General features: G+C 38.2%; 2 protein-coding genes and 1 long non-coding RNA gene across 14 annotated transcripts; 1 reads left to right on the forward strand and 2 right to left on the reverse strand.

The window, feature by feature from the left end:
- Positions 1 to 14124: 14124 nt before the first annotated feature.
- Positions 14125 to 110183, forward strand: Cpm (carboxypeptidase M). 5 transcript variants are annotated; one of them, XM_078053175.1, is made up of 9 exons: positions 14125 to 14208; positions 14490 to 14652; positions 50008 to 50105; positions 58174 to 58346; positions 59657 to 59841; positions 60513 to 60683; positions 64169 to 64321; positions 69049 to 69197; positions 109381 to 110183. In XM_078053175.1, exons 2-9 carry the CDS (start codon positions 14493 to 14495, stop codon positions 109474 to 109476), a joined length of 1185 nt encoding a protein of 394 aa, XP_077909301.1. In that variant the 5' UTR covers positions 14125 to 14208; positions 14490 to 14492; the 3' UTR covers positions 109477 to 110183. The 5 variants fall into 5 exon arrangements, with proteins under 5 accessions (XP_077909301.1, XP_077909303.1, XP_005328785.1 ...); XM_005328728.5 differs by lacking the exon at positions 109381 to 110183 and adding an exon at positions 75507 to 79619 and having other exon boundaries at positions 14128 to 14208; XM_078053174.1 differs by lacking the exon at positions 109381 to 110183 and adding an exon at positions 75507 to 79619 and having other exon boundaries at positions 14149 to 14218.
- On the reverse strand, positions 21064 to 75513 carry LOC120888276 (uncharacterized). 5 transcript variants are annotated; one of them, XR_013440481.1, is made up of 5 exons: positions 69252 to 75513; positions 49982 to 50179; positions 28422 to 28495; positions 27079 to 27227; positions 21064 to 26588 (listed from the first exon to the last, which is right to left on the reverse strand). It is a non-coding gene; the product is annotated as an uncharacterized LOC120888276 (long non-coding RNA). The 5 variants fall into 5 exon arrangements; XR_013440480.1 differs by having other exon boundaries at positions 27062 to 27227; XR_013440479.1 differs by lacking the exon at positions 21064 to 26588 and having other exon boundaries at positions 26599 to 27227; positions 69252 to 74229; positions 75062 to 75513.
- Positions 84275 to 108848, reverse strand: Mdm2 (MDM2 proto-oncogene). Of its 4 annotated transcripts, none has more exons than XM_078053171.1 (12): positions 108239 to 108848; positions 107669 to 107740; positions 107438 to 107522; positions 104329 to 104403; positions 101940 to 102073; positions 98596 to 98645; positions 96484 to 96551; positions 96254 to 96350; positions 92973 to 93130; positions 89650 to 89805; positions 88876 to 88953; positions 84275 to 86421 (listed from the first exon to the last, which is right to left on the reverse strand). In XM_078053171.1, exons 3-12 carry the CDS (start codon positions 107516 to 107518, stop codon positions 85849 to 85851), a joined length of 1470 nt encoding a protein of 489 aa, XP_077909297.1. In that variant the 5' UTR covers positions 107519 to 107522; positions 107669 to 107740; positions 108239 to 108848; the 3' UTR covers positions 84275 to 85848. The 4 variants fall into 4 exon arrangements, with proteins under 4 accessions (XP_077909297.1, XP_077909296.1, XP_077909299.1 ...); XM_078053170.1 differs by having other exon boundaries at positions 107669 to 107837; XM_078053173.1 differs by lacking the exon at positions 107438 to 107522 and having other exon boundaries at positions 108239 to 108619.
- Positions 110184 to 140962: the final 30779 nt, after the last annotated feature.

Consider the following 140962-nt stretch of genomic DNA (forward strand, 5'->3'; position numbering starts at 1 on the left):
GAAAAGTAAATGATTAGCTGGGTACAGTGGCAGAGCCCTGTAATCCCAGCTACTCAGGAGGCTGAGAAGCAGGAGGATTGCAAGTTTGAGGCCAGACTTGACAATTTAGTAAGACCATGGGCTGGGGATGTAACTCAATGGTATAGCACTCCCCTAGCATGAGCAAGGGCCCCAGGTTTAATCCCCTGCACCACATACACACACACACACACACACAAAAAAAAAATTGTAAATGATTAGATGAATTTACAAATATCAACAATATTCAAATAGTCTGGTTTTTGTCATTCTTCTACCCTAATTTTAAAATGAAATTTTCTTTTCCTTCATTCCTACCCTATTTCTTCTTGCTGTAGGTATGGGATATTAACAAGGTGGTAGATCCTTTCTCAAATTGAGAGATTTGAAAAAAAATTGCCATTTCTCAACATTTAAGGCAAAGCTAGAGCAGAAATGCAATTCAGTGATTACCTGTTTTCTAAAGAGACAAGGGTATATTTTTTTCATACTCTTATGCCAAATAGGTTGGTGTCCACATGATCCAGTGATCCTTTATAATGCTGCTAAATATTACTGCCTTGACTTTGCAAATTTGCCTTCTGAAGTTCCGGAAGCTCTCAAATCCATCATACATATAATGTACAGCAGGAAAAATGGGAATTACTTTTATACTTGAAGACCATGCATAAAGAGAAAAAGTCACTATTTTAATGATTGCTTCCTATTGGCAATTTATCACAATTTATTATCAATAATGCTCTATTCCACCTTGGGAATATATTGGAAGGAGCTAGAATATAGAAATAAAATAAATAGAAGCATATACCATCAATTGTATCCCTTTCTGTCTTATTCATTTTCGTTATGTTGTGTTAAAAATAATAATAATTGTATAAGTTTGGGACTTATAAAACATTATGTCAGGCACTTATGTTCTAAGCTTTTCCTATATATTAACTCATTTAATACATTCAGCCCTATATGATTCCTGCAACTCAATAAGTTCTACGCCATGATTTAGTCCTAATTTATAGATAGGACATGAAAGCACAGAGACACTAAGTAACTTGCTCAAGGCCCCTGTGAGTGACAAGTGGGGTTTAAACTATTCCAGTGGAGATCCCTAGACTTTGCTGCCAGCAATGTTCTACTTCAGTTTTTATGTATAATCTATTGAAGTCCCATCATTCCTAGACTAACAATTTTTTTTAGTAATGTGCTTGTTGGCTTAAACACTAATCTGTGCCTAGGAAAGTTTATAGTGAAATAAGAGAACTCTAAAAGAATGTGATAATGAAGGAAATGGAGAGTGGGAGCTGGGCACTTCCCTTATCTCCAATCTGTAGGAGAGAATCTAAACAGAGTCACCTTGGTTGTAAAGCAAAAGAATGTACTCATAAAACATGTGAGGAAATCCACCTGCACAGTGAGCATGCAAACTGTATTCAGTACTTACTCAGTGATGGTGGGCCACTGAGGAGTAAGTACTAAAGTGTCTAAGACCTCTCCATTGAGTACTCTAAGCTCTTCCTTTGAGACTGGTAAGCAGTATGCTTGGGGCATTTGCAGCCCTGAGGTTACACAGCACTCTTTTAGTATCCATGCTATATCCTTCCCATAGTACAACTATAAACTAGCAAGCTCTGACCTAGAGGTCCTGGGGGAAACAAAACAATATAATGTGATGCTTTACTCAATTTGGGATATCTTCCTGAATGAAATTAAATTTTACATTTGTTTAGATTTTTCCTGGCAGTGGTTTTAGGACTACCTGTCAGATCAAACTTGGATCTGGTTAAACATCAATTTTGCTTCACCATTGGTAGATAGAACGTTGAATTAAGGTCATGCAAGGCAGCCTATAATGTGGTGCAAACCATTGAGAATAGACTTAAGAGGCAGAAGGTCATGTTACACCAGCATTCTCCCCACAAGAAAGATTGCAGATGTCTTAGAACATGTGAGATTCTCCAGTGGAGGATTTTGGCTCTTGTGGAATATAAGCCATATGAGGGCAGAGATTTGGCCTCTTTTGTTCACAGTTGTATTGCCTCTGAGCTAGTGCAGAGCCTGCTCAGAGTAAGCAATAAACAATGGATTAATGAATGAATGAATAAAAATAAGAGAGTGGGGCACAGCAGAAATAGCATTACTCCCACAGCGACACAGTAACAGAAGAGGGGTAATAGAAAAGTCATAATGACAATTGCTTTTACAGTCACTGTTACATACTGTTATTTTCTTCCAGGAACTATGGTTGTGCTTTTTGATGACTTCGATAGTATTTTTTTTTACCCCCTTTTAATTCTTCCTGTGTGCTATCAAAAATTCTAGGGAGCTGAGGCTGTAGCTCAGTGGTAGAGTGCCCGCCTTGCATGTGTGAGGCACTGGGTTCGATCCTCAGCACCACATAAAAATAAATAAAGATATAAAATTAAAAAAAATAAATTAGATGTTTAAAAAAATTCTAGGATTTAGTTCATCAAGAGCACGAATGTGAGGGCTGGGGTTGTGGCTCAGCGGTAAAGCACTCACCTCGCACATGCAAGACCCTGGGTTCAATCCTCAGCACCACATAAAAATAAATAAGTGAAATAAAGGTATTGTGTCCAATTACAACAAAAAATAAATAAATATAATTTTTTTTAAAAAAAGAGCACAAATGTGTCCATGAATACTTTTTTAATCTCCCAATGGAATGTTAACATAGTTGTAGTTGTAGACCCAAAATAAAAGAACTATTCTGTTTGGATTTTGATGGACAATTTGCAAAACAAACAGAAAACACAGTCGTAGTTTCTAGAGAAAGGCTTATGAAAAAGACATACAATTCTAAGAAACAAGGACTATTAATGTTTTAAAAAAGGACAATTTTTTAAAAGATGTACAAAGTAGACTACAGAGTTCTTGTTTTAAACAAAGAGTGCTTAAGTTGAACCATGTTCTTTAAATTTCTGGGTTCCACTGCTTAGCTATCACTCTGGAATAGTCTAGAGAAAGGATAGAATCTTGGACCTTAATGAAAAACTTGTAGCTTTTCACTAACAATTTCCATATCCCTGGCTAAAAAAAACCAGCAATCTTTCCATTATTTAGCATTATGAAATTAATTTCTTCTTTCATCTTTATGAAGAACTAAAAAAAAACCTAATTTTTGTGGGAGTATAGATCTGACTTGGGAGAACTAGTTTGGAAGAAGTAGATAAAGTAATGAAGGTGGTACCAGGTGAGACAGGCTTAAGATCAATACCCAGCTGCTCTCAGATATGTGGAAGCAGTTGGTGATAGAATTGTTGAGCAAAATTACAGGCATAGTGATCTGCATCTGAAACTTCAAGGAACTTGTCTGTTTTTTAAAAAAGGAAAATACAACTTTAAAAAGTTTTCTTGTCTTATGAATTATTCCTGAACAATAGGCTTTAAAATTTGACAAGACTGGGTTTCCATCCTGACTACCATTTTCTCACTGAGTGATCATGGGCAAGTTATTGAAGCTCTCTGAGCTTCACTTTTTTCATCTGTAGAAGGGAAGTAGTAATCTTTACTTTCTAAGGTTATTAAAAAGGTTCTATAAGATACATCTGCAAATCACTTTTTACCTGACATTCATTCAACAAGTACTTATTAAGCACCCAGTGTACATCAGGCACTCTGCTGTGTTCTCAACACACAAGAGAGAAGAAGACAGTTAAGTTCCTTTTCTTGCAGGGCTTTGGAATCTAGTAGAACACTGACAAATAAGCAGGCTACTTCTTTGTCATGGCATGAGATTTCACCCTACTTGCAAGCTAGTAAATTTCTGTGTCACAGATGCTGGCAGAAGATATGAGTTTCCTGGGACAGAGACAGAGGACTTTACTAATCATTCCATGATAAGAAGCATGAACTTCATGTTTTCTTTGACTTCCCTTGGTCCCCAAGACCTGCAGGGGCAACGTGGATGTGCCCACGTGGATATTGCAATGTGGCAGGTTTGTATAGTAGCTGAGAAGCACTGAGCTTGGGAATTCACTGCCTTTATCATAAGCAGAAACTGGATTGTTCTTTGTACTAACCATGTTATCTCATCTCAAGGCTGATCATGCAAATATAACCCTGATGAATGGTAGTCAGGGCCTTGCATTCTTGACATACTCAGTAAGGACATGCAGTATTATGGTTGGGATATGAGGTGTGCCCCAACAGCTCCTGTGCTAATGCAGGAATGTTCAGAGGTGAGATGATTAGATTATGAGAGCAGTAACCTAACCAGTTAATTCTAGGCCAATTTGTCCCAGACATTGAATATAATAATCAAGCAAAATTTCCTCCTCACCTTCTGAATTCTTGAAATGGGAAACAGCCATAGGGTTTTTACTACCATTTTATTAAATGTGGGCCTCACAACTACTATACTAGTCATTAAAAGTCTCTCTCATACTATATTAGCCAAAGCAATCAATTCAATGTAATCACTATCAAAATCCCAATGGTATTTTTCTTAGAAATAAAAAATTATCTTAAATCCAAATAGGTAAAACAATCTTGCTAAAGAAAAACAAAGCTGGAGACTTCCTGACTTCAAAACATACTACAAACCTATAATAATCAAAACAGCATGAGACTGGCATAAACACAGACATAGAGATCAATGGAACAGAATAGAGAACTCAGAAAGAAACCCTTGTGTATATGGTCAAATAATCTGTGGCAAGGCTATACAGTTGGAAAAGGAAAGTCCTTTCACAACTGATGTTGGGGAAAATGGATATCCACACACACACACACACAAAAAAAAAAAATGAAGTTAAACCCCTATTATGCCATATTAAAAAAATTTACTAAAAATGGATTGAAGGCCTAAATCTAAGACCTGAAACTGGAAAGTTAAGGGGAAAAAATAGGGGAAAGCTTCATAGCACTGGATTTGCAAGGATTTCTTGTATAGGACACCAAAAGAATAATCAGCAAAAGCAAACATAGGTGAATGGGATACATTAAATTTAAGAACTTCTGTGCAGCAAAGGAACAATCATCAGAGTGAAAAGGGACATATGGTACCAGAGAAAAGATTTGCAAACCATATATCTGACAGGGGGTCAATATCCAGAATATATAAAGAACTTCTACAATTCAACACCGACAAAAAAATAGAAATAAATAACCTGATTAAAATATGGGCAAAGGACTTGACTAGACATTTATTTAAGGAAGATATACAAATAGCCAGCAAACATATGAAATGATATTCAACATAACTAGCTACTGGGAAAATGCAAATCAAAACCATATTGAGATAACATCTCTCAGCCATTAGGATGGCCAGTATTAAAAAACAAAAACAAACAAACAAACAGAAAATAACACGTTTGTGAGGATCTGGAGAATTTGGAAACTGTATGTGCTGTTGGTAGAAATGTAAAATGGTACAGCTATTATAGAAAACAGCATGTAATGTCTTCAAATAATTAAGAATAAAATTATCATATGACCCAACAATCTCACTTTAGCTGTATGTCCCAAAGAGTTGAAAAAAGGATATTAAAAAGGTATTCAGATATATATGTTCATTGAAACATGAATCACAATTGTCAAGAGGTAGAAACAACCTAAATGTCCATTGGTGGATAAAAGGATAAAGAAAATGTGGTATATGCATACAATGGAATAATATCCAGATTTAAAAAGAAGGAACTCCTGTCACATGCTACAATATGGACGAGTCTTTAGGACATCATACTAAACAAAATATTTATCCCCAAAAGACAAAAACTTCATGATCCCACTTATATCAAGTATCTAAGTAGTTAAACTCTTAGAAACAGAAAGCTGACTGATGTCGGCTAGGTACGGGATGGGGGAAGAGAAAAAGAGAAAGATGGGTATACAGTTTCAGTTTTGCAAGAGGTGAAAAAGTTCTGGAGGTCTATTTCAAACAATGCGCATACAGTTAACATTCTTATACTGTTAAGATAGTACATTTATGTATTTTAAGCCACAATAATCTTAAAACAATATTAAGAAGGGTATGCTTTCAGAATATAGAGCAGACTTTTCTAAGAACAATTTACAATCCAATTTCAACATAGTATTAAAGTGGTCTCCTCTTATTTCATTGTAAACTACTAAAAGTGTCAATCTTAGTGCCTTGAAACCTCTTATATATGTAAGAAGAACCTCAGAATGCCAACGCCCCCAGCACTGCTCATTTGGGCAATGGTCCACTTGAGGGTTTGGAGATTGAAGTCCCACCAGTAATAAGGAAGCTGTGTTGCCTTGCCTGGTGCTCTGGAACATGTTCTCAGGACAACCTTTAGTGGATAAGGGTCAAGGGTTTGGAATCCTGGGTCCCAACAGAAGCATGTCATCACACAAATCATATATACCTTACACACAACATGAAAATAAATTCTAAATGGATTAAGAATAGAAACGTAGCCAGGTGCAGTGGCATGCACCTATAGTTCTAGTCACTTGGGAATCTGAGGCAGGAGGAGTGCTTAAGTTTAGGAGTTCATGGCTAGTCTGGGCAACATAGTAAGACACCCCCCCCATTTAATTAAATAAGTAAATAAATGTTGGGAAGGGAGTGAAAGATGAGCAGGTAGAACACAGAGGATTTTTAGGGCAGTGAAATTATTCTGTATGATATTGTAATGGAGGATACATGTCATTATATATTAACCAAAGCCAATAGCTTATATAACAAAAAGTTAACCATAAACTATGGATTTAGTAAATAATTATAATGGTTAATCTGATTTGGCAACTTGATTGAATTAAGAGATGCCTAAAATTAAATGGCTTCTGGGTGTGTCCAGGAATAAATGTCAAGTGAGATAGTCAATTGAAGTGGAGTCCGTCCCCTAAGTGTGGGCAGCACCATCCAATAAGCTGGAGGCTTAGGTAGAATAAAAGTTGAAAGAACAAGGAAGCAACAGCAGATGAAGGCTCAATTCTTCTTGAAAGGGTTCTTTTTTGGGAGGGGGGCAGATTGTAGCTTTATTTTACATAATTCAGAATAAAGCATGCAAAGACAATTTTAGGAATGGAATATTTTGTTTTGTGACATCAAAGTCATGTTAGTGGGTAAATTACAGTTCTCATGCTTACATGTAGATATTTACTATGGAGAAAGTACACACACGCACACACATACACACATACACACACATATCCTTAGCTAATTTTTTGTTCTTTTTAATTATACATCACAGTACAATGTATTTTGACATATCATACATACATGGAATACAACTTCCCATTCTTGTGGTTATGCATGATGTGGAATTACACTGGTCATGTATTCACATATGAATATAGGAAAGTTATGTCTAATTCATTCTACTGTCTTTTCCATTCCCACTCCCCTCCCTTTTCCCCATTTCTCCCTGTCCAGTCACATGAATATCCACTTCCCACTCCCCACTGAGTCACATCTGCTCTCAGAGAGAACATTTGGCCTTTGGTTTTTTGGGATTGGCTTATTTCACTTAGCATGATAGTCTCCAGTTCCATCCATTTACCAGCAAATGCCATAATTTGAAAGGGTTCTTGGCTGCTATGATCCCTTGAGGACATCAGATTCCAGCTCCTTCACTCTTCAAAAGTGGACTCTACCAGTGATTCTCCAGGGAATTTCCAGAAGCCTTTGGCCACGCACTGGGGTAACAGCATTGATTCCTCTAGTTCTGAGGCTTCGGCATCTTGTACTGCACAGTTACTGGTTCCTCCAACTCCCCAACCTGCAGAAAGCCATTGCGGGGCTATCCAACTTCTGGTTGTGTTAGCCAAGCTAATAATACCTTTTTTATAATAAATATATAAATATATATATATATATATATACACATGCATATATATATGTGATTTATATATATATATAATCCTATTGGTTCTGTTCCTCTATAGAACCCTAATACAATAATAATGTATCAATATAACAAGTGTACCACACTAATTCAAGATGTTAAAAATAGTGGAACCAGTGTGTGAGGATGGGGTTTGTAAAGGGGTATATGGGAACTCTGGACTTTTCACTCAATTTTTCTGCAAACCTAAAATTACACTTAAAAAGTTAATTTTTGAGCAAATTTCATCATATGTATATATTGTTATAAGAAATAAGAATTAGAAAAAAATGAAGATTTAAAATATCTCCTTGTGTGTCTGGAATTTTCTCCAAACAGTTCAATGTTAGGGTATAAAAATAAAGTTAATAATTACTGGGAAAAAAGTTAACTTAAACAATGAAACAGAGGATGTGGGGGAGTAAATGTGAAACATAATGTCAAAGAACTAGAAGGAACTATAGACTAATAAATACAAAATTAAGTAAGAATGAAATTTACACAATATATTTAAAAACTATAACATAAGAAGGAAGAAACTATACACTGCTAGAAAAATGAGCAAAAGCTATAGACTATTTTTTAAAGAAGAGTAACAAATTGTCAATAGACATTTGAGATAATTCATCTTAAAATGATGAGATTCTATCTATCATCTATGAAATTGGCAAATTTTAAAAAAGAGATAATAGGAATGGTGAGGAATCAAACAGGCACGTTCAGATATCACTGTAAGGACTATAAAGTAGATAAACTTCAATAAGAAAAAATGATCCAGACCTTGGCAAACCAAAACATAATTGCAAAGTTTTTGTTTTCATGTTAGGACACCCCCTAACAAGTACACCCAAGGGCCAATTGAAAATAAATAAAATAAATAAAACTTTGACTTGCTAGTTATTATTGATTTACATATTTTACCAGTATAAATGTAGACATTAACTTGTATAAAATTGATAATATTCTTGTTCAATAGAATATAAATAATTTTTGTCTTGCATAGTTGAAAATTTTTTCTGCTCTGCAAATAAGATAGCACCAAAGGCTATGGTTTATTGTCCTATAGGACATTAACCAGGTTTACATCTAGTTTAACAATGGTTTAGAATAATTATGGTATTCTCTTTTTCCTTATACTTTTTCATATCTTTCTTTGAACCAGTTTCTTATTCTAGTTTCTTCATTATAAATAAAATAAAAACTTAACCTGGGTTTACTCAGGGTTTGTTAAAAATCTGAATATTATACAGGAGTATGATTTGGCCAGTTATTTTAAGTCTTTAAAATGTACATCTTGTGGCTGGGGTTGTTGCTCAGTGGTGGAGTACTTGGCTAGACATGTGAGGTACTGGATTCTATCCTCAGCACCACACAAAAATAAATAAATAAAGGTATTGTGTCTATCTACAACTAAAGAATATACATTAAAAAAATGTACATGCTCTTTTACAAGTGATTTTATATGTAAGAATTGCTTGGGTTAGGGCTGTGGCTCAGAGGTAGAATGCTCACCTATCATGCATGAGGCACTGGTTCAATCCCCAGCACCACATATAAATAAAATAAAGATATTGTATCCACCTATAACTAAAAACTAAATATTGAAAAAAAAAAAAGAATTGCTCCTAATGGGCTGGGCTATAACTTAGTGGTAGAGTGCTTGCCTTGCACAAATGAGGCGTTGGGTTTGATCCTCAGCACCACATAAAAATAAATAAATAAAGATATTGTGTCTATCTACAACTTAAAAAATAATAATAAAAAAAGAATTGCTCCTAAGAAGATAAAAATGTACTCAAAAATTTAGCTCTAAGAACATTAATGAACACACTATATCCATTAATAGTGAAAAAAATCAGAAAGAAATGTGCAACATTAGGGGATCACTTAATCCCTAAATGTGATTTTGGAAATGACTTTGTTTCCAAGTAAGTAAAATTTTTAGATTTTTAAATTTCCTTTCATCTCTTTCATACTTCTTGTGACACTTTTGAAGGAAATAAAACAGAGTTTGAAAGTTACAAAGCCTAGTAATGTTGTTTTTTCCATTCTTGTTAAAGTCTGTAGAGATAATTTTTAGCCTCTGGCTGTAGAATTTCCCTCTGTTGCTATCTCAGGGAACTTCAGAGTCTTTAAGCAGAAATGAACAATGCAACACCTTACTTTTCAATGACCTAATATCCCATTTTTCCATTAAAAAGAAATGGGCTCACTTCCAAATGTTTTAGATTCTGTCTTCATTCATAACTTGCATCTCCGATGGTTCTGTGGCTTTTGCTCTGCTTTGCTTTTAGATTAAAATGCCTTCATTGCTTTTTCTTTCATTTTTTTATTAAAAAGTAACATATTTATTGGAAAAACTATACAGAAAATACATAAATATTTCTTAATTGCAAACCAAAGATTGACACTCAGCATTTTTATAACTTTTGAAACTTTATGCTGGGAATAATTTTTTTTATCTGCTGTACCTAAATGGGATCCTGCTATTCATTTTACTTTCTTTTTATATACCTTTACTTTATTTGTTTATTTTTATATAGTGCTGAGGATCAAAACCAGGACCTCACACATGCTAGATGTGTGCTCTACCACTGAGCCACAACCCCAGCCCTACTCATTTTACTTTTATTATCTGTTTTTTTACCAAATGATTTATCTTACCAAGTTGATTAATACCATTCTTATAGGGTATTGATTTAACATTCGAGCAGCCATCTTATAAGTTTTTACTTTCCTGTACTTTCTCCAAACTCTCCCCACCCCTTAGTGACCTACCCCATGGTACCATAATCCGAAACCAATCCCATGCTATTCCCCACCCACCTATGTCTGCCACAAGCACCCACGAACCTATCCCATAGCACCACAACTACAATTCAAACCCTTACCAAACAAAAGCTGAACACCCGAATATCTCAGGTGCCTCTCTCCAAATAAGTCTTTGTGTGGATCTCTGCCTGTCTCTGTCCTTCATTTCTCACTCGCCCGTCTCTCACTTTCTCATTTTCCTTTCAATTCTACATCATCATTATTATAGCTGAAAAACAACGTATTATATGGCTACAATATTTTTTTTATCTAACTCAGGATGTGTCAACATTGACGACTGACATTTTGGGCTGGATAATTCTTTGTTGTGGGAAGCAATGTTATACTTTGTAGGGTGTTTAGTAGCCTCTCTGTCCTCTGTATCTGTGCTAGATACCAGCAGCACCTTCTCCCAAGTCCTGACAATGGAAAGTATCTCCAGATGTCTCACCGTGGACAATATTTCCCCAGCTGAGAACCAATGATCTAACCAATCTGCAACTGTTTGACTTTTAGGTTTTTATCTATTTTGTTGCAATTTAAAACAGCAACACTTGAAGTTCCTGACATAAAGAACATAAACCCAGCATATCTTTCAATGATTTCTATAACCTATTCTTACTAAAGAATAGGACATTTAAAATTTTTATGTCTATTCCCAGATTGCCCACCAGAAAGACTGTATCAATTTACAGTACCACTGAAAGAACATAAATGTCATTTCTCCTGTTTTAGTCAGCTTTTTCGATACTGTGACTCAAGGATCTGGCCAGCACTACAGAGGAGGAAGAGTTTATTTGAGGGCTCCATGTTTCAGAGGTCTTAGTCCATAGAAGGCTGGCTCCATTTCTCATGGCTCAAGGTGAGGCTGAACATCATGGTAGCATGTGTGGCAGAGGGAAGCAGCTCATATCACCGTGATCAAGAAGCAGAGAGACTCTACTCACCAGAAAATTTATATACCCAAAAGCCACACCTCACTTTCCATCTCCTCTAGCCACACTCTACCACTTCAGTTAATCCCATCAGAGATGAATTCACTGATTAAGTTAAAGCTATGACCCAATCATTTCTCCTCCAAGTCTTCTTGCATTGTCTCACACATGAGCTTTTGGGGGATACCACATCTAATCCATAACACCCTGATCCTATAAATCTAGGTATTATCAATCTTTTTAATCATTCTTAGTAATAAAACAAAATATTACTTGCCCTTTCAATTTGCAATTCTTTAATTGCTATCAAGGTTGATAACTTTTACTATGTTTATTGGCTATTTATACTATGGCACTTATGAACTATTAATGTCCTTTGCCCATTCTTGATTTTTAAGAGCTATTAATTCTGTCCTTCAATTTATTTTCTTGTAACTTTCATGCTGTGTTTTCCTGTGCAGAAAGCATACATTTTTATGTTGTCAGATTATTAGCCTTTTGTTATGGTTTTACCTTTAATGGTGTAATATTTAGAAAGAACACCTCTGAAATCTTAAACTTATGTTTCACTCTATTGGCCTCTCTATTTTCCTATGTCTTCCACACTCTGACATTGAGCCTTTTTTTTTTTTTTCTATTTCCTTTCCCCATAATATCTACATAAGAGCATCTTAACTGTATGGATGCATCTTCTGAAAAATCTTTTGAAGATGCAGGCTTGAAAGGGAAAAAAGAGAATTTTTGCATTTTCAACAAAGTATTGTCAATATCCCTGGACCCCAGTTTGGGTCACAAGGTCCTAAATCTTCAGACCTCAATCTTCTGTTTTCCTTATTCCATTCTTTGTCTCTGAATTTGCTTCCCTTTCTACCTATTATGTGCAACCCAAGGGCAGCAATTTCAACTCTAATTCACCCCTTTGTTTTTCTGGAACAACAATTCTGGCACTCTCTACCCCAGTGAAGCCATCATTTCTCCCAGTTGCTAGTCACAGCAAGTCACAGAGGTTCCACTTGCTTCTATTACAAACGTATCATTTCTAAAGTCCATCAGCAACCCTTTGTTCCCAGCCACTTCCCTTTCCCATTCTTTATAGTAACTTTGCCTAAATAACTAATCTCTTCAAGACCTATTCCCCCTCTCAGGGCTCTTAGTCAATGAACAATGAAAATCGAACTTCTTCAAATCATCTGGTGAAAGTCATAAGCATAGTAAGTACTGCATATCCCAAAAAGTCCACTCAAAAACAGTGTCATATAAAGACTTTCCAACAATTAGAAAATTACTTTAAAAAAAAGAAAATTACCTTTAAAGATTTATGAACTAAATTGGATTATTTATTTAATAAACACCTCTATTTTTACAATGGGCCTGCCAACCTTATTTAGGTAATTACAATTTCCATTTTACAGACCAGGAAACCAAGACACAGTGAGTTGACAATGCCACTGAGGTGTCAGAGCAAGGACCTGTATCAGCCTGAGACTCCATGGTTTTAGTTCTTAAAACTACTGGTGTTGCCTCAGCAGAGTACCAGAGGAGCTCAGGGATCCCTAGAGCTCAGTTCCAGGATCAGCCTCTTTATCTGCAACAAAGGGCCAGACAATCACTCTGGCAGTTCTCAACTCTGGAAAGCACATTGGACTCACTCAAGATGTCTTAAATCATCGTTTCTTAAGCCTCCCCAAGAGACATTCTGCTCATCCAATTGAGGTGGGACCCTAGGATCTTTATTTTAACCTCTTAGAGAGGAACGTTATCTCAAATCAGTGGCTTTCAAACTTTCTGCATTCCCCTGACCCTTCCACATGTCCATAATACCCTGACAGGGCTCCTAAGATCCATCAGATAGATTGTGAAGTCTGTGGCCCCTGCCACAAACCACCTCTCAGGTTCCAGTGGTCTTTATTTTCCTTAGTGCAAAAAGACCACCCCCCATCCTTCTAGAAAGCAGAGTTTTTAGAAAGAGAGAACTGAAAACAGCCTAAGGAATACAGGGGAGTCGGATTTGTGACAGTGGCTCTATATTTTTCAATGCGCGTTTTAAACTTAACTCTAATTTGGTCAGACCCCATCCAAATAAATTTGTCGGAAACTTCTGTATTCCACACTTGATGGCACTTCAAACTCCTGCACACATACAAAACTAGTTCTTCCTTTTTACAGTCCAGGCACTTGCAGAACCGGGCTGGAGAGCCTGGCGCGATTTCCGGCCGCGGTCCCGATTCTAGGTGGGCCGAGCGCCGCTAACCGCAGGCAAACTCGCCACAGCCGTCTACACTGGATGGAGCGCCCTGGGACCTGCCCTGGGGCGCAGCCACGGCCGAGGACCGGGCAGACTTCCAGCCCTGGCGCGGGAAAGGGCAAGTCCGCGAGCCGGGGCTGGGTTTCCAGCTGCCCTCCGACGCCCACCTGCGCTACTCGCCGCACCTTAAAAGCCCAAGAGGTTCGGGAACCGGCTCTCCGAGGTGCGAAGGCGCCCAGGCCCCGCCCAGGAGAGACCTGCGCGGAGCCCAAGTGGGCCGGCGGGACGTCCGGGGGCGGGTCCCGGGTGCGACCGCCCCCTGACCGCGCTATAACTTCGGGCCCCGCCGGGCCACCGCGGGAGGTTGGAGACGTGCGCCTGAGCCCTGGTGAGACACGGTGCGCGGGGCTGAGCGCAGCTGCTGCAGCTGCTGGACGGCGGCGGGAGGTGGAGACGCCCGGAGGAGGAGCGGGAGGGGCGGGCGATTGGGTGGAAGGCAGCGGGGGGCTGTCTGTGCTCCTGGTCACCGGTTGCACTGCTAAGCCCGAGGGTGTTGCTTCCAACTTTTACCTCCCTAGGAAGCAGGGAGCGTGTCAGGAGCCCCCTGAGAGTAGGAGGCTGAGCCGGGGCTCTTCATCTGTTCTCAGCTTTATTCTTATTCATCTCTAGAACATGGACTTCGCCTGCCTGTGGCTAGGGCTTCTGCTGCCTTTGGTAGCTGCGCTGGATTTCAGCTACCACCACCAGGAAAGGATGGAAGCGTTTTTGAAGAGCGTTGCCCAAAACTACAGTTCTATCACTTACTTACATAGTATTGGGAAATCTGTGAAAGGTATGACTCGTCTCCTGCACACTTTCCCAAACCCTCAGCCCTCCCTTTTATTCATTAAATATGCCTCCCCTTCCTGTCCCCTCTCTACGAAGTTACTCCGATGGGCTCCCAACAGGTAAACCAGTGCCTTGCAAGTTGGTGGGTTTCTGGTTTCGGGGTTTTTTTTATTTGTTTTGTCGATAGTGGGAAGAACTGAATGTTACTGAGCTTCTTCATTGTAATTTAGTGTCATTGAGTCCTTTGCATTTTTGGTGCTACGTCGTTTTGAATCATTCAGATGTTGTTTATTTAGAATATCTAGGATATGGGTCTTATTTATATATGGGTCTTAGTTCCTTTTCAGGATAAAACGTCCGCCATAGGAGTCCGTTTATTCATCCCAGTTTTCCTTTTTGTTGGGTTCTTTAAATATGATTTGGACTGTTAGTACTATTTCTTCAAATCTCTTAAATTAAATTAGTGCAGTTTATTGATGAGATTTCTATGTTATGTATAATTAGCCCTATGGCTTAAAGTTCTGCCAAAAAAAAAAAAAAAGGTGGTTCTTTGACTATAGGCTGTATTTAAAATGTATCCATTTGAGGAAGACAGTTGCTAGATAATAACTGTTAGCAGTGACTGAACTCTTCCTAGCATTTTCATTTGTTTTCACGTTTTCATTTAGAAAGTATATGTAGTTTCATTTTTTTGTAAACAGCAAATTCGAATTCATAGAAAAAGATTAATTTTTTTGTTGAAACTCACCCAGATGGTGTGGATTTTATAGCCTGAACTAACTTCTGGACAAGACAAGTAATTTTATGAGATGTTATTTTCTAATCTTTTGTTACATTGATGCCCCCAAAGAGATTACCAGAAAACTTAAAATTCTTTAGTTAAAAGTTTTTTAAGGCTTATAGAGATCCCAACTCTGTAAGGTGTGTTCAAATCCTATCTGGATTTTAGCTCTGAATTTTTGAGTCAGTTGGGAATGTGTATATATATTAGGTGGACACATATCTTTATTTTATTTATTTGTATGTGGTGCTGAGGATCGAACCCAGGGCCTCACATATGCTAGGCAAGCATTCTACTGCTGAGCCCCAGCCCCAGCCCTTAATTACCATATTCTTAAGTAATTATTTTTCCCAAAAATTGAAGTCATGGTTCTCATATTAAAGAAAAAGTATTAACATGCAATGCAGAATGAAAATCCTTGGTTGTGTGTACTAGTACCTACATTTTTAAACAGCATTGCCAAAGAGTTGGTGCCAAAATTACACTATATTGCTCTATAATCCAAAATTATAGAGGCTGGATGTGTGAGAAATCATATCTTGAATCAGCATATGTATTTAACCTTTTGAAACCATTTCCCCCTCAGGCTAGAGTAAAACAATTTAAAAAGATCTAAGATTGCTAATTATGTTAATAAAGGAAATATAGAGCACAACTAGTTTGGGTTATTGTTCAGTCATCATTTAAAACACTAAATGATGAGGGTGTCATCATTTTTTAAGTATTAAATGAATTAGTAAGTTTTTAAATTTTCAAACACAAAGTGCTTGTGAAAGACCGTTAGGAACCCTTTCCAAATGTGAACCAGCCATTCTGATCTATCCATCAAGAAATTAAACCACAGGAATGGTGGAAAGCCAACAGGCTTATTTTTTGTTTACCTTGTAGGCACTCGTGTGGTTAAAGGCTGGAGGGGTTATCATGTAAGAATAAAATCGACACTAGCAGTCAAATGTTTATATATGTTGCTCAGAATAATTATTCGGATTAAGAAAAATCCCAAATCTGCTATTAGGTTCCAAGTGATCGATGAGTCAGTTGCTAAAGTGTTGGCATATTAACGTGGCAGTTGAGATGATGTTCCTTTGTTGTGTTTTTTCATTCTATCTTCTGGTGTAGTATAAGTTTGTGAGCAAATGGGATTTACTATATGTGTCATTTGTTTTTATTATTAAAATGGACAACCATACCCAGAAGAGAAAGTAATAGTCTTACCTGGCCAAGTACATTTTTTGTGTTTGTAAAACCTATTACACATACTTTTATTGCTATAACTATGGATCATATTCTGCCTTTTCCCCCATTTCCCATGATTTCATTAATGTATTTCCAGGAATTGACAAGGTCTGTAAATGTGAAATAGTTGTTCTGTAGTATCTTATCTTTTTAATGGTGTGAATTTTTTTAGTCATTTACCCATTAAGGGCATCAGTGTGATTTCTGATTATCTCTTATAAACAATGATGATAGAAAACCATCGATATATGGTTACATGATACATGATAATTGTCTTCTATTCTAATTGGTGATTTTTTTTTCCACCTTTCATTTTGGAAATTTTGAAACACATACACAAGTTGAGCACACTTAGTCTTTTTGCCTAGATTTAGTCGGAGTAGATGGGCCATATTTTTTAACATTTTGGGGGAATTCCCTCTACCTAGTGACATTATAAATAAAATCTTAAGTGAAGCAAGAGAAGCAGCTCAAGAAAGAGACTGATGACTGAGTTGAGAAAAATCAGAAAAGGTACATTGTTCATCAGTTCGTTCATTCCTTCCTTCATTCAGCCACAGGAGCACCCACCTTTTATTATCAACTCTTCTGTCTAGCAGAATGCCTGGAATATAATCAGTAGTCTATATCTGATTATTTAATGGGTTGAATATTTGCTGAACAAAAGTGGTGGGAAGCAAAGAAAGTGGTCTGTTCCCTGCCATCAGGTAGCCTCCCCTTTCAAATACAAATGTAATTATGATGAATTTCTCAGACTGGCTCTCTACACACACTCAAAACTCTGCTTAGTTTTTTTTGTTTGTTTGGTTGGTTTTTTTTGTTTTGTTTTGTTTTTGGTTTTTGGTTGTTTTTTTTTTTCCCCTCCTCTCTCTTAAACTTGTTTTGAGGGTTGACTTTCAATAGATTGCCATGAGAAAGCTGCTGCACTACATGTGAAATGAGATTTCCTCCCATCTCTTTTATAAGAATCTTGTCTTGCCTCCTGCTGGGTCTAATCTTCATTTTATCTGATTAAGGAAGAATAAGGGAAAGGGGTAAGTGATAACAATCTTTGTTATCTTGTGCTTTCCGTGCATTAGATGTTTAATAGATCATTTCAATCTCAACAACTCAAATCAGGCATTATCCTCATTTTCAGACTTGTCAAATGAGGCCTGGAGAAATTAATTAATTTGCTGAACCTGACACAGTTAATAAGATTTAGGGGGAAGATTCACACTTAGGTCTGCCAGTCTTCCAAGCTTCAGAGAAACAACCTGCTACCAATGGAGATGGTTACATTACATTTTGTTTGTTTCTAAACGTTTCCTGTGTTGAGCAATGCTGTGGTGAACATCCTCCTATATAAAACAGCAGAAGTTGTCTGAGCATTGGCTTTGGAATCACCGTGCCCAAGTTCTACTTAACTTTGAGCTGTGTGACCCTGAGCCTTTAGAGCAATGTTGAGGACATAGCAAGTGTTACGTGACACCTGCTGTTAATATTTTCATTGTTGCAATAGTTCTAAAAGGAAAATATTGAGTTTTAAAGCACTTTTAGGAATTTGATGCATATACCAAATCCTCTAAAAAGATTGTATTGATTTGTAATCTCTCAGGAAATTCAGGAGAGATATAAAATTTTTAAAACTTATACTAGTTATATGCTCAATAAAACTAGCATTCTAGTTGTAATATCTAATTTTGTTATTAGTGATTTGAAAGATTACTTTTTGCTGTTAGGTTTATAGTTTAAGGGAGAATGTATTCTTTAAGCTTCTTTCTCCAAGAATGTTCCCTTTCAAATTCATTCAACAGCCAATTATTGAATTTCTCTTCTATGGGTCTTCATACTGTCTCAGCTGTTCAGAAATCTCCCTAGAATTGACTTAGATTCTTGCCCCTAAAAGGCATTTACTGTGTTCACATACATGGATCTTTCATAGTCTCTGGCCCTTAACTGGGTAGATTTTACCTAGTGGTTTACCCTCAAAAAGTCACGCTATATATAAAATTTAGGTACAATTCTTGGTTTTCTGTCATACTCTGCTCATTTCCCAGATATGGTCCTAATACCAATTTCTTGAGATCCTGTAGAAAATGCTTAATGTAATGCAGATATTAAGAAAACCATTAAAATCTAGGAATCTCAGTCATAATATACCTGTTTGTGTTGTGAAGTTATATAAGGTTAGCAAACCTTTCCTTTTTGATATGAAATATAAAGCCCCTGAAACATCTAACAGATTTTTATTCCAAATTTTAAATCTCTCTAAACGGCAATACTCTAAAGCCAAGTAATCTTTGAAGCTTTTATGAAATAATGGTGACAGCCAGCATTAAGTGAATTTTACTTTTTCCCTTATGCTTTACATGTTACAATCATCCTGACAATAGTATGAAATACCATTATTATCACCCTAATATATATGTAAAGAACTGAGATTAAATAAATTATCTATTGTTAGTAGGTCACAGAGATTGGATTGGAACCACAACCCATCTTGCGACAAAGACTGAACCTTAAGCCCCTTTCTGTAAAGTTTCTCCAGCTGCCTTTTTCCTCTGTTCTTGTCTCCCTTGACTTGTCTTCTGCTCCTGCATCTGTACCCCCTCACCCCTGAGAAAGGGTCTGTATTAAATGTTCTTTTTGAGCTGATACTCTCCCATAGAATTTTGTGGTCCTTTCTCAATAAATTAAAAGTAGTTTGAATTTCCTCTTTTGATGTAGAATTAGGATTTCCCCTCCCGCCCTGTTCTATGTGCAAAAGCTCTTTGATTATGAAGCAAAAGGAGAAAGCTTGCTATTTGCACAGGTGTGTCACTCCCCCAACCTGACTGCCATGTTGAGTTTAAGATATTGAGCTAAGAATGGAGCATCTCATTAAGGGCATACTGCCCCCTAGGGGGAATTTAGGTGAAAGACCTAAAACCAAGCTGTTCTGTGCACAAACATGAAACAGTTTATATGTATATATATTGAACTTTCCAGAAATACAACTGTATATAACCTGAGGGAAAATTACATTTTGTTTGCTCTTAACTTGATTTTGAGATATTTTATGTTCTGAAAATACTGATGCCATTGTTCAGAGCTAAACCACTCTTCATTTGTGATCTATGCCTTTATTGTGACTCTTGATGGAGATATAAACATCTGACTTTCTCATTATGTCTATGGTGGAGTTATCCCCAGGTTTTTACATTCTGATGCTATATTTTATGTAAATTGCTCTATACATAGTTTGAATGTTATATTGATCTTCTAAATAGAGTATAAATAAATGTATTGTGCTTTCTATGAATCATATCCTAGCAGTGGTAAAGTGGAAGTTACAAAAAAAGAGGCATTGTCTTTAGGGTTAAGAACTATCAATCTAAAATCACAAACAGCTGATAAAGACCCACTTCAAGTTAATGTAGCCAACATCCAAAAGGTGCTTATTCCTGTTCTTAATCCACAAACATGTGTGTCAATAACATTGGTGACAACCGCATCTGCCATTAGCGCTGTTTTCCTCCTTTCAATTTGCTTATTTAGAGTGTCCTCTTCTCTGAGATGACAAAGAAAGTTGGAAAGAATCTTTAAAGTGAAATGTTTCTGAAGTTATCTCAAATGCCAACATGTATTTGGGGAAAGAAATTAAATCTAATCAAATTTTTATATCTAGTGATTTAAAGTAATTGACATTCTTTCTTCCTCCCTAGCAAATAAATATAACAGCAGTTTGCTAAGAGGCTAATAAGGCCTAATTTGAGTTTATGTTAAAATAAAACACAAGTTGCACATTAAAAAAGGTTTTTCTCATCTCTGCTTTCCTTCTTTCTTTTTCTTTTCTTTCTTTCTATCTTTTTTTTTTCCTTTTGATACTGGGGATTGAACTTTGTATTTTGAGACAGGGTCTCATTAAATTACTGAGGGAATAACTAAGTTGCCCAGCCTGACCTCTAACTTGTGATCCTCCTGCCTCAGCCTCCCAAGTCACTGGGATCTCAGGTATTTGCCACTGTTCCTGTCCTCATCTCTGTTTTCTGAGGACTATTTCTTGTCAGATGTTTTAAAAGTACAAATACCTTTATCAGTCTCAACTGGAGGGCTTAATCTTCATTGCATCCCCAAAAAAGCAAAAAAGCAATCAACTTTGAAAAGCTGCTTCCTCAGTACCTATCCAGAGGTGAATATGGCAGCCTCCATGTGGGGAGGCCAAGGCATTGCCAAAGCCCTCACCCTATCCCAGAATTCAGAAGAAGCTAACTAAATCATCCTTCTGTTGGTTTAAATAAAGAGCTTTCCATTAGTTGCTTATCCAGTTTGTAAACTTTCCTGATAGGAAATTCTCTATGAAAACAGAACCAAATTGAAAGATTACAACTAAGGTCAAATGAACGGATAAGTATCCAAACAAGTAACTGAGACTCCTTTCCTAAAAAATGCACAGGTATGTTTATGACTACAAACAGGAGAAATTTAGTTTAATACCACATTTTTGGAGCAGAAGTCTTTTTCTATTCCCTGGAGCTGTCAGAATCTTCTGGTACTCCTCTTCCTGAGCATTCTCCCACAGCTCTGTCTGGAAGCCAGTGATCAGCTTTGTCCTGCTTTGTATTGGGTCCTAATGTGCTTGTGATATGGAATAGGCACTCTAAGGGACAAACTGGAAGAGTTTTCCATGCTGATTAAAGGAAACATAGGAGTTTAAAGATAAGTTATGTGTTATTATAAAGTGTGTAAGTATAAAGGACATGTTTTATGTACTTTGTTTTAGGAATATATATACCCCTTTATCATACTCCTATTTTTTAAATTTTTTTTTAGTTGTAGATGGACACAGTACCTTTATTTTATTTGTTTATTTTTATGTGGTTCTGAGGATGGAACCCAGCACCTCATGCCTTCTAGGCAAGCCCTCTACCACTGAGCCACAGCCCTGGCCCCATATGCTTCTATTTATAATTACGTGTATATAAGGACTTCATTCTCTCAGGAAATGAAATTGTTTTCTTGCACTGTAACCTGTTTTACTAAAACTCATTTTTATGGTAAGTAGTATGTTAACTTAGGTAGAGTTGGAATACCACAGTTATGTCTCACTCCAAGATGAGTCACTGAAACACAGATGGAGGCCTCAGAAATTAGTGTCCTTCAGGGGCTGAAGGAAGAACTGAATTATTCACTGACAGGCCTAAGGTGGTTCTACCTGCCTCCTTTGCCCTCAGCCCCCCAAACATTAACCAAATGTGTGTTAAGAGAAGAGAGAGTCAATATTTACAAATCCTCTCATGGCGGGGTATGTACTCCTATACAATGAAGACATCTAGAGACATTTAGGAACACCGGATCATCTTAACATGAAATTCCACAGGCGTTTTCTCATTATTTTTAAATAAGATTTATTTTCACCTTACTAATAGTACCAAATGTACATAGAGTTAGATTGCAGATACTGGTTACTCCATTGGGGAAATTTTTTTTTTCTATTACTCTTGGAGACTCTGGTGAATACTTTCCTGTGATAGAGATAACATAGGCATACACGTAGTTGGTTTATCTTTTGTTATGGGAAAGTGCTTTTCTACATGTGAAGAAACAAAGATGAGTTGGGAAGGGAACATTCTAGCCTTTTAAGAATATTCTTCTAAATGTAAAAATGTGTTTTCAGAGTCCATGCTATACAGTTCCAGCATACAGCACTATGTTAGTTGCAGAGACTTTCAAACATTTAAAATAGAGCTCTTTGGTCAAATGATCCTACCTGGGAAGTAAACAGCATTCTCTATGCCAGGCTGTATATTAGGCTAGGGCTGTAGCACTGAACTGCCTCTGCACTGACATTTCTTACACATGCTAATAGGGGCAACTGACAAAACAGAATGAGTACAGATTTTTAATTGCCATGAAGCACATAAATAATTTAATGGAGAGTAACAGTCCCCCTACAATATAACTTCTGTGAAGACAGGGAGTTTATCTTGTTTATTGCTATGTAGTAGTCCCTTCGTATCCATGGTTTCAGCTTCATCTGTGGTCTGAAGATACCAAAATGGAAAATTCTAGAAGTAAACTACTCATAAGTCTCATAGTGACTTTAAGTGTTCTCACCACTCTGAGCAGTATGATGAAATCTCATGCTGTCCCACTTTGGCCAGTATGGGGTGTACCTCATCCCTTTGTTTGTCATCTCCATAGTATGTACTGCATGTCCTGTTATCACTTAGTAGCCATCTCCATTATCAAATCAAGTGTCATGGTATTGCTGTGCTTGTGTTTAACTCTTACGTTACTTAATTACAACCCCAAAGCACAATTGTAGTGATGTGTAAGAGTACTATAATAAATTACCACCTCACAGATAAGGGGGAACTACTGTATTCTCAGTGCCTCAAACATAGCAGTTATTGTTTTGAGAGAATGTTGTATGGAAAGACCATGATACTGAAAAGATGATAGATTTGAGCTGAGATCTGAAGGGTGAGAGAGAGCTAGTCCTTACAGCCTAATTCAGATTGCATGAGGTACAGAGGCTTGAAGTGCAGTAGGTTGGCTGTATTCTACAGAAAGATGTGAGGGCAGCATAGTGAGCCTGCCCAGGAGAGTGTTGTCTGAGGAAGTTGAAGAAATATTCAGGGGACAAGTCATAGAGAGCCTTAAAATCCAACTTTAACATGAAAGTTTGAATTTTGAAAATAATGGGAAATCATCAAAGTGTTTTAGGCAGAGAATGATGTCATCTGCCATAGGTTTTAAAAAAATTTTTTTGACTGCTAAACAGAGAATTCATTAAAAATGGACAAGTATAGAAGCAGGGAGAATAATCCAGTTATGGAAGTCCAGGCAAATATTGATGATGGTGATTTGGATTAAAATGTTGTATTAGAAATGGAGAGAAACAGAGAGATTAGGGATTTGTTCTGGAAATAGAACCAACCATTATTGGATCATAGATTAGATTCAGGAGGAGATGGGTGTGAGGAAAACAGAAAAATCAAAGATGGCTGGGGATGTGGCTCAGTTGTAGAAGTGCTTGCCTCGCACACGTGAGGCCCTGGGTTCAATCCCCAGAACCACATTAAAAAAAAAAGTCAAAGATGTTCCTTAGGTTTTATGTTTTAGAAGCTCAGTCTATGAAGTGTTGTTAACCAAGGTGGAGAAAACTGGAAAAGGACACAGTTGGGGTAAAATCAAGAGCTCTGATTTGGATGATTTTCTTAAAATTTTGAATTCTTGAGTTGATATCCAGTTGGGATGTTTAGTAGGCAGTTGGGTATATAAGTGGAGTAAGGGGGTAGAAATGAACTTGGGAACCATCAACATATAGATGGCATTGAAACCCATGCAACTATAAAATAATCTAACTAGATTGGAGATAAAGAAAAGATGGAAATGAAATTGGCAATGAAGTAGGAGGAGAACAGGGAGTGGTATCCTTGGAGAGGGAGTAGCTCAAGGGGGATGTTTCAGGCGTTTCACAACCACCACTAGTGATTTGCTGGAAGGACAACTCGACATAAAGTTATACGCAAGACTGAGCACAGCAAAGGATACAGTGCAAGAACAAGAGGCTAAAGATGTTTTGAGAGAATGCACAATGTCAGAAACTAGAGGGGGCAGTGTAGGCTTCTTGTTCTCCCTCTGTAAGGATCTGTCCCACATTTTTCTTGGGGATACATATTTCTATAAACTGCAGAGACACATGAAAAATGCCTCACCTAGGGAAGCCCACTTGAGTCTTGGGAGTTGACCAGCCAGAGTGCAGACTCCTAACTGGATACCAGGTGCACATGAAATGATGCATCATGCTTACTTTGAACAGATTTTTTGGCTTGGTACATCCTGACCCACTGTCTTGAGGTACAAAAAAAAAAAAATACTAATTAGTATACATTTCATGAGTTTAGTGCTCAGAATTTTGTTCAGGGTCATTGCCACGACTGTAGATGTCCCTAGAGATAAGCAAGGGCTGAGGAAAGTAGATTGGCTATGGTAATTCTTTCCTCCCAAGATCATGGTTAATGTTGCGTGTTGGCTGAAAGTCGAAACTGAGAGCCACAAAGTTAAGTGGTATATCCCAAAGAATAATTTATGAAATTCTTGTTTCTCTGTAGATTCATTTCTTTCTTTTCTTTTCTTTTTAACATTTATTTGAATGCCTAACATAGTCTTTGGCATGTGCTAGCACAGGAATATGAAGGTAAAGAAATTAGGCATAGCCCCTGCCCCAGCGGAATTGAGGCAAACAGATCTGGGTTAATGAACCAGATTTATCAGATAAATACAGATGCAGTTAGCACCGTGGGGGTGAATGGCAGAGAACTAAAAACATGGAAGACCTGAAGAGAAAAGAGAAGTCAGCCGTGTGAAGAAGAGGAGGCAAGGCAATAAATATCATCTTCAAAGGCCTGAAGGTGAGGGAACACCATGAACTTGAGGAACAAGGGGGAAAGGAGAATGAGACAGGGAGGGGAAACTGAGGAGGTAAGGGGGACGTGAAGGACTTGTCCACTTCACCTCGTTTTTTTTCTTCGCCCTAGAGGAGGCACAAACATCCTAGGGGATACATGCCTGATAGAAAAATGACAGGCTTATTTTCTTGATTGGGAATTTTCTGGTAGTTTTACAATTTACTTTATATTACAGTAGAGGTTCCTTTTAAGAAAGGTGGCCAAGGCATGCCTGTAATCTCAGCAACCCAAGAGGCTGAGACAGGAGGATCACCAGTTCAAGACCAGCCTGGGACACTTAGCAAGACCCTGTCTCAAAATAAAAAATCAAAAGGGCTGGGAAGGTAGCTCAATAGTAGAGCACTCCTGGATTCAATCCCCAGTACCACCAAAAAAAAAAAAAAAAAGACAACCCTCTATGATTAAGTTATTTACATTCCCATTTGACAGGTGAGAGCAAACAGATTTTATTTTTCCCCTGCCCATCCTCCCACCTTTCAGATTTTACCAATGAAGAAACTGATGACCCCAAATTATATCTTTTTTTTTTTTTTAAAGGATTGAACTCAGGAGCATTCGGCCACTGAGCCACATCCCCAGCCCTATTTTGGTTTTTGTTTTTGTTTTTTTTTTTATTTAGAGACAGGGTCTCACTGAGTTGCTTAGTGCCTTGCTGTTGCTGAGGCTGGCTTTGAACTCCCAATCCTCCTGTCTCAGCCTCCCAAGCCTCTGAGATTACAGGCATGTGCCACCACACCCAACCCAAAATTATATCTTAGGAACCAACAGATTTGGTTCATTAACCTAGATCTTTTAGAAATTTATTTATGTATTCATTCAACAAATATTTGTTTATTGAGCTCCTCCTGCCTACCAGAACTTTTGTGGGGGTATACAAGGAACAGGACATGGATCTTTCCCTTGAGAAATTAGATCATGTGCCCTTAATACACAGTCCCCATAATGGGAGAGACATTGCAATAGGGCTGTGCTCCCCCATCTGGCCTCCAGAGTGCTTGGTAAAGTTGGCAAAGGCTCATCAGGGAAGTTGGTGCTTGAACAGTTTCAGCATTTTACCAGACACGCAGGTGAGAGGGGCAGAATTCCAGGTAAAGTGAGTGGGAAAACACCTCCCTTGCTTGTCTACCTGGGGCCATCCACAGAGACTAGAGTGGGATGGGTCTGCCCTGGCAGAGGCAGCAGAACCTCATAATATACATTCATAATATATGTGAATATATGATCCAGGATAAAAATTTGGTGGCAATTTATTCTAATGCATTTTTTAGCATTAGAATAGTTTTAGAAGGCCCCTGTCATTGCGGGTTTTTGTTTTTGAAAACGAACTATTCACAGAACAGTGATAAACAAACTATTCAAAGAACAGTGATAAGTAAGGAAAATATTTTGACTCACGTAGTTTCTCACTGAAATTGGCAATTTTTGTAGTCCCAGGGGAACTATCTTTCCATAGGACATTCTGTTCTCTGTCTTTGGGAAACTGTCCTTTAAAAAAAAAAAAAAAACAAGTAATAAAGGGAGGTATTTGAGGATTAGTAATAAAAGTTATATGCTTCATTGAATGCTTTTGCTTTCTGTGAACTGGTCCTTTTCTATATTATTTTAAATTCTGACACCAGCAAGGTGTCAAGTCATGTTCTGCCCGTTTTACAGATGGGGAAACCAAGACCAGGAGAAATGACTTGCTTGAGACAACTTGGCTAGTAAGGAGCAGAGCTGGCAGTTCAGACCCACTTCTGAAAGGATTCAAAGCCCCCGTTCCAGTTTCTAAAAGGGTATTTAGGGCTCTGAGGCTTCTGTGGAGGTGGCCTTGGGTCCTTCCCAGGTGAGGAGAGAGTTGACTCTTGAGGTTCCCTTTCTTAACCTAGAGTAGCTCAGCTTCAACTGTTTTCCTTGGGTTTCCACATAAGATCATATTGGAATAAATTTCCATTCCCGGGTTGAGTAATATGAAATACCTGGTTGACCCTGGTACCTTTGCAAGAGTAAACTGAGGATGTGCCATGAGCCAGCTAAAGGGCTAGACTCTGCAGGGTGTCAAGGAGGATTCGTCCCTTCTTTTGGAATGTAGCATTCTAGTTGAGTCCTTCACGTAGGTGATACTTCACAAAGGTTCAGAGCCCTCTGAAACAGATCAAAATGTCATTAGAGAATATTAAACGTATTCTGTTTATCAAGCCAAATGCTATGAGCTTGTGTATATAACATGGTGTCTTGGCTGATGACCTGCACATTGGGTTAGGCAAAAGATCTCGCTCCTGACCTCCTCTACTCCCATTGTGACTATGTCCTGGCAGACAGCCTCTGAATGCTCAGGAACATTAACCACCTGTCCTGATTTATGCAGACTCAGAAGCCACCTCACAGTCATTTATGATTCAGATTTATGCAGATTCCTTGGAGAGACAAGGTGGACTGAGAGGGTAGGGGTAGGAGAGAAGGAACAGAATCTGGCTTTCAGGAGCTCTGGATTTTCCACTGAGCACTGCCAAGATCCCTTGTCCGCTACAGGCCTCTGGGGGAAGACTGCATAGACCAAGGAGGAGTCTAATGGATAGGAAAGAGCCCACTCAGCATCCCTCCCTTCTGGGAGGAAGAGATGGCAGAGCAACATAGGACACTTGGGCCTGCCCTGAGCAGCCTCAACTCCTATGCGTTTTGCAAAGAAGGTGTTAGGATCACCAAGTAGCTATGTCATTATTTACCACAGGGGGTCCCATTTACTAGAGAAGAAGGCTTTTCCCATTTGCTAGATGAAGACAGGAAGGAAGGAAAACAAAATAACCTTCTGTTGGGTAGATTAACAGAATCCCAGGCGGCTGTAACACTGAGGCTTGTGCAGTCAGCAGCCCAAACTCTATTTCCTCTAAGGGACATGTTATGAGCTGGCGAATGGGTACATGCAATCTAGTGAGAAACCATTTGATTTTGAGATAGAAACTTGAGGGAAATAGAGTGAGCTAACGGAGTGGAGCATTGCCCTGTATGAAAACCAAGTATTTGGGTTCTAAAACCCATTAGGCTCAGAGGGCACAGTATGATCCTAGAGGTTGTAAGTGACCCATGAGAACTTTAATAATGGCTTTTCTTATGCTCTCTGTTTTTTGAATATCCTTTATAACATCTTATCAATTGGTCATTTTAAAAACAGGCTAGGGATATAGCTCAGTGGGTAGAGTGCTTGTCTCGCATGCACAAGGCCCTGGGTTTAATCCCCAGCACCACACACACACACACACACACACACACACACACACACACACACACAAAGATTTCCAGGTGCTGAGTGTGGTGGTACATGCCTGCTGGCCCACCTACTTGAGAGGCTGAGGCAGGAGGCTCGCTTGAACCCAGGAATTTGAGTCCAGCCTGAGTAACATAGATGCTGTCTCCTAAAATAAGAAATAAATAAATAATTTTTTAAAAGATTTCTATGTTCAGTGGTATGGTTAAAATGAAGTGTTTGGCAAAATCATCTCAATTTTTAAAAACAGTAAAAAAGAGATCTTAGTATCAGATACTGGAATCAAGGAGCTATCAGAATAGGGAAAATATCATATTTATACCCTTACCCACAAATACACAGATATTTATAAGCAATAATAGGCAGTTTAATAGTGGTTAACAACACAGACCCCGGAAAGCATAAAGTGCCTGAGTTAGAATCCTGGCTTTGCTATTGAGTAGCCATGATCTTAAACCAGTGTCTTACTTTCTCTGTGCCCACTGCCTCTTTTGTAAAATGGAAATGATGGTATCCTCCTCCTGGATTGTTGAGAAGCCTACATAGGTTAATAAATGTAAAGTGCTCAGAATGTAATGGGCACATAACAAATGCTAGAGAAGAATATGCTACTACTATTACTGCTACATAGAGGGTGATATTCGACAACTTGAACGTGGCACTGACGTAAGTTTTAGGTGCATGACACCCTTCAGCCTTGAATTTGCTGAACAGCTGCCTAGCATTCCTACTTTCTGTCACTGAGTCTGCACAGCCCGTCTGAGGCAGGCAGCCATTTGCAGCTTTAGAGATCCACTTGCCAGTGGTTAAGTAATTTGCCCTGGGCCAAGGCAAGTACCCAGCCCATTCAGGAGCTCCCAGCCTTCACAGCTTGGCTCCTGCCACAGTTGCAGGTGGAGCTGACCTTGTTCCTGCCCCAGAGGGCAGCACACTAGTTACAGCACCCTTGCCAGACCCCATGGTATAGAGAGGAACCTGAGGGCACAGGATTAATTGAATTGCCAGAGGTCGGTCTCCAATCAGACTGTGACATCCAGATAGGAAACCAGATCTAATACTAGGAACCATCTCTCTCTGTAGGGTCTAAATGTCTGTGGTATGTTTGACAAAAAGGACTCAGGATAAGTTGTCAGATACTGGATGACACATTCTATTTACATCTAGCCTGTGTATATTCAGATACCCGGTAACAAAGCTTCCTTTGCTTTAATTAGCTTGTACTTAGATATTTGGCAGTGTGAATGAACATTAAAAAAAAAGTTATGTGGGGTGTTTCCCCACAACTTTTGCATTTGCTTTGGGAAATCTCCTCTTCTAAGGGTTTAAAATTATGTTTAACAATAATGTGGTAATTTTAGGTTAAGACCAGCCCATTTTTCTCTTATCACCCTTTATATTTGTCACTATCTCTCTAAAAGGAGCTCTCTATCCTATGATAACGTTTTCATCAAGTATATATGATTTGCAGCATTATTTCTAATAAAATGAAAAATGATGCAGCCATCTAATTAATGCCTGATTTGTGTACTTACAATGGCTAAAATAACAAATTTAGTAGTATGGTTTAACATAGTGTTTAAAAGTAGTAATGTCTACTGCCATGTTGGGGGAGTGCTTGCCTACCATAAATTGCCTACCATGTGTAAGGCCCTGGGTTTGAAATAAAAAAAAAATAGTAATGTAGTGTACCAAAAACCAGTGAACTGGGAATTGTATTAAACAAGTGAATTGAATGGCATATGAATTATATCTCAAAGATTAAAAAAAAAACACATACATTCATCAATAGGGAATTGGTTAGATTATTCCAAATCTGGTCAATAGAATATTATACAACCTTTATAAAAGAATAAGGTAAATTTGTATATTTTGTCATGGGACAATGTCCAGAATCTATAGTGGATAAAATAAGTTCATAGTCAAATATTTTTCTGTTCATTTATATGTATACACAGATCTAGTTTTGAGTTTCATTCTTTTTTTTTTAATAATACCTTTATTTATTTATTTTTATGTGGTGCTGAAGATCTAACCCAGTGCCTCATGCGTACTAGGCAAGCGCTTTACCACTGAGTTACAACCCCAGCCCACAGGTTGTGTTTCATTCTCACAAGTATTTTTGTGCAACCTGCCTTTTTCACTTATGTATGTTGGAGGCCAGTAAGTGTCGAGATGCCTCTTTGTTTTAAACTACTTCATACTATTCAGTGGTATGACTGGGGGTGGGGAGTGGTACTGGAAATCAAACCCAGGGCCTTACATATGCTAGGCAAGCTCTCCTCCAATAGAGGTTTGCCCCTAGCTTTACGGTATGATTTTTTTTTTAATATTTGTTTTTTAGTTTTAGGTGGATACCTTATCTTTTTTTTAAATTATTTTTATGTGGTGCTGAGGATCAAATCCAATGCCTCACACATGCTATGCAAGCACCACTTGAGCCACAACCCAAGCCCTTATGATGTGATTTTTATCATAGTTTATTTAATCATTTTTATATTGCTCAATATTTAGGTCACTTACAACTTTTAGATATTTTGAATGATAGTGCAATAGATACTGTTGAACAAGCACCTCAGCTCAACAATTTCCCAAGCTAGGGGTTGTTAAATCAAAAGGTACATGCATTTTTGTGCTTGATAGATACTGAAAAATTTCCCTTCATAATAAGGTATATTTTTTAATTCCCAGCATCACATGAGTATGTGCATTTCCTCACATTATAACCAACACTTTAAATTTTTTTCTAATCTGCATGGTAAAAAAAAATCCCCATTTTAAATTGAATTTCATGATTACAAGTGAGAATGAGTGTGTTTTCACACTTACTCAACATTAAATAAACATTGATGTTCCAGATGCAGGATCATACAACAGTGAACAAACAGGTCCCTGCCCCTGTGGACCTTGAATTCACAGTTTATTGGCAGCTTATATTTTCTTTTTTTTTTTTTTAAAGATAGAGTGAGAGAGGAGAGAGAGAGAGAGAGAGAGAGAGATTTTTAATATTTATTTTTTAGTTTTCAGCGGACACAACATCTTTGTTTGTATGTGGTGTTGAGGATCGAACCCGGGCCTCACGCATGCCAGGCAAGCGTGCTACCACTTGAGCCACATCTCCAGCCCAGCAGCTTATATTTTCTCAAGACTTTTGCCTATTTTTTTTAACTTACTCACAGACCTTCTTAGATATTTTGTTTTCTATGTGGCAAATGTTTTCACCTGTTCTGTGACTTATCTATGAAACTTTGTTTCCAATGTTCTTTTCCTACAGAAGTTTTTAATTTGCATGAGGTCACGTCCATGAGACTTTTCCTTAAAAGCTTTTATGTTTTACGTCTCATTTTAAAAAGCCACCTTTACCCCCAAGGTCATAAATATATTCCATACATTTTCAGTATTTTTATCGTTTTAGTTTTTAGCACCTAAATTCATCTGGAATCTATTTTTGAAAGTGGGGTGTGAGTGGATAGATTTCACATTCTATAGCGTGTATTTTTGAACATTCAAATTTTGAAGTGTGGATGACTTTTGTAAGCAGAAAGAGCCATGAAGAATCTGAAAAGACACTCAGGACGTGATGTCCAGAGGAGAAAAGGGAATGTGATGAGCAGAGCAGGCCGTGGAGTAAACTCGGGTCATAATGGGTCGAGGCAGGGACAGAGGCAGGAAACATGAATCAATGCCTGATTCATGTTTGCTGTGATCTGCCTCATAAGAGCCAGATCACAGCAAATGTGAATCAGATATTGGATTCTTTGACATTTCTACTTATAACAGAATTTTTATTCCATAATTTGGGACAAAATAAGTTTGAGATAATGCCCTAAAAAAATAATAACTCATCCCTGGATTAATGATTGACTTTTTCCATTCATTCTAATAGCAAAGGTAGTGGACTATTAAATTGCATAGGCATGTTAATTAACATATTTTTAGTTTCAAGAGATAATATCTTGTGACTGAAGTATGGTTAACAAATGAGCATGCTTTGGTGGGTAATTCTTTGGAAGGGGGGGGGTGGGTAGGAACTACTCTAAGCTAATCAACCCAAATTGCCACTATATCTTCCTTCCTTTGACATTGGACTTATATAATCCCTTAGTGTCTGTGACACTGATGAGTTTAGATATATGTTCACCTCACAAGCATGTTTTCTTTTTCTTTTTAATACTTTTTAGTTGGAGATGGACATAATACCTTTATTTTATTTATTTTTATGTGGTGCTGAGGATCAAACCCAGTGCCTCACATGTGCTAGGCAAGGGATTTACCAGTGAGCCACAACCTCAGCCCCAAGCATGTTTTCTTACTGAGTATGTGTAAGCTCTGCACTAAGTGCTTTCTATATTTTAGCTCCTCTGCTCTTTACAGCAACCCATGTGCTACTATGATGAGCCTTATTTTACACATAAGGAAACTGATGTGTTAAAGTCAGCAAGTTAAAGTCACACAAAATGTAGAAAAGTTTCCATTTAGACCCAAATCTCTGGTTCCAGATGATCACAAGAGGCTACTTCAGTAAATGCAGTAGTCAGGGAAGAATTAAACTCTGATGAGCCTTCATGAAGCAGAACTGAAAAACCTGTGACAGGAAAATATATTTATAATGCCTCCCTGGTTAATCAGACCACCCTGGAAGTCGAAAAGCAGAATGCTGCTTGGACCACCTGCACTTTCTTCCAGTCCTGTCTCCAGTTACAGTGAGTACTGCAGCTCTGGGTCAAGGTCAGCTTTGGGGTAAAAGCTGAGAAAAATGCCTTCAGGTATGAGACATCTTTTCATGTAGGGACATGCTTGGTTTGTGCTTCATTTGGGAGGATAGTGTGTTTCTGTTTGGTTTGCACTTTATGACAGAATACTATGCAGGCCTGAGAACAAGAGGTTTACATTCACACTTACTACTGGTAGGAGTGACTCCACAATCCAGGACAGTGCCTACAAGAGGCATAAGGGTGCCTCAAGGTACTGACAAGTGTATAGTTTATAAAAATTCACAGTGAGCTGCACAGTGTACAGTTTGCTATATATCTTAGAGTCTGTGTATTCGTTGTATTGCAGCCAGTATACAGTGTTCTATGTATATTTTATTTCACTGAAGAGTTTTTAGTTTTTTTGTGTGTGTATGGTGCTAGGATAAAACCTAGGGCCTCCCATATGCTAGTTAAGCTCTGTGAAATTTTAACAAATATCTCAGGCAATTCTGCTATGGGTCATTCAGAGATATACTTGTAAGAAATGCAGGGATGCTGCTGACCTAGTCTTCTGTTGATCTGCTTAACTCTCCACATGAACAGAACCATACACATAGAGCAAACAAAGTATCTGAGAATGACTACACTCCATTGTAGGATATGTCATACACTTTCATTCATGATTAAAAAGAAAAGCACACAAAGATGCAGAGGCATTACATAAAATTCCTGCAACATGATTCCTCGGAATACATATCATGAGAGATGCTTTAAAACCTTCCTGTATTTTAATGCAAGGAGGGTAAATGCCAGGCCTGGTCACATTCTATCAAAGTTTATTTCCATATTGGGCAGAAGTCCTTCCTATATGACTACCACATTGTGCATTTTCCACTCCTGCCTTCCATTCCACCTAAATGCAAAAGTGTGGTTATAACTGCTCCCCAGCTTGCCCGGGGGCCTCCATCATGCCATTTCATGCCATTTCATGCCGGTGACAAGTGTGCTAAATGAGAGGGTGGCTTGAACAATACCTTATCACTGGTCTTCAAGAGCTCATCTAATTCTGCACGATGGTTGGGCATGTCTTGAGGTACTGCCCTATTAGTAATTGTTGCTCAGCATGGCTGACTTGTTGAGCAATGAGAAAACCCTAGCAAATCTTGTTGCCCCTCCTCCTGTTAAGAGTGCATCATCCTTTCAGCCCATTTATTGAGTGTGGTGAAGTAGATGACAGCTTATATAAGGTCCCTGTCTACAAATTTCTTAGACTCAACTGAGGTAAGTAGAGGCACATTATCAGAAAGGATAAAGGTTGGCCACCATGTACAGCAGATGATGAGTGCAAAACTATGATTGTCCTGCTAGATTTGAGATAAACCAGGGCTCCATTGATCCATTGTGAGAAGACACCTAACAAAGTCAAAAAGTATCTCTGGGCCAGGCCTGGTGGCACAAACCTAAAATCTGAGCTATTCAAGAGGCTGAGGCAGGAGGATCCCACGTTCAACTTAACCCCTGTCTCCAACATAAAAAAATAAAAAAGGACTAGGGGTATAGCTTCCCCTATATTGAATAACAATAATAATAATAATAATAATAATAATAATAATAATAATAATAATAATATCATCATCATCTGGATGTGTAGCTCAGTAGTAGATCACTTGCCTAACATGCTCAAGATCCTGATTCCCAGTACCAACAAAAATAAATAAATTAAAGTGTCTCTGGAATGGCTCCTCATACTTATTTGCACATTCTGGTAAGGTTTCTGTGTCACAGCCCATGGAAAAGTAGGTGCCTTGCAAGAGGCCTGACTGGTGTCATATATGCATGTGCATGAAATTAGTGCTAGACCTTTGAAACTGGCATGTTGCCCACTGTTTGTTGAGAATAGTTTGCCATTGAGCAATGTGCTGTGTGACCAAGCTGCCTCCTGTCCTTCATGAAGTTGGCAGGGCATAAATTGTTAATTAAATGAATACAAACTAAGATCAAGATAAGATATGCTTTAAAAGGGTGGATAAACTCAGGTGGCTTATTAACAGCTGCATTTCCTCATGCTCCTTCTGAAATGGGCATTTCTCAACCTGCATTTTAAGGTAGGAGCTGATCTAAAATGCAAGCTAATTATATAGTTTGATGAAGCCACAGTGTTGAGACTGGGAGATTTTCTGATCTTAAAAAATTTCTGTGGAGGTAGCCCAGGTAATCTTGGGATTGGCAGACAGTTCCGAGTCTTAACATTCAGTGTGGCTCCTTGAGACATATTGAACAAAAACTGCAATTATGAATACAAGTTTTTTGTTTGTTTGTTTTTGCAGTGCTGGATTAAACCCAGGGCCTCACACATGCTAGGCAAGAGCTTTGAGATACATCCAAGCCCACAAGGTGGCATCCTTAAATCTACAATCTTCAGTGTTGGAAATACCTGTGATCAGGCAATTGTCAATGTATACAGTTGGGAAACTTAACCGATTTCTGAAATAAATTCTCATTTCCATGTAAAGTATGCATAGGCCCACTTTTCAGATAACATTGACTTTCAACTGTAAGCAGCACCTCAAAGCTCTTACAGACACAAAAGAAAAGAAACCACAGGACATTCCAGAAAGCAGCTTCTCATTGGTGAGTCTAATGCCACTGTTGGCAAAGTGACTTACTAATCACTCCATTTGTGAGGTAGGGAGAGGACTGTGAGAAATGAAACTCTTGCTTTGTTCTGGGAATTAGATGCCCCAAGTTCTCTGTCCTAAGAAAGGTAAACATCAATGACATCTAAGGTGGTAACAGAGGATATTCTGTTATACATGGGAAGGAAAACATGAACTTCACAGTAAACAAAACCCAGCCCAACGCCCAGCTGCCTGAACCTGTCCCTTATCTGTAAAATGAGGGTAATAATACCTACCTTCTTTAGAAATTATGTAAAATGTCAGTTTTGGCAGAAAATCTTTGCATTCCTGAAATCTTTGAGTTCTTCCTCTGACTCCGTGACTATGACATCATTTAGATATGTTCACCCCTCTATGATCATAACAGTCAAAGCTCAGTGAAACATTTACTGGACGAGTCCAAAAGCAGTAGAAATTACTTACTAAAGATCACCCATAATTGGCCCCACGAGTGATCATTGTTGGTGGGTCTTCAGAGAGCATCATTGCCAAATGCTGTGAAAAGCTTGAGTAGTCTGTTGAGAATTTCTGAAGGTAGGGTGGTATGGTATGATTGCTTGGGCACAGGTTTTTTGTTTTATTTTAGGAAATATTTGTATTTGTAGTGACTTTGCAAAAGTAGTTACTTAAAATTTACTGCTTTGCTACGGAGACTACTTTGTTACATGTTACATTGTTGCAGAAATTACTCAGCACCACCCAAGTAATCTAGAATTGTAATATAGTGTGTTAAAGTATGCTCATATTCTTCTTGTCTACTTAAAAATACAAATAGAAATAGGAATGTAACTATTTATGCACTCCTTAGAAAGATGTTGAGTAATTGTCATATAGCTTCTTGAGCTTATTGACAAATATATGCTGTGATTTTTGTGAGATGATAAATTGAAATGATTTGTGAAAGTGACAACACAGTTCTGCATTGATGCCCTTTAAAGAAAATTCCTCAGTCTGAGTTCACAGAATGAGTGACATTAGCAATTCTTGTACTCTCTTCCCAGCAGCCCCTGCCCCAGTACCCCCTTCCCTTCCTCTTCTTTAATGATCCTGCTACTTTGTTCTACCCAAAGACTAAAGGGGAGTGGTGATTAAATTGAGGCAGAAAATAATAACTTCAGTTATTTACATTTTTTTCCCCTTGACTCAAAACCCAATCTTAAGGAAGATGTGGAGGTCATGATTAAAACTGCCCAATATCCACACTTTACTGATTCCTTTTTCTCTTTCTTTTTAGGGGTGAGGGGATTGAACTCGGGGATGCATTACCACTGAGCTACATCCCTGGCCCTTTTTGTTTTGAGACAGGATCTCTGTAAGTTGCCCACGCTGGCCTTGAACTTGAGATCTTCCTGCCTCAGCCTCTCATAGCAAAATCTTGATTCCTTATCTAGTATAATTTATATAGTTTTGTGTTTTCATCAGGAAGAGCTGCCTGTGAATTCCTTGCCTTGGGGGCTCCATTCTCCCTCCTTAAGTACCTATTGCCTTTACTCTATTTCCCACCTTCACTAGATGCCAGTGAATTAAGGCCTGGTTTCTTACTATGATCTGTTTTACACTTTTGCCCCCAGGGGCTTTTTTGTTGTTTTTTTTTTTAGAGCAGTTTTAAGTTCACAGCAAAATTGAAAGGAAAGTACAGAAAGTTCCCATGTACTCCTGTCCCCATGCATGAACAGTCTCCCCATAATTAACCTTCCTCACCAAAGTGATACATTTGTTACAACTGATGAACCCCTGTGGACACATCAGTCACCCCCATAGTTTGCATTAGGGTTCATTCTTAGTGATATGCCTTCTGTGGGTCACTCTTAATGTTAGACAACCTGTATGTTTGGACAAATGCACGATGACATGCCACTACCTTTACTACAGAGTAGTTTCACTGTCCTAAAAATCCTCCTGCACTACTTTTTCCATCCCTCTGGAAACCACTGATTTTTGCTTTCTCCATAGTTTGATCTTTTCTGGGATGTTCTACACTTGGAATCATATCTTAGGTAGGATTTTCAGGTTGACTCCTTTCAGTTGGTAACATGTATTATGTTTCCTCCTTGTATTTTCATGGCTTGATAACTCATTTTTTTAGGATGTTTTGCATTCTTCCATTATTCCGTTGTTTTTCCATTATTTCCAGCATTCCATTTTCCAGTGTCCTGGTATACCGTAGTTTATCCATTTATCTACTGAGAGACATCTTGTTTGCTTCCAAGTTTTGACAGTTATGAGTAAAACTGCTACAAACATTCAGGAGCAGGTTTTTACATGAACATAGTTTTCAGTTCACTTGAGTAACTAACAAAAAGCATATTGCTGGATCTTATGACAAGAAATTTGTTTTGTAAGAAACTCCCAAACTATCTTTCACAGTGACCACACTATTTTGCATTCTCATCAGCAATGACTGAGAGTTCCTGTTGCTCCACATCCTTGCAACATTCGGTGATGTCAGTGTCCCAGATTTGGGGCATTCTAATACATATGAAAGGATACCACGTTTTAATTTGCATTTCCTTGGTGATACGTGACATGGAGTGCCCTTTCATACACTCACTTGGCATTTGCATATCTTCTTTGGTGATGTGTCTGTTAAAGTCTTTGACCCTATTTTTAATTGGGTGATGTATTTTCTTATTGTTGAATTTTAAGAGTTCTTTCTGTACTTTGAGTAATAGTCCTTTATCAGAAGTGTACATACTTTCTCACAGTCTCTGGTTGTCTTTCCACCCTCTCTATTCTTTCAGCTTTGTACTAAACCATTAGAATTGGTAGACAGCATGCCTTATCATCCCTAAGTTCTTCAGCATGCATCTCCTGAGTGTGATTTCTTCCTACCTAGTCACAACACACAATCATTAAACTAAGTAATAAGAATTCCATAACATCAAATAGCATACTGCATTTTTAAAGCTTACCAATAGTTTCAAGAATATTTTTATAACTCTTTCTCCCAGAATCAAATTAAGGCTTACCTGCTGCATGCTGTGTATATCTTTTTTTCTCATAATCTAGGAAGGTCCCTCTGCTTTTTTTATTTTTTTTTCAACATTGGCCAATTCACATTGAACCAATTTATGTCATTGGTTTATTCCTAATAAACCAGTTCATTTTCTAAAAGCTGTGGTTGTCTCCTAGAATCCCTCCGCCACAGCTGGACTGGAAATTCTTAACATGGCTTTCCAGCTTCATAAGCATTGAAATGGTTAAAATATAGGGGGTGGCCACAATCATTTTGGAAACAGGTCAAGTAAGAAAATATTATGAAAGAGGTGTTTATGATCAGTGGTTAGCAGAGGTAACTCGCTTCCTGCCCTGCCCTCATAGCAACGTGGAAATGCTGCTCCCAGGTCGGGCACTGTCCCTCTGGCATCATGCCCTGGGGATTCTGAGTGAGATGCAGTCCTTGGAATTAAGAAGTAAATTCACCCTGATGCCTGATGGTGTGAATTTTTTTTATAATCTAAGATATTTTTGAAAGATGTTGTGTCTCCAAATAGCCCTTCCATTTTATGAATCCATATTTCATTTTCTTTTTTAAAAAACTTCAATGAATGTGGTTGACCTATATACTAACTTACAGACCTTCTGGAACCTAAATTTCTACTGACTTTTGGCATAAGTTCTCTATCCACATGTTATGGGCACTTTTATATTTGCGATTTTTCTCCAATTGTTCTGATGCTGCCTCATCTACTAGGGTTTTTCTTTTGTCCTCAGCTAATGGATCCATTTGTGAGACTTGAACATTAGGTTGCTGAGGGTGGTGAGAAGTCCACCTTCATTAAGCCATCACATGTCCTAGATTTAGGTCAAGCTCAGTCCTCAAAGGAACCGCGTTCTGGCAACTTCAGGGAGGTTGGATGCCTGAAAGTCAGTCTTTATTCTCCAAAGAAGTTTGTAAGGAAACTAGTGAATTAATTGTCATTGTTCCTTGCCACTAAATGATGAGTTCTAATAGTAGCAATAAAAAAAAAGTTTTTTGGGTCAATTGTTCAAAATTAACTTCATTATAAATTATAGCTGTGTGATATTTATAGGCACTGGTAAGAAAGAACACCACCAGCTGGGCAAAGTAGTACATGCCTGTGTTTCCAGCAACTCAGGAGACAGGGGCAGGAGGATCACAAGTTCAAGGTCAGCCCGGGCAACTTAGCAAGACCTTGTCTCAAAATAAAATATGAAAAGGGCTGGGAATGTTGCTCAGTGGTAGAGCACCCCTGGGTTCAAGTCCCAATACTGGGGGTGGGAGGATGGGGGAGATGAGGAATAAAAACTCCCATGTAGCAGGAAGAATCATGACCTCAACACTGAACCAGAATGTCCCTGACATCCCATAAAAGAGGAAACCCCAAATGGACAGCAACTATATAGTATAATGATCGTATATTTTAAAATAACATTTACAGGACTGGGGTATACCTCTGTGACAGAGCATGTGGTTAGCATTTACAAGGCTCTGGATTCGGGAAAAAAAATTTTTTTTTTGTTTAAAAATTTAAATTTAAGATTATTTTAAAGTACTAGTTTGTACTTTAGGGTAATGCTCTATTTTACATTATTATTGTCAAACTGTCCTTCTGAAAAAAATGATCTGATTATGTTGACCTCTCCCAAGAGACCAAAAAGGGAAGTTCTCAGCTTTTTATACTGTGGGTCCTCTGGGGGTTTTCACTTTGGGGATTTAAAAACAAATTTCCTGTCTCTTTATGAAAAAAAAAAAAGGTTAGAAAGGAACATAGAGAAATTAAAAAGATTGGGGGACATGAAAATTATGTCTAGTTTTTAAAACTGTTTTAAAATTGTCTCATACTTTTATAATTTATAGTTTAAAGTGCTTAGAGGAAGGAGAACAGATGTATCAACCTCTGACCTGGGAGTAGAATAGGAGACATAGAGAAGTAGGGTTGCCAGAGAAGGAGGTGGGGGGATTGCCGACGATCTTCCTGTTTGGGTTGATAGTTGGTGATTAATGAGACAGGCTGCTATTTCTCTGGGAGCCTTGAATGTCTTAAAATTAAAAAAGAAAAATAAAATTTCATTTCAACTTGATATATCTTCAGATTTTTTTTTTTTTGCTCTTTTTTTTTCAATTAAAAATGGAAATGTCCCTGATTCAGGAATTGAATCCTCAAAGATTCCCCATTCATCTGTTCAGGAAAAAATGAAATAGAACCTTATATCTCCATTTCTCAGGTATGATATCAACACATTAGTGCCATGGGATAAATGTGTAAGCAAATGAAACCCCATCTCCCCACAATATTGGAAGAGTCTAACTTGAAGCCAAATATTTTGTTTGGATCTAAGCACTCTCTAGTATGGAAATACTCTAAGAAGGTCCATCTACTCTGGAATTAATCTAAAAAATTGAGTTCTTTCCAGAGCTCACCCAAGATGGCACCTTGTAGACTACTCACAGATTTTTCCATCAGTACTCGAAAACAAATTCATCTAATTTCTGAGCCATGGGTGACTCCAACTGGATTTCCTTGGGTTAGCTTGTTCATTTAGACATTCACTTATTCGGCAAGCATTTTCCGATCATCTACTGTGTGTGTGTGCGAGGACTATACTTAATTTAGCAAGCACAGAGATACACAGTCCTTTGGTTTCAATGAGATTAGGAAAAGGATTGCAGAGGTACTCTGGGAGTTCAAAGGAAGCATCTAAGTTGGGCTGGTAAGGAATGGGGCTGAGCAGAAGAGGAGTAAGAAATGTGTTGGATCCAGAAGGAGTTTTACTTGAGCCTAAAAAGGCAAGTGTAAGTTGGCTACTTCGATCAGCAGTCTAAGGACTATTCAGGTGCAGAATAATCTGCATGGGAGGAGTCGAGACAGAGGGTTGGCTCCTTTGGGAGCTACACACAATGAAGAATGCTCGACCTAGTATGTGGGACTGTGCCGGGAGACCTGTGGCCAGTCGGGGCAGATCATGAGATGTCTGATGTACTGCTGAAGGACACAGGTTCTATCTTGATGCCTTGGGGAACCACTGCAGGAACAGCAGTGGAGCATGTATGTGATCCATCTCACGTCAGAGTAACACCCAAATAACAGAGACTATCCAACATGCTTCATTTGGACTTCACTTTTTTTAAATGATGAAAACAGTGTCAGAAATAGAAAATTACTGTTTTCCAGGACAGTTTAGTGACTTACATTTGTTTGAGCTGACCAAATGCCAGGCTCAGGATAGGCATCTGTAAATATGGGTGTCAAATGAATAAACGAAAAGATGATAGGTTAAGCCTTTGTGCAAGAATGGTTCTTTACACAATAGATATGTATCCGATTTCTTTAAAGCAGGTCATCTTTGGCAGCTGCACTTAATGCATCAAAGCTGCAGTGACAGGCCACAGTACAAACTGCTGTTTCAGCTTCGTCTTGTGTCTGTGATTTAGCCAAAGTCTTTGCTGTCCAGTTCCTGATTCCTAAGGTCGGGCCAGCAGGTTATTGACTACCATTTTGCCGATGGCTGTGCTTTCAGTGCATCCTACCAGGACCTCCTCTGCTTGTCTTGCCCCTTTTACTTACCACATGGCAACTATCTGTGCCCTTTTGTTTTCCTCTTTTTCCTCTATTCATGCCCAACTTTGCACTATTAGAATTTCAAAGTGTTACTTCCATCTGGAATCACATCCATCTACCTACAAATTCTATTTGTTGGTACAGGCAGTATAAGAAGATATAATAAGATAAGGAAACAATCCCAAGAGATGTCTTACTATGGTGTTCCTTTTTGATACAGTGTCTGCAATGCATTGAAATAATATTGATTTTGTTGTTGTTATTGTTTGCTTTGGCTGTCCACCATCAATCAGCGAATATTCAGAGGCATATGACACCTTTCGGTGGTATGAAAGCAAAACTCTATACCATGTTTAGAACTTGATCATTTGGATTATGAGTAGTTTAAAAAAAAATGTCTAAACTCTAGGTCACTTCAACAAAAATCTTATGGTCTGTCTGGGGACCCCTGTCTGAAAAGGCAGTGGTATCAGCAGTGGGTATAATGCACATTCAGCAGGGGGCAAGGTTTTGGTTTGGGGCTGGTTAGAGAAAGAATGCCCTATAAGATAGGTTTGACTGTACTCCATAAATTGAAGACTCCCTCCCTCAAAATCTCAGTGGTTTTTAACAGCAAAATTAAGGTTTAAATCTCACATTATATGTCCTTCACTGTTTGGTTGTGGCTCTGTTGGCTATCGTCTTCCCAAGAACCCAAGCTGACAGAGTAGTCTCTATCAAACACTGCCTGTCTTGTGTCAGTGAGAAAGGAGATGGCTATCATGCATTGGCTCTTAAAGCCGCTGCCCAGAAGTGACATGTCATGTCAACTCTCATTTCATTGATGAAAGCAAGTCACATGACATACCTGAGTTCAAGAGGGCACCAGAAATACAGCCTTCCTCAGAGGTCTTTACTAAGATGGTGACCTAAGCCCAGGTGGATGACCATAATACACCATGGGAGGTACCACAGGGGAGCAGAAGAACAGGATGGTTGAGGCAGCGCTGATAACATGGTTAAAAACCACCAGACTGGCCCACATGAAACCTGAGGAAACTGATCAAAAGGTGGAATGTTTTGCAATGACAGGTCTTGTGATGCCATTTTGTCAAAATGGTCTTATGATGCCATATTTTCAAAATATTCTGGTGAGTCAGAGTACTCTGGGGAGATTTCTTAGAATTAGGTTTGCCTTGAATTTGTAGGATTTGAAAAAAGCAGAAAATCCAGCAATGGCCATATTAGGCTGAGCAAAGACATAGATAGAACAGCCAGATCCCAGAAATGCAGCCAGCCCAGTTTCCACACCTTTGGGGCAAACAAAAGTCATTAAGGATTGTCTGTAGTCCTTAGGAAAGCAGTTTGGGGACATAACAGATAATCAGAACAGGACCAACAGAGCTAACAATATCTATAACTTCTCAAACTATCCTCAGGTGTCCCCTTACCTTCCTCCTTCCATTTCCAGTGCTCCACAGAAAGAAAAATGTCTCCACAACAGAAGTTGGACACACAGCAACCTTGGCTCATAAGTTTGTGTTCCTTTGATTCTTCATGATTTTGTGTGTGTGTGTGTATTTTTCCATTTCTAGGTGATTAGCAGTATAGTACAGTGGTTAGCAACAGAACAGAGGCATTGTGGGTAGGCATCCCAGGCCTTTTTATGATGGTCTTAAACTTCTGTGTGCAGGAGAATCACCTGAAGAGCTAATTAAGACACAGATTGCTGCTCACCATGCCCAGATCAGTACTCACTGATCCGTGCATCTGGGTGGAACCCAAGAATGTGCATTTCCAGTAAGTTCCCAGGTGTTGCGGTTGCTGCTGGTCCTAGGACCACACTATGAGAACCACTGCCTTATGAGGTTAGGGAAGACTGTCTCCTCATGTGTAGAAGCGTGATACTAATACTGCTTAGAGTTCTAGCGTTAAATGACTGAGTATATGCAAAATGCTTTCAGTTGTGGATGGCACTACACAAGCAGAGCCAATCTGGAAACTTGCCTATGCTTTTTGTCTCTGTTTTGTTATTATCTACTAGAATTTATGTTAGTTTTTTGTTTGGTTTTTGTAATGACCTGCTTTATGGGGACCTCTTTTCCTCTATTTCACATGCAGAGGGTGTTTGAACTGTGGAGACTGAGTGATTAAACCAACATGATTACATATGATTTCCACTCTTCTGTGGACTCATCCATTATTTCTGTACCATGTGTGATCAACTTCTCGTTTGTCGGGGAGCGGGGTTAAGGGGACTATGCATAAGGGAAACCAAAGGTTTGGTGTCAGATCTGTGGATTATTCTTTGGGAAGGTAAAAGGAACTCACACTGTTGATAAACCCTTGCTGGGACAATCTTAAAACAGCCTTCCCAAGAGGGCTGTTATTCTCACTGATCTTTGAAATGGAAACTCAGTCATTGGGCAAGCTCTCTCAAGCTCTCACTTAGGTCAAAGGTTACGGGTAAGAAAACACAGAGAAGTGCATATCTGAGAAACCTGCAGCTGATCCAGCACTCTGGGTACAAGTTCATGTGTCAGGCCATGTATACAAGTCCCATGACAAATGACTGTGGCTCTGCTCCAGTGTCAGGGCCACCCAGGGTCTCTGCACACTTTCTACTGAAACTGTCAAGGTAGAGGTAGACGGACGGTGGTGTTACATCAGCACCCTGCGTGGATTGTGCCCATAAGTTAGCCTTGGATTTGGTTGTTTTGTCCTAGACCAAGCAGTCCAGAGCCAGGTAGCAGGCAGGACCCTGTTCCAGGTGCAAACATAGCAACACAACACTGAAAAAGCTGCCTGGAGATTTCTTCCTGAGACCAGGGTTCCAGCCTATCCAGTACTTCTAGGAAGATTGGGGCTGTGTGGTGGTATCGAGGTGCACAAATCTTGGGCTTAGTCGTGCCTGGTTTTGAACCTGGTTTTGCCATTTCACTCAGCTATGAAGTGTGGCTCTCACCCCCTACACAAAGGTGTTATGAACATCCAGTAGCAGACAGCATTTACTTAGCATAGTGCCTGCCCATAATACCCAGACTTAATGAATGATAAATTTTGATGTTTTAATTGTTCTGTTCTTATTAAAGAAAAAAACTAAGAAAGAATTTATTTTTTTAATTTTAAAAACTGCAAACATGAAAAAGAAAAAAGAAGCTCCTTATCACTGACATGTGCTATTTCCATCTCGTATAGGGATTCTTCCATTATTTTAGGCTTTATATACTGTGGTGCTGTATGTTTTTAATGAACAACCTATTTTACACGGTTTTTTTAATATTTTTTAATTGTTCATAGACCTTTATTTATTTATTTAATATGTGGTGCTGAGAATTGAACCTAGTGCCTCACACATGCTAGGCAAGTATGCTACCACTGATCCACAGCCCCAGCCCACATTTTGATGTTACATAATTTTTCATTGATTTTTCTCACAATGTAAATAGTTTTATTTATTTGTTTGTTTGTACTGAGGATTGAACCCCAGGCACTTAACCACTGAGCCACATCTCCAGCCCTTTTTACTTTTTATTTTGAGACAGGGTCTCACTTAGTTGCTTAGAGCCTCACTAAATTGCTGAGACTGCTTTGAACTTGCAATCCTCCTGCTTTGGCCTTCCAAGCCTAATCTTAGAAATCTTTTTAATGTTAGATTCTGTACTTAATTTTAGTGAACATGGCACAATTTGCATAAAATTACTTCTTGGTGGACCTCTAACAAGAAAGAACTGGTAGAATAAATGGAAGTGTGCTCATATAACAAAACATTTAGCAGCCATCCTAAAAGATACAATAGAAGTATATCTCTTAACATAGAAACAGGTTCATCATTATATGTAAAATGAGATGGTTTTATCTAAATTGGCTCCCAAATCTATCTGGACCATTCAGTTTCTTTTAAACTGTAATAACAATAATCAGCAGGGAGGAGAATAGACGTTCACTGGATTAGACAAAGGGGAATGAAGGGAAGGGAATGGGGTATGGGAATGGGAAATACAGTAGAGTGAATCAGACATAACTTTCCTATGCGTGTTTATGAATACATGACTAGTGTAACTCCACATCATACACAACCACAAAAATGGGGTTATACTCCACGTATGTATGATAGGTCAAAATACATTCTGCTATCATGTGTAACTAAAAAGAGCAAATTTAAAAAATTAAAAAAACAAAAACAGTAATAGGCCTCAATCACCAAAGGGACTTGTTAAATGTCTTAGACTTTACCCATGGAATTCGATTTAGTAGATGGAGGTTGAAGCTCAGGAATTGGTATTTTGAGGGGACAAGGGATGTGGCTCAATTGTAGTGTCTGCTTGGCATAGTGCAAGGCTCTGGGCTTGATCCCTTGATCCCAAAAAGAGAGAACTTAGGAAATGGCCTTTTTTTTTTTTTTTCTTTAACAAGGATCTCAGGAGATTCTAATGTGGGAATCCCTGATCCAAGCTTCCCCTCTCTTCTCCTGAATTTCTCTAGTACATTGTAGCACTTCTTGACTCCTTTCTTGTCTTGTGTGTCTTTGTGAATCCTAAACTGTAAACCTTTTCCTGATATTCTGAGCAACTAATTTGGCACCCATGGCCCAGGGTTTGTGTTAAACCCTGAGTGAGTAAGTGTAGATTCTGAAGTATCTGGAATCCAAATTTAATTTACTTTGTAATGAAGAGAAAAAGGCAGAACACTTCAGAACTCTTTATCACACCTGATACTAGCTCGAACTTGGGAGAATAAAGGTAGTCTTTCCAACTTTGATAGAAGAAGAAAAAATCTTGCTTACATTGCCCTTGTTTTGACTACCAGGTTGTTGGAGGTAAGTGGTTTGTCTTTTGTGTGCTTCCTCTGGTCTTAGCCAGAGATGGCCAACGTTGGTTGGGGGGGGGGGGAGTGAAAGCCCTTCGAGAATCAGGTCACTGCAAAAGGATTGTGTGTATCTTTCAAGGTTGTGGGTTGATTTCACTCTCAGGCTTACTGCCAATGAAGTCATTCAAGGTAAGTTTCTCATCTTGCAGTTCACTTAGAGGTCATTTGTGCTAAAGTTGGGATTGAATTACCCACCAAAGGATGTCTTCATTCGGTTTGATCAGTTTGATTTCCTTCTTTCCTTAAACTAAGTGATATTGGATGGCCACATCAGTTTATGGTTTTGCTGTCTACTCTATGATTTGTGTAAAAAAAAAAAAAGGCTGTTGTAGACTCAGAATTATATATTACAATTGAGAAATATTATGTTAAGATAATATTGAATTTTTCTCTTGCCCAAGAGGAAACAAAACTATACTCTGTACAAATCTGTGATTATGGTAGCTTTAAAAGCATTAATAGTTACAGAAAAGAATTCCCCAGAAACAAACCCAAAGAGCCAAGTTTAACAGCTCACTTCTAAAAAGTTCTTCCTTGTTTCATATGAAATGTTAGCTTTGTAGGACTGAGTTCCAGATGAGCAGAGAATTAATGCCATTGGTGAATGAAGGGTTCTAATTAATCAAATGCTTCTGGTGGGGAATGACTAGATGGAACGGACATGTCCACATGGCAAACTCAGAATGCTTGCTTTTTTCCCCCTTTAGTGGTGGGAATTTAACAAAGGGATGTTTTACCACTGAGCCACACCCCCAGGTCTCTTTCTTTTTGAGATGGAATCTCACTAAGTTGCTTAGGATCTCACTGATTCTGAGGCTGGCCTTGAAAGAACTTTCTTTCTTTTTTTTTTTTTTGTAGTGATAATGAGCATCTTTATTTAATTCCCAATCTTTTTGTTTTCAAATCCCTAATCTTTTTTTAAATTCTAATTTGTTATGCATGACAGCAGAATGCATTATAATTCATATTACACATATAGAGCACAATTTTTCAAGTCTCTTGCTGTATACAAAATAGAGTCACACCATTCGTGTCTTCATACATGTACTTAGGGTAATGATGTCCATCTCATTCCACTGTCTTTCCTACCCCCATGCCTCCTCCTTACCCTTTCCTCCCCTTTGCTCTATCTAGAGTTTGTCTATTCCTCCCATGTTCCCCACCACCACCCCACTATGAATAAGCCTCCTTATAGCAGAGAAAACATTTGGCATTTCATTTTTGGGGACTGGCTAACTTCACTTAGCATTATCTTCTCCAACTCCATCCATTTACCTGCAAATGCCATGATTTTGTTCTCTTTAATGCTGAATAGTATTCCTTGTGTTTATATACCACATGTTCATTATCCAATCATCAACTGAAGGGCATCTAGGTTGCTTCCACAATTTAGCTATTATGAATAAATAAATAAAACAAAGAAATTATGTCCATCTACAACTAAAAAAAAATGTTAAAAAAAAATCATTGGGCATGGAGCATGTCACTGATCCAGGCTGAATGTCTAGATGAAGTAATCAAATGAATAAATGGAGGTGAACTCTACACTGAACAGGGGGCCATCAATCAGACAAACTGCATTTTGTGAACATTTTCTGAAAATTCCTAGTTACTGAATTTAAAGCATCAACTTGTTCATGACAAATTTCCCTAAAAAATTATTCTAATAATATTATGAGTAAATGTTGAAAAAGACAATCCAATATCTGCTTCTCCTTCAGCTACTCATTGCAACTGAGTGTTCCCCAGCCTGTAAGATCCTTGATTTGAGGAACTAAATCAGAAATTCTGCAGAAACCCTCTCAACATTAGCCTATTAGTTGCTATTAAATTGTTTTCCTGGGTTCTTAAATTCCACATACAGCTGAGTTATCACAGATAATTTGAACTTTGTATATACCTGATAGAGATCAAACATAATCCCAGTCTCCAATTTTAAACTGTTTGTATTAAAAGCACCAGACAATTTTAGAATTGAAAAGGACTTCTTTCTTTGGTTGGGAAACCAAGCCTCCTGAGAGATGGATAGTTTTTGTTAGTGAAAGGAGCACTAGAATTGAAATCAAATAGACCAGAGTTCAAGGCATGGCTCTGGGGCTTAAGTTGTGGTCTCTTTTATGATCATAAGAAGTTTACTTAATATTCTTGATAATCAGTTTTCTCACTTGGGAAGTTTGATAATCCATCTCAGTGGGTCATGACAGGATTGCTTGAGGTGAGGTGAACCAGGTACCAGCTGTGATATAGGCACAGACACAGTCCTGGCAGTTCTTGATGATCTTGTCTCTGCCCTTCCAGTCTAAGGCAGAGCTGGGATTTAGAAGTTTTCCTTGGTATTGTTAGCACAGGTTGTGGTTTCTAATTTACTTTGCAGAACTCATGCACATCAAAAACACAGCCACAGGGGGCTTGTCGCTTTAGCATTTGAATACAGGATTCAGGAGTTCTTACTTTAAAAACAATCTCCCTCCTGAGTTACATGTTTTATTACTGTTGCTTTTTTCATTTTTTTGTGCTGCAAGTTATGGGCCCCCTTCCAGTCAACCATCAACTGTAATTTAACTTTGTTAAATTGCGTGCCTTCCCAAGATTGTTTCTGTGAGCCTCCAGGTTCTTAAAGTGAGGTATATAAATATTTTAGAAAAGTAAGATCTATGTAACCTAATAAGTGTTCAATTTCTAAAAATCACATCCTAGAATAATAAATATTTGTGTTGAATTGAAAGGGTTTCCCTAAATTCTGACAATAAACAAGAATATTTTAAGCACTTAAAATGTTAGTTATATGAAGGGAAGTCACCATGAAATGTTAAAAGTAAGGTGGGAAAAACAGCATCGCTGGTCTATTCTCATTCTCCCAGAGTTCATTTGTCATTTTAAGAGATGAACTTACTTTTCTCTTTTTTCTTCCCAATAAAGGTAGAAACCTATGGGTTCTTGTCGTGGGACGGTTTCCTAAGGAACACAGAGTTGGGATTCCAGAATTCAAATACGTAGGAAATATGCATGGAGATGAGGTATGGACATGGCGTGAATTTCTGCAAAGTCACCAGCACACTTCCCCTCCTGTCTCTTGAGGTCCATGTAAATGCTAAAGAGGAAACATAAAGAAGACTCACATATTGCAACAAAGAAGTAAGGCCCTGCAAGGTCTTTCTGTGAGATCTTCTAAAGGAGTTTAAGGAATCAGGATCCAGCAGCAGCACAGCCATTTGGTCATATACCTGGTGCCCTGTGAGAGTAACCTGACCTGTTTTTGTTCTTGAAGCTGCAAACAGTGCTCTAGCTCTCGGCTCCTCCCAGCCAAGGCCTTCCATCCCAGCAAAGGAGCTCTATTTATTTGAACTCAGAACAATCAGAAAATTCCAAATAGCTATCCAGATTCCTAACATCTGGCTTTTGAATACTTTTGTGGCTCTTAATCCAATACTCAGTATTTTCTTTCTCTCCCTCCCTTCCTTCCTTTCTTTCTTTCTTGGATTGAACCCAGGAGTGCTTAACCACTGACCTATATCCCAGCCCTTTTTACTTTTTCATTTTGAGACAAGATCTTGCTAAGTTGCTAATGGCCTTGCTAAATTGCTGAGGCTGGTCTTGAACTTGCGAACCTCCTGCCTCAGCCTTGGATTACAGGACTGCACCACTACCCCTGACATACTCAATGGTTTCAATGTTCACTTTGAGGTAGCTACACTTAGGGTTCTCTCAGACCCATCATTCCACAGATACTGTTGAATGCCTTCATAGCGTCTGACCTCTTTTTCAAGTTAGAAGAAATAAATTCTTTTTGTTTCACAAAATATCCTTTTGCCACTCTTACCTGCCCAGCCATCTGGCACACAGTTGAAGATGTTCATCTCCCTTTCTCACCTTACTTCCTTAGACTTTTGAGAACATGACAACTGCAGTATTTTCCACTTACCAGGATTCAATAAGACTGAGCAGTCAAGTGTAGAAAGGTAGTTTCCTGACATCACCATAAAATATATATATATATATATATATATATATATGCACAGGAACGTGCAGAATGCATTATAAAACATGTATTTTAAAGGAATGTCAGTGTAAATGCATATTCCAATAAGTACAACCTGCTCACTTGTTGAAACACTAGAGATTTGCAATAGCTTTGGTGGCTTGCTCTCATCAGTGCTAAGCTTCCTGACCTGGCTTCACCCTCCCCAAGCCAAGGCTCCTGGGGAACTGGCTCCACCCTTCATGACGCACACAGCCTGCCCTTGCCAGGCATGCTGACCAACCTGCCCAGCTTAGAGAAGGTACTTTTCTTGCAGCCAGAGCAAAGATGCCAACATCTGCCTCTCAGAAAAGAGTAGGTATCTTGGGGGCCAGTGAAGTTTGATCCATCTGTGGCTTTCTGAACATAATGCACTGTTTCTTTAAAAAAAAACAAAAAAACTTGAGATTGCTGGGAGTCCAACCAAAGTTGCTTTTAATAAAACAACGATTAGAGTAGCCCAGACGTCTTTCCCTTTTGCTGCCCAGTCTATTGATCAAGGTCCCTTGGAATCCATTTTTAATAAGAGACAGATGGCACTCTTTGCCTTCAGTCGTTTATTTATTGAATTCCTGGTGCTTCAGGAGTTGCAGTCTGCAACTCAGAAATTAACCCTCAGAACTGAAACTTCCAAAGGTAAGAAGAAACATTGCCCCCCGCCCACACCCCCACACACACTAATTGGCTATTCTTTCCATGCAGTTTCCCAATTTTCTGGTGTAGTTAGTGTGTCCATAATGTCAAGTCTCTCTAGTTCACCCTGCTTATTTAAGGAATAGTGAGGACTGAGATTAGGCAGAGGAAAAAGTCTTGGTGTGTTTTGAGGTGAGGATCTGAAACATGTAAACCCCTTTCATGTCCCAGCTGGTAGAAGCATCTGTGGGCTCCATGGGACTGCTAAGAAAGTTATTATTTTTAACTTGAAGACTTCAATAGTCAGCCATCCTGGTGCCACTGGGAGTTAGAAAAAGCAATGGCCTAACCTAGGAGCAAAAAAGTCACTTGGCACAGGGTCTAACCGCCACCTTGTTCCTTACTTAAATCTTTTGGCACTGAAAGCATTCTCTGTTTTTCTATCTTATTAAAAAGCAATGAAGCTGGGCCAAGTGGTACACTCCTGTAATCTCAGCAGCTAGGGAGGCTGAGAAAGGAGGATCACAAGTTCAAAGCCAGCCTCAGCAATTTAGTGAGGCCCTAAGCAACTCAGAGAGATCTTGTCTCTAATAAAATATAAAAAGGACTGTGGATGTGGCTCAGTAGTTAAGCACCCCTGGGTTTGATCCCTGGTGACAAAGAAAAAAAGAAAAGCAAGATAAGGGGCTGGGGGATAACTCAGTGGTAGAGCACTCGCCTAACTGTTCAAGGCCCTGGGTTCAATCTCCAGCACTGAAAAGAGAAAAGAGAAGAAGAAAAAGTAATGTAGTTAGTATTTTAGGGCAGTGATCCTTAACCTTCTCTAGAGGTATTCCTTGTTACATTGGTACAAACTTTGACCTCCAACCTCAGGATCTTTGGATCTTCTGGGAGATTATGGACCTGATGTGGACAGTCCCTATAGGTGGTACATATATGCTGAGGGGCATGATGTACAAGATTGGCCACATTATTTTTAAAATGTTTTCTCTCTCCTGTGTGCATGTATGTGGGCGTGTGTTGTTACCACTTGATATGGTGACTCTATGACAGTGGGAGCAGCAGCATCAGGAGTACCCAGTTTGGCCATTTTCCCCCATGAATCTCTACCTCTTTACACCTTGTTTTAGAATTAGGTCTTTTCCTTATTAAAAATAATCTGTTAAGTTTTCTACTCCATATCCAAGAAAAAAAAAAAAAGAAAGCAACTTGAACTTTCTGTCTGATTATGGCAGCCAGGATTGAGTAAAGGAAAGCACAGAGAGAATTTTTGCAATTCAGAATAAACCATGAAGAACCTACAATTTGAGTGTATAGGAGCAGTGTTGGAAAATGACTCCTTCTACCTCACCTAGTTATTATGTTTTTAAAATAAAGATTAAAACTTAAAAAAAAAATAGTACTGGAGATTGAACCCAGGGATGCTATACCACTGGGCTACGTTCCCAGACCTTTTCATTTTTATTTTGAGATAGGGTCACACTAGTTGCCCAGGCTAGCCTCAAACTCTCTATCCTCCTGCCTTAGCCTCCCAGTAACTGGGATTACAACTGCACATGACCATGCCCAGTTCCAATCTATTTTTTAAAAAACTAAAGGCAAGGGCTGGGGATGTGGCTCTAGCGGTAGCGCGCTCGCCTGGCATGTGTGTGGCCCAGGTTGGATCCTCAGCACCACATACAAACAAAGATGTTGTGTCCGCTGAGAACTAAAAAATAAATATTAGAAAAAAAATTCTCTATCTCTCTCTCTCTTCTCTCTCTCTCTTTAAAAAAAAAAAAAAACTAAAGGCAAGACAGTAACTTAAAAAAAAAAAAAGAAAGAAAAGATGTTATTGTGGACACAGTGGTACAGGCCCAAAGCCCCAGCTACTCGGGAGGCTGAGGCAGGTTTGAGGCCAGCCTGGCAATTTAGCAAGGCTCTAAGTGATCCAGGTTTGGGTTTTACCACAAAACCATCTGAATCTGGAGCCTGAGCATTAAGCCTTATCCAGTGGATCTGCCTTTTTAACTGTCTTTGGAGTGTTCTGATTTTATTGTTTTAGTTGTTGTATATAAATCTTTGGTCTCCCTCAAACTAATTTTGTTTGGATGGATACTCAGTTGTTCCAGAATCATTTAATGAGAACACTTTGGTTTATTGATCATACAAAACAGTAACAAGCTTTTAGAAGGAGCAACACTGAAAGAGATTTTCCCAGTTGCCTATCTTGGAACCTTTTGTCTTCCAACTTCCTGCTTGCTTCTCCTGACTGCAGAGGAGTCACCCCTGGGAGCTTACAGACAAAGCATCCAGAGGAGCCTTTGTCCCCTGATGTGCCCGTACTTTATAAAAAAGCATGGGAGGAACATTTCTCAGATTTCATCTTCCTCATTTTAGTAAGTCTAGCAGGTGATTTTCTAGTTCCTCCAGGCCCTGGTTTACATACACATTGGAACTTAGAATTGTAGAAACCCCAATTCTAGGTTTAATATATGCAGCCTCCTAATGACACACCTGAAGTTTAGTTAGACTTTTCTAACTGGAAGGATCGATGCCAGTACACACTGATTGGAGTCCTACTCTTCCCTTATTCCATAGGTATTCAGATTGTTTGGGGTTGAGATCTGTCTCCCCCTTGCCTTCCCCTACCCCCTCATTCGGCTATTGTCTCGATTTGTGGACACTAAAATCAATAATCTAAAATTGAGCTTTACTTAAAGCTCTGGTCATGTCCTGACGCTGGGAACATAACATCCTTGGCCTCAGTGTGGTTGCAGGAGAGCCACCCAGGAGGGTCTCCATACCTCCTTTCTTCCTAAAGCTCTCTGTGCTGTTCTGTGCTTTTTATCTCCCCACCCAGTGCCTTTATTTTGTTATTTTTATTTTTAGGAAAAAAAAAACTATTTTATTTGGACAACTGCTGGTTTGGTTAAGACCTCACTAATTCTTCTTTAGTGGAAATAATGAAGTGAGGCATGACTGTGTTTTAAGAATTGAGTGCCTAGAGTTTTAAGCTCACCCAGCAACAGGTAAAGTATAGGTCAGACCTTGGATTCCAGCCCCAGTGGCCTTGACCTTGGGGCCACATCTTGATTACTGTGAGAGTAGGTATTTGATGTTTTTCTTAAGTTTAACTAAACTACAATTCTGACTTGGGGGAGGAAGTAGCACCCTGGGAATTTAAGTTTCTGTTTCTTAAATGTCAGTTTTTACTATGATTGTTTATTTGGGTTTAGACTTTTGAAAAAATCCATATCACATTTAGAATCTTACATTTAGTAACATTTGTTTATACTTTATTGTATTCCAAATATATAGGTTGAAAGAAAAAACATTTCCTATAAATAATGAGCATATTTTTAACCTAAAAATAAAGCACATTTGACTTTTACAAATCTCAGTATAGAAACAGTTTATATGATGCAATTTGTATATCTAAATGTTTGTACTTAGAGGGTATTTTAATGGTTTATGCAGACAATAAGACATAATATCTGAAATTGTGCCTGTCTTAGAAAGTCTGGGATGTGTAATCACCATGAGATAGAGGTGCCAAATTTGTTCGAACAAAAATGTAAAAGCTTGTTCTTCCAAAACTTTTTTCCACCACTTTCTAGATAGAAAACTGTTCTCAAAAATTATACCACATGACTTTAAATAGTTTTTTCTGTTTAGATTTAGACAGAGCTAATGGTTATTCCAGGTGAAGTGTCAGATTCATTTTTAGCAGGTAGAAGATTCCTCAAATAGTGATCTGTTTCTCCATCTCTTTTTGGTGAGGCTGAGCCAGTGTGACCAGATATTTAGATTTCTTGTCATAAGCAGAAATGTCAGCCCCCCCACACCCCTGTAAATTTTGTTCAGTACTGAAAATCCTTCAAACAAAATAACTATCATTTTGAACATCTCTTCTTCCTAAGTACTATGGGTCTTCGTGTTTTCCAAAAGTTCTTTCTCAGGGTTGTCTTGATCTTGTACTAGATTTGTCAACAGTAACTAATTAACAATTACCAAATTCATGATACACCAGGAAATGTGCAAGATATACCAGGGATACAGAGGGAAATGGTTCAGATCCTTACTCTCAAGGCTTAGATGGTGAAGTAGGGAAGGGGTGCCCAGCTAGGTTAACTGTAACCTATGTGAGTGGCATTAGATAGCGTAGTGGTGGGGTGTGCAGGGGCCACACAGGCAGGTCACTGAACCCAGATATGGGAGGCTAGGGACTGTATGTTAGATAATGGAATCTGTAGGCTCGATATTTGACCAAGGAGGATTAGCTAGACCATCAGGCAAATGAATTAAATCTGTAACACACCATTGTGGAACCCCAGAACTGAAGTTTCTGTCTGTGTCTGTGTCTGTCTGCCTGTCTGCCTTTCCCCCTCTCTCTTGCCCCCTGCTAACGGTGTTGTGGATTGTTCCTTCAAATTTTCCCGGTTGTGTTATAAACATGCTTTGAAGATCTAGAACTCATTTTTATCTGTCTGGCAAATTCCAAGTTGGCTGAATTGAACTAAACCTGATGGAGACTTTATTTTCTGCCTTCTGGGTTATTGCCATTTTAACGACCATCTGAATCACCAGTGAAAGGCTCCCCACGTAGTGTGTGTGCTCCAGGCCTCCCAGGCTCTTACTGGGGGTCCTTTCATGAAGCCCATACTCTCACAGAAAGGAAGTGAGCATGCTGGATGAAAGGCCGGGTAAGCTAAGGGACACTGTTTTCACCACATTCTTTCTTAAAATTTGAACTCTCCAAGGTTTCATAGTCAAAGGCTTAATTCTAAAGTTTTAAAATTGGGAAGGGAAGGAGGTTTATACATAAAACATGAGTGAATGTTTGAGACATTTATATTAAAGTTGGGAGGAATTAATTTGAATAATATTTGGTTGAACTCTGCTGTTACAGAGGCAGCAAGTATGGACCAACCGAAAAAAGAGATTTTAACTCCCTCTGAAATTTCATTTGTTTGCCTCAGCATTTTTCAAATTATCTGAAAATTATTCTTTGTCATATTCCCAAGGTTTTTATATACCCTCTCCAGTTGAGCACTTGTGACTTCTTGTGGTATATTGAGGCAAACAGAAAATACTTTGATTACACACTTTTGTACCTGAAAGAATCATGACTTTATTGTTTTTATAAAAATGACAAAAAGATACTAGAAAGTAATACTAGAAAAATAAGAGGTAACAAGTTATCAGAATACTTTCACTCAGAATAACCTTTATTACTATTTCCCAGACACTTGTATATTTCTATTTTATATTATGAGTTGGTACTTTTAAGATGTATAAAATGTAATCATATTCAAATTGACCTAAGTATGATTATATTTAAATCTTTAAACTTAATCCTACTAAAATTTATTAACAGAAGAATAAAACTGAAGTGAAACTAAAAATAACTGGTTAAATTTTGACTGTAAATAGAACTGATGACTAGTTCTACTGTTAACTGAATTCACACTCAACCCAAGCCTTTTAATCCTGGCTTTCTTTGCCTTTGGCTGGTGAATCTCATTGTCAGCCTTTGGCTTGAGTTCTTTTCTTTTCTTTCTTTCTTTTTAAAAATATCTCCTGTGTTTTATTTTTTGTTTTTTTTTTTTTTTAGATATACAGGACAGTAGAGTGTATTTTGACATATTACACATACATGGAATAGAGCTTATTCTAATTAGGATCCCAGTCTTGTGGTGGTACATGATGTGGAGTTTCACTAATGGTGTATTCATATATAAACATAGGAAAGTTATGTCTCATTCATTCCACTGTCTCTCCTATTCCTGTCCTCCCTCCCTTCTCTTCATTTCCCTTTGTCTAATCCACCTGAACTTCTGTTTCTCCTTCCCACCCTCCCTAGCATCTGCATATCAGAGAGAACATTTGTCCTTTGGTTTTGGGGATTGGTTTAACAGATCCATCCATTTACCAGCAGATTTCATAAAGTCATAATAATAATCCATTGTATATTCATATCACATTTTCTTTATCCATTCATCTGTTGAAGGGCACCTAGGTTGGGTACACCCACTGCCCTTTTTAAAAGTTTTTTTTGAGGCATGGTCTCCTTGCTAAGTTGCCCAGGATGCCCTCGAACTTGCCATTCTCCTTCCTTAGCCTTCTGAATAGCTGGGATGACAGGTATGCACTACTGAACCTGGCTGTCATTCTTTTTAAAAAATAATTATTCTTGTTTCAATCCCTATCCCCAAGATAAAAAGTAAACTATTTACAACAGAGTAATTTTGAGTAACAAATACTTTGCAGCACATCCAGGGATTGATTACCACTTGCCTGATTGCCCTGTGCTGGAGGAATTAGTGGTCCTATGGACTAGTTTTGGTCCAATATATCATGCATTCAGGCCCCTGCTGAGGGATTTGTGCTCCAGGCATGGTTTTCCTTATTGCTTCTGACCTAAAACACCCCCTTTCTCTTCCACCACACAGACTGTCGGGAGGGAGCTGCTGCTCCATCTGATTGACTATCTCGTCACCAGCTATGGGAAAGACCCTGAAATCACGAATCTGATCAATAGTACCCGGATACACATCATGCCATCAATGAACCCAGATGGATTCGAAGCTGTCAAAAAGCCTGACTGTTTCTACAGTAACGGAAGGTGAGATGGACTGGTCTAACTTTATTTTAAAACAAGACAAAACGGAAAGGCTGCCATCAGGTACCTGTTGGTCCTGGAAAGAGGAGTTAGATAACAGTGAAGCATCTCCCAGCCAGCACCCTGCCCCAGTGTGCTGGAGCTCCTGCCTGCTGCTTGCAGGATGAATCTTGAAATCCTCAATACCGGTGCCGCCTCCACTGGCCACGCCCCCTGCGCCCTGGGCTCCTGCCTCTCTGGTCCTTCTCCCTCTTCTCCCAGTGCTTTCTGGGCACAGGCGTCTGGCACCTCCACTCTCTTTACCTCCTCCCGCTGCTGACATAGCATTTCCTCAAAGACTCCTTCCCTGACCTGTATCATAATATTAGGCACCCTGGTATACTCTTAGGTCACCCAGCTCTTTACCTTCATAGCCCAATTTGTAGGGTCCAATTTCTTGTGTAATCTCTGTCTCCCCACTAAAAAGCAAGCTCCCTGAGGGCAGGGATCATGTCTGGTATGTTCATTGCGGTGAGCTCCCGGTTGCCTGGGGTAGTGCACACCCTCAATCATTAGTGGTTGATTTATTAAGCCAGTGATCTAACCACAAAGAAGAATCAGTCTTATAGTAGTTCTGGTTTAAACAGTTTCTGTTTCAAGCTGTCTTGGAAGGTTTAGAAATTTTCAAATGTTTAACATATATTTATATTTGTGCAATTTAGAAATATTTTGCTTTACTAAAAATAAAATCTCACCACTGGATTCTCTTCAGTTTTAGGGATTTTTTAGCATATTTAAACATTCCACTTTTTATAAATATAAAATAGCTCACTCCTTCTGTTGTTTCTGCTACATAAGGAACCATTCTTAAACTGGTGAGTTGAAACAATAGCTTTTTTTTTTTTTTCCCCTGTAAGTCAGGAGTTTGGGCAGAGCAGAGCAGGGCCGGAATGGCCAGTCCAAGTGCCTCACCTGGGTCCTCATTCTGGCTGTCCCCTGGGCTCTTCATTTCTCCATGTGGACTCTCCATGTATCTACCACTGGAGTATCAAGCTCCAAAAGAAAGTTTTCTAAGGGCAAAAGTCCCAGAATGCAAAGACTTACCAAAAGCTTCTGCTTAGGTTACAATAGCTAATGTTCTATTGGTAAGAGCAGGTCAGACAGGAGGAGGAGACCACGTAGGGTGTAAATGTGTGTGGTTTGTTGGAGGCACCAAGGCTGCCATCTACCACATCTGGGAAACACCTGGAGCCTAATCCAAAGGTCTTTGCACTGCAAGTATCTTTTCCCTTGTAACAACATCAATGAGCCCTAAAAAGTTCTTTCTTTTAAAGGGAAAATTATAACCAGTATGACCTGAATAGAAATTTCCCTGATGCCTTTGAATATAATAATGTATCAAGGCAGCCTGAAACTCTGGCAATCATGAAGTGGCTAAAATCGGAGACATTTGTCCTCTCTGCAAACCTCCACGGTGGTGCATTGGTGGCCAGTTACCCATTTGATAATGGTGTTCAAGGTAAGCAAATGTGGGACCCACTCTGGCTTTCTAAGTGCAGAGCAGAGCTACAAATGTAGTGCCTCTATGTGAGGAGGAACCCTTCTCCCATTGCTTAACATCTCTGGCTGGGTTAGAAGGAGCTTTAATTTCCCAACCCTAAGCCATCCTTCCTACAAATTCTCAAGCGGTGGATGTGCAGTGTGGCTGAACTGAAGCCAGTAGTGTGATATTCATGAGTAAAATAGTAAAATCAGACTTAGATAACCTCACAAGAGGCTACATGGCTAAAACAAAATAAAACTAGAACAAATTACATTTCTTTGCTAATCATATGAATGGTAATTGCTGACTCCTTTTAAAACTCAAGGACTTAAAATATTACTGGCTTCCTTCAACCCCCTGAATACCTAAGGAAAGTTTGCCAACCTTCAGAAATCAGCAAGGGTACCAAGAGGATGTCTAATTTTTAAGCTGATTTAGGAGAAATCTGGATATGTATCTGACTTATTTTGTGAGATATCACCTTGTATTTGTTTATTAAAAAGTGGAAAAAAGAATAGAGGGAGCATTGATGGAAATGGGTGGATCTCTCCGTGGAAATGAGAGCATTTATGTGCAACGTGAGTATGTATTTGCTAACATCTTACTACAAGTTAATTGAAAGGTCTTGATGTGTCTTTCAAATGCAGCAACTGGAACATTGCTCTCCCGAAGCTTAACTCCTGATGATGATGTTTTTCAACATCTTGCACATACCTATGCTTCAAGAAATCCCAACATGACTAAAGGAGATCAGTGTAAAAATAAAATGAACTTTCCCAATGGAGTTACAAATGGTTACTCTTGGTATCCACTCCAAGGTGAGTTTCTCTTCATTTCTTCCATTCTCCTTATTGTCATCACCCAAGGGCACCAGCTGGTTTGTGTCTCTCAGTCTTCTCTCCATTAGCTAATACCACAGAAGGAGTGGAGGTGAGAGATGCTCAGACATGTCCCTCACTGCCAATGGCCTTTTTTATTCATTCAGGTATTTATTCAATATCTGCATGCTCTGAGCCAGAACTGTACCAAGAAAGATGAACAAGACACAGCAGATCTTACCCTCAAGGTTAAGGCAAATAAGTAATTGTGATTGTGTAATTAGAATAAGAATGAAGATTTAGAAAAGATACCTGTGTACTATAGGGATATACAAACCAGTAGATACACAATAGCTACACAAAAGCCAAAAGACAATAGGGAAATTGTGAAGACCTTAGAGAAATGCAATGCTTATGTCCCATCTCGCAGGGACAGTTGTTGATACTTAGATCCAGCTTATTATTGCCAAGTAGTAGTGGAGAACCAATATGGCTAGACATTCCAGGTTATGAAAAGCTGGATATCAGGAAGAAGTACCCTTCTTAGAAAGCTACTTTGCAGGCTCAATAAAAGGGCTTTTCAGGTAGGACACAGCAGATAGGGTCCTCCAGTTTCCACCCTTGGAATAGGATGGCAAGAAGGAAGGGAGGGAGATTACCATGTGGGGAACATGGAAGGAAGATATTCTTGCAAGAAGGAGTACTGTAAACAGAAGCCCAGGAGTATCTGGGAACTCACACTAGTATGAGAACTGAAAAATATTAGGAGGGACAAAGGGCAGAAGGCCAGAAGGGGATACAGTGAGCTGGAACTGGAAAGTATTCCCTTCCAGCCTGGCCAGCCTGGCCAGCTGGCCCTCAAGCTGCAATTCTGCACACAGGCCACTTCCAAAGGTGCCTTCACAAGTTATCACTTTAGATGCACAGGCTGCCAGTAATCTTGCACAAGCTAGTACTTTGTGTCTGGACAGCTCGTTGACAGCTTTCTAGATAATGTAAATAAGCATAGATGATGATTGAGGGCATGCAGCCAGAAGGTCCAGCTAGACACCACAACACCCCAAACTCTCCCTGCTAAGATAGGCGCCCCCGTTCCCACCTAGGTCTCCACCCTAGTCTTGTTCTTCCCTCTTTGGAGCTAGGAGAGGACCTCACTCCTGCTCAGTGGCAGAGTCGTCCTTAATATTCACTGTCTATAACTGAAGACAAATTCAAATGTATAGGAAATCAGCTAAAAACCCAGTAGTTACTATTGGAAATTTCCCAAGTATGTATGTATGAGCTGTGTTATCCTTCTCAAAAAAAAAAAAAAAAAAAAAAAAGGCAAAGCCAGCTGCGTTGGAGTAGAGAGCAAAGCCTTCTGGCCCTCCTACAGGTTTTATTGCCAAGCATGACTGGCTTTATCCAGAGCTTTGATCGCTCTCCATGCTTGGCATTTTCAATTGGGAATACTTTGCTAGGGATCCTTAAAGCACACCAGTTTTGCCCTTTAAATTCTTTCTACCTGAGACATATCCATCCAGTCAAAAATATTGTTTTCTTTTCTCTCTTTTCCTTATTGTTTTGTTTTTTGTGAAAATAAGTTCAGAGAGAAATATAAAAATCTATAAGATAGGCTTTTCCTGGCTAGAATCTGGGCCTACACAGTTATTACTTGATATCTAGTATTTTTCATATTTTTTTAATTGTTGATGGACCTTTATTTTTATTTGTTTGTTTGTTTATTTATTTGCAGTGCTGTGAATCAAACCCAGCGCCTCACACATGCTAAGCAAGCGCTCTACCATGGAGCCACAATCCCAGCCCAATATATCTAGTATTTTTTTTTGAAATAATTTGATTTATTCAATCACATGCCACCACCAGGTGTCCAGTATATTATTATTATTACTACTAGGGATTGAATTCGGAGGCACTCAGTCACTGAGCCACACCCTCGGCCCTTTTTTGTATTTTATTTAGAGACAAGAGCTCACTAAGTTTGTTTAATGGCTTGCGAAGTTGCTGAGACTGGCTTTGAACTCACAATCCTCCTGCCTCAGCCTCCCATGCCACTGAGATTATAGGCATGTGCCACCGCGCCCAGCTACCTATATATAGTAGTATGTATCAGTATTCTGATATACTCTTTTAATCATTTTCTTGAAATCAAACTGTTTTTCTACTTCAGTGCTTCCAAAATATCCTGATGGAATTGAGAATACATATTTTCTTGTGCAGATATCAAGTGTAGCAAATTAAAATCTACTTCCTTTAAAGTTACTGTTATTCCATCAAATCCAAGATGACATTGATTGTAAAATATGATAAACCACCAGGAAAGGAATAAAGTGTTTTCAGTTAACGCCATAATTTTTTCAAGCATGACATTTAAGATATCTCAATTCAGAGAGATTAAAATATGAAAATATTTTTATCTTAGAAAATAAAATTGTAATAACCCTTTGAAAATAGGGTTTTCAGAAGGTTAAAAACAAAAAGATGATGTAAGCACTGGCAGCACCAGAAGCCACAGGGCTCTGGGTATTTTTCCTCCTGAGAGTCAGTGGCATTCTTTCTCTGACCCCCACAAGCACCTTGGCATAATAGGTAAGAGCATGGGAACTCAGGCTGAGTGCTGTGGCACCCAACTATATTCCCAGTGACTTAGAGACCAAGGCAGGAGGATCACAATTTTGAGGCCAACCTTAGCAACTTAGTGAGACCCTAAGCAACTTAGTGAGAGGTCCTGTCTCAAAATTAAGGGGGAAAAAGAAAACAGCTGGGGTAGGGGGACCACAGATATAGTGGTAAAGTGCCCCTGGGTTCAATCCCCAGTACCAAACAAAAAAAAAAGCACAGGAGCTAGGGCAAGGTAGCCTACACCCTAGTCTCTGTTGTCCACAGGCAGGAATTTCTGGACACATGACCTAACATCTGGGATTATATCTCCTGCTCTGTATAAGGCGGTAATAATTGTCATAAGGATTCAATGAGTTGACCTAAAGCACTTTGAACAGTACCTAGCAATAGTGAACACTAAGTAAATGTTGGCCATTATTATTCCCTTAAAACTAGTGTTCTTTGCTTCATATAAATGAGCTTACAAATGAATGGTTTGTAGATATATTCGAAATTCTATTCTAGTTTACATCCATTTTAAATGTAATTTAAGGAAGAAGTGGAATCTGAAGAATCCTTTCATAATATAGAACTTTTAAAAATAAAAATAAAAAAGGAGTCTTCCTCCACCCCTCATTTAATTTTGATGCACAACTGAACTTTAGTCAACTCTGATCCAGTTTTGCATATGGAAATATTTAAGATGCCTAGTCATGACTCGTCATGTCAATCCTTGATTTTTCATGCTAATATGTCAAATTCATCTTTTCCTGTTTACATTCATTTCCCCTGCAACTGTCTCATCCACTCATCCCCAAGGTCTGTGATACTTGGCTTCACTTCAATTTTAGGCCTTAACGAAAACTAAATATGCTTGTTTGTAGGTGGAATGCAAGACTACAACTACATCTGGGCCCAGTGTTTTGAAATTACACTGGAGCTGTCATGCTGTAAATATCCTCGTGAGGAAAAGCTGCCATACTTTTGGAATGATAACAAGGCCTCATTAATTGAATATATAAAACAGGTGCACCTAGGTTTGTAAGATTTTATTATTCCCTGTTAACACAAAATAGAGCATCTGGCAGGACCTTTGGGCTGACCAAATACAAGTCTTTAATTATGTGTTCCAGGTACAGCCTCATTTTAGTACCAGAATTCATACAGAATTCTCTCTGTACGGGTATCTGCAGTGTGAGAATACAGTGTTCCTCTAGCAAACAGGATGTTACTCTTTTACATGATCTCCCAAGGAGGAAAAAGCCAGGTTTGCTTGTTACTTGCCACACAACATTGGACATTACAATTTTGCATTTTTTCCCAGAAACTGGGTGGTGATCTAGCACGTTTACTTTCACCCCTCCCACCCCTCACCTCTACCAAATGACCAGGCAATAGAACCCAGCCTGTTTTCTGAAGGCTTACCAGCCTCTATCACAGATGAACAAAATAAATGTGGCAAAAGAAAAGTAGCTCCCAAATATAAACATCAGGCGTATGGGGAGATAGACTGCCGGGCCTCAACAGAGTTTCTGATTTTGTGGGACTGGAATTGTTAACATCTTCCCAGGTGATACTGATATCCAGGGATATGCTGAGAAAACTCTTGCACTAGAAAAACATGTTATGTGTGATGATGGAATCATGTGCAATCCAAGTTTGCTAACCAGTTGGTGTCTCTTTGGGTGGAATGTGGAAGACTCTTCTGTATGGCCAGGGCCAAGGTTATTTTTCTCAGTTCAGAAAGGCTTGGGGGAAGAAGTATATTAGGGATTGTCATAATAGCTGTGGCACAACATCAGTCCCAAGTTAAGGGTGAGTTTGTGTGAAGAGGTTCGCTGCACGGCCCTACTGGAATCTCCTGCATGCTTCCCATGCTCTCTACCTGTTGAGAGTAGACAGGGAAGGATGTGGCTATGGGGAGCACAGGGCAGGGAGCTGAATACAAGCATCATTAAGACTATCCCTTGGCTGCACATCCCTAAAAATGCATGCCTCCATCCAATTCCTTACCTTTGTCCCCAACCTCCAACCCCAAATTGAACAGAAATACACAAACATTGTTGGTGAACTCTCAGGGCCCTAACTGCTGAATCAGATGATTCCCTATGTAGGGAATATTACAAAATGTCACCTTTTCACCAGCATCTTCATCAAGGTTATAAGCAGATCACTAGATTTTTCTCCTTTATTATGTCATAAAACTTGGTTTGGGGTCTTGTTTTGCATTCTGGCATTTCATTCTCCACTAGCTTTGCCTCATGAAGCATGGATTAGTTTAACCTTGGTATTATATTTCCTCCCATGTGACCCTTCGTGTGTTACGGTGTATTCTTTTCTGAAATTCATCTTTTATCAGTATCAACATGGGAATGAAACTGAATTGAAATATACTCTTATAAATGTACTACTGTTTTCAGAATCTAGTTGTAAAGATGATTCACCAAGCGCTGAATTAAGGTGGGCTTCCAAGCATCATGCTGACAGGATACTGCCAGTGAAGGAGCTTTGTAAACCAATAACATACAAAATGCACTACAGTCATCGTTATTAATTTGGAGGACTTGCAAGTCCATTTACACTAGGTCATATGAGGAATATTTATCTACCTGTCACTGTAATCAGATGTGAACAACTTACTTTTAAAAAGACATGGATTAAGAAATTGTGCTGGAAACATACACAATGGCATTCTACTCATCCATAAAAAAGAATGAAAGTATGGCATTTGCCTGTAAATGGATAGAAATGGAGAATATGCTAAGTGAAATTAGCCAAACTCAGAAACTCAGAAGTTGAATGTTTTCTCTCATGTGGAGGCTAGAGTAAAATAAAGGAAAGGGGGAAAGGACAAGATAACATAAAGAACCAAATAAATACAAATTAATAGGTGAGCAAAGGGAAGTCTAGTAGAGAAAGGAGAAGTGGAGAGGGGAGGGAGCATAGAGTGGAAAGTGGGGTGGAGTGTCATGAACTGAAATCGACCCCCATGCACATGTGAGTTTATCAGATGAACTCAACTACTTTGTGTAACTATAAAGCTCTAATTTTTAAAAAAAAAAAAAAAAAGAAAGAAATTATTTGTGTGTGTGTGTGTGTGTGTGTGTGTGTGTGTGTGTGTATGTACAAGCACATCAAACCTGCCCCCTTGTGGTTTAAGACAGGCATTTTTCTCCTACTTTAATAATGAAACCATATTTCAAAATACTGATACAGTGTGACTATTACTACTTCATAGAAAGTCTCTTTCTATAAGGGCACCAATGGAGAGAACATTTTTGTTTATAGATGATGGGAGCTAACACCCTCTGTTGGTACTGCTCTGGTTTAAGGAAATTAATGGTATTTGTCAAGCTGTGCTGCATTCTTACTAGCTAGGATGCTTCTGAGACTGAGATTTTTGACCCTTCTCTGGAAGTCTCTGACCTGCCTTATCTGGAAAAGAAAGGTCTTTTGTTCCCCACCCGCCTTACTGGGGCTGGAATCCAGGACCTCTGCACACTAAGGCCTTCTGCTTTAATGAAAGGTCTGCCACCAGGGCAGGAGCCTGGGTAGATTCCCTAGGTATTTTGTCATCTGGCTTATTTGAAACCTTGAGCAAGCCCTTCCCTGGACCTCAGCGAAGTCAAATGAACTGGGAGTAATAGTGTTGGCCTTGCCTCGCACCAGCATCTTCTAAAGCTCCAGCGCAGTTCTTTCAGCAACTCCCTCCAGACTTCAGTCTAAACTGGGCCCGGTGGTACCATGTGGTCATGTTTGGAGGTGTGGCTTGGGATAAAGGTGTCTGCAGACCTATTGAGGCCAAGATAGCAAAGGAGGACAAATCTGAATTCTAGGCCCAGATTGTCCTGCTTGGCCCCTATCCCCTGGGGAGAAGCCAAGATGCACAAGATGCAGTGTCACCTTCTGCAGCCCTGTCTCTCCCCTAGACTCTTAAGGAAGATCCAGACCAAGAGGTCTGGGGAGTGACTCACAGCATCCAGACACCTAAGCAACTGCAGCATCTGGCATGTGCTGAGTTCCAGAAACCTATGGGACACACACAGGGATCTTTCACCAGATCCCAAACAGGTGGCAACTGTGATCTTTAGGTGGGGACATGGCACAAACAAGCAGTCTCCCAAGTGCTGTCCCAGCTTTCACCATGGATTGTGGCCAGCAGAGTCCCCATTCTCACCCAGCAAGGACTTATCATTCATGAAGCTAATACCCAAGGAAGGAGAGCCTTTCCTTTCTCCTCACATCTCTAGCTGTGGCCACAGAATTTGAGTCTCGGGTTTTATCTCCATCTTTTGTTTATTATCTGAGCTTTTTTCAAAATCTTATTTTTGTTCCTGATATGATATCTTTCTCTGATTTCTTTGGGTCTGCTGGTCTTTTGGCAATGTTTCCACTTCAGCATACCAAATAATAGGAATAAACAAAAGTGAGATTTTTAAAGGGGGTGGGGGAAGGCAAGCTGGGCATGGTGGTACACTCCTGTAATCCCAGTTACTTGGAAGACTGAGTCAGGAGGATTGTAAGTTTGAGGCCAGCCTCTGCAACTTAGCAAGACATTGTCTCAAAATGAAAGATGAAAATGGATGGGGCTGAGGCTCTGTGGTAGAGCACCCCTGGGGTTCAATCCCCAATATAGCAAAAATAAGTAAATAAAAATGAGAAGAAGGTCTAGGGTATTCTCAGTGGTAGAACACTTGCCTAGAATATGAAGGACCCTGTGTTCAATTCCCAGCAACACAAAAAAATTCTACTCCTAAAATTTTGAAGTTTGTATGTGGTGGGGGTAGGTAATGCTATAATGGATTCATTGTGGGCTCAGGAGATTACAATTACGCTTACATCTGTATTATGCCACATAGTTGGCTGTGTGAGACTGCAAGTTATTTTAATCACCCAAAACCTTACTGTTCTCATCTATAAAATTGTGATTATTGTATTTGTTTTTGTTTTGTGCTGTTGAGTGAGAATCAGATGCAGGGTCTTGCACCTGGTGGGCAAGTTCTCTACCACTGAGCCACACCCCAGCCCTACAAAATTGTGATAATAATATTGCCTGCCTTGTAGAATTGATGTGAGGATTCTATGAGAAAATGCATATTGAACACTTAGCATAGAACCTGGAATATACTAAGCACTCAATAGTGTTGGCTGCTAGTATTAGTAATAAGAAATCATTAATCAATTCCATGCTTCAAGCAGATTTTTGTTTGCAGTTTTGCTACTTACATAATTTTCCTGACCATAAGACAAAACTGTCAATTCCTTGTATAGATATACATCTTCTAAGTTAATACACTAACATTGTTTTGTTTAGGATTTTATGGAATCCACTGATTTGGCAATATAGTTTAGCGATTGAGTTAACAATTTGGAAATGACAGGAATGGATTTTAGATTATGTCATATGTGTTCTCTCATTTTTTTTTTTTTAAAGAGAGTGAGAGGGGAGAGAGAGAGAGACAGAGAGAGAGAATTTTTTTTTTAATATTTATTTTTTAGTTCTCGGCGGACACAACATCTTTGTTGGTATGTGGTGCTGAGGATCGAACCCGGGCCGCACGCATGCCAGGCGAGCGCGCTACCGCATGAGCCAAATCCCCAGCCCTGTTCTCTCATTTTGATATGTGTTATAAATAGAATATTTAGCAACCAACAATCTACAAGCTATAAGTCAGATTAGTAATTTGACTGTAATTGGTAGTCATTGATTTTTGCAATGTGCCATAAAATGGTATTTACATTTGATTGTCTTTTTGTCCTACAGGTGTAAAGGGTCAAGTTTTTGATCAGAATGGAAATCCATTACCCAATGTAATTGTGGAAGTCGAAGACAGAAAACATATCTGCCCATTTAGAACCAACAAATTTGGAGAGTATTATCTACTTCTCTTGCCTGGGTCCTATACAATAAATGTAAGTATGCAATCCTGGTTGTTATGAAGATACTACAGAGCTCATAGTACTCACCCAGAAGGAATCTAGAATAAATCTGGAAAAATCCAAGAGTAAATACATCAGGGCAGAAACAAATGGAATCATGCCTGCAAATGACAGGGGTGCGGAGGAGGTAAGAACAATAGGAACTAACCAAAAGAAAAAAAAATCATATTTTCTTGAGTGGCAAACTTCCTTTTGTGTCATACTGGGGATTGAACCCAGGAGCCTCACACATGCTAGGGCAAGTGCTCTCTGCCACTGAGTTATATCCCCAACCCTTAATTTTTAAAGTAAAGCCAAATCCTATTTTGGTGAGAATCTTTATAATTTAAGGGGAAAAATGCAACCTTATTAGTAAGAATAAAAGGGAGCCAAGATGGCTGAAGAGAGGTGCCTTGTGCCCTCTGCCACAGGATCAAGGCAGCAAAGGAGCAACTATTTCAAGGAATGTGAGGGAGAACTCTGGAAATCCGCAAGGCAGTGAAGCCTACACAGCATAGGTCTCCAACCTAGAGAAAAGAAAGCAATGCAGAGCTCCCAGCAGGCAGTGAGGAACCAGCATGGTGGGAAGGAGATGAGCTGGAAGTACCAGCAACCCTGACTGTAGCAGCAGACCAGCAGTCCTAACTGCAGAATTCCACAACCCTTACAAGCTTTAAATCTAGTCTGGGGAACTGACTGGTCTAAAAGTGACTATTCTGCTCCAAAGAAAGTGCACCTTTTGGACCTCCTTCAACCCCCAGAACTCAAACTACAACAACCACTACTAGATGCCATATTGTTTTGGGGCTGGCATCCAAACCCTTGACCAGTTAGAAGCCTTGGTGTACACTTCACTGGGAATAAGGCAGCATCCTGCAGCTTCAGGACCACCCACTGACTATAGCCAAGAGCCTGAGCCCTACTCACATTTGCCCTGCAGGATCAAGGGAATATGTCCTCCCAGTCCACAGCCTTGGGACTGTAGCCACTATTGCAAAATCCCAACTTCACTCATGCCTGTGGGTGTAAGGGTTTCTGCAGCTCCAGAAATACAGCTGTGGTAGCCTGAATACCTGCTTGACATCTGCTCACCTGCTAATCTAGGAAAGGTCTCCTTCTCAGCTCAAGTCCTTGGGACTGCAACTGCAGATGCATAAAGCCTCTACTTCACTCAAGGGTACAGCTGGATGGGGGAAGGACCCATCTTCAGGACTGTAATTGCTAACTCTACAAGCTTTGTTCCTACCAGAGCTTGCCCCAGGGACATTCTCACTCATATCCTGAAACTCCAAGATTGCAGATAACAAAGCCACAGGCCCCATCATCACTTATGCTCAACCTGAAGGACCTAGGGAAGATCTCCCATGGATACCGTACCACTAGCCCAATTGCACAGGCCCCAGGAAACCTAAGGAACATCTGTGTAACCCACAGACTTCAGACCTTAGTTCTGGTGCCAAAAGCCCTGGACCACTCTGTGCTTATCCTCTGGGCTGTAAAGACAGTAACATCTGGGTCACACAACTCCAAAAAGCACCTCATAGCACTACAAGCCCCAGCATCAACTATAAATCACCTCATGGGACCTAGGGGAAGGGCCTTTTGTGTTCCCAAATCTAAATTTCATGGTTTCCAGTGCCACAGACCCACCTGTGCTCATTATATAAGACTTCAGAACTGTGGCTGCTGGTACTGCAGACCCAGACATCTCCTCCATTCATCTTGAGAATCCTAAGGAAGGCTTCCTACATGTCCTAGGCTCAGGGACCATGGGTGCTGAGGCTACAACCTTTGATGTCACTTGTGCTTTCCCTGAGGGACCAGAGGGTAGGCCTCTCCATATTCTACATCACCAGAACTGTGGTCAGTTGCCACCACTAGTTACAGTGCCATCAGGGCTCAACTCTGTAGAGCCCAAAGTCACATACCTTTGGAAGTCATATCCACTGCAGTCATACAACTACCCTTTACAAACCTCTACAGTCTAGACTATTGAGGTGCCCATGGACTCATAAAGCACACAGAAACTATACTTTTGAGCTCCCCCATATCCAAACCCAAAGCCCCTATCCAAATGACAGCCTTTACCCCATCTAAGCAAAAAAGAATCTTTTTCTACTGAAGTTATTTCATAAAATTGGAAGAAATGAACATTATACCAGATGAGCAGACATCAACACAAGGACACAAGAAACATGAAAGGAAACATCACAATTCCAAAGGAGAATGACAGTTCTCCAGAAATAGACCCCAATTTGAAGGAAATATATGAGGTACCTGATAAAGAATTAAAATGATGATCCTGAGGAAATGCAATGAGATGCAAGAGATGATATATAAGAAAAACAATTCAGGATATGAATGAGAAAGTCACTGAAAAGAAAGAAAAAAATGAAGAACAGTCATATATCTTGGAACTAAAAATTTCAACTAATGAAATGAAAAATAACTTTCACAAGAGACTAGAACAAGCAGAAGAAAGAATTCTTAAATCTAGAGACAGATCTCTTGAATTTAGTTAGCAAGACAAAAAAGAGAAAAAAGAAGAATTTAAAAGAATGAGGAAAGTCTACAGTATTATGGGATACCATTAAGTGAATAAGCATTCTCATTTTGAGAATTTAGGTGAAGAGGAGAGGAATTGAAAATTTATTTCACAAAATAATAGCTGAAAATTTCCCAAACCTTCAATAAGATATGGACATCCTGATTCAAGAAATTCAAAGGATCCCAACAGACTTCCATGTTTGGCATATTATAGCCCAAATATCAAAAATGTAAGACAGAAGCCTAAAAACAGCAAGAGAAAAAGCATCAAGTCACATCCAGGATACATATACAGCAGAATTCAAAGAAATCTTATGGTTCAGAAAATAATGGGAGGATGTATTCAAAATACTGAATGATAGAAACTGCCAACCATGATTTTTTTTTAAAAAAGAGAGTGAGAGAGGAGAGAGAGGGAGAGAGAGAGAGAGAATTTTTAATATTTATTTTTCAGTTCTCGGCGGACACAACATCTTTGTTGGTATGTGGTGCTGAGGATCGAACCCGGGCCGCACGCATGCCAGGCGAGCGCGCTACCACTTGAGCCACATCCTCAGCCCCCCATGATTTTATTATACCCAAAATTATCCTTCCAAACTGAGGGAGAAATAAAATCTATTCCAGATAAACAGAAACTAAGGGAATTCATCATCACTGAACCAGCCCTATAAGAAATAACTGAAGAGTCCTACACTAGAAATAAAAGGATGAAAACTACCATCGTGAAAACATACGAATATACACCACTAACTAGAAGAACAGATACACAAAATGGACCAAAACCCTCAATGTTAAATAGAAACTGAAATTACTAAAAGAAAATGGGAAACAATTCAAGACTTTGGTGTAGGCAATGGAGTTAAATCAAACCAAGGAGCTATTGCACAGCAAAGGGGAAAATCAGCAGAGTTAAGAAACAGCCCACAGAATGGGAGAAAGTATTTGCAGACTCTTCATCTGACAAGATATTGATATTCAGAATATTCAAAGCTGAATATTCAAACAATAGCCTAGTTTTTAAAATGGGCTAAAGAACTAAGCAGACTTCTAAGATGATCTACAAATGGCCAACAAGCATAGGGAAAAATACTCAATCTCACTAATCATCAGGAAAATGCAATTCAAAACCACAAAATGTTATCTCACCCCAGTTGAAAGGGCTATCACCCAAAACTGACAAATGCTGGAAAGGATGTAGGAAAAAAGGAACTCCTACACCTACTGACAGGAATATAAATGAACAGTCATTATGGAAAACACTATAGATCTAAAGGAGGTGAAATCATTATACCAAAAAGATACTTGCATTTCCATGTTTATTGCAGTACTATTCACAACAGCTAAAATGTGGGATCAGCCCAAATGCCCTTCAGTGGATGAAATGGATAAAGAAAATATATATATATACACAGTGGAATATTATTTGACCATAATAAAATCTTTTCATCTGCAGCAATTCAGAGAGAACTGGAGGTCATTATATCCAGTGAAATAAGTCAGACACAAACTCTAACGCCACATGTTCTCACTCTTTCGCAGAAACTGACAAGTCAGCCTTGTAGAAAGGAAAAGAATAGTGATCACTGAAGACTGAGAAGTCAGGAGTTGAATGGGAAACAGAAGTTCAGTTAAGAGGCACCAAAACAATGGAGGAATCAATTCTGGTTCTTCTTTAGCACAGTAGGGTTACTATAGGATGAAACAATCTATGATATATTTCAAAACGTCTAGAAGAGTACAAAATCCCCTACACATAAAAGTGATCGATGTTTAAAAAGATGAAAATGCATACTACTCTGATTTGATTATTATTCCATATACATGTATCAAATTACCTTAATATACCCCATAAAGATATACAAATATTATATCTAAATTTATAAAAACAAATAATGTAGCAAAAGTACTTCTGAACTTCATGGAATACCATTTAACACCTATTCCATCAGATACAATTTCTATCATTACAAAAATAATTGAGAGGGGAGGTATAAGTCAGTAATCAAGTGCTTGCATAGTAAGCACGGCCCTAGGTTCAATCCCCAGCACTATGGGGTAGGGGGCAAATAGATTATGACAGTTTTCTTAGAACAAGTAAAATTTGATCCACGAATTTTGACAGTATATTAAGCAAGTGATAGGCATAGTTTGCAGCCCTTTTTCCAATCAATTGAAGTAAAATCTCGATTTTTAATTCCATCACAATGTATGTTTCTGAGTCATTTCTTCCTAGGACAAGAAAGCATGATCTCATTTGAGTCTGGGTAGGCTTATATGAGTGAACTAAATAAGTACCGGATTTTGTTGGCTCGATGGTACTTTTACGTCTTTGATTTTCTCCAAAAACAACTTCAGGATTCTGCTTTGCTTAGTGGGACCAAGGCCAATCGTAGCAGTCCCATTTTGTAAAGAGCTATTCCTAGAAGAAGGTAGTCATCTCTTCTGTAGTAGAAAGTGGCTTTGTATTTCATTATTTCATCTTTAGGACATAATGAGAGACATGGTTTTTAGTTTGTGAAACTGTAGAATTGAAAGCCTTTCTGCTCCATGTTATCCCCATAGTGCCCAAAAGAGGGGCTCTGTGGAGCTAATCCTCTTCCTGTGAATCCCTGCTGCCACTGAGAAAATGAAAAGAGCCTGAGAAAAACTTCCACTAACTGTGAATCTTTGTCTTAAAAGGCCCTTTATTTTCCTTCTATTTACTATTTTCCATCCTATGAAAGAGTTTCTCTTATAGTGAATTTTATTTTTATGCAGTCTCATTAATAAGCCATATCTTTATAGAATAGTTATGAATTGCTCGTTTTCCATTAGGCAAATAGAGTACATGTTAGCTATAGGTATTATTAGTTCTAAGACAAGATTGGAAGACAAGACTTTGGAAGTTGAAATAAATAGTAAAATACATCCCAATTAGTGGTTCTACAAATGACTATGTTCACCATTCTTTGCCTTCTCCATCATATACAATTAAAGTATTTCTCGGTAGATATAGCCCATAGTTAGTTTAGCATTTGTCATGTTAGTTTGGCATTTTTCCTGGGTTTTTGTTTTGGTTTTGGTTTGTTTGGTACCAGGGGTTCTTAACCACTGAGTCACATCCCCAGCCCTTTTTTATACTGAGTTGCTTAGGCCTCGATAAGTTGCTGAGGCTGACTTTGAACTCATGATCCTCCTGCCTCAGCCTCCTTGAGCTGCTTGGCTTACAGGCATGAGCCACAGCACCTGACCTTTCCTAGTCATTTCTTTCATCAAAAAAGCAAATCTAGCTAAAGATTCAGACTTGTGAACAAAGTCAAGTAAAATCAAACCTTTTTGAGAAAGCAGTATACTTGTTCACGTAGATCAGCTGCAAAAAAAAAAAAAAGGAACGAATTGAGAGATTAATTTTAATAATATTAATATCCTGTAAGGACATAAGTATAGACTCAGGACAAAGTGAAACAATCAACTCTCTTTCCACACCATGAAAATGAGAATCGGTCTACAGCTTTGTTCTTTCTCCTGACTTACATCACCAGATAAAGTACCTGTCTCTGCTTTTATTTCATTTTGTAACTCTTGGCAGCAGCATTAACTATGACCTGTGTCAATAGGCATTGGATAATTCATCAATTACTGGCCTGGAAGTTCAGTGGATTGTTACCTGCATTGCACAAAGGCTGCATTTTAGGGGTGGCTATCAGTGTTTTTCTCAGTATTGGCACCACAAAACATCTGAAATCACTCATACAATTATTTCTTGTTTCCTCTCAGGTTACAGTCCCTGGACATGATCCACATCTCACAAAGGTGGTTATTCCAGAGAAATCCCAGAACTTCAGTGCTCTTAAAAAGGATTTTCTACTTTCATTCCAAGGGCAAGTGGATTCTATCCTAGTATCAAATCTTTCATGCCCAATGATTCCTCTATACAAAACATTGCAGAGCCTCTCAGCTGCAACAAAGCCTAGTTTGTTCTTGTTTTTGGTGACTCTTTTGCACATATTTTTCAAATAAAGTAAAATGTGAAACTCAACCCCCATCACCACCTGGAATCAGGGATTACTCACTCCAGGTGACTGCAACTCTAACTCCCTCATGGGATCTCCACTGGATAAGCTCCAGTCTTCCCTAAGAAGAGAAATGGATATTTACAAATCCTGCAATAAGTAACATGTGGTGATAATGAAAGGAATGATTCAGTCTTGAATGACAGATGGAAGATACCTGCCTATCAAGTACTGCCCATTTACAAATTAATCTTGAAGTCATTTTAGAAATATGTAATTTAAACTTGAGAAGTAAAACAGAAGTTCCTGCAAGGGGTGGGTGGGTGGTGGGGGAAAGAGCTAGTCATCTATTGCAAGAGCCAGCTGACTATAAATAACAAAGATGAACATTTATTGATCACTTACTACATAACAGACCTTGCCATGAGTACTGTTTGTGGAGACAGTAATAATTACGGAAGAAATAAGACAATAGTCTTGCTGATGTTCTAAGAAGATATGAGAGAAAACAGGTAAACATGTCTCAGTGGTCCAAGAAATATAGCCCTGGTGGGATAAAAGATTGTGTCTACAGAGTCCCAAAGACACATGTCAATTAAGGAAGTGTCTCTCCTTCCAGAGTTGGTGTCCCTGTCTTTCTGTACCAAGATGCCACAATCCTGTGATGATGACTACCCCCAAATGTGTAACTCCTGAGCTTCAGATGCACATCCAACTAACTGCCCACTAGACTTATTCACCTGGATGTGACCTAGAGATGCCTCACATTCGTCATGTTGAAAATTGAGCATAATTTTCCCCCTAGTGCTTTTCTTCCTACTACCTTCTGTGTCTCATTTACTGGTATTGCCATGCCAAGAATCTGAGAGTCATCCTTCATACTTCCTCTTTCTTCCTCATCTCCTACATTCTGTCACTAAAATTGTAAACTATCAACACTGATTCCACCCTCTCCTCTCCGTGGCAGTTAGTATTGACGTGTAAGCCCTCTCAGCTCATTTGCACTCCTGCAACACTTTCCCATTCTAGGATCTATCCTATGCATAGCACTAGAGAAGGGGGATACTTCAACAATCAGCTGTTTCTATTCCCTAAACATGTCACATACTGTATTGTTTGTGTTACCTGTATCTGGAATATCATTCTGACTCAATACATCTTATTTCCCACTCCTCCATTAAAACTCCAATTATCAACTTCACCAGGAACCTGTTAGTGACCAGGATCTCACAAAATTCCATTCTACCCCTTCCCAGACAATCTGGGGATAGAGACCCTTCCTCTTTGTGCCCCAGAATAAACTAGTTATCTCTATTATTGGATTTACACCACTGTAATATGATCTTCTACTCATGTATGCCCCTCAAGTAGAGTATGTTTTCTACTTGTTTAAAAAATTCATTTTTATATCCTCAGAGCTCAGCACAAGATAGAATAATAAATGAACAGAGGGTTCCAGTAACCTGCTATTCCCAGACCCTTCCAGAAACTATAAGGCTTTTCATCCTTTTATGAAACTACATCTTATGGCAATCTCCAGCTCACTGGTAACAATGACAAAAATGTTTTCATATGTGTATTTCAAGAAAAATTCCAAATACAGGACTTTTACTTGTATTTATTGTAAGATTTGTAGGAAGAGTATTTTACTTATTAATGATACCACAATCTATATTTTCTTACCAGAAGACAAAATTTTTTGCCATTAGCAAACAATTTGAAGCTACTGTCCTTTACATAAAAAATAAGGGGAAGGAAAAGGATCCACCAAAATGCAATCACAACTCTGGTGGGCAGAATTCTTAAGAGTTGTGTATTGCTCATGAAAAATGAGTTCCCTTGTTTTAAATTAAAAATTTTGCAGGATCTGAAAATAAAACCACACTGCACTTGGTACATGATGAAAGCCTGAGAACGACAAAGAATTGAGGTGCTACATGGTCATTTAGGTGCCAAGCTTATTCCACATGCACAAAACTGCACAGGCTGATATCAGTAGTACTTGTGAACTTTTAACCACTTAGGTAATAACCTGAATATTTTAATCATTTTTTATTTAAATAAGCAGTAATTTATTATATAGGTATGGATTAATAGTACCAAAACTGTTTTTGGTATGTTACATATAAAAGCATATAAGACCAAACTTGATTTATCATCAAACCTTAAAGGTTTTCTAGATAGTTTTTAAAGGAGCATAAACTGAAATCTGAATTAGTTCATGACCCTTAATATAAATTTCTTCTGAAATGTTTAAATCAAAGATTTCTACCAAATTCAAATTTTAAATCATTAAAAGATAAACAGGGTGTGGCTCAGTGTGCTTAGCATGCACACTGAAACCCCTGGGTTCAATCTCCAGCACACCTTCCCCCACAAAAAGACAAAACACAACCTGCCATTCTGTGATCAGACCAGCTCCCCAAACCTCCCTAACGCCTTTCCCACTTTGCCCATACTCACAGATGCATAGATATGCTTGCTCCTCAGGCCCAAGTTCAACTGTAATCCTTCTACGGTAAAAATCCTTCTGTGATAAAGGTTCTGAAGATAGGAGAAAAATGCAGGAGTTATAGGAGCCCTAATCCACCACACATTTAGTTAAAAAACTAGACCCCTGCTAGACTGCAAACTGGTAGGAGAAATCATACTGTGGTGGCATTTTTGATGCTTGTCCAGGTGAAGGATGGATAATTAATATACAGGTTGACAAATATTTTGAAGGCAGCATAATACACCTTATTAAAGGCCAAATCTTTGACCTGAAAACCAAAATATTGGTTACCAATAATGATCATCTAGTAATATTAAGGAAGCTTTCATGAAGTGTTTAGCTTTCTCATGAGCCTACTCAAATGGTGATCAACATTAATATAAACCTAGATGGTAGGGAGTATTTTAGAGAAATGTTAAGTCTTGCAGACAAATGTCAGTGTTGATTTTGGTGCTTAATTTATTATATGCAGACAAGCTGCTGAGTGTATCAGAAATGTTAAAAGCCTCTTCTCACCATTTCTGAAAGTATTTCTAAGAAATACATTGTGTTTTGTTCCAAAAGCAAATTTGTATTTGTAATGTTTCTAAAATGATGTAAATTAGCTTTATGTTTAGAAAGTATAAATATCTTATGAATTGAAAATATATTTTCCTAGGGAATCCAGTGTATTCTCATTACAACAGGGTAAGTTGCTCAAGTTTGGTTCTTTTTTTTTGGTTGTTCACAACATTACAAAGCTCTTGACATATCATATTTCATACATTAGAATCAAGTGGGTTATGAACTCCCATTTTTACCCCAAATACAGTTATTCTGCATAGTAACAATACAGTTGATGTTTATGACAAATCACATTTGTATCTTCCTTGTGACTTTAGGTGTGGGGAGGGGAAGAAAATTATGATGGCCAGATTAGGTAAAGAGCACCAAGAGTTCCTAATACCTAAAATAGAAGCCTAGGTTTGCTGTAGACTTTACATTTATCACTAATAAGCAGATACCATATGTATTGTTCAAACTTTTATCATATTATAGCTTATGAAACTACAGTCTTCTATATACGTTTCATAGCTGTTTTATATAAAGCTTCCTCAGTGACTTTCTTTTATACTATAATTAAGAATTTATTAAGGGCTGGGGATGTGGCTCAAGCGGTAGCACACTCACCTGGCATATGTGCGGCCCAGGTTGGATCCTCAGCACCACATACAAACAAAGATGTTGTGTCCGCCGAAAAACTAAAAAATAAATATTAAAGAAAAGAATGTATTAAAATGCACAAATTGTCTAAGACTGTAAAGTTTACTGGGGAGGGGCCATGACTACCTCTAAGTTTAGTAAATTTAGAATATTTGATTCTCAATAAAGGATATTCACTCAGTGATTGTTGTTTTTTTCCACTATCTTATTAACAAATTGCAAGTGTAACAAAGTCCACATACTAGAGAAAACTGATTACCACCAAATAAACCCTTTGGAAAATCAAATTTAATGCACTTTTATGTGGCAAGAATTTGTAACAACTTCAAAAGTCCACATGGTCGTTCTGGAAAAAATTCGTATGTTGTTTATATTATATTCCAAATTAGCTTATTAGAATAAGGCAATGTATTCCACCAATAAAATGATGGGTGAAAAGTGCACCTTCTGGTCAAAAATTGGGGGGCTGGGAAGTAGCTCAGGTTAGAAGCACTTACAGGGCCCTGGGTTCAAACACCAGTACAAAAGAAAAAAAATCAGAATTCTAATACATTAATGTAGTAAAGAATCTGAGAAATCATGCAGATAAAGAAATGGGACTTCCCAAATATACATAAGCATGAAACCATTTCTTAAATGATGTATCCTACTACTAACTCCTTGAACAACCTTTTCTAGATTTCCAAACATTTTAGGAAAGGCTGATACAAAGACTTTTGTTCTGAATAACAGATTTGATTTTCAAGTGCTTTTGAAACACAGAGCATAATTGTAAACAAAAAAAAAAATGGCCTCCAATAGGAATTGGAAAACAGCTTAACCTCAATACAAAGCCTATTAATATGGACTTTAATCATATGACAGAGGTTGGGTTCAAGTGCACATCTGCCCTACAAAACATGCTAAACAAATAGTTTATGAGAGATATGACTGAGTAAAAACGGCTAAATTAGTTACCAACTTCTAAAAAGTGGCATCTTAATTTAGAAAATAAACTGGGAATAATTTTTTCCATTTTCAAAAGAGAATCCATTATGGTGTATTAGGAAACCCTTAGGCAGAAGTTCCCTGAAAGATTTTTGCTAGATTTGAATATTTAAACTGATGTGTATTAGGAAACCCTTAGGCAGAAGTTCCCTGAAAGATTTTTGCTAGATTTGAATATTTAAACTGATGAATATGAACCACCAGCCCAGGAATGTTTAATATCCATATTTTAGTAGTGACAAAAAGTCCTATTTGTGAAAAAAGTTTGCAGCTATTTATATTACAAAACCCTCTCCCCCAAAAGCAGAGTTTAAAATGAAATACAATTTTAAAATATTAAACACGAAGGAAAAAGTTAAAAGTCTAAGTACCTCATTCATTTTGGGATGGTAGAATTGATTTAATTTTCCCATCATTACTTTTTCTTTTTTGTGGTGCTAGGTTTGAACCCTGGGTGTCATGCATGCTAGGGCAAGCACTCGGAGCTACATTCACCGTCAGTCCCAAGGTTTTCCATACCTACTGCTTCTGTAAGAAAAGAAACTGGGGCTGGGTATGTGGCTCAAGCGGTAGCGCACTCGCCTGGCATGCGTGCGGCTTGGGTTCGATCCTCAGCACCACATACCAACAAAGATGTTGTATCCGCCGAGAACTAAAAAAAAATAAATAAATATTAAAAATTCTCTCTCTCTCGTCTCTCATGCTCTTTAAAAAAAAAAAAAAGCAACTGATTTATATAGAACCTCAAGTTTTATACCCATCAGTTTATATAAATGACTGTTAGCCTTCTCACATATTATTCCCAGAGTATACTAAAATAACACTTTGGTTGAAATTTATATTTTTCCTAATTGTCCTTCGACATTGAAGAGTAGTATTTTTATGCAATTTTTTAAAAACTGACAACTCACACATTACTTTGATTTTTCTTTTTTTAATATTTATATTTTAGTTGGACACAACCCCTTTATTTTATTTTTATATGGTCCTGAGGATCGAATCCAGGGCCTCGCACGTGCTAGGCAAGTGCTCTACCGCTGAGCCACAACCCCAGCCCTATTACTTTAATTCTAAGCTAGCAATTTCCCTTCTTGATCTATTCTCTCAGCACTTTAAGGATTCTATGATTAGTGACTACCTGAATTCAGTCTTCTCAATATGATGCTTCTGCCTTGCCATGAAGTCCTCAACTCTGGAGATCTGCTCTTCTCCTATGTAGTATTTTTTAAAAAAGGGCTGGGATTGTGGCTCAGCGGTAGGTAGAGCATTCACCTCACATAGGTGAGACCCTGGGTTCGATTCTCAACACCATATAAAAAAGTGAAATAAAGATATATAAAGGTATAAAAAGAAAGAAAAAGAAATGGCAAAAATATTGTATTTTTCTATATATAGATTTTTTTTAAAAAAGCTTTTTTGGTTAGAATTCTGACACCTTATGAACTCTTAAAGATCAGTTTCCTTAGAATTCAATTATGTTACAAAGCCTTTTTTTTTTTTTTTGACTAGACATGAAAAAATCTTCCTCTTCAAAGTCAGAAAACTGAGGTATGTTTTCAATGCAAATCAAAATTCTCTACTGAATGCTTATGATGTACAGTGCATTTTTATCTAGCAGTTAGGGGAAGGTCACAAAATGATGTCACAATCTGTTATGGAGAGAAAATACAAAGGAACATATTGTGAACAAAGCTGAGTTGAGAGAATGTATAAAAAAATGGTTAATTCAAAGCTACCTCAACTGGGTTTTGGGAACTAGAGTTTTTATTTATCATAAATGCCTATTACCTGCCAGAACCTATTCTAGGTCTATATGTGTATCATACTTGCTTAGGTTGCTAAGCAAGCACAACATCTGTGATTTTGAATTCAGCTTTCCCATTAAAAGAAGCTTAGGAGTAGCGTTGGAGGAAAAAGTATTGAAGAGAGAGCACCAATTTCAGAGTTCTAAAAGTCTAAAATAATCAAGCAGAACATCACATATATTACCCAACAAGCAGTCTTTCTCAGTAATTATATCAAGGATGGGATACTGAAGTATCTGTAAAATTATCTACTTTTAAAAATGGGAAAGATAAAAGGCATTGAAGTAGCCTGGGAGCATACCAGTGGTAGAGTGACTGCTTAGCATATATGGCCCCTAAATTAATTTTCAGCTCAGGCGCACATAAGCGCACGTACACACACACACACACACACACACACACACACACACACACAGGCATTGAAGACAATTTAGGGAGATGTTACTATGACCTTGAAGGAAGGCCCACAATTAACAATGGGTGGCAGCCTGAGAAGATGTATACCAAAAATAAACCCACACCCAAGTATTAAAATTTAAGTAATAAATAAAATTCATCCAATATGATGGTAATTTTAAAAATTAAAAAGAGGGAAGTTTTGAAGCTAGGAAGGTGAAAGACATCATTTTGATAAGTTGACATTAAGTTTTTAGGATATTTAAGTAGTACTCTGAAAGCCATAGCAATGAGGGATTGAAACAAGAGGAAAATCTTGTTTTTCTAAAATACCAATTTTTTAAAAAGTTAATCTTTAAATAGTTTTTTTAAAAAGCATAGAATTTAAGTATGTTTCAGTATCACCTCTTCCCTAAAAAATTGCTCTCATTTGCCCAAAATACTATTCCTAACAATATTAAAATACATCATTTCAAATGTATTACCTGTAATAAAATATTAAACCCTCATCTGCTTATTGCTTCAGTTTTTGCTTATTTGTTGCTTTCCATTAGTCTACTTTACAATTTATTAACATATGCTTTCATACACCTTCTCTAGCAAGTGCTTTCAACTATTTATCTTTATTTATAAAGATATTTATAAAGATATTTATGCCTTATTTATAAAAGCAAAAATTCCCTATCATAAGGGCTGCAGGTATAATTCGGAGGCCCTGATATTAATCCCCGCCACCACACACACACAATCCATATTAAATAATTGAAAGCAAGCAAAATGATAGAAAATATGGACACAAACTTTTAATTTATTCCCCCCAGTGCTGAGAATCAAACTCGGAACCTCACACCTCACACGTTAGGCAAGTGCTCTACCACTAAACACAGCCCCAGGCTGCATGGACTGGTATTTTTTAAACTGAGGACATTTTTTGTAAACACTAAAAACCAAATTAGCATCCAACCATAAGCTTTAACTATAAACTTTTCACAATACAATGCTATGATTAACTTGGTAGACCCACACACTAATTAAAACACTTTAAACACTTATTAGAAATTGCAAAAACCTAAGCTAAATATTGCCAAGAGTTACCCCTCTGGGTGGAGGGCCCACACACTCTTGCCAGCTTCAAGATTCAGGTCCCAAGGCATTTAATAAATTTGTACTAAACACCTACACCAACACATCACCATTAAAAAGTTCCTGGCAATGTGGACTTTAGTTCCGAAAATAACCACAGAAAGCCAGGCACATGCCTATGGTAGTCAGTGAGAGCACTTGACTCACATGCACAAGGTCCTGGGTTCAATCCCAGCAGAGAACATGTTTACATAGTCATACATGACCAGATAAGTAAAAAGGCAACTATAATTGTTAGATCATTCACTATTATTTATTAGAAACCACTTAAGCCAGACTGCCATATGCTGACCCAAGTGTGCAGCACTAAAGAAAACAGCAATTTCTACCCCTACTAACCTGCAATGTTTGATCTATCTCAGAAACTCCAAACTGCAGTATACTTTCAAAGTAGGATGGCACGGTGACTCCAAAAAGAACATTGAGATCTGTGCCTCTGATTACCCATACAGGCTATTATGAAAAAATTGCATGCAAAATCCAATAATTACATTCTTGAAACCATTCTTTTAATAAATTGTTTATTTGTAAATCAATAAATAGTATACTAAACATAAAAATGTAGAGACACTAGTTATCAGTGTACAGTCTTATAAATTCCAAATTAGTAAAGCTTTCTTGTGTTTTGGAACTGCCCTAAAGCTAAAGTAGACATTTGTTTGCTACTTATATATGTATACAGATGGGTAAGTCTTGGAGGTACAAGTGATTTTGTTTTTGAAGTTTAAATGAATAATGTATTGTTAGTAGTTTGCTATACAAAATTATCCTTTGGTTCCATTCTAAATTTACAATCCAGGTTTTTTAATGCCCTCCTTTAAGTATGTACAATTGTCACACATGGGGTAAAAATAAGTACTTAAGACTTTAAATTAAGGTGATTATTTTTGCTTAAGATTAATTATAATCAAGTTACTTTACATAGACTGAGAGATAACCTAGGAAACTATTAAGAACCATACAACCTAGTCCAAAAGGTGTTTCAAAGTGTCTCAGAATCACTTTTCAGCTTATAGGAAACAATACAATTTTCTCAGGACAATTGTACATTTTACCGACCTCATTACTACCTACCTCTTACTACATATAACAGAGGCTGTAGAATAAGTTTATTTTTATTTACACAGCACCAAATATAACTATTAACTTATGAAAGAACTTATGAAAAAGATCAGAAACTTTCAGATTATCTAAAAATTATTTTTTGGTGCCAGAGACTGAACCCAGGTACTTAACCACTGAGCTACATCCCCAGCCCTTTTTATTTTTAATTTCAAAACAGAATCTTGCTAAATTGGTGAAGCTGGCCTCGAACTTGCAATCCTTCTGCCTCAGCTTCAGTTACTAGGATTACAGGTGTGGATCACCAAATCCAGCACAGAGTATCTAAAATTTAAATATTATATTTCTTATACATATTTTTCTCCTTACATGAAAAGTACTAAGTAATTTCATTTAAATCTTATTTTTTTTCTAAAAAGAAAATTAGGTACTTCTCACTTAAGAGAGTTGAAATTATTTAAAATGAGGGGTGAGGGTAAAAAAATGAGCTATATATATATATATATATATCTAATGTAAATTGTATTAAAAACCCAAATATAAAATATAAACAGAAGGGAAACTTTCTTTTTTTTTTTTTAAAAGACTGGAAATTGAGAGAGGATTCCAGTACCAATTTTTTTCCCCTAACTAGCAGTCTCTCAGTTTCTTCTTTTTTTTTTTTGAGAGAGAGAGAGAGAGAGAGAGAGAGAATTTTTTTCAATATTTATTTTTTAGTTCTCAGTGGACACAACATGTTTGTTGGTATGTGGTGCTGAGGATCGAACCCGGGCCGCACGCATGCCAGGCGAGCGCGCTACCGCTTGAGCCACATCCCCAGCCCAGAAGGGAAACTTTCCTAGAAGGGAATACATACTAATTTTCCTCCCAAGGTAGGTAAATTACATTACAAAGAAATCTAAGCAGTTTGAGTTTCTTGCTCTTATAAATGTAATAAGTAAAAATAAAATCCATAGGGGTCAAAATATTTAGGGTTATAACTAGAAATATATAATTCTACTTTTATGACAAGGCAGTTAGTTGAAATAAGTTAACACAATCATTTGAATTGGTTGTCTGCACACTGGACAAGGCTTATTCCTTTTCTTCAGCTTCTTTGCACATGTGAAGCATGACATAAGATGTCCTGTTTTACCATGAACAATGCAACCATTTTTAGGTCGACCTTGGCAAATCACACAAGGTTCAATGGCATTAAGGGGGAAACTAGATTCCATACTTTCTTCTTTGTCTTGTGTTTCTTCCTTCTCAAACTCTTTGACATCTTCTTGACTGCTATAAATAATGCTATTTGAAGTTGATGGCTGAGAATAGTCCTCACTTTCTTGTGACTGGGAGGCTTGCGTGATCTTATCATTTTCCTCAAAACATGATTCTTTGGAATCATTTGCTGTAATTTTTTTACCATCAGGCACATCCAAGCCCTCTTCTGCCTGTGTTGAGCTTTCTAATTTGGCTTTCTCAGATATTTCCCCTTTATCTTTCCCTTTATCTTCAGGAAGCCAGTTCTCACGAAGGGTCCAACATCTATTGCAATGTGGTGGAAGGGGAGGATTCATTTCATTGCATGAAGTACATTTCCAATAGTCCTTCAATGAAGAAACACAAAGTTTATTTCTGTAACCCTTTAATTACTAATCATAACAATGCTGGTGGTGACTGATATAATTAAAGTAAAATGTATCATAGTTCAATTTTCAGCATTTGTTTTACATAAAATAGTAAATATGTGCAAGACAAATATAGTTATTATCAAATATTGGAAATTCACTGAGAAATTTTAGGTACTTTTTCCCAACTATGTAATTGAGATGATCAATGTTCATGTTTTACTACAGACCCTGGGTTTGACCCCCAGCACCAGGAACAAACAAACAAACATGTTGTACACCTCAGAGAAACAACAATTTAAAAAAGAACAAGAGTCAACACTGGGATGGGGATGTAGCTCAATGGGAATACCTGCCTAACATGTATAAAGTACTGGGTTCAATACCCAGCACTGTGGGGTGGCAGGGAATGTCATATGTGTTCTCTCTTCATGTACTTAATAAGTACTTTTTTTAGCCTTATCATGCTGAAAAACCCCAAAATTAAAAATATGCTTATTATATTTTAGAGTACCTAAAATATATATTATATTAACTGTGTGTCTATGTAGTTAGTGTTTTTTTTTTTTTTTTTTTGGTACCAGGAGTGAACTCAGGGGCCCTTGACCACTAAGCCACATCCCCAACTCTTTTTAATTTAGAGACAGGGTCTCACTGAGTTGCTTAAGCACCTAGCTTTTGCTGAAGCTGGCTTTGAACTCGGGATCTTCCTGCCTCAGCCTCCTGAAACCACTGGAATTACAGGTGTGCACCACCACTCCCAGCTGTGCCTAACTCATTTTACAAGGCCAGCAATACCTTTCTGAAGACTCAGTCACAGCGGTTCATTTAGTTAAGGATGTTTTCTTCTGTACTGAGGCCTGTATCCACTCCCTTAAAGGCTCAATCCTGGACACTGTTGTACCTAGTCTACCTAATCAATCTACATGAAATTTGCCTTTCCTAAAGAAAAGTCACCCAATCCATCAGTGACTAGGACTCTAAGATGTGCTCTAAAATCATGGTTCAACTGAGTGTTCCCTAACTTCATTCACAAAGGAAATGCTAAAAACCATTCTTGTCAGCAGCCACTGCCAGGTAAAGCCTACCATCCTTGGATACAACCCCAAATGTATACCCTGTACTTTTCTACCCTCTCCTGTATTCTCTTCTCTCTTAACTGCTCAGTGCTTCTCCCTTACCCTAACTTCTTGTGGCACGACTCACTTGGGATAAGCTCCCCCTCACCACACCTCTTACTGAATAATGCATAAGTCCTTGTTCTCCTTGCCTTAACTGAAGCATTGTCTTGCCTAACGACATTTTACATGTGAAATTTGCTTTAAGAAGTCCTTCCTATTGGATGTGAATAATATAACAAGTTAGACTGACTGTCAAATGACCTAACACAGTAGCAACAAGAGTGGAGATTATTCATTCTCCTACATTGGTTCTGTTGTCAAAGGTGGCTACCGTTACCTCCTAAACTAAAACTAAAGGTCTTGCTGGATGCAATGGTACATGCCTATAACCCCAGTCACTGCAGAGGCTGGGGCAAAGAATTGCAAGTTTGAGGTCAGCCTTGGCAATTTTGCAGGACCCTGTCTCACCAAAAAAAAAAAAACAACGTTGGGAACATAACTCATGGTAGAGTGCTCCTGGGTTCAATCTCCAGTACTGCAAAAACAAAAAGCAAAATAAAACTAAAGGTCTTGCAAAAGCAGGGTGGTGCTTCAAAGAGTTCAAAATATTTTTTTTTTATTTCATTAAAAATCTGTTTTATTTCAAAGACTGAACATTGTGCTTCCAACATTACAATGTTCCTTACTTTACTGTGTAGAAAGTGGAAGTTTCTTTCAGCTTGTTTTGTCATTGTATGTTTTTTGGAATCACAGGAGTTTACAAATAACATTCATTTTATTACCCTCTAAACAAAATTTTGACTTAATTTTTTAACATTGTATAAATTGCCATGGCAGCAATATATCCTTCCTCTAATTGAATGTACATTCTATAGATACCACCATCTTTCCCTAACAGCTTGGATTAAAACAGAATAATATCATATGTCCTTTCACCTCAGTCAGTGTAAAAAAGAATTAACAAAAATCAACTGCCCATTTACATGGACTTCAAATAACTGAATAATTCTAACTACATATTTTCAGTATTCATTCCTATAAAGTTGTTTTTAATCTAGTTACCAACACAGAGCTGTGTATTATTTAAATAGGCCACATTCAAAATATTAAAAAGTTCTAACTTCCCAGATAAAACTAAGCAAAAATAGTACTGGAGTTCACCATAACAAATTAAAGAAAAATACTTGAAACCATCAGACTTTAAGTTTTAACTTAAATCACCCCATTTCATGAAGTAGGTTAGATATATTCTTCTAATTTTGACCTTGGTATATATTTTTTTAATTCCTTAAAGAAGCAGATATATACTTACAGCTAAGGAAATTTCAGGATCTTCTTCAAATGAATCTGTATCACTTTCCCCTGCCTGATACACTGTAACTCGATACACCTAATAAAGTAAATTCATTAGCGTCAATTCATCACCTTTTCTATTCAACCAGGAAAGTTTCTTAGTAAGTCCTAAACAGATAGTATACACTACTACTATATATAAAAATTCTGAGACTGAGGATATAGCTCAACAGTAATGCCTTGGGTTGAATCCACAGAATGCATACATGCACACACACACACACACACACACACACACACACACACACACGCAAGAAATTCTGAGACAAACAAAGGTCAAATGCAGCAAGTACAAATAAGAAAAACAGTTTCCTAAACTGGTCTGACTCACTCACTCTCCTTAACTAGAAATAATTTCATAGCAATTAAATCCTCACCCACCATGGAAAAAGTCAATAGATAAATATAGGGGTAACCCTGGACTCTGTGATGTTTTATTTTTATAAAAAGTAAGTTAGAATTTAAAAGTAGGAAATTAATTCAATATTTTAAAATATAGACCATTACAAGAATGCTTATTACGGTCTATTGAGTTCTTGGCATTAGTAATTCAAAAATGAGACAATAAGGAAATACATAAGCTCAAGTCCACAAACCAATATTCTAATTTGAACAAATCAAGAGACAAGGATTTCAAGGGTAAGGATTTCAATCTAAATGTATTATATCTTTATGTAAAGTCAATTAATATGCAAAATATTTAACAACTTTCTAATATAATTAAAGAAAATACCTCATCATCTTCATCAGAGAGTTCTTGTCCTTCTTCACTAAGGCTATAATCCTCTGAATCAAGAGATTCAACTTCAAATTCTACACTAAATTGATCTGAAACTGAGTCCTGATCCAACCAATCACTGGAATGTTCACTCACACCATCTTCAATATCCTAAGGGGAGAAAACAAAATTAATATACGTATTTTGGCCTCTATAACAACTTCCTGACTCATCCCTGTGCTTTATTTCCTCCTCAGATCCATCCTGTATATCCAACGTAATCTAGACTAAGGTTCAAAGGTATGAGTATTATTTTCCCTGTTCAAAAGCCCATTACTAAGCTGAGGTTGTAGCTAAGTGGTACAGCACTTGCCTAGCATGTGTGAAGCACTGGGTCTGATTCTCAGCACCACATATAAATAAAATAAAGATCTATCAACAACTTTAAAAAAAAATCAAGAGAAAAAAGGCATTTAAAATCCCTTTGCAGTGAAGGTACATCTAATATGATATTAACATTTCATTCTTCTCCAACTAGGCACTCCTCCTCCTTTACTAAATAAGGACACTCAGATCTAGACTGTTTCCTAAACTGGTCTTGACTGACTCACTCTCCTTAACTAGAAATAATTTCATAGTTTCTAAATCATACTCATCCTTCTTTGGCTAAATCTCTGTCAACTGAAAGAGCTCTGTCACTCTGAATTATCTTTACTACTTGTGTATTACTGATACACATAAATTATACAAAACAACTGCATGTTTGTCATCTGAATTATAGCGATTTTGAGAGCTAGACCTGTCTTAATCATCTTTATATATTCAGATTGGTTGAATGCTAGACAGACATATTTACACAAATACAAACTTAGTATTGGTGTTTTTTAATGAACTTTGAAAATAATTTGTTTTGAAGAGCTTCCAGATTTAATTTTTTTAATTTATTTTTAAAAATTATGTATCTGTATTTAATTCCTCATTTAAGTTAATTTTTCTTCTTCTTTCTTTGGTACCAGAGAGTGAACCCATGTGAACTGAGCGCTTTTTATTTTGAGATAGAGTCTAAGTTGCTTAGGGCTTTGCTAAGTTGCTGAGGCTGGCCTCAAATTTGTGATCCTCCTGCCTTGGCCTCCAGAGTTGCTGGGACTACAAGTGTATACCACTTACCAGGCTCATTCATGTTTCAATAAATTATGTAACCTAATAAGACCTTCAGGCCCTTAATAGTTGCTGTCCATGGCTGAGGGTAGCAACACACTAAGCAGAGGGCTATAAATTTTAAAAGTATATTGGTCTAGGAAGCCAGGATATAGATATTATTCTTGATTTGTCACCAAGTAGCCATTTAACCTTGATGCATCATTTAACTCCTAAAGGCTCCAGCTACTCTAAAAGGAGTTTAGACTAAATGATCTTTAATAGCTCTGTCATTTCTTTTTGTTTTTCCCCTGCAGTACCAGGGACTGAACCTAGGGCCTCATGAATGCTGGGCAAGCACTTTACTATTGAGCTACATCCCCAGTCCTTTTTTATTTTAAGACAAGGTCTTATTAAGTTGGCCTAGAATTTGGGATCCTCCTGCCCCAGCCTCCTATGAATAGCTAGCATTACAGGACTGAGACCATTTTTTAAAACAAAACTAAACAGTGGATATTATTTTATAATCTCTAAGGTCAAAATATTTTTTTAATGTCATGTTAGAAAAATAGTAGAAAAAGTAACATTCATCAGCTTGATGCATCTTAAAGAGATCTAAAGAGAATCAGGTTAGAGTATATAACTTATCTAATAAAGTGACCCCCTTCAATTAACTAGTCTTCAATTAACTAATCTTTAGTGAACAATTATTATAAGGAAGTAAATCACAAGAAAAAAATTAAATCTTAGAAAGCACATTCTGTGGCAAAGATCTGCACTGTGGGATATTACAAATCTATTTTAACAAATAAAGTTTTAACAAACATGGTTTGCCAATTTTTTTACCTGTTATCTATGGCCACTTTTTGTTATGTAAGAGTTTAGAAACTACGATAGAAACCAATGGCCCTTAAAAACTTGCTTCTCATACTGAGCAGGAGCTCATGCCACCTAGTGGCTGACATGAGTAACAGCTTTGTTAACTACTCTGGAGGACACAAACGTACTCCTATAATCATTGTTTTGGAAGAAAAAAAGCAAATACAGAAGTAACAAGAACACATAAAATGTAAGAATAGGATTATTATCATAACTGGTTCAATCTCCTACATCTTCTAGAGAACTATAAAATAATCCAGGCACAGTGGCTCATATGTATATAATCCCAGCTACTTTGGAGGCTAAGGCAAGAGGATTGCACATCTGAGGTCAGTCTAGGCAATTTAACAAGCAAGACCCTGTCTCAAAATTTTAAAAATTCCATTTATCAAAATGCTTAACAAATGGAACATTGGAATTTTCTATCAGTCTCAGAAAGTACTGATACTCTTACCAACCAGGCACAGTGGCACACCACCAAGGGACTCGGGAAGCTAAGGCAGGAGAACTAAAAGTTCAAAGCCAGCCTCAGCAACCAAAAGGTCTTAATCAACTTAGTGAGACCCTGCTCAAAATAAAAAAGATTGGGGATGTGGCTCAGTGGTTAAGTGCCCCTGGGTTCAATCCCCAGTACCAAAAAAAAAAAAAAACAAACACTGACACTCTGATCATCCATGCAATACTGAACCCACACTTCATGGATCTGACAGACATTCCCTGATGTCTAGATCTATGTATATAGCAAATATTAAGTTCAGACTATGCTAACTTATTTGTTAATGGCTATAATAAAAGTTTAGGGCTTTGTTTTGTTTGCAGTGCTGGGGACTGAATATATGGCCTTGCACACAAGGCAAGCACTGTATCACTGAGAATAAAAAACATATTAACTCTAAATATTCAAGATAAATTTGCCTTAGAAACCCAAGAAACATAATTGAACTAAATTTATAGTCTTGTTTCCTTATTTTTTTTTTTAAAAAAGTACAACTTTCAAATTCTTAGACTATACTCCAACATATATGAATTTACTATTAGGGTAGTAGTTCACAAAGACTCTCTAATATAGGGCAAAATTAAAAACTATGAATATTTTTACTACTTCACCCTTACCAGAGTTATTCCACTATCTTTCACCCTCTCCCCAAACCTGGAGTTAGAGGTGGGAAATCTATGTAATAATTATATTTGAAAGTTAAATTTCCCCGTGTTCAGTAGCAACATCACACCATACATGTGCATTCTATCTGTATGCTTATTATGATTGTCAGGCCTACATTTAAAATACAAGAACTTTATTTTATTTGAAACAAGAGTATTACCGGATTTGATGGAGTCTCTATTGATTCACTGCTACTGCTTCTTTCACAACATATTTCCCTTATTACACACAGAGCCAGGCTTTCATCAAAGGAAAGGGAAATACTATCAGATTTGTGGCGCTTTCGTCGTTCACCAGATAATTCATCTGAATTATCTTCTGGATATGGAAAGAAAAAGAAGATGATTAAATTTATGTACTGTAGGATTGATTTAAAATTGAAATGTCTTTAGCATGTCTGTCATATAGTATTGATGAAATTAAACAGAAAAAAATGATAAATTACTATTAATGTTTCAATAGTCAACATTTTCACTAGATCTGTCCACCTAAAAAGTTATAGCAGGGCATTTTTAAAAAATATTTTTTAGTTACACATGGACATAATATCTTTATTTTGTTTATTTTTATATGGTGCTGAGGATTGAACCCAATACCTCACATGTGTAAGGCAAGCACTCTGCCACTGAGCCACAGCCCCAGCCCAGGGCATATTTTTATAAGTTTTCCCATCTTCAAGAAATTTGCCTCCACAAATCACAATAACTTTAATCCATCAAGAGCATTTACTAATCAAGCAATCTATGATTTTTCTATCTAAACTTTAGGAAGATTTCTTTTCTTTCTTTTTCTTAAAAAACCAATAATGTCTAATTTGCATAGAAGGCTTTTGGGAGTTTTTGTTGGTAGTGGCCTTTTACAGTATTAGGGATTGAAGGAAAGTGCTCTATTACTCAGCACAGAAGAGTTTTTTTGTTTGTTTTTGTAGTGCTGAGGATTCTTCATGGTTCAGTTTCATCAATACCCTGCTTTATTCTGTATTTAAGAGACAGAGTCTCACTACATTGCTCAGGCTAGCACCAAATTCCCCAACTCAAGCAATTCTCCTGCCTCAATCTCCAGAGTAGCTGGGACTACAGATACAACAGCATGTCAAGTACCCTGTACTTTCAACACAAGTCAAAACCAGTGAAAACTTTCACTTTAAATAATAAATTTTCTCTAACTTAAAAATAAAAAGTCAGAGTGCTAGTCAAATCTGCCAGACATGAATGAGATATCAGATATAGAAATAGTATAGGTCACTGGTAGAGCACTTGCCTAGCACATGTTAGGGCTTGAGTTCCATACCCAGCCTAGCAAAAGAGGAAAAAAAAAAAAAATCTAAATAGATCAAAAAGTCAAACATATACAACAAAACTATTTAAAAACCTAAGAAAACATTTTGTTTCCCATCAAGCATGCTAATAGTACTCTGCACTGAGCTGCATCTCCAGCCCAAGAAAATATTCTTTTAATATAGGATGGGAAAGTATAATACTGCAAAGCACTCAAGAAAGTATCAATATCAAGAGCAGACCACAAGGCTGGAGTTGTGGCTTAGTGGCGAGCACTTGCTTTACACATGTGAGTAACATTGGGTTCAATCCTCAGTACCACATAAAAGTAAGTAAACAAAATAAAGATAGTGTGTCCATATATAACTGAAAAAATACAAAAAAAAGAAAAAAAAAGGAGACCAGAGGAGCTGAGGTGTAGCTCAATGGAAAAACATCCAAGGAGAGTGCACAAGTCCCTGGTCCCTGGGTTCAGTATCCCCAGCACCAAAAAAAAAAAAGGGAAAAAAAGAAAAAAGACAAAGCAGAGTGGCGGCATACACCAATAATCGCAGCAACTCAGGAGGCTGGGGCAAGAGGATTGCAAGTTCAAAGCCAGCCTTAGCAACTTAGCAAGTCCCTAAGTAACCTAGTGAGACCCTGTCTCAAACTAAAAAATAAAAAGGTCTGGGGATGTGGCTCAGTGGTTAAGCACCTCTGGGTACAATCCCCGGTACAAAAAAAACCTAAACCATATTAACGTTGCCATGGCAAAATAAAATACCATCAATATAAGCTAGAGGACAACTACAAGAAAATATCTACAACATACACAATAGAAAATGGTTAATACAGCCACATGCCACATTATACAAAGTCCTCCTTCCAAAGACTTGATTTTTTTAAAAAAAAAATTCAGAAATAGGAAAAATGAAGTCATAGAGAGATGCAAATGACTAAGAAACTTTGAAAACAATCTCCTACCTCCTATTGAGCAAGAAAATGTAAATTGAAATAAGACCCATTTTTTGCCCATGAGAATAACACAAATTAAAAAATGTTAAGATTTGAGAGGAAAGATTCTTATACACTATTCATAGGAATATAAAATGGTACAACAATCTGCAATTTATCTTACAGAAATGCCTACATAATTATTTAAGCTTATATATGAAACTATGTTCAATGCAATCTTACATCATATAGGATTAACTAAAATGTAATCTATATGCCTGGCCGAGTGCGGTGGCACACACCTGTAATTCCTGTGGCTTGGGAAGCTAAGGCAGGAGGATTTCAAATTCAAAGCCAGCCTCAGCAACAATGAGATACTAAGCAACTCAGTGAGACCTTATCTTTATATAAAATACAAAAAGGGCAAGGGATGTAGCTCAGTGGTAGAGTGCCCCTGAGTTCAATTTCTGATCCCTTAAAAAATTAAAAAAAAAAAAAAAAATACACAGACACACACACACACACACACACACACCATTTTATATATATTGCCCAGGATGGCCTTAAACTTTCAAATCTCCTGCTTTAGCATCCCAAGTAGCTGGAATTATAGGCATGCAACAACACTAAACCCAGTTAGTTATGAATTTTGATCAGGCAACAGCCCCTTCCTCCAATGGTATATTTTTTACTTATTAAAAATAATTATTAAAAAAATTTAACTACTGCCAGGTGTGGTGGTGATGGTATATACCTGTAACTCAGCTACCTGGGAAGCTGAGGCAGGAGGACCAGAAATTTGAGGGCAAACCAGACAACTCAGCAAGGCCCTGTCTCAAAATAAAATTTGAAAAAGGACGGGAGATACGGCTCAGTGATAGAACACTTGCCTTCTATGTGCAAGATTCAATCTACTGTGTACATGTCTGTCTGTCTGTCTCTCTCTCACACACACACAACACAATTAACCACAATGGTAACTAAGAATTTTGGCTACAATAAAGTTTACCTTTGTCCCCATTATAAACTGTGCCCATTGTCAACCAGAAAAAAAAAAATGTTACTAAATGCTACTAAAACTGCTATCCTATAGACCAAACAAAGTAATAGAAGAAATTCACTCAACTAAACCAAAAGCAGCAAAATAATTTCACTAATCCTAAAAGTATTAATTTCATTAGAGAAAACACCACACAGCTGTTTACTATACCAAATAAATATTCACGAATACCTGTCTCACTAATTGCTCTCCTTCTAGATGAGGTAGATGGTCTAGAAACCAAACAGGAAGATGAAGGCTTCTCTTCTTGTAGTTCTTGCACAAGATCCTAAGCATTCAAGAAAAAATAAAATATGTCAATTTAAACTTATAATGCCAGGAAGCTAAAAATTCTGTTTTGTATAAGTATCTGTGCGGTTTTCAAGAAACATTTTACTAAAATGAATTTATTTAAAAATTACCTTCTGATCACTCCCACCTTCAAGGTGACACCTGTTCTCTTTCACTAATGTGCTGGAATCTGACGGTTCTAAGACAAAATAAAAACAGAAATCACAAACTAGGAAAGAGCTATCCAACATAAAGCCCATACACAATTTAACCTTTCAATAAACATTAAACAAATGCTTTCCAAGTGCCATCCACATGCTATGTAGTTATATGAGAACTCAATTTTAATATAAGATACCTGGAAGAGTAATTATAAACACATTAAAAGAAGATACAACAGCAAAGAAGATAAAGCAATGATTATTTGATAGGGGTGGGGGAGGGGTTCTGAGGAGCAAACAATAAGGAAGGATTTCATAATAGAGTAGGTGAAATAGGACTGTCTGGGAAAGACATTCCAGATTGAGGAATAACATGTGAAAAATCATTCAGATGCAAACTGTGGCTATTTTAGGAAATTAAGGACAGTTTTACTAGAAATCAAACAATCAGAAATGTAAAGGGTCCTAATGTCAGACCAACAGCACAAAGATGTCAACAAGCAGTGCGTCATTGCATTCCTCCAGTAGACACTTCAGAACCTTCCTTAAGACAGTATCAAAGCCACTCATCACTAAGGGGACTTAGATCAAGAAATAAAACTGATTTCCTAGCTCACAGATCCATTATCTCCAGAGAACAATCAAACCCCTCAATTACAGTGATAAACTGCTCTGACAAAACAGTAAAAAAAAAAAGAGAGAATAGAGGCAGGGAAACCACTGTTAAACAGCAGCCTAATAATTACTTTTATTCTTGGATCGGATGGTGATGTTCTTTTCTGGATTTTAAATCCTGACTATGGTATAGTACGTATTCAATTCTTCACAAACTAACACCATATTAATAAAATACTATCCTGTATGATGCAGAATGCAAACCTTAATAAGATAGGAAAGAGAAAAGTGCAATACAACAAAATAACCAGAGCAACAGAAAACAAAAGAAACTGAATATAGAATAGTGGGATCACAGGAGAATGGTCAATTCATTCTGAAAACCTAGCTACTGAGAGCTTTTCTTAATTGTAATTCAAGGATGGACATTTGGAAAGCTATAGCATATTGGAGCCAACTTCTAACAACACTCAAAAAAAGCACAGTACATTTCTTCCCAACTCAACGTCTGTAATCTGAAAACGCGAGTGTTTACACCATGGAATCAGCAACCACTTCAAATCAAGAGATTCTCCCATGGAAAATGGGTTAAACATTTATCAGCATACTCCTGTATATTTATTTACATATGCATCTTTCTGAAACAAAACTTCATCAGATTCTCAAAGGAAGATGCAACCCAAATATGACCAGTTAAAAACTTCAATTAAGGAATTAAAATGCCATTTACCTACCAAAAAAAAAAAAAGGGAAACAAAGCTTTTGTCTATTATAAAAAGGAAAATACAAAAAAGAAGACTTATCCTTTCAAAGAGTTCAAACTAAGTAACTATATTACTTTCCAAAGCATCTCACACGATTCTCAAGGTTTGACACATCTCTTCACTGAGCAGAACTTTTGAAATTATCTACCTCTCAAAATAAATCCTGATATCCCAAGACTTAAACTAATATAATAGGATATTTGACTTTATATTAGAATCTTCCTACTATTTTAGTTCACATCTATTTCTTTCTACTAAAGTTTGTCATAATTTTATTTAATATAGAATTAAAGTAACAAGAGAATCAGGTCTAGGAGTATAGCTCAGTGCTAGTGCTTGCCTACATACATGAGGACCATGGGTTTGATCTCTGCCATAACAAAATGAAAAGGCAGTTGCAGCGATGCACACATGTAATCCCAGATAATTGGGAGGCTGAAGCAGGAAGACAGTGACTTTGGGGGTATCCGGGGTACCTCAGGAAGATCCCATTTCAAAAGTTAAATGAATATATAAAGAGAATCACAATTATAAAATATAAGCACAGAGAAGTATCTTCAAAAATTTCTTTTTTTTTTTTTTTTTTGCCATGCTAGGGATCAAACCCAGTGCCTCAATGTGTTAGGCAAGTGTTCCCCCATTGAGCCATACTCTCAGCTCTTAAAACAAAATATTATATTTATGATGTTCAAAATTAACTTACCCTGCTGATTGACTACCACCAAATTTTTGTAGATCATTGTATATATTTTCCTTGTAAGAAGAAAAAAAAAATCAAGAGATATACATTTTAAAATTTAAGTACAGATTTTGTATGAACTACTACACATACTCAAAATGGCACTTTTCAAATTATATTACAGGCAGGCTCTTAGATTTTAAAAACAACTAAATAGGGGCTGGGGATGTGGCTCAAGCGCTAGCGAACTCGCCTGGCATGCATGCAGCCGGGGTTCGATCCTCAGCACCACATACAAAGATGTTGTGTCTGCCGAAAACTAAAAAATAAATATTAAAAAATTCTCTCTCCTCTCTCTTTAAAAAAAAAAAAAAACTAAATAATGAGTAATAGTGATGACAGCTATTTTCAACAATCACAAAGGTTTCTCTAGCTTAAAGATTCACATCTCCATTTCCTGACATGAATTTTGTTTAGACTTTATCACCCCAGCAACTAATGCAAGCAGAAGGTAGGTTAGAATATATTTTTTTTATTTTATTTTAGTTGTAGATGGACACAATACCTTTACTTTATGTGGTGCTGAGGATTGAACCCAGTGCCGTACCATATGCAAGGCGAGCACTCTACCACTGAGCTAAAACCCCAGCCCAGCATACTTATTTTCAAATTTCTAGCACTCTGCTTAGAAAGTAATAGGTTATATAAAACCCATTTATAAGCTGGGCATACTGGCACACACCTATCATTCAGTTACTTAGGAGGCTGAAGCAGGACGATTACAAGTTTGAGGTCAGCTTGGGAAACATAGCAAGACTGTAACTCAAAAAAATAAAAAGAACTACAGATGTAGCTCAATGGTATAACACCCCTGGGTTAAATTCCCAGTACCATAATTTTTTTTAAAAAAAATTTAATTATATAGGAATTGGATTATAATCCTGACTGTATGTTACTCAGGACTGAACCCAGAATCTCATATCTGCTAAGCAAGTGTTCCACCGCTGAGCTATCCCCAACCCTATAATCCCGACTCTTACCAAACTTAGACAATGAATGAATTTTCTTTCTTGATTTAAAATTTATTTAAAAATAGAGCCTCCTCTTCACTCAAATACAGACTGAGAACATACTATGAACTAGTCACTGCGGAAAACTAAGAATGAGAAATCTCTGCCCTCATGGAGATTACACCCAAGAGAACAACTCTTATTCTAGTATTCATTGATGTCATGATTCAGTCTTCTCTTTTGTTTTTAATCTAATGATCAGACAATTTGTTGCAAAATACCACTGAGCTACATCCCCAGTTCCTGAAACAGCAATTTAAACCAACAACAACCAAAAAAAGTCAATATTCTTATTCATATTCAAGTATTTTTTTTCAAGTCAGTAATTTCCCCATTTTCTGATCTCTCAACCTATCAGAATTTAAATCAAGCATAACCTTAAGATTATACTTTCAATATCAGATACATCCTCAAACATTATCTGAAGATTTAGTACTGAAAATGGTACAAAATCATCAAGTTATTTCTTAAACATACAAAGTTTCATATCCCAAGGCCAAGGACAAAATAACCATGAATGGATATTAAACATAAGAGTTTACCAATGGAAAGATGGTTCTATAATATTAAAGAGATTAAGGGGTAAAGTTGTGGCTCGGTGGCAGAGCGCTTGCCTCACACATGTAAGGCACTAGGTTCAATCCTCAGCACCACAGGAAAATAAACAAAAAAAAGATATTGTGTACATGTTTAACTAAAAAAAACAAAGATGAAAGCTGGATATAACCCAGTGGTAGAGCACATTCCTGGCATGCACAAGGCCTTGGGTTCAATCCCCTACTCTTTTTGAGCTATGTCTTTTTCTAGTGTTCAATAATGAATATATACATTATGCTTATAATGAAATTGTTTTAATGACACAAATATTCTATTTAGTTTCCATCTTTGTAGCTACTTTTTTCTTGTGATGCTAGAGATCAAACCTAGAATCTTATGCAAGGGAGGTAAGTTCTCTACAATTGAATATACCCTCAATCATTATGATATTAATGAGCATTAAATACTAGTAGAATCTAGTGAATTGTTGCAAATGAAAAGCATCTATCCCACTTACTAAGACATAAATGCTAAGGCTCAACACAGACCAAATAGGCTAAACCAACTGCGACAAATTTGAAAGGTAAGAATGACTAAAAAAGTAGTTTTCAGTTCCCAGAATAATTCTGGAAATGTTAATTGCCATAATGGTAGTATGTGACAAAAAAACAAACACAAAATAACACTGATTTCCAAAGTAACTGAGATTCAAATTTAAGCTTTATTAACATGATGGCATAAAGACTACCTTTGGCCTGGCATGATGGCACACACCTGTAATCCCAGCAATTTGGGATGCTAAGGCAAAAGGATCACAAGTTTGAGGCCAGCTTGGGAAACTTAAGATCGTAATTCAAAATAAAATATAAAAAATTTTAAGGAGCTGAGAAAAAATTTAAATGGCAGCTCAGTCTCCAGTAATACTGAAAGAATAAATAAGTAGATTATAAAGACTGCCTTTGGAAGTGATCAGAATAATAATTTAAAATATATAATCGTAGCTAACAATCTGAATGCTTTCCATGTATCAAACAGTATTTTTTTTGTTTGTTTGTTTTGGTAACATGTCTCTTCATGAGTTATTTATAACCTCTACACAAGGTATTTACTTATCCCTATTTTAAAAATGAAAAAACTAAGGCTTAGAGAGGTTAGATCAATTTACCTATTCACACTGCTAGTAAATGACCAGGCTAGGTCTCAAATACAGATTTATAAGAGTCCAGAGTTCATGTTCCCCAACAATATGCTACAGAACTAAGAAACCAATTTCAGGGCTGGTGCTGTAGCTCAGTGAAAGAGTACTTGCCTAGACATGAAAAGCCCTCGTTTGATACTCAGCATGACACCAAAATAATTAAAAATTAAAAAAAGAAAAAGGAAAAACTCAATTCTAGCATCTTTTTTTTCTTATTTGTTTATTTATTTATTTATTGGTACCTGGTATTGAACTTAAGGGCACTGGACCACTGAGCCACATCCCCAGCCTTGTTTTTTGTTTTGTTTTTTTTAATTTAGAGATAGGGTCTCACTGAGTTGCTTACTGCCTTGCCATTGCTGAGGATGGCTTTGAACTCGCTTTCCTCCTATCTCAGCCTTGGGCGCCACTGGGATTACAAGCATACGCCACCGCACTCAGCTTAGTATCTTTTTATATAAAAAAGCATTGATTATTTATTACTGACAATAGGAAGTGAGAGTGGAGGTCAACTGAAATGTTTGCCAGCTGGCTTCTTATAATAGCTAGAGAGAAGAATTTACCTGTGCTCTTTCACAGAGAAGCTTGGCACTCCAAACAAATCTCCTAGAAGATCATTTGAACAATATACAATATGTTGTTGCTTCTCATCATATAATCGTTTAGTCATAATATACTGGCCAAGATAAAATATTACCTGAAATAGAAATAGGATATCTGAGCATTAAAGAAAACTAAAAGTTGGTTTAAAATATATTCAACTAATATCCCATTTATTCAAAAAGGATTAAACTACCAGCAACCACATCCAAAACCATGTAGAATAACCACTATCTTGAACTTAAATGTGTTTTTTTTTCCTTGCAAATCTTAACTCTGCTCAGCTATTGAGGTTCTAACACTTAAGAATAGAAAAAACAGCAAAAGTTGTAGAAACCAATTACCTCCCACCCCCAAATCAACTAAAATATGGCAGTGACCTAGTGCCATTTAGTCACAAACAACACACACCTCAATAGCCTCTGAGGTCATCACAGAAAATAAAGACAGGAAAATGACCAATGACATCAACTCAACAGTTTGGGAGAATTCAATTAAATAAATCCAGATATATTAATATACACTATAATAAATAATAAAAATGATGCTGAACCATTATTATATTATATTCCATGTGCTCTATTAAGACAAAATAGGCAACATACTTTTCAATTATCCTAACAACCACTTAAATATGTACAGCGTTTTACAGTTTACAATGTACTTTAAACAAGTATAGTCTCATCCTTCTGGTATTTCACAGAATGATTATTACTGTATTAGAAATGAAGAAGGATCTGGAGCACAGCTCAGTAATACAGTATATGGCTAGCACACCCAAGGTCCTGGGGTTCAATCCTAGCATCAAAAAAAAAGGGACAAAGTGAGGAAACTGATCCCTCTTCTGACTCGAAGCCTTGTGCACTTTCTACTACCCCATCTGGCTTCCACCACTTCCCAATATGATCCTAGACAAAGATCCTTTACCTGAACACTGCATCAGACAACATAAAATCAGCCCTCTATGTGTATGTTTTGCAACCATAGATCCAACTAACCATAGGTTAAAATTATTCTAAAATAAAAATTATCGAACCTAAGCAGACATTTCTTATTCCCTTAACAATACCACATAATACCATGATATGAGGTATTATAGGTCATCTAGAGATGTTTTACATATATGGGAGGATTTGCATAACTTATATGCAAAAAACACACTATTCTGTGTAAGAGACCTGAATATGGGTGATGGGGGCGGGTTACCTAGAATCAACTCCCTGTAGATGGCAGAGAAGGATTACACAATGTTACTGCTAAATAGTTTTGCACAAGTATTCTATGTCTTAATGAGGATCTAGAGTCCTAGCAAATATCCCTTGAGGTAATTTATAAAAGTGTGGCTGGAAAGAAATTATTAAACACTATGTTTAATAATTTCAAAAAGTTTAGGACCTCCAGAAGTGGGAGTGAGGGCCAGGCGTGGTAGTGCATGGAATCTCTTCCTGCCCTACTATCTATGCTGTCATAAGAAAAGAATCTTTAGTGTTTTGAGTAATTCATGTCCCACAAACTAAAAGGAAGAGATGGGGAACGGAAACATTTCATTCACAGTAAAATTTTGCCCAAAATGGCCCATTCTCTCTCTGAAAACCTTACTTCTATAAACTTCGAGAGAATACATTGAAATGCTGTAGTCATTAAAGAGGACATATGTTCATGAATCAGCTCACCTCTAGCCCAGAATTTCAGTACAGTATATTATACTTGTGTATCTCTGGTGCATAAGTTCTTAACCTGGGATCCAGGGATGCCCAAGAAGTCCTTGGATAAAATTCAGGAATATATATATATATTTATATTTATATTATATATGTATTTCTATCTTTACTTTCACTAAATTCAAACTGAAATTTAGTTTTTAATTATGAATACAGGCAACAAATCACAATACTATTAGCAGTACCTGTGATTTTATCACCAATAAAAACCACAGTATCAAACTATGCTTATGGCAAACACATCAAAATATCACTTCTTTTCCTCATTATACTCTATTCATATTTATTAGGTCTGACGCTATATGTCAGTATTTAATGTGTTAATTACACAGTATGTCAAAGGACCATAAAACAATGATGGCCAATTTCTCCCATGGGCTTGAAAACTGTAAAGAAGGCCATATATTAAAACATTCCTTATGGGGCTGGGGATGTGGCTCAAGCGGTAGCGCGCTCGCCTGGCATGCGTGCGGCCCAGGTTCGATCCTCAGCACCACATACCAACAAAGATGTTCTGTCCGCCAAGAACTAAAAAATAAATATTAAAAATTCTCTCGCTCTTTCTCTCTCCTCTCTCATTCTCTCTTTAAAAAAAAAAAAAAAACATTCCTTATATTTTAAATCAGCTTACCTCTTTCATAGTGTAAGTGTCTTTTTGTGCACCAACAGACTTTAACAACTTCAAAAGCAATGGCTTTGGTCTAACCTACAAAGAAAAAGAAAACTATAAGCCTTGCAGCAAACACATGCAGAATAAAGTTGTCAGTAAAGGTGGTAGCAAATAACAACAATAAGGTAACAAACACTATATTTAATGATTTCACAAAGTTTAGGACCTCAAAAAGTGGGGTTGGGGGCCAGACATGGTGGTGCATGCCTATAATCCGAGCAACTCAGGAGGCTAAGGCAGGAGGATCATGAGTTCAAAGCCAGCCTCAGCAATTTAGCAAGGCTCTAAGCAACTTAGCAAGTTCCTCTCTAAATAATATATAAAAAGGGCTGGAGATGTGGCTCAGTGTTTAAACACCCTTGGATTCAATCCCTGATACCAACAATAACAACAACAAAAAAAGAAAAAAGAAAAAGAAAAAAGCAGTGGGGCTGTGATGTGTTTGAGTGGTAGAGCATTTGCCTATCATGTGTGAGGCCCAGATTTCCAGCCCTGGTTTAAAAAAAAAGGTAGCAAATAACAATAAAGGTAGCAAACACTATGTTATAAGGTTTTACTAAATAAAATAAATAGACTATATAAATTGAGTAACTAACACATACCATGGTTAAGGGGATTAGAAAAAAATGTTAGAGACTAATTATTATACTAATTATCATGGAATCAAATTTCTAAGTTGTGAATCCAATCCCAAGTGCATGCTATCTTTTCTCTAGCTATTTCTAGCATTTGCTGCTTGCCTTACAATCATAAATAGTAGCGATCCAATGAGCTTACTGTAAGCAAATTTACACAATCTAAGAGAAAAAAGTGCATCTTTGAGGTGATTCCTAAAGATTTAATGTGTGTAGCACATGTTCAACAACTGTTTGTCAGATAGATACTTGAAATGTAAACCACTGAGGAAGAAAATGCTAAGTTGTGGTTGAGGGACAAGAGTTACATTCTCAGATCTACTCTTAATTATCCTTGTCAGCTTGGGTTAGTTATTTTAAATTCTCCAGTATTAAGGAACCTAATCCACAGAAGATTTATTTATTGTAGTACTAAAAATTTAACCCAGGTATTTTGCTCTATCACTGAGCTATACTCCCAACCCTTTATTTTTATTTTGTGACAGGGGCTGGATAAGTTGCTGAGGCTGGCCTGAATTATGATCCTCCTGCCTTAGCTTCCCAAGTGGTTGGGATTACAAGCAAGTGTCACCACACTCAACCCAATAAACTTTTATTTATAAAAACAGGCAGCAGCACAAATTTAGTCCAAAGGCTATAGTTTGCCTGACTCCAAGAGTTTTTTCAAGTATTATTAATAATTGACATGGGGGAGAATATGCTTATGTTCTTTCTCCTTTCCTATTGCTATATCCAACTCTGCAAAGCTCAATCTTTACAATTTGCCACCACCATACAAACCGGTGTCTCTGCACCTCTCTTCAATATGGCCTGTCCTGATTCTGAAATCTGACAGCATGCTCAATTAAGATATAATGCTCAAAACCAGATTTAAGAAAACTGCCTATTTCCAGCTAATCAGTAAAACAAATTACTTAATAATTGAAAAACTTAAAAGTACCCAGGGCCTCAAGCATACAGGGCAAGCACTCAACCTTCTGAGCTATATCCCCTACCCCATAATCTTGTATTTAAGAATAAGATAAACCCCAGGTGGTGATCTAGATGTAAAAATTAAAATTACAGGTGATACATTCATAATCTTGGGACAAGAATGATATGAAAATTCAAAAGCCAACAATAATTAACAAATAAAACTTCAAAAAACGTTCTCAATGGGAAAAAGATAACATCAAATTAAATGGACTATTTTTAAACAACAAAAATTCAATACTCTAGAAATGCTGAAAACTACTCAAATTAAAAAAAAAAAAAAAAAAAAAAGAAAAATGGACAGACCAGACCAGCCAAATCCCAGAATAAGCAAGTGATTCAACAAATGAAAAGATGCCCCACCTCCTCAGAGACTTGGGACATATAAATCTAAACAACAGCTTTATACTTTTTACACACACACAAAAAGGCAATAGTAATTAGACTAGGTCACAATTTATTTTACAAACAACAATTTTTAAATGTTTAAGGACCTGGAAATGCTAATTATCTTGATTTGATCATTACATGTATATGTATCAAATTATTACACTATATCCCACAAACACTGTACAACTGCATGTAAGTTAAAAAAAAAAACTGGTAAAATTTAGTGTACGCAGGTGTAAAAACTGTCACAATCTTTTGGTGAACAAGTTACCAGTCAGCCATCAAATATATGTATAATTCGGGACTCTATTTCTATCTTACAGAGAAGAATCACATAATAGTTGCACACACAGAGCAGTACTATTTGTAATACTCAAAATTGAAAGGCAATTTTAAAGTCTATCAGTAATGCTAGAAATGTAGCTCAATGGTAGAGCACTTGCATAGCATGCATAAGGTCCTGGCTTTAATCACCAACACCCCCACCCCTCCAAAAAAAAACTCTATTGGTAAAAGCACTGGTATACCATCAACTATAGAATAATATGTAGCCACTAAAAAGAATTCTATAGATTTTACAAGTTATAGAACAACTCTGATTTAATCCTGTTTCAGTAGAACAAACAGTAACAGCTTCAAATTCACACATTAATATATGCACATAAAAAAATTTTAAAGGAGACATGGAGAAAAGACTGCAATTTTCAAATATTACTTTATAAATTTCTCTAATGCTTAAAACCTTTACAAATAGTATGAATTATTTTTGTGACTTTTAAAAATCATAAAGTTAAATACAACAGGTCAAACTAAAAAAACAGTAGGTCACATAAACACAATGTCAATACCCATGCTTAAGAATGGAAGTCACTCCATTTTGTGAAAGACTAAGAAAATTCTGATTCTTTTGGTTCACTTTTACTCCAGACAATTATCCCTGAGAAAGAATTTAAGTTACATACCTAAAATTTTACCTTAAAAGCCTGGCTATAACTTGGGTTTATATCATTTACTTGATCATCTCAAAAAGTAAGTTATTTTTGAAAGTTAACACTTTAGACAGAAATACCAACCAGGGTCTCTTGTTCCGAAGCTGGAATCTGTGAGGTGCTTACAGCACCATCAGTAGACACAGACATGTTGGTATTGCACATTGGCCTACAAGTAGGGGAAAAAAAAATACACATACGATAAAAACTTGAAATAAAACATGTGAAAAAAAAAAACCCGAAATCATATATAAAGGAGATAACGTCTTTAAACAATACCTTATGAACCAAAATTATTAGCAAGTCGATCCTTACCTGGATCAGTACATAAAATGTGCCGCACGTCTGTGAACACGGGTGTCTATCTTCAATCGCCAGTGAATACAACTGGGAAAAGGAATGGTTTAAATAGCCTCAGCCGTAGGACAAGTCAGGACTTAGCTCCTCCAACGACAGTCTCGGAACGTGTCCGAACTTGACCAGCCTAAGAGGAAAAGCTGAGTCAACCAGCCCAGTCTCGCCCAGATTAGGAGCTGGGTCCACACAAGCAACCCAAGAGACACCTGTCACCCTCCCGACCCTCAGCAGGGAGCAGTCGGAGGCCCGGAAGCCCCCAGTGGCTGCGGCCTCTACCTAGGGCTCCAGAGCAGACCCCCACCCCCACCCCACCCCCACCCCCACCCCAGTGCGCGCCCGAAACCCCGCCCACTTCGCTGGCGGCGACAAACAGGCTTCTTTCCAACAAAAACTCCACGAAGCCACGTGCCCCCCCCCACCACGAATAGCACAAAGGGTGCGCGCGGGAAGGGGTTGGACTCCAAAGCCAGCTAACCGACCCGTTCACCGCCCACTACTAGAACTGAACCCTCCTTTCCAGGCCCATACCTGCTCAACACTGGGGCTTTTTGCTTGGTGGGGGGGGGGGGCGCGCGGAGGGTCCTTCAAGGCGCCCCAGTTTCCTTCGCCCGGAGCGCTTGGGCCTCGGCGACGATCCCACTCGCGGCCCAGACCACTGGGCGCTTGAACGCACTAAGTCCCGCGAGAAATATAGTTCCTGGCGGCGGAAGCGACAGGAACTCGGCTAGAGGGGATAGGGCTGCCCCTCGAGTTAAATTTTTGGCTCCATTTTCTCCTCGGTGCACAGGGCCACAGAGGCCGACGCAGAAGCCAATGGCCGCAGAATCTAAGCTCCGCGGTGAGCGCCCCCTACCGCTCGCTGGGAGTGCGCCGGAAGCGGCGGCCCATCCGGGCTTTTGCGCGCGCGCGCGTCCGGCTCCACCGCCTCGACCAATTGGGGACAGGGTTGGCGGCGCGGCCTTGTGGCGGGTCTACAGGTGGGGATCCGGCGCTGCGCCAACGGAACTCCAGCTCGGGCTGCGCCAACGGAACTCCAGCTCGGGCTAGTTGGCGCAGCGCCCGCTCCCCTCCCCGTTTGGCGCGGGACGCTGAGAAGACTCTTTTAGTTGTGCTGTTTTTCTATTTCATGTGTTATTCCTCCCGACTGCAATGGAAACTAGGCAAATGCGTATCCAAGTGTCGCTGCCACCAAAAAGAAACCAAGATTAACAGATGTATATTTTAAGTCCACGCTGGCAGCCGCTGGAGGTGTATACAAATTTCAAGACTTAAAAAAAAAAAAGATGCAAATCAGCATATGACATAGACACACACCAGTGAATACCAGTGTTCTTAGTGGGGGGATGGGGGTGATTACGTAGCACGCTGAGCTATGGAAAGGAATAGGGGCTTGGGGCCTTTACGGGTGGCAGTGACTGCAAGTTATGGAAGGAAGGATGAGAGAAGGAAACGCTTAGTGAAAAGGTCTTGCCGTACAGATGGTCTTAGGTAATAAAATTAAATAGATCAGCCCTAGCAACTGGTACTTTACAAGCATATTATAAATTTCCTTTATAAATCTAAAATTCTTTTACAAAAGGACATTTCAGAGCCATACCTGCAGTTTCTGAGAATAATGATAGAACAGTATATTATGCATTCAGCTCTGACTCACCTGTTTTCCTTCATAGGTGTGGCAAGTGTTATTGGTGCAGTCTCATGAAGAACTGAGTTGGTTCAAGCCAGCAAGCAGACTTTGCAGACCAGCTTCACAGGCCAGAATGTGATTAGTCTGTGAACAAATACTTTTTTTTTTTTTAATAAAATTGTATCCTTTCCTTCCACTCCCTAACCTACTAGAACAGAATCTTCTTAAGCATTGTTAAAACAATACTCTGAAGAAGGAGAGATCTCTGAAATAAAAGGTTTTATTGAGTCATTACAGATGCTAGCCAAAAAGAAAGGACCAATCCTGGGACAAGCTCCCTCAGCCACCCACAGCTAGGCCAGGTAGTGGAGCCAGAATTAGTGTAGATTAGGTAAATGGAGTCAGGTGGGATCAAGGAAGCCAATTTTGAGTGAGTCCCAAATTGGAGGCTGTTCCCTGAGGAATTGAAATATTAATTCCTTTAGAGCCCTTCCTCCAACTTTATCAAGAACCTGCCCTAGCTCACCTGTTGCTAAGGTAACCTGTCCCAGGAGTTGCCCTTCTCTACAGGGAGCTATTGTTAATTAACATGTCTTGGGCTGCTCCATCCTGCCCTTCCTCCTTCAGCCCACCTGTTTCCCACCTTTTGACCATCCCACGGAGCATTTTCTAGGCCTAGTCACATATGCAAGAAGGAGAAAGAGGAAGAGAGCCGAACAAAGGAAGCCTAGGACTTATAAAAAGGGCAGAACGCCTCACGTTGTGGGATACCTGAATACCAGCTATAGCCTCCTTCCCTCTCCTGGGAGAAGTCTGTTACCCCTATTAAATAAACCCTCCTTTATATGCTTGCCTCAGTATACTTCTCTAATGTTCAACTTCAACATGTGAGGAATCAGAACTCGTTGCTGATAACAAGTGTGGTATCAGTAGCATTCGGAAAAATGTCAGCTGAATCCAAGAATCCGGAGAACTTTTATAATGAAAACCTGAGAAAAACAGGCATAAGTTATTTACATTGCATCTACATTGACTATGGATAAGAGGAACAGGATTGCTTAAAGTAGGGGGACAGTCTACCAGGAGAAGCAGTCTTGCTTCTGGATGGATTGGGGCTGCAGGAAGGATGCTGTAGCATCTAGGGGGTTGCCAAAGGATTTGAGTAAAACAAGGGGGTTGAGGTTTATTTGAGATGGAGTCTTAGTATATTGCTTAGGCCTGTCTCCAACTCATGCTTTAAGCAGCCCTCCTGTCTTAGCCTCCTGAGTTGCTGAAACTATAGGCATAAGCCATCCCACCCAGCTGAGTTAAGGTTTTAATGCACACTAAAGAATGGAGAGCTGGGGGTGCAGTTCAGTGGTAGAACATGTGCTTAGCATGTGGGTTCAATCGCCAGCAATTAAAAAAAAAAATCTCAAAGTCAAAAACTTAAATCCAGCAAAGTGGCATGTGCAGCATCTCACTGGGAGGCTGATGAGGGAGGATTGCTTGTGCCTAGTTCAAGACTAGTCTGGGCAACATAAAGACATCCCATCTCAGAAGAAAACAGAGAGAAAGAATGTAAAATGGTCTTCAGGGTCTGTAACATTTTTCTGATTAAACTTCCTCCATCTCCTCCTTTCTATCTCCTTCCAGCTTTGTAATTAAACTTAGTCAGAATTTTTTTCCTGAACAGCCAAGTCATCACTCAATTTAATTGACCACATTATTAACTTCAGAGGTTTAGTGTGGCTTATAAAGATACCATCTTTTATTGGGCGAGGTGGCACATGCCTGTAATCCCTGTAATCCCAGCAGGTCAGGAGACTGAGACAGGAGCATCTCAGGTTCAAAGCCAGCCTCAGAAAGTTAATGAGGCTCTGTGTCTAAATAAAATACAAAAAAGAGATGGGAATGTGGCTTAGTGGTTGAGTGTCCCTAGGTTCAATCCCCAGTACCAAAACAAACAAAACAGACATCTTTATCAGATCAACTATATTGAGATTTCTGTTTAAGAGACCCAATGCTTGACTCTGGTGAAAGAAAACCTCATGCAGGGGAGAAAATATATAAGCATAAGAAGATAAGTGATCATATTAAGTACCAAGTGAATGAACTAGTATGCATAGCCATAAGAGTTCAAAGTCAAGGCTAGGGATGTAGTTTAGTGGTAGAGCACTTTGTCTTGTGTGACAAGGGTTTATCTTCATTTGGTCCCTAGCACCACAAACATAGTTGAAAGGCAAAATTCTTAGAAAATGCTGGGGGCAGTTTACAAAGACCTCAGTGACCATCCACACATATTTTATGCCTTAAAGAAAGACTTAAAAAATGGAGCAGAATATTCCAGGGCACAAGAAAAATTTTATCAAAAAAAGCTGGAAGCAAAGATACAAGAAGACTGTTTGAGAGACAATAAACAGATCAATTTGACTTGCATATGAGTAAAAAAAAAGTCCTAAGAATCTTGAGTCTCCTTAAACGTCAGGCAAGAGAATCTGGGCTTTGAACCAAATATTGTGCAGAGTTTGATAGCATATAAGCAGGTGATTTGTTTCAAACTGTCTTAACAGGACCACTTAGAGCAGATTTAAACCAGGCCAGCCTCTTTCTGGGCTAACTTTTCCCCCTTCTCTGGCCCCGTTTTCAAAAAATTCTCTTGGCAGAATTATTAGAGCAGAAACTAAGGGCAGAAATTATAGAATCTGTCTTTTTTCTAATAGAACCAGGAAAGAGGAGGCAGAAGTGAATAAAATGGTAAGATTTAAGGTGTTAGAGAAAGACGAAATAAGGGTTTAATCTTTCAAGGACTTGGTAGTCAACATTTACCATGTGTACTATGGGAATTGAAAATATGCCACTCCCCATTATACTTCTTTGGCATATTTTGAGATGGATTTTAGAGGAAGGGCAGATACAGGAATAATTCTGCAAAGTTGTTCCTTTGGGAAAAAAAATTACGCCTATCTACATGAATAAAGTATACAGTTTGTGGCAAACAGTGGCATTCTCGGAGACCTCCTTATCTGCCTAAAAGTGACCCAAGGAAGCTCATTTCACAGGATAAGAGACTAGAGATCCAAAACCCTGCCCAGATGGAGATTTCTACAGTCTGTCACCTATTCTTTTGAATGCAGTTCTGAGATTACCAGAGAGTCATCTTTATCTGCATGATACAACAACATTTTATTCATTGTACATTCTTCCCCTCACCCTCCCATAAACTGTATCTATATGTTCCCAGAATTACCAAGCATCTATTCCTCTCTGAAGCTCAGGATATTTTATAAGCTTCAATCATTTGATCTTTCTTTGAGTCTTATATTTCATGAGGCTCCCATGCACATGCATGTAATAAGTAGTACACATTTTTTCCTGGCAACCGACCTACTGTCTGTTTATTCCAGAGACTCAGATTATTGAGGTTTTAATGACTAGAAGGGAATTTTTAACTCCATTTCACTACCAAGCACTACCATAGGCCCAAAGAGGGGAACAGCAATCATACTCCTTGATGGCATGGAACCTAGCAGAATAAGAGTGCAGGAATAAAAAGTTGTGTGATTGTTGAATTTTAGGTGATGCACCAACAGAGAAATTGAGATAGAGAACATGGTTATGAAGCTCAGGCTGGAGGCAGAGCTTGGATCAGCAAAGGAATCAGAGGAACCACCAGAAAGTCAACCACCTCAAGGCCATGTAGTGTTGTCTAAAAACCAGAATCAAGTGATGATATTGAATACTTTAGGAATTAAAGAAAATAAGGAATGAGAAAGCAAACTGTATCTAATAGAAAAAGCAATTTCCACTGCTTGTAATTTAACATTAATAACAGAAATGTAGCCCAGCTGCTGCTGTGTTCCTGCATTCTGTGATTATCCTGTATTTTTTCCCCTTCATTGCGCACACCTGAGGCTCTTCTGGAGGCAAACTTAGATTTATTTTAGTAGCGCTGCTTTTGAGACCCATCTTCCTGCCAAAAGATGGAAATAACTTGAATGTCTTTATAGTCTCCAGGATATAAATTCTACAACTTTCTGCACTATAGACTTATCCTGGACTTTATACCTGTATTTATTAATGACAGCTGACTAATCTTTAAAGCATGGTGACAAACAAGATTTCTCAGAATGCTGAGAGTTTTGCAATATTTATGAGACCATCTAAAATTACAGAAGTAGTTCAAATTCCACATTTTCCTAACATCTGGAACTAAGTAGTGCCTATTAAAAAGCAAATTCCCAGCAAATGATGGAATATAAACATGGGTTTTTTTTGGTTCTATATTGAGAATTAACCAACTAGCTTTTTATGTTGACAAGTTTAAATATGCAGTAACAACCACAGAACAATTACTACCATCAAATATATTTTAAAAATAAAACATTCCCCCAAAAGTTGAAATTCCCTTGTTCTTAATCCCATTTTTCTATTTTCTCGTTTGTTTGTTTGTTTGGTTGGTTGCTTTTTTTGGGGGGATGGGGGTTTTGGTTTTTTTGCAGTGCTGGGGATAGAGCCAGGGCCTCTTTGTACATTCTAGGCACTCTATGCTTGAGCTATGTCCCTAGGCCCTATTCTTCTCTCTTGAAACAATCATAATGATCAATTTGATTGATCATATCTGCTGAGCCCATGTTTTATATACATTGACTATAAATTTATGAATTTATAAACAGTAGAGGCAGTAGGCTATATATATATACAAGAGGAAATGATGGATTACAGGGTCCATCTACAGGTAAACCTCATAGTTAGATGCAATATCTAACAGGGTAAGCTCACCTTATCTTTTTCAGTATTGTTTGTCTCTCAATGTGTCTAATTCATAAAAAGAACCTTATTATTTTGGACTGATTGCTTTGACACCTTTTTAGTGTGAATTCTTCCCAGATAGGAACATGATATATTGCTCCATCCTTTTAAAAAAGATTTTTTGGGGGAAGTACTGAGAATTGAACTCAGTGACACAGAACTACTCCACAGCCCTATTTTTTTTTTATTTTTAAGTATTTATTTTTTAGTTTCCGGTGGACACACCATCTTTGTTTGTATGTGGTGCTGAGGATCGAACCCCGACCGCAATCATGCCAGGCGATTGCGCTACCGATTGAGCCACATCCCCAGCACCCCCTTTTTAAAAATTTTTTAATATTTATTTTTAGTCCAGTCCTATTTTGTATTTTATTTAGAGACAGGGGTCTCACAGGGTCTCACTGAGTTGCTTAGCGCCTCACTTTTGCTGAGACCGGCTTTGAACTCAGTGATCCTCCTGCCTCTACCTCCCAAGCCACTGGGATTATAGGCATGTACCACTGCACCTGGCTTCATTGCTATTTTAAATTATCTTTTTTTTTTCTATTTTATTTTCAATTTGATATTGTAGACCTATGGGACATTTATTGGCTTTTATTTTTTTAATCATATCACCACCAATACTGCTGAATGTTGTTTTATACATAAGCTTTTCAGTAGATGCTCTTGAATTTTCTATGTAAATAATAATATCATATGCAAAAACTTTAAACCTGGTCTCTTCTTATGCTCCTTATTTTCATTTTCTTATGACCATTAAAAACAATTATTACTTTGTAGAATAGTAGCAATGACTGCAGGCATCTTTGTCTTACTCTTGACTTTAATAAAAATGTTTTTTAGCTGTGCACATGCCTATAATCCCAGTGACTCAAGAGGCTGAGACAGGAGGATCTCAAGTTCAGGGCCTGCCTATTCAACTTACTGAGACCTGTCTCAGAATTAAATAGGCTGGAGATGTAGTTCAGTGGTAGAGTGCCACTGGGCTTAATTTCTAGTATCAAAAAAGAAAAGGTTTTTAAAAGCTTTTCTAGTTTGATGTTGCCCCTTTCAGCAGGAAGCACTTTGGAGATGTCATTGTCCATTTTTCCAAAGAAATGGAATATAGAAATCAACAGTGGGGAAATGTAACAGTGGTCCACCTTATGCTCTGAATACAACCCTTAATGCTGTGCCACTGCAGTTTATTTTTAAAATGGACATGTTTCTTTCTTCCTCTCCCCTTCCTCCTCTCTAATCTCTCCCCTTCCTTAATCTCAAGGGAAACAGGATTATTTTTCTTCCCCATCCTAGGCAGAGTTATCTGTCTCTTCGTACACACCCACCATAGGAATGAAGTAATCCAGACCTTGGGGATGGTGCCAGAAGACACCATCGTAAATTACTATCTCCCAAATTAACAAGTGAATTACATCTGGAGAACACTTGGAATGTAGCCTTTGAGTCATCTAAAAGCTCTCTGTTCCTCCTAATGGGTAGAATCACAGCTTCTGGGACAGGAGTCCCCTGTGCTTCTTCTTTGCTAGCAAAGCAATAAACCTTCTTTTTCCTTTTTCTCAAAAAAAAAAAAAAAAAAAAAGTTTGATGTTAACTGAAGTTTTAGGTAGATGTCTTTTATCACATTATATAAATTTTCTTCTATTCCTTTCTTTTTTGAGTCTTTTTTAAAGAAAATATGAATGAGTGTTCAATTTTATCTATTGCTTTTTCATGCACTTAGAGATGTTCATGTGGCTTTTCTAGTTTAATCTGAAAATTGACAAGATTATATTGATAGACAAATTAAAACTACACTGAGATTCCATCTCACTCCAGTCAGAATGGCAATTATCAATAATACAAGTAACAATAAATGTTGGTGAGGTTATGGGGGAAAAGGTACATTCATACATTGCTGGTGGGACTGCACATTGGTGCAACTCTGGAAAGCAGTATGGAGATTCCTCAGAAAACTTGGAATGGAACCACCATTTGACCCAGCTATCCCACTCCTCGCTATATAGCCAAAAGGACTTCAAATCAATCAGCATACTACAGTGATGCAGCCACATCAGTGTTTATAGCAGGTCAATTTACAATAACTAAGCTATGGAACCAACCTAGGTGCCCTTCAACAGATGAATGGATAAAGAAAATGTGATATATATACACAATGGAATATTACTCAGCCATAAAAAAGAATGATTTTATGACTTTTGCTTGTAAATGAATGAATCTGGAGACTATTATGCTAACTGAAATAAGTCAATCTCCCAAAACCAAAGATCGAATGTTCTTTTTGATATGCAGATGCTAATACACAAGGGAAGGGGGAGAATAGAAATTCAATGGATTCAACAAAGGGCAATGAAAGGAAAGCATTGGGGGGGGATGAGAATAGGAAAGACAGTAGTATGAGTTGAACATAACTTTCTTATGTTCATATATGAAAATACCACCAGTGAAACTCTACATCATGTACAACCTCAGAATGGGACTCTTGTTTAGAATAAGTTATACTCCAAGTATGCAAAATATGTCAAAGTATACTGTCTTGTATATCTAAAAAAACAAGAAAAAAGATTATATTGATAGAATCTAATATGGATCATCTTTATATTACTCAGATAAACCCTAAATGGTTATAATAAATCTTTTTCCCCCAGGACACAGAAGAATTGAACTTGTAACAGTAACAGTATAATAGGATGACATCAGCAAAACTGACATCTGATCCTGCTCTTAGAAGATACCAAATATCTCAGATACTATTCTGTTTAGAGCAGTTCCTCAATTATCTAAGACAAAGTTCAAATAGGTCCCAGTTCTTTTTTCTTTCTTTTGTGTGTATGTGTGCATGCTGCGCACACTAATGATTGAACCCAGGGCCTCACACACGCTAAGCACAAACTCTACCCCTGAGCTACAGCACCAGCCCTAAGACCCAATCCTTGGCCTGAGATTCTGGTTCTCAAAGGGGGAATACAAGCTAAACAAGCTTGATAACTTTTAACATAGAGAGTTTTGAAGGAGGACTCAGGAACAACATAAATTGGCTTTTGGAGAATGAAGAGTTTATAATCTCCCACATGCCTCAAGCCAATATGAGATTTATAGTCTTATCTGAAAGTTGCTAAGCCACTCAGCTGCCAAAAGGTAACATATTGAGAGTGAGCAAAAAAAGTCCTTACCCCATTCTATACCGCTGTTGGAAAAGTTGCTGGTGCTGGAGTTTCCCCAGATTAAGGGGTCCCTGGAGAAAAAGGCAAAGGCTGTATAGTAGAAAATGTTAAAGTAGCTCGTGCCTATAGTCCCAGCTACTCTGGATGCTGAGGCAGGAGGATCACTTGAGCCCAGGAGTTCAAAGCCACCCCATGAGCAACAACTCACATTTTAGGATTCTAGTGCCTACCTGAATAGTAGAGGTAATGAACATACTTTGGAGTGGACATTTGTTATTCCTTTTGGCTGCTTAGCCTCTAAATCCCTTCCCTGTTTGAAGAATTTTCTCTATGTGTATTGGTGGAAGGCAGCACCTTCTTCTTCCCACTTCTGAAGCAAAAACGCCAGATACTTGTTTTCTTAGCTACCAGAGCAGGTAGGACACAGACTTTAGCAGAACTAGATTTAACTTGGGAGCTACTGATAGGAAAGTCAAAATCTTGGAAATCCATTCTTGGGTTTGGTGGCTGAAAATAGTTGGAAGTGGCAGCATTTGAACTGTGAGATTGTGGGGCAGTGCAGGCCGTGGTGTCCAGTGTCCTGCACAGGTCAGGATGCGCTGGTCAGGGCATGCCTTTGGCTGTGTTCTGGCTGTGCTGAGCCTTCCCTGTACTTGCCATTTCCCAAGCTGGTTTATCCGACTCCTAAATAGATCCCTTCTCTTAAATCACACAAATTTAGTGTTATGAGGTGAATTGTGTCCTTCTGCTGAAATCCTCTTAGTGTCTCAGAATGTGAGCTTATTTGGGTTGTTGCAGAAGTATTAGTTAAATTGAAATGAAGTCATATACAAGTAGAGAAGGCCCCTAGTCTGGTATAACTGGTGTCCTCATCAAAGAGGGAAATTTGGAGAGAGAGAGAGAGAGAGAGAGAGAGAGAGAGAGAGAGAGAGAGAGAGAGAGAAACAGAATGTGGGGAAATGGAGTTATAACTATAGTATTGACCAGTTTGGAGAGAGACCTGAAACAGATTCATCCCTAGCACTCTAGAGGAACCATTGGCTCTGCCAACACATTAATTTTAGACCTTGCCTCCAGAACTGTGAGACAATAAATTCTGTTATTCCAACAACTCAAGTTTGTGGTATTGTTACAGCAGTCCTAGCCAACTAATACAGTTGGTTCTGCTATTTACCACTGAGGATCGTGACTAATTTTGAATTAAGTGAATAGATATGGCACAACCCAGAACCTGATAGTCTGATAGTCTAAGCATAGATGGGTGTCTTTGAATGACAGATTGGCCTGAGCTTCAAATTAAAATCTCATAAAAGTAATACTGCCTTTGCAGTACCGTAGAGCAGTCTCTGGGATCACTAATGTCCCCCTCCCACAGCAGGCTGCAGTAGTTGTTGCTGTGCTCAACCTGGCCTGAGGGTCAGCAGTCTTTGCACCCCATCCTCTACTGCTGTTGGTTGAGGGGTTTGAAACTCTCTAACCTCTACAACTGGCTCCAGCTGTCTCAGCATTTGAGCTGAGACAATGTGGCTTTTCCATGACAGTGTGGCTTTTTTCTGCCTTATAGGCATATGGAGTTAAATTTTTTTGTACCCTGGTAATCACCCAATCATGTCACCAAAACATTTGCTTCTTTCAAAAATAACATGAGTGTCTGACATAATCTATGTGGTGATAATGTTGGCTCACAATTTAAAAACAAAGAATCTCATTGTGTTCCGTAGAACCCAAAATAAATGGCAGAAAGTGAGGCCAAATATGCAGAAGTGACAGGCTTTCTATTATATTATACTGAGCTGAGGGTAGCTCAGGAGAGCACTGAGGAGCTCCTAGTCCTAGCAGCATAGTACGCTGAACTCTCACGGATTAAAGCAAGTAGTACTGTTTCGAGAAATAGACTGGTCCAGGAGCAGCAAGCAACACTTGGAGCAGAGGAGAACTCCAAACTTTATTTTATGCTAGCAGGCCCAGAGGGAAAAAAAAAATTCCAAATTCTAAGCCCTGATCCACAGTTTCTCACAATATTTGTAGGTTATTTGACGTCATCTTAGACCCATCCTATCACTGGGGCTTTTTCTCTTTAAAAATTTTTCCTAATCGGGCTGAAAATATAGCTCAGTTGGTGGAGTGCTTGCCTTGCATGCACAAGGCCCTGGGTTCAATCCCCAGCACCACAAAAAAAAAAAGAAAAAAAAATTTCCTAATCTATGCAGCTGAAAGCCTCATTCAGGGTCTCTAACATAAAGCACCTCACAGAAACAGAGAAGAAACTGCTCTTTTCACAGGCCTCTGTTCCATTTCAAGAGGGAGTAGTCAGAGACCTAGGGCAGTTATTTACAATCCAAAAGGCAGGGACCCATGGTTAATGAGGCTTCCTGGAGAAAGGCTAAGGAAGGGGAGTGGAATTGACCCCTTCCCCAGGCATCAGTTTCTTACCATAATATTTTTGTAATTTCATTTCACAACCACGTCTGGTTTTGCCATCATAGTACAGCTGCCTTACCAGCGCTAACTGGCTGTGACCATAGATGGCACTACAAATGATATTGTTATGGATTGATTGTTACATATGTAAGTGGTGGAGTGTACATTTAATTCACTACAACTCTCATACATACATAGAAAACAGCACTTTAAATTTTGGCTACAAGTATTCAAGTATTCTTGAGGTAGTGCCTGCAGTTTAACGGGACAACTAATTAAATGTCCAATATTATTTAAATTTAATTGGATCTGATCATTTAACAAGTCAATTTAGGCAGTGTCCAGTGTCTTTTAAAACAGAAATGTTCAGTCTCTCTTTTAGACTTTCCTTACTTCCTGCTTTCCCATCCAAGCTGGTTTCTGAGGAAAGAGGCCTTCTGACCACAAGTTATTCTCATCAGTGCATCTTATATCCACCGCTTTCCAGCTAAGCCCCCTCTCCACCTAATTATTCAGCATTTTGTTAGCTTCTTATGCTGCAGCCTGGAGGGTAAAGCCCAGTCCCCAGAAATAAAGCATGGTCCCATTTTGCTTGCTCTATAAATTCCTTGGTTTTAGCATCTGTTCACCATTTAGATTTTTAGAGCTCCCTTTTCATTTAGGATATAAACAAACAAAAATCTTACTTGATTTCTAGTTGTTTCTCTCTCTCCACATACATGTATGTGTGAATAGATATATCCATCTATATAATTTGATATTTAATGCAGTTTTCCATTTGTTTAAAGTGAATAGACATATGTCATACACATTAATTACTGACCAGAAAAAGAAGAACTAATTTTTTTAATTTTGGGGAGGGTTGTAGGGAGGGCTTTCTAGGGGACTAAATCCAGGGCCTCATGTACACTAGGTAGGTAACCACTCACTCTATTACTGAGCTACATCCCAGTCCTTAAATTTTCAAGGTGGTTGGTGGGTGGGGCCAAAGTTCTAAACCTCTAACTTTCTAATTACTTTGTCTTTCTGGTAACTCCTAGCTAGCTAAGGACTCAGTCTAAGCCATCCCCATTTGTTTTAGTTAGCTATTTCACAGCTGAGACTAAAAGATCTGAACAGAACAATTTTAGAGGAGGAAAAGGGGCAGAACAGCATAGCTAAGAGAGTGGCAGAGGGAAGCAGCTCATATGGTGATCAGGCAGCAGAGAGAGACTCCACTCTCCAGATACAAAATACCCCACAGCTCCGTCCCCAATGAACTACTTCCTCCAGCCACACCCCACCTGCCTCCAGTTACCACTCAATTAATCCCATGGGGGAGTAATTCACAGATTATGTTAAGGCTACACCCCAATCACTTCTTCTCCAAACCTTCTTGCATCATCTCACGTGTGAGTTTTGGAGGATACCACATCTAAACCATTACACCATTGGCAGAAAATCAAGTGTTATCAAAAGGGTCAAAAAGGGGGACTAGGAAAATATACTTTCATCACTCAGGAATTTCCAAGGGTTTTAGGAGCTCTAAGACAGGAACCAGGGGAAAAGACCAAATACATTTCATATTACATATGTCACAATACGCCACCTCATTCTGTGGTGGCCCTTTATTTTCCTTTTAAAATGTATCATAGTGATACATTTGTGACTTGGTTTTTACCTAGTGGGATGCAGTGAACAGTGATCCAGCTAGCATCTACCTCCCCATTCTATTAACTGCCATATAGCACTGCATATACAGTTTGTACAGTTTATTAGCCATTATTCTATTTATGGAGACTCACAGTATTTCTAGTTTTTCCTAAAGGAACTCTGGAAGGGATCTGATTACATATGTTTTCTCATGCATGATTGTCTTTTTTGTTTCGTTTTGTTCTGTGTATAATGTGGTCCTGGGATTGAACCCAGAGCCTTGCACACACTAGACAAGTGCTTTACCATGGAATGCTTTACATTCCCAGCCATTTTAAAATTTCATTTTGAGACAGGATCTTGCTAAGTTCCCCAGGCTGACCTCAAACTTGTGATCCTCCTTGGAGGCTCTTGAATAATCTGGAATTATAAGTATGCACCACTGCACCCAGATAAGTGTCTTTAAGAGGTAGACATCAATATCTGGAATTACTGACACATGTGTTTATTTTTATTTTATTCAATATTGCAAAATTTCCTTTCAAAGTGTTTATATGGAATTTTTGCCCCTTTAGTAGTGTGTATCTGTTTTCTTATACCTGTATCGTTCCATTGTATTAATGTGTTTAATTTTGGGTAATATAATGATTTAAAATTATCTGAATGTTATGAATATAATCAATTGTTACATAATTAGTGAGGCTTAGCTTCTATTGCATTGGCCAGTTGCTTTTTTTTTTTTATAAATAACCTATTCTGTTAGTTTTCATGTTCCTATTTTTTAAATTTATATTTATAAAAGTGCTTTGTAAATCCAGATGACAATCCTTTTTGTGTTATATGTAAGGTGAATATCATCTCCTAACCTTCATTGTTTTTTTTTTCTTTTTCTTTTTCTTTTTTTGGTACTAGGGATTGAACTCAGGGGTGCTTTACCTCTGAGCCACATAACCAGCCCTTTTTATTTTTTATTTTGAGACAGGGTCTCACTAAGTTGCTTAGGGCCTTGATAAATATCTGAGGCTGAACTGGTGATCCTCCTGCCTCAGCCTCCCAAGTCCCTGGGATTATAGGCGTGCACCACCATGTCCCGCTATCACTTGTCTTTTAAGTTAAACCTGTGCATGTTGTTCAATTTATCAATCCTCCAGTTTTGCTTATGATAACTTTTGTTGTACAGAACTTTTACATCTGTTCAAATCTATCCATTTTGGTGGAACCAAACTTATCAATCTTATTCCTTTATATATTTTGCATTTGGGGTCTGGCTTAGAATGGCTTCCAGTTTCTCAAAGTCTTTAACCCTCCAGAATTTATTTTTAAGGATATTTTTTATGATGATGAAGATTGAACCCAGAGCCTCATTCACATTAGGCAAGTACTCTACTACATAGCTATACCCCCAGTGCCCTTAAGAATAGTATGAGGCAAGCATGTAACTTTATTGATATCAGAACAAATGATCAACTGCCCATATAATTTACTGAATTGTTAGTATTTACTTTCTGATAGGAGGGATGCCATCTGCTTTAATTTTGGGTTACTGTAACAAAATACCTGAGATAAACCAACTTATAAGGAGGAAAGATTTATTTGGGCTCACAGTTTTGGAAGTTTCATTCCATGGTCAGTAGGCCTGTTTCTTACTTTCTCCTCCCCCTCCTCCTCCTTCCTCTTCTTCTAACAATTTTAGAGGAAAAGTTTATTTGGGGGCTCATGGTTTCAGAGGCCTCACTCCATCAATGGCTAACTCCATCCCTTGGAGCCTGAGGTGAGGCAGTACATCATGGTGGAAGTTTGTGGAAGAGGAAAATAGCTAATGACATGGCCCCAGGAAGCAGAGCTGGCCTCTTGCTTTTGAGGTTGTGATAAGGCAGCAAATCATGGTATGAGTAGGTGGTAGAGGATGCAGCTCACTTCATGACAGGTGGGAAGTAAAAAGAAAAGAGGGGAGGGCTGGGGATGTGGCTCAAGCGGTAGCGCACTCGCCTGGCATGCATGTGGCCCGGTTTCAATCCTCAGCACCACATACAAACAAAGATATTGTGTCCGCCGAGAACTAAAAAATAAATATTAAAAAAATTCTCTCTCTCTCTCTTAAAAAAAAATAATAATAAAAAAAGAAAAGAGGGGAGCTGAGGCCCCCAATGTCCTAACCTCTATTCATTAAACCCACCTCCTAAAGGCCCCACGCCTCCCAACATCTCCACCAGGCTGGGGATCAAACCTTCAATACATGAACCTTTGGGGGACACTTATCCATGCTGTAGCACTATCTCTATTGGACATTTCACTCTAATGTGCATGAACCTAGCCATCTGAAGGAATAATCCACACAGAGAAAAGGCTTTCATCTGGGTTGCTGGAATGAGGTGAGCTCTCCAGACTTAACAAAGTGAGCAGGTGCATCTTTATTGTAAAGCTGTTTTGGAATAAAATACAATAAAGGAAGCTTCTATTTACATAAAAAGAGTATATAAAAAGGGGACTTAAACAGTAAATATTTGATCACAATTGGCATGGGAATAATGCATAAAATTTTTCCTGTCCTTTCCCTGACTTTAAAGAAATAGAAACTAGCTGGGTACAGTGGTGCACACTGTAATTTCAGTGACTAAAGAGGTTGAGGCAGGAGGATCACAAGTTGGAGGGCAGCCTCGACAATCTAGCAAGATCCTAAGTGACTGAGCAAGACCCTGTCCTGAAATAAAAAATAAAAAAGAACTGGGAATGTAGCTCAGTAGCAAAGTGCTCCTGGGTTTAATCCCTAATACAAAAACAAACTAAAAAACAGACACTAGTATATTCCAATTATACGCTCTCTAGAAACCTTTCCGGGGCTGGGTCATGACTTAGTGTTAGAGCACTTGCCTCGCATGCACAATACCCTTGGTTTGATCCCCAATGCCAATAAACAAACTAAAACCTTCTGCTAACTGAACCAGTTCATAGGTATCTATCTTGATACAAAGGAGGGGGTACACATGGGGGAAACGGATAGGTCAAGTGCACCCACCCTTATGAATTAAGAAATTGATATTCTGGTGTATAACTCAGACCCTTTGATTTATAATTTAAACACTTTAATCCATATATTTTTCTTAATTTCTAATTCTGTGGCTCTATCTCCAGGGCTCACAAAGTGCCTGATACCTGGAAGATACTCAGCATATTTGTTGAATGAATTTGTTTTGTTAGGTTAAAATTTTATTTATTTATTTAGTGCTGGGGATCAAACCCAATCATAGACTTTTTACTGTGTAAATGATTTCTTTCTGTAGAATATGGGCCTACAGCATAAAATAGATTATAAGCATCTCATTCATTTAAACATTCATTCAAATTTTTTTTTCTTGCTGTTGTCTAATAATCATGATGATAAGCTCTGGGAAAAAAATAATAATAACTTTTTAAAAGACCACAGTTCGGGGCTGGGGTTGTGGCTCAGTGGTACAGCACTTGCCTAGCATGTGTGAGGCACTGGGTTCCATTCTCAGCACCACATATAAACAAATAAATAAATAAAGGTCCATCAATAACTGATAAAAAATATTTTTTAAAAAGTCCACAGTTCTTGTACTTAATTAACCACATTGGAAAGTGGAGAAGGGGATTGCAATGGAAATCCAATAGGTGAAATTTCTAAGTAGTATGCCTAAAAAGGAGAGAAGGCCAAGCTGTTTGTACTTAGAAATGAGAGATAAGCACTCACTAATGGAAGAGATTCATAGACTGCCAGGATCCCACTCGTCTAGTTAAAATTTGGGTGGCAAGTACAGGTTAAAAATCCCAGGTCTTTCCAAAAGGCTGGAGAACCCCACAGATTGGTGAAACAAGAAATTCAGGACATTTTGGTGCTTTCCATTTTTTTGCTATTATCAACAATTCTGTGTTAAGCTTCCTTCCTGAAAATACTTGTGTACATTTTTACTTCCTTAGTACAAACCCCTGCACTTGGATTTTCTGAGTTAGAGGATATATACATTTTTGTGGCCATTGCCAAAATGCTTTCCAGAAAAGTTATGATTGATGCTAGAGGGTACCTTTCCCCCCACAACCTCAGCTAGACTAAATTTGGAAATAAGTGGATTTCTACTAAAATTAAAACAAAGTGTTTGCCAATTTCATATGTTTAAAATTGTAATTTAAGAACAATTTTACAGGATACAAAATCAACACACAAAAATCAATGGCTTTCCTATAGACCAATAATGAACTTGTTGAAAAAGAAATCAGAAAAGCAATTTTATTAACAATAGCCTAAACACACACACACACAAACACACACACACACACACAAACAACAATAAAAACCTAGGAATAAGGGCTGGAGTGCCTGGCACATGTGAGGCCCTGGGTTCAATTCTCAGCACCACATACAAATAAATAAATAAAGGTCGATCAATGATTAAAAAATATTAAAAAAAACCCTAGGAAAGGTTTTTTTAAAAAAATATTTTATAACACTGTTATAGAACAGTGAAGAAAGAAATTGAATAAGACACTACATTATAGTTTGGATGTGAGGGGTTCCCTGAAAAACAATGCAGGAAGGTTCAGAGGAGAAATGATTGGGTTATAAGAATCTTGACCCAATCAGCGATTTAATCCCCTGATAGAGACTAACTGGGTGGTAACTGAAGTGGTGGAGTGGCTGGTGGAGGTGGGAATTGGGATATGGCTTTAGGGTATATATTTTGCATCTGGAGAGTGCAGACTTTCTCTCTCTGCTTCCCGATTAACATGAGCTGCTTCCCTCTGCCATGCTCTTCTGTCAAGAGACCCAAGGAATGGAGTCTGCTATCTGTGCATTGAGACCTCTGAAACTGTGAGCCCCCAATTAACTTTGCCTCCCCTATAGTTTTTCTGGTCAGGTCCTTTAGTTGCAATGGCGAAAAAGCCAACTAAAACACACTAGAAGATAGAAAGACCTCCCATACTCATGGATGGGCAGAATTAATATTGTTAAAATGGCCGCGTTTCCAAAAACAATCTATAGATTCAATGTAATTTCCATCAAAGTATCAATGATGTTTTTCACAGAACTAGAGAAAACAGTCTTAAATTCATTTTTAAAAAATCAAAAGACCCAGAATAGCTGAAGCAATTTTGAGTCAAAAAGCAATGCTAGGCTGGGGCTGCAGCTCAGTGGTTAGAGCGCTTACCTTGCACATGTGAGGCACTGAGTTCAAATCCTCAGCACCATATAAAAATAAATAAATAAAGATATTGTGTCCATCTACAGCTAAAAAAAAAAAAATGCTAGAGGCATCACCATACCCAACTTAAAATTATACTACAGAGCTATAGTAACAAGAACTGCTTGGAACTGGCCTAAAAACAAGACACACAGACCAAAGGTAATGGCATCAACTTAAAAAGCTGTATGGCAAAGGAAACAAGAGTGTGAAGAGAGAACCTACAGAAAGTGGGGAAATCTTTGCTAGCTACTCTTCTGACAGAGGATTGATATCCAGAATAAATGAAAAAGCAAAAAACAAAAACAAAAACTCCCACAAAACCCACCAAAAAACACCCCTTAAAAAATCTGACTAAAAGAAAAACCCTAATAACTCAATAAACAGGTGAATGAACTAGACAGACACTTCTCAAAATAAACACAAATGGTTAACAAATATATGAAAAAAATGTCCAACATCTTTAACCATTAGAGAAATGCAAACCAAAACTACACTGAGATTTTATCTCATTCCAGTTAGAATGGAAGCCATTAAGAATACAAATAACAATGTTGGAGAGAATGTGGGGGGAAAGGAATTTTTGGTGGAATTATAAGTTAATATAACCACTGTGGAAATCAGCATAGAATTCCCTAAAAGACTGGGAATGGAACCACCATATGACCCAGCTATAGCAGTGCTCAGTATTTACCCTAAAGAAATAAAGTTAGCATACTATAGTGATACATGCATACCCATGTTTATAGCAGCATGATTCACAATAGCCAAACTATGCTACCAGCCTAGGTATCTGTCAATGGATGAATGGATAAGGAAAATAGGGTACATATACACAATGGCGTTTTATTGAGCCATAAAGAAGAATTAATTTATACCATTTGCTGGAAAATGACAGGAACTGAAGAACATTCTACTAAGTGAAATAAGCCATATTCAGAAAGTCAAGAGTTGTTTATTTTCTCTCATATGTGGAAGCTACAGAGGAAAGGGGGGAAAGAAAGGTCGGGGAATCTCCTGAAAACAGAAGGAAGAAAGACCAGTGGAATGGGGTCAGAGGAGGGAGAACAGGAGGGAAAGTGAAAGTACTGGGGAATGAAATTGACCAAATTATACTGTGAGCATGTATGAACATGTAACAATGAGTCCCACAGTTATGTATAACTATAATGCACAGTAAAAAGGGAGGGGGACAATTTAATCTGTTGGAAAGACCTGTATGGTTTTCTTTATAGAAAAGGGAATTTATTTTATAGTAGATAGCAATAACTACTGGGGACTTTTTTTGGTTTTCTTTATTGTTTTTTTTAATAGTAGCATTACTGAGCAGAAGTGGAAGTGTTCATCAATGTTTCATCTTGTGAGCTTAATATAGAGGTGTGATAGAAGTAGGGAAGGTGTTGGAAAAAGATTTTTTTAAAAAAGTAGTATGATACGAAATGAAGATGAAAAAAAGTAAGAAAGTTGAATATGGGCAACAAGAGGGCCCAGACTCTTGGACACCTTGGGATCTGCCTGGGCCTGTCCATTGCCTAGGCTTGTAGTTCTGTCCTATGTTTTCTTCAATTATTTAACAGTCTCAGCTACCATTATTATTACAGGAGAAAATGAAAGAGCAAGCACAATTATAGACTGAGGAGTAATTACTGGGGTCAAAATGAGAAGTCGGAGCACAATGTTTTCAGTTTTAAAGGGAAAAACTGTATGTGTTGCAACTTGCTAAATCACCAGGATTGTTAAGCTCTGACCTTCAGACTTAATCATTCCTTTCTTTTAAACAGCTCCCTCCCTGCTTTTCTGACTGGTCATTGTGATGATAACCACCACAGCGGTCCTTCAGAACCTCTCAAAAAAGCCTGAAAAAAATTCAAATTCTTTTTTTGTTTTATTGGTTATTCAAAACATTACCGAATTCAAATTCTGATGAGTGGCATTTATGAATTTTAAAATGTGTAGGGATTAAATATCTATATATCTCTGTCTATATGAGAATGTCTATATGAGTGTATATATATATATAAATTTTTTTTATTTTTTTAAAAATGTTTTGCAGTTGCAGATGGACAGAATGTCTTTATTTTATTTGCTTTTTATTTTTATGTGGTGCTAAGGATCAAACCCAGTGCCTCACACATGCTAGGCAAGCGCTCTGCCACTGAGCTACAGCCCACCCCTGTACAGACATCTTTTTTACTCTCAAGATGTTTCCTATTTAAGGGAATTTGTTCATCTAAAATATAATGTTAAATGCTCTTACATACAATTCATGGGAGGCCATAGATTTGTTTTGGGTACCTGCTCTAGACTCAATAGATCAAACAAACATAGAATTGATTTATTAAGTGATTGATTGATTGATTGATTACTAAGGGTTGAACCCAGGTGCTCTACTACTGAGCTACATCCCCAGTCCTTTAAATTTTTTATTTTGAGACAAAGTCTTGCTAAATTTCTATGACTGTCCTCAAATTTATAATCCTCCTGACTCAGCCTCCACAGTATTTGGGACTACAGGCATGTACCATAGCACCCTGCTCAACATGGGATTTAAGCTCAGTAACTAAGGTTTGGTTGGTTGCAGAAGATTGTGTAACCAATTAACTAGTTAAGTTGTATTCAATTGACACATTGATTAAACTGTAGCCAAGTAAGATGTTTTCAGTCTCACCTGAGCTTTTCTGTAAACACTGTCTATTCACTGGTTGTCTAGAGCTTTTCTATTCACCAATTGTATTTGTTTTGTTTTCCTTGGTTTAAATGAACTCTGTTAAATTTAACTGGCTTAAGGAATTTTCCTTTTAACAATACTTGGGTTGTAAAGTGACTGACACAAGTTTCTGTATGAATAGGTTTAAATTTAGAAAGCAGTAGCTCCACCCAACCACCAGAAAATGACACAATCTAATTGTGGTTTTGTTTTCAAACTCAGAGGCTGTCCTTTGCTTTAAAAATTTTTCTGTAAAGCTACATGTTTCGTATCTCATCACCTGAGTTAAAAGTATCCTTGTCAATCCTACATTAGACATAAATCCAAATAGACCATGGAGAGTATGAACAAAATACATAATTTTAAAAAGTAAATTGTAGGACTGTGGCTGTGGCTTAATGGTAGCACACTTGCTTGGCATATGTGAGGCACTGGGTTCGGTTCTCAGCACCACATATAAATAAATAAAATAAAGGTCCATCAACAATTAAAAAATTTTAAAAAGTCTTTTTTTAATATTTTAATATATATGTATATATACATATATATATATTTAATTGTTGATTGACCTTTATTTTATTTATTTACATATATGTGGTGCTGAGAGTTGAACCCAGTGCCTCACACACAGCAGGCAAGCACTCTACTACTGGGCTACAACCCCAGCCCCTGTAGTCTATTTTTTAAAAGTAACCTTGAGCCTTAACACAGTTAAAAATAAACAAGGTTGGGCCTGGGGGTATAGCTTAATAGTACAGTATTTGCCTAGCATGTGGCAGGTTGTGGGTGCAACCCACAGCACCACAATAAATAAATAAGATTAAAAAAAAAAAGAAGAAGAAACTAGAGTCTTGATCAGAATTTGACCAATAAAAATGAAATGAATTGTCTAGCTCCATGTGGAAAGATGAATTCTGTGTGACCACTCACATCAGGAGTACACCTTCAATCAGTTTCTTGAATTATTGCTACCATCCTCTTGGCCAGGTATTGAACTATTTAAATCAGAAATTTGGTCATGAGCCTTAATTCATATATTTAACAAGTAATTTTTAACACAGTGCAAGACATTTGAAGTGTAGCCTTATTAAAACATTTAGTCCCCACCTTTTTTGAGCTGCCAGTACAGTGAAGGAAAAATATAAGATGCAAATAGATATATAATTACAAACTGGAAAGAGGCATTGGAAGGAAAAAGAACCATTTCCTTAAAAGAGGCTAGGCAGTCCAACAAAAACTCTGACAGAGACAGCATGAGTAATGGTCACTTGGTTACTTAAAGCCACAGCATCCTGGTGTAGTTGATGGTATGTTAATATTTTGTTCATGGGAACTCTTAATCCATTCTGGGAACTGAATAAAGGACTCTTTTTAAAAAATTCTCATTAATTGGGAAAGTCTCCTGGATTAGATTGCTTCACCATAAATTTTGTATTCCTAGCATCTAGGAATACAAAATTTATGGTGAAGCAATCAGTGCTCAATGGATATTTGTTGAATAGTAAATAAAAGACCAAATGAATGAACAGTTTTTTCACTGTTCCGGTATGTGTCCAGTTAAACACTCATTGAATCATTCAGTCATTTAACAGAGAGTCACTGAACACACTATGTGCCAGGCATTGAGCCAGCACTAGAGAGACAAAGGCAAACAGAAATGTGTTAGAACTTGCCCTCTTGGGGCTTATCGTCTAGTAAGTACTGTGCAAGTCAGAGGGACAGCATTGACCTAGCAAATCCTGTATCTTTCTTGCCAGGAGAGAAAGGACACATGTCAGTGGCTTGAATCAAACATGTAACTTCCAGAAGTTCAGAGCAAGGCTCCTTGGTATGTAGATGCTAGAGTCAGGGCTGATGTGTAAATAACTGAGCTCCAATTCTGTTGTAACCCTGGTGACAGAATAGCCACAATTTAAGGCCTAAGTCTTTCCTCAAGTGATAGTGATCTTTTGAGCTAAGTGCAATCCTTCACCTGGTGCTTGTGGATTTGAGGTGAGGGTGGGTAGCTGAAAGGAAGCAAAGCAGTAAAGAGTCCACAAAGATCAGCACAAAAATATCAAGAAAGCAAAGCAATGGCCTTATTGCCCTTGTTTAGGAGAAGGTCGCCTTCCAATCAAAGCTGGGAGTCAGGTGGCCATACCCTGGTGTCTCAGGTGAAGCTTGCTCCTAGAGAGGAAATTCTACCTTCCTCCTGTGTAGATCTGACAGTAAGGAGCTATATCTTGGGGTTTAGACATTAAGTGTCCCCCAAAAGCTCATGTGTGAGACAATGCAAGAACATTCAGAGGTGAAGGGACTGGGTTATGAGAGACTTAACCCCACCGTAACTGAAGGCAGGTAAGATGTGGCATTGGGGTGTACCTTTGGGGGTGTGTATTTCCTATCTGGCAAGTGGAGTCTCTCTCCACGTTCTGATCATCACGCGAGTTGCTGCCCTGCACCACACTCCTTTTACCTCAAGCCCTAGGAATACAGCCAGCGGCTGTCTGTAGACTGAGACCTCTGAAACCCTGAACCCCAAATAAACTCTTCCTTCCATAAAATTGTTCTTGTCAGATCTTTTGGTGTCAGCCGTGAAAAAGCTGACAAAAACATACCTTTGTCACTTCCTTGTTGGACCATCACAGACGATAGAAAAACCACTCCACGGCCAACCTATACTAAGAGGAACCTGTCCCAACGAGGACAGACTGCTCGGTTCTACAACCCTTTGTTTATAACTCATTTAGAATCAGATGACCGCTTCAAAAAGAATCAATGCATCTGTGATTGTGCAAGGTAAGACATTTATCAGGGAAATTGTTCAGAAAAATTCCTTTCCACTGAGTTATGGCTCTTCCCTCATGTGACAGACTCTGACACAATCCTATGTCAGAGTGGTTTCAATAGCTTCTGGTTCTCCAGACCCAAATCAAAGAAGGAAGAATAAAATATCCACCCCCTTCCCCACACACCCTTTTACATGCACTAACAAGGAAGTATTTTATCCAGTGAGCAATTTTCTCTGAAAGAGGCTTTAAGGATTATGAATATAGCAGAACCTGTGGCCAAACTTTCTTAAGTGTTCTGACTGGGACACTAGTGTCCTCAGATGTGGAATGGGGAATATAGCAAAGTTGTTGAAGGATTAAATGGCTGTTATATATACAGTTACCATTTTTACTGGTAATAACATGGAATCTCGATAAAGGAGTAGAGGGCTATAAAGACCAGTTATCTAATCTGATCACCCTCCTTCTTGTCTCTCCTAATGCCAAGATTTTTCCTGTCTCAAGGCTTTTTTCCTTGCTGTATCATCTTTCCAGAAAATGCCTCTTGGTTTTGTGCAGGGTGCACCCTCTTTGTTCTAAGCTCCTGACTCCGATATCTTCTCAGAATCGCCTTCGCTAAAGCAGCCTCCCCAGCCAGTTACAGCCCATTCCCTTATTTTCTTCATGGAGTTTATCACACTGTGAAGTCATCTTGTTTCCGTCTTGTTATTTGTCTGTCTTCTGTAACTTAAGTTCCACAGGTGCAGGGACTGTGTCTTGTTTACCATGACATCCTGAAAACCTAGAGCAGCTGTTCTCAAAACAGACTCAGGCGCCTTGAAAGTCTCTCCTGAAGTCAAAATTCTTTTCACACTAATACTAAGACTTTCTTTGCTTTTCTTACCGTGTTGATTTTTGCACTGATGGTACAAAAGCAGTAGTGGGTAAAACTTGTCACCTTGGTGTGAATCAAGATTGTGGCTCCAGGGGGCTGGGGTTGTGGCTCAGTAGTAGAGCACTTGCCTAACATGTATGAGGCACTAGGTTCAGTTCTCAGCACTGCATATAAATAAATGAATAAAATAAAGGTCCATCAACATCTAAAAAAAAAAAAAAAGATGTGGCTCTATATGTGTACATAGGAAAATTATGTTACATTTACATTTTTGAGAGAGAATTTTTTAATATTTATTTTTTTTAGTTTTAGGCGGACATGACATCTTTGTTTGTATGTGGTGCTGAGAATTGAACCCCGGGCCGCACGCTACCGCTTGAGCCACATCCCCAGCCCAACATTTACATTTATTCTACTGTCTTTCCTATTCCTATCCCCCCTCACTTCCTTTTGTTCCCCTTTGTCTAATCTCATGAACTTCTCTGCATTGCCCCACACCCCAGCTTTATTGTGGTTTAGCATCCACATATCAGCAAAAACATTCAACCTTTGTTGGTTTTTCTGAGGATTGGCTAATTTCATTTAGCATGATAGACTCTAGATTTATCCATTTATTTGCAAATGTCATAAAGATGGGGTCCTATATAGAATAAGGATATTCCATGCTTGTATAACTTCATCAAAATGGATTTACTGTCATGTATAACTAAGAAGAATTAATGGGAAAAAAAAAAAAAGAGAACGTCAGGTGCTGAGTGTCAGGCTGCCAGCTCTTGCAACCCCAAGGACTAGCTAATCATACTGGCTGGGCCAGGTGTGACTCTCAGGGAGACTTTTGTCTTTCATCTATGAGCTAAAAATAAACACGCTCATTTCAAATGACTGATTGCTAAGCTAGGATATCTGCTACATGTTAATCAAAATTGGAGATAAATCCTTGCCAGGCATGGTGGCACACACCTGTAATCCCAGCAGCTCCAGAGGCTGAGGCAGGAGGATCAGGAGTTCAAAGTCAGCTTCAGCAAAAGCAAGGGGATAAGCAACTCAGTGAGACCCTGTTTCTAAATAACAAAATAGGGCTGGGGATGTGGATCAGTGGTCAAGTGCCCCTGAGTTCAATCCCTGGTACCCCTCCTCCAAAAAATATTAGAACTAAATTCTTAACAAATGGAAGACAATAAAAAATATTTTTTAAAACCCCCAAATAAAAGTTAAAAAATAGAAAAAAAAAAAAGATTGTGGCTCCCATGTAATCCCACCTTTTTGTCACAATGCACTCAACAGTTTTTTTTTGTTTTTTTTTAATGAGCCAGTTGCATTTAGGATTCAGTGAGAATGTCCTTGAAGAAGCAGTCAAAACAATTTTATTTGGTCTTGACTCTTGAGAACACATGTTTTTAGCATTCTATCTGGTAAAATTCAAAGTGCACAAAATGAGAGCACTTCTGATGCCTGCCCCTGGAGCTGTGCATGATGTTCATCTCAAGGCAAAGCTCTCTAGGGAATGAAATGCAACTAGGAGCAAACTGCTTTTTCTCCTGGGACCATTTTTACTTGAAAGAACAACCATAAACCATAGACAAGTGTACTGAGCAAAAGATGTGGTTTTGAGAATTATAAACTTAGAGATGATAGTGGAAAAAAAAGGTCTAACAGGTGTCTGACACTGTTTTACCCACTAAGACTGACAAGATTTCTGCTCTCTGGGGACTAAGAAAGAGATTAAAAGAAGAGTAGAGGTCAGAGTCATGGTTGACTTCATACTGTGTTCAAAGCTAGGGAGAAGGAGAAGACAGGTCAAAAAGAAACAGGCTAATTAAAGATACATCTCTGCAAAGCAGTGTTTTTTATTATTAGCCAAGCACAGTGACTATGGGCTATAAGCCAAAGTGTAGTAAAAATCTTGTTATGACTATAATGGTTTTATTTAGCAAAAATGACATTCTACTTAACACTAATAAAAAGCCCTTACCTTTCTCCTTTTAGGGAGAATCTTTGCTTACCTAGAGAATTTTCAGCATAAGAATATTAAGATTTTATTGTTGTGGGACATGGTGGCGCATGCCTGAAATCTCAGAGATTTAGCAGGCTGAGGCAGGGGGATCTCAAGTGTGAGGCTCAGCAATTTAACAAGGCCCTAAGCAACTTATCGAGACCCTGTCTAAAAAATAAAAAGGTCTGGGTATGTAGGTTGTAGAAGCACTCCTGAGTTCAATCCCTGTTGTTTGAGAGAGAGAGAGAGAGAGAGAGAGAGAGAGAGAGAGAGAGAGAGAGAGAGAGAGAGAGAGAAAGAGAGAGAGAGAGAGAGAGAGAGAGAGAGAGAGAGAGAGAATGAATAAGAATTAATTGGCAAGTGGTATTATCACAGATACCCTTAATAACACTTTGTCACGGGCTGGGGATGTGGCTCGAGCGGTAGCGCGATTGCCTGGCATGCGTGCGGCCTGGGTTCGATCCTCAGCACCACATACAAACAAAGATGTTGTGTCGGCCAAATACTAAAAAAAGATAAATATTAAAATTCTCCCCCTCTCTCCCTCTCTCTAAAAAAATAAGTAAAATAAAGATATTGTGTCCAACTATAACTAATTAAAAAAAATAATACTTTGTCAAATTCACAAGAGTGATGGTTGATTTTTCATCCCCATGTCACATACACTATTGCATCCATCCCCAAGTAAGATGAGTTTATATTACAATCACAAATTTTATGCCTGAAAAATGATGCTCTTAATAAACTCAACCTAAAGTTTTCTTTTCCAAAAACATTTGCTACAACCACAGTTAAAACCAGCTCTCCTATTTCCTCCCCACTGCCCTCCCCTCCGCTGCCATTTTGCAACTGTGCATTCATTCTGCATTAGCCCCAAATCCACATCTGTTCCTTCTGAATCAACGCTCTGTCTAGAAGGTGGACGTTGGAGAAGACAAGCCTCCTCTTTACAGGCTGGAGGGCAGCAAACTACATTCCTTCAACCCCATGTGTGATGGAAAAAATTCTCTAAATTAGAAAGGAAGTAAGGCTCTCAAAATAGCATACTGATTTTTAAAAAATCTTTAATATAAATGTGATAGCCATCATGTCCCACTAAGATTCTAACCAAAATTTTAGGACAAATTTAAAGTAAAAAAGTAACTAATCTAGAATAACAAATGTCATGAACTATGAGAGAGAGAGAGGAGAGAGAGAGAGAGAGAGAGAGAGAGAGAGAGAGTTTTAATATTTATTTATTTTTTTAGTTTTGGGCAGACACAACATCTTTGTTTGTACGTGGTGCTGAGGATCGAACCGGGGCCGCACGCATGCCAGGCGAGCAGGCTACCACTTGAGCCACACATTCCTAGCCCAGTTAAATAACTTTTATTGGTGCATATTAATTGTATAGAGTGGTAGGTTTCATTGTGGCATATTGATACCCACTTATAATATTTTTGATCAATTTCACTCCCCAATACCTCCCCTTAAACCCCTCCCTTCTTTTTCTTCCTTTCTTCTACCCTATTGTTCCTTTAAACTTTTTTTTTTAAAGGAAATAGAGGTCTCTCTCTCTTTTTTTTTTTTTTGAGAGAGAGAGAGAGAGAGAGAGAGAGAGAGAGAGAGAGAGAGAGAGAATTTTTAATATTTATTTTCTAGTTTTCGGCGGACACAGCATCTTTGTTTGTATGTGGTGCTGAGGATTGAACCCGGGCCGCACGCATGCCAGGCGAGCATGCTACTGCTTGAGCCACATCCCCAGCCCTAAACTTTCTTTTTAAAAATTTTTTAGTTGTAGACGGACACAATGTCTTTATTTTATTTATTTACTTTTTATATGGTACTGAGGATCAAACCCAGTTCCTTATACATGCTAGGCAAGAGCTCTACCACTGAGCCACAAGCCCAGTTCCACTTATATTTTATTATTATTATTATTATTATTATTATTATTATTACTATTATTACTTTGGCACCAAGGATTGAACCTAGGGGTGCTTAACCACTGAGCTACATCTCCAGCCCTTTTTGTTTTGTTTTGAGATAGGTCTCCCTAAATTGCTGAGGGTTTCAGTAAATCGTTGAAGCTGTCCTTGAACTTGCAATCCTCCGGTCTCAGCCTTCCAAATCACTGGGATTACAGGTGTTTGCCACCATGCTTGATGCTCCCTTCTACTTTCATGATGTTTTCTCTCTTTCTTTTTCCTTCTCTTTCTGAGTCTGGCTTACTTTTCTTTTTTCTTTTTCTTTTTTTTAGTTTTCGGCAGACACAACATCTTTGTATGTGGTGCTGAGGATCGAACCCGGGCCGCACGCATGCCAGGCGAGCGCGCTACCGCTTGAGCCACATCCCCAGCCCTGGCTTACTTTTCTTAACATAATGCTCTTGGGCTGGGTTTGTGGCTCAGCGGTAGAGCACTTGCCTCACACATGCGAGACTCTGGGTTCGATCCTCAACACCACATAAAAATAAATAAGTGAAATAAAGGTATTATGTCCAACTACAACTAAAAAATAAATTTAAAAAACCACATAATGCTCTTCATTCATTTCCCCACAAATGATATAATATTTCTTCTTCCTTATGGCTGAATAAAACTCCATGTATGAATAAAGCCACATTATCTTTATCCGTGCATCTGTTAACCGACACCTAGCCTGATTCCATAACCTGACTATTGGGAATTGTACTGTGATAAACACGGTATGCCTGTATCTCTAAAGTATGCGGATCTTAATTCTATCCCAAGGAGTGGTATGGTGGATCATATGGTAGTTCTATTTAGTTGCCTTTTTTTTTTTTTTTTAAGGAATCTCCATACTGATTTCTGTAGTGGTTGTACTCATTTACATTTTCAATAGCAGGTGTAAATGTTCTCTTTTTCCTCCACATCTTTGCCAGCATTTATTGTTCTTTGTATTCTTCTTTAAAAAAAAATTTTATTTTTTAGTTGTAGTTGGACACAATACATTTATTTTACTTTCTGTGGTGCTAAGGATCAAACCCAGGGCCTCACACGTACTAGATGAGTGCTCTACCACTGAGCTACAACCCCAGCCCTGTTCTTTGTGTTCTTAATGATTGCCATTCTGACTGGAGTGAGATGGAATCTCAGTATAGATTTTTCATTTTCCTGATGGCTAAAGATGTTGAATATTTTTTTCATATAATTATTGTCCATTTGTACTTCTTTTGAGTAGTGTCTTTTCACTCATTTGCCCATTTATTAAATGATTTGGGGTTTTGTGTGTGTTTTTTTTCTTTCTCTTTTTATTTATTTTTTTCTTTATATATTTTGGATACTAGTCCTTCATTGGAAGAGTAGCTTGCAAATATTTTCTCCCATTCTGTAGGTTGTCTCTCTGTTGTTGTTTCCTTTGTTGCACAGAAGCTTTTTAATTTGATGTCATTCCATTGGGCAATTCTTGCTATTATTTCCTGAGCTATTGGAGTCCTATTCAGGAAGCTCTTGCCTGTGCCTATATGTTGAAGGGTTTCCCCTGTGTCTTCTTATAGTTGCAAAATTTTTGATACCTAGATCTTTGATTCATTTTGAGTTGATGTTATAGGGTGAGAGATATGGATCTAGTTTCATTCTTCTTTATATGGATATTTGGTTTCCTCAGTATCATTTGTTAAAGGGGCTATCTTTTCTCCAATGTATATTTTTGGCACTTTGTCAAGGATTGTATGACTGTATCTGTGTGAGTTTTTCTCTGTATCTTTTATTCTGTACCATTCTGTTTTTAGGAAAATCTCTTACAAAAATATAGTTTTTGCTTATAAAGTCTTTGTTTCTAAATAGGTCAACTTAATATGAATTTAAAATAGTTGAGTATCAAGAGGCCTAGGCAGGAGGATTGGAATTTCCGGGCCAGCCTCTATAATTTAGCAAGGTTCTCAGCAACTTAGCAAGACACTGTCTCACAATAAAAAATGAAAAGGACTGGAGATGTAGCTTAGTGGTTAAGCACCCCTGAGTTCAAACTTCAGTACCAAAATAAATAAAGAGTATGATTATTGTTATGTTTGAATGTAATGATGCCTTTTTTTCCCCTCCCCTATACTAGAGATTGAATGTAGGATCTCACACATGCTAGGCAAGTACTCTGCCACTGAGCAACATTCCCAGCACTTTTTAAAAAAAATCAGATAGGCTCTAAATTATTCATGATGGTTTCAAACTTGTGATCTTCCTGCCACAGCCTCCTGTTACAGGTGTGTCCAGCTTTAGCCTTGAATGCTAGCTCTTTTATCCCTCCTTCTGCCTTCTTTCCTCTAAGGTAAACAGTAAGGGTTGGAGGATTCAAGGGAATTAATAAAAATGGTTGAAGGGAGATTCACTTGCTTATTTATCCAGTATTTAAGTGCCTGGCTTTGGACACATCAACAAATAAAAAGATTCCCACCCTTGTGAAGCTAATATTCTGCTGGGAGGTGATAAGCAGTGAACTATCTATCTATATGTGTATGTGTGTAAATTAACACAGTATACACAATGGTAAAAGTTCTATGAAAAAGACAAAGTAGGGCAGGGGAAGGAGACTTTAGAGTTCTGGTAGTGAAAGTGAGGTAGCTGTGATTAAAAGAAGAGGGGGGTATTCGGGATTGTGGCTCAGTGGTAGAACACTTGTCTAGCATGTGTGAGGCACTGGGTTCTGGTTCCCTGGCACCACATTAAAAAAAAAATGAATAAAATAAAGGTATTGAGTCCATCTACAACTAAAAAATATTTAAAAAGAAAGAGATGGGGGATCAGGGTGTGGCTCAATGGTAGAGTACTTATCTAGCATATATAAGGCCATGGGTGTATCCCCAGTTCTGGGGTGGGTGGGAAACCCTTTTGAGGAAGGACTTGAAGGAAATAAGAGTTAGCCAAAGGAAGGACAGCTGCAAGAAGAGCTTCCAGGCAGGTCTTGAGCAAGTGGCCCTAGGGTGGGGACCTGCCCGCAGTGCTCCAGGGCCAGCATGGCTGGAGCAGAGGAGACAGATCACATATCTGGTTCTGAGGTTACAGCGAAGATTTGACTTTCTGAGTAAAACAGGGGCATGTGTGCAGAGTTTCACTGGGGGACATAATGGGACCACTCTGGCTGCTGAGAACTGGAAGTCTGAGCACAGACTGTGGGGAGCAAGGGAACAGTGGGGAGATCCTTCAAGAGGCCATTGCAGTAGCAATGGGTGGGACAAGAGGGGATTCTAGGCATTTAGAAGGTAGAGTCAACCAGATTTCCTACTAGATTGGGTAAGACAATGTCATTGACCACCTGAAGATATTTAATCTGAGCATGTGGTAAGTAATGTGGTTTAAATAGGTTTGAAAGTAGGAGTAAGATCAGTTGAGCATGTTTTGAATTTGTAGTATCTCCAAGTAGAGCTGTAAGATGTGTGTGCGATGCCTCAAACCTATTGTCTCACCCATTCTTGTTGTTCTTCCACTAAACTCCAAGGCTTCAGGGAGCTAGGGAAGGTCTAGAAATTAGGAGTTCCTAACTTAAGACCTGCTGTAAGCCAAGCAATCAAGAAGACCAGGGTGAGTCAACCACAAAACTCCTTCTAATCTACTTACTTTGTGGCCAAAACTCTGGCTACCTCCCCACATGGATGGGGCAGTCCTTCTTAAAGTATCTGTGGAGAAAGACCAGTGTTTCACCTTCAACTCTTTCATAGAATATAAAGTGATACTTGTGTAAAATATACATTCATATTTGGCTGTCGTAGCTATGTTCAAATGCTATAGAAGTTTCCTAGTATTTCTTCTTAGTTTCTATACTTAACTCTGAATTGGTAACAAACTGATGCTGGTGCACAGGCCACATCTTGAATGGTATTGGCTTATAGGAATTTTATTAATTATATAATCTACAGTTCATGAAATTTTATGATGGCCATTCCTGGAGTGAGTGTTGTCTCTAGCAGGTTCCAGGTAAGCATTGTAACTTCTCTGACACCTTAGGTAGGGGAATTCAGACTGCCCTACTTGGACTGTATATCTTCACATAGGAAATAGGCAAATGTTCAGATGGAACAGAGATTAACATGATGATATTCAAGAACACTGTGATGGCAAACAAGCCCTGTCATACTTTTCTGG

This window comes from Ictidomys tridecemlineatus, chromosome 6 (assembly GCF_052094955.1).
Source record: "Ictidomys tridecemlineatus isolate mIctTri1 chromosome 6, mIctTri1.hap1, whole genome shotgun sequence".
NCBI lineage: Eukaryota > Metazoa > Chordata > Mammalia > Rodentia > Sciuridae > Ictidomys > Ictidomys tridecemlineatus.

Bases quoted from the DNA above. Each gene is read 5' to 3' on its own strand.
- Cpm (XM_005328728.5), top strand. From the start codon at position 14,493: ATGGACTTCGCCTGCCTGTGGCTAGGGCTTCTGCTGCCTTTGGTAGCT. The intron at 58,347-59,656 runs GTGAGATGGACT...TTTCTTTTAAAG, and splicing joins TGTTTCTACAGTAACGGAAG to GGAAAATTATAACCAGTATG. The intron at 60,684-64,168 runs GTGAGTTTCTCT...GCTTGTTTGTAG, and splicing joins CTCTTGGTATCCACTCCAAG to GTGGAATGCAAGACTACAAC.
- Mdm2 (XM_078053171.1), bottom strand. From the start codon at position 107,518: ATGTGCAATACCAACATGTCTGTGTCTACTGATGGTGCTGTAAGCACC. The intron at 104,404-107,437 runs GTTGGTATTTCT...TTTTCTTTGTAG, and splicing joins CTTCGGAACAAGAGACCCTG to GTTAGACCAAAGCCATTGCT. The intron at 102,074-104,328 runs GTAAGCTGATTT...TTTCTATTTCAG, and splicing joins ACACTTACACTATGAAAGAG to GTAATATTTTATCTTGGCCA.